The sequence below is a fragment of the Salvelinus fontinalis genome, chromosome 1 (assembly GCF_029448725.1).
Source record: "Salvelinus fontinalis isolate EN_2023a chromosome 1, ASM2944872v1, whole genome shotgun sequence".
In the NCBI taxonomy this organism is placed as follows: Eukaryota; Metazoa; Chordata; class Actinopteri; order Salmoniformes; family Salmonidae; genus Salvelinus; species Salvelinus fontinalis.
In genome coordinates, this window is record NC_074665.1 from 40,628,404 (window position 1) to 40,750,299 (window position 121,896).

Below are 121,896 nucleotides of genomic sequence, written 5' to 3' on the forward strand. Positions count from 1 at the left end.
CAGAATTCTCTGGAAAACATTCTTGTATCCAGTCAACATTAGTGTAGACCTGTGTGCAAAAGAGATTTCATTTGATATGAATAAATATTGTTTGCATCCAAGAGCAAGGTTAATCTGCAACAAATAGGCTGCATTCTCTTAAAACATCATGACCTGTTTATCTTGTCACCTATCAGTCTTGACATCTATTATTAAAAAGACCAATTGTCAATACGTGTCAAAACTCCCATTCAAATGTAGTGGTGGAAAAAGTACCCAATTGTCATACTTGAGTAAAAGTAAAGATACCTTAATAGAAACGACTCAAGTAAAAGTCACCCAGTGAAATTGTACTTAAGTAAAAGTCTAAAAGTATTTGGTTTAAAATATACTTACGTATCAAAAGTAGAAGTATAAATTATTTTAAATTCCTTATATTAATCTAACCAGACGGTACCATTTTCTTTTTTCCCCATTGATATCCAGAGGCACACTCCAACATAATTTACAAACGAATTGTGTGTTTAGTGAGTTCGCCAGATCTGAGCCAGTATGGATCACAAGGGATGTTCTGTTGATAAGTGCGTGTATTGGACCACTTTCCTGTCCTGCTTAGCATTCAAACTAAACTGTAACGAGTACTTCTGGGCGTCAAGGAAAATGTATGGAGTAAAAACGACAGTTTTCTTTAGGAATGTAGTAAAAGTAGTCAAACATATAAATAGTAAAGTGAAGTACAGATACCCTCAAAAACTACTTAAGTAGTACGTTACACCACTGCTCAAATGCTAAGCTGTACGGTTCTAGCTACATTTATGTATGCTAGCTAACAGGTTTGGAGAACAACGGCTGCTGTTGCCATTTTGGGCATGGTTGTTAAGGTGCATTGTTTACAAATTAAATCAACTGCACGGGTTTAATGACCAAGGTAACGTTAGAATCGAGCTAATTTAAATCACACGAGTATGAGCCAGAGCAACTCTACAAACTAGCTAGGTAAAGTAACTTAGACACATGTATAATAGCTTCGCTAACATTAGATAGCTGGCTCCCAAATTTCGAACAGGGCCCACAGCAATACACTAGCTAAGAACAAAAAAAGGTGTTTCTGTTTGCATGTTCAGACTGGTGTGATTCATCCGTTACATTTTAAACGTAAGTTACCAATTAATAGGCAAAAACTTTGAATTGGAAATGCAAGCATGGTAACAGCACTTACTGGTGGAGAGAGAGCCAGCTATTGTAGTTACCTTCTTCTTCGATTACGTTTAACCGCGGTTGGAATCCAATAAATGTTGCATTACTGCCACCTACTAGACAGGAGTATAACTCCCATATACTTTTCTTGAATTTTATTTATTTATAAATAAATACAACAAATCCCCAACCATCTAACACTACACCAAAAATAATAATAATAATAATATTTTCTCAAATGACTGGGTCGGAGGGCCTGTTGTACGGACCTCTGGTAGTCTCAGTATATATTAATGATGTCGCTCTTGCTGCCGGTGATTTTCTGATCCACCTCTACTCAGACGACACCATTCTGTATACTTCTGGCCCTTCTTTGGACACTGTGTTAACAAACCTCCAGACGAGCATCAATGCCATACAACACTCCTTCCGTGGCCTCCAACTGCTTTTAAATACTAGTAAAACTTCCTTTTCTTCCAGTTCTCTGCTGCCAATGACTGGAACGAATTGCAAAAATCACTGAAGCTGGAGTCTTATATCTTTAAGCATCAGCTGTCAGAGCAGCTTACCGATCACTGTACCTGTACACAGCCAATCTGTAAATAGCACACCCAACTACCTCATCCCCATATTGTTATTTATCTTCTTGTTCTTTTGCACCCCAGTATCTCTACTTGCACATCATCATCTACACATCTATCACTCCAGTGTTAATGCTAAATTGTAAATATTTCACATCTATGGCCTATTTATTGCCTTACCTCCCTAATCTTCTACATTTGCACACTTTGTACATATATTTTTCTATTGTGTTATTGACGGTACGTTTGTTTATGTGTAACTCTGTTGTTTTTGTAGCACTGCTTTGCTTTATCTTGGCCAGGTCACAGTTGTAAATGAGAACTTGTTCTCAACTGGCCTACCTGGTTAAATAAAGGTGAAATAAAATAAATAAGTAAAATACTCCACTATTCAATCTATTTAGTGCTACTTCAGGCCAACAGCCTGAAAGGAAGGAACACCACCACCTAACACACCCTGTAACTCTTCTGTTGTCAAGTCTCGCACACCCAAATACCTCTGCAGCCGCCACCTCAACCTCTATTTTCTGCGACTTACGTTCCATCCCTGCAGAACAGTTGATAACCATTGCTATAAATGCCAAAAATCCAATCTTACTGAAACATGTATCACTTGTTGGTTTATCCCTCTGTACTGGGACAGATCGAATACTCACACCACTCCTCTCAGGATCCCTCCCCCTTGACCCATCTTCCTCTACTTTCTTCACTGCCTCAGCATATGACAACTTCTGCACTAGTCTAACCCTGGAAACCTCAACCTGCCTCTCACACAGGACATTTCTAATCCCCAGCCCCATGTGCACCCCTACAATTAACACATAACACTACTTTCCTCAATGCTACACCTTCCTTTGTCTCATGCCCTTCTGCACACTTCTCATACCTAGGAACCTCCCTCCTACACACTGCTGCCACATGCCCATAAGCTTGGCACCTGTAACAACGTAATGTATTTGGCACAAAAGCTCATGCAGGATAACTTATATATCCTAACATCACTTTGTCGGGCAAAAGAACAGACAATGACTCTTCTGTTTCTCCACTCATCCACACTGTCTGCGTCACACCAAATGACGAGCATCACAAACACCGGGAATCTTCCCCTTCAGTTGTTCAGCTGTCACATTTACCGCTACCCCAGTAATCTCTCCTTTTAATGGTGCCCTTTTCTTAAGAGCAAAACCATTCACATCTCTTGACCCCCTTCGTTTAACACGGAGTGCCTGCTCCCTCTGACCAGCAGAAACACAAACAATTATCACAAGGCCACTTCTGGTTACCCTCGCCTATTCCACAGCATCCAACTGTTTTTACCCACCCTGAAACCACAAATGGATCAGCTAGAAGGCAAGGGTCCACTTTTTCCAAAAACGTAACTTCTCCTACTGTCAAAGACTCATCTTTATCCTGACCCTCAGTGCAAGCCTCGGGCTCCGAGAACTTCACCACACCTATGAAATCCGATACTTCCCCCTCATTCACTTCCATTTCTCCACCTGTCTTCAACGCACTCTGCTTACACTTTCTACCCTTCCTTTTTAACAAACCATCTCCTTTTTCTCACCATTTTTTCCCACCTCCTCTGCCTCTCTTTTCCCTCCATTCCTCCTCCGTACTCCAAGTATAAGTCTAGTAATGATAATGCTGCACTTCTCCTGACATACATCTTGTTCTTGCCTTGTCAAGGGACGCCATTTAACTGGCTGTCACAATCTCTGTACAATCAGCACAATCCCCTCGGGATGTAGCGCTCAACAGTGCATCCCGCTGGTAAAGCAGCTACTTTGTCTTGATGTTGTTCTTTATCAATAGCTACCGCAACACTTTTCCATTTCAAACAAGTGTGCTCCCTTTCTCATGGATTCCTCGATTCGCTTGCTCAGACCCTGTGCCCCTCAGTCATGCTCTGTCCAGAAATGTATTTTGATACCGGAAGAATAACTTTAGGAATGCCTTCTTCTTCTTCTTCAAGGTCCGCAAACAACGTTAATGGTGCATGGTGCACCTACTGGATGGGGAGGGGGGAACCTCTTCATTCAGTCAGTATTCCCTGTAACATTTTGGCTGATCCAGAAGTATTTTTCACACCTTTACAATGATGTCTAGCTTCTTAGATTTTTTTATTAGTTTCACTAGTGCAATGCGCTTCTTCACAGTTAGTGTGTCAGGATCTTTCTCCTGAACAGCATTCACTGCAGACTGTGGGACATCCACTACCATCTCATCTCACTCCGTTAGCTATGCTACATGAAGTATGTGGACACCTGCTTGTCGAACATCTCATTCCAAAATCATGGGCATTATTATGGAGTTGGTCCCCCTTTGCTGCTATAACAGCCTCCACTCTTCTGGGAAGGCTTTCCACTAGAAGTTGTAACATTTCTGCTCTGACGGGCTTCCATTCAGCCACAAAAACATTAGTGAAGTCGGGTGCTGATGTTAGGCGATTAGGCCTGGCTCTCAGTCGGCGTTCCAATTCAACCCAAAGGAGTTCGATGGGGTTGAGGTCAGGGCTCTGCTTTCGCTGCAAATTCTCTCAAGCTCTGTCAGGTTGTATGGGGAGCGTAACTGCACAGCTATTTTCAGGTCACTCCAGAGATGTTAGATCAGGTTCAAGTCGCCCTCCATTTGGCAAATCTGACCATAATTCTATCCTCCTGATTCTCCTGCTTACAAACAAAAACTAAAGCAGGAAGTACCATTGACTTGCGCAATACGGAAGTGGTATTCAGTGAAGTCCAGTGAAGAGGCGACTCCAGGATGCTGGCCTTCAAGGCAGAGTTGCAAAGAAAAAGACTGGCCAATAAAAATAAAGGATTAAGATTGGCAAAAGAACACAGACACTGGACAGAGGAACTCTGCCTAGAAGGCCAGCATCCCGGAGTCGCCTCTTCACTGTTGACGTTGAGACTGGTGTTTTGCGGGTACTATTTAATGAAGCTGCCAGTTGAGGACTTGTGAGGCATCTGTTTCTCAAACTAGACACTCTAATGTACTTGTCCTCTTGCTCAGTTATGCACCAGGGCCTCCCACTCCTCCTTCTATTCTGGTTAGAGACAGTTTGCGCTGTTCAGTGAAGGGAGTAGTACACAGCATTGTACGAGATCTTCAGTTTCTTAGCAATTTCTCACATGGAATAGCCTTAATTTCTCAGAATAAGAATAGACTCACGAGTTTCAGAAGAAAGTTTTTTGTTTCTGGTTATTTTGAGTCTGTAATCGAACCCACAAATTCTGATGCTCCAGATTCTCAACTAGTCTAAAGAAGGCCAGTTTTATTGCTTCTTTAATCAGGACAACAGTTTTCAGCTGTGTTAACATAATTGCAAAAGGGTTTTCTAATGATCATTTAGCCTTTTAAAATGATAAACTTGGATTAGCTAACACAACGTGCCATTGGAACACAGGAGTGATGGTTGCTGATAATGGGACTCTGTATGCCTATGTTGATATTCCATTTACAAGAATCAGCCACTTCCAGCTATGATAGTCATTTACAACATTAACAATGTCTACATGGTATTTCTGATCAATTTGATGTTATTTTAATGGACCAAATATGTGCTTTTCTTTCAAAAACAAGGGCATTTCTAAGTGACCCCAAACTTTTGAACGGTAGTGTACGTCTCGTGTCTGAGCCGTTGAATTGCGACTCCACTTTCTCTCTATACTGACATTTCGCTTGTTTGATTGCCATGCGGAGGGAATAACTACACTGTTTGTATTTGGCCATAATCCCAGTCACCTTTCCATGGTTAAATGCTGTGTTCGCGCTTTCAGTTTTGCGCGAATGCCGCCATCTATTCACGGTTTCTGGTTAGGGTAGGTTTTAATAGTCACAGTGGGTACAACATCTCCTATGCACTTCCTTATAAACTCACTCACCGAATCAGCGTATACATCAATGTTATTCCCTGAGGCTACCTGGAACATGTCCCAGTCCGCATGATCAAAACAATCTTGAAGCGTGGATTCCGATTGGTCAGACCAGCGTTGAATAGTTCTTAGCACGGGTACATCCTGTTTGAGTTTCTGCCTATAGGAAGGGAGGAGCAAGATGGTCATGGTCAGATTTTCCAAAAGGAGGGCGGGGGAGGGCCTTGTCGCCGTCAATTGAACGGGGGTGCAAAAAAATGTACAAGAGAAAAGGAAATTCCATACGGGGGAAAGGAAAATTATCATTCAACCACACAAATGACAAAAAAATATATACATTCCCACGCCTTAAGTCATGCAAAAACTAAAATACCCTGCTCATGTTCTGGGGCCTGAGAGGGTGGAACTGCACGAGACAGTACTCCATGTAGATCCTCAGATGTAAAATCCTTTAATCCCAGAAAGAGTTCAGCTCCAGAAACAATTATGTCAATCTTTCTTGACTTCTTTTCCACTTACGCACTTCCTTTTATCGCCAATGCTACAACTGACAAAGTCCACTTTCTTCATATGAAGAATGTCTGGATCCTGCTGGTGACACGCAGGCCTCGGCGCATGTTTCTGTTGGCTCCACTGGTATTCACTAACAAATATCGGCCCTTCTGCTCTTTCTACCTTTTTTACCGCCTCCCCATAGAAGACTAACTGAACTGCCTTGACTTTGGCCAACTACATCTCTTTCACCCTATTTGGGCATTCCAAGGATGTCACCATATGTTCTCCACCACATTTACAACACTTTATTCCTTTGCGATTCTCTCCTGCCCTTCAGTCTCCATCAAAGTGATTTTATCCCACATTTCGGTTCCTTCTGTCTCAAGACACTTTCTACATGTCCAAACACTGTACTTATCTTTCACTGCCAATGCCTGGATATAATGGCTCTGAAAGGATAATACACATATCCCAGCTGCACATGGGTCAAGAGGGATTCCACATAAAAAAAACACAACTGACAAACTCCCCTCCATCTTTCCATTATTCACACGATTCATCCAGCATTCATCAACCACTCCAGGAATTTTCTTTCGTAATATCAATCTCTTCCGAAACTCGAGAAATTACTCCTTCAATAGGTGCCCTGTTCCGTATCTCAAAGTACGACACATCAGCTCCAAATTTAGTGAGTTCCAATAGCTGTTTTTTCTGCTCCTCAGACACACACAAAATCAGAACTGTAATGAACCCGAGGGGAGACAGAGAGCTGGTTTCAAGCGCAGGGCGCAGCAGGTGTTTATTGCAAAGGACCACAGGAGGAGGCAGGTAGCTGGATCCAGGGGCAGGCAGAAGGTCATACACAGAGGGTTCAAAAGGGCAACAGTACAGGCAGGGAAAAGGCTAGTAACGTTGTCCTGGAGATCAGGCAATAGGTAGATAACAAGAAATCCAAAAGGCTAAAGTACAGGCAGGGAATAGGCAAAAGGCGTCATTAGGGAGGTAGGCAAAAACTATCATACACGGGAGGAGTAAATCACAGGAAACCCAGCGCTTTGAAAGCCATGTGTCATAAAACAAACAATACCTCACAGTGATGGGATGCAAAGAACTGGACTAAATAGTGTGTGATAATGACAAACAGGTGTGTGAACAGGTGATTAGAAATCAGGTGATTGGGATCTGGAGAGTGAGCTGCGTTCAGGGGATCTAGGTGTTTGAGGGTGTGAGTTGGAAGCAGACGTTACAAGAACAAGCCCACTTCTCGTGATTATCATCGATTTTTCTTTACCCAAAGCTTTATCCACCACTTTGGATATCTTCAATGGGTTCACCATGTCGGGCGTACATATTCCCACAAAACTTACCCCTACCAAATACAATGGGGAATTATCAACACCGGCGGCTTCCTGTCCCCCATCAATTTAGCTTATGTTTATATTTCTTTGGACAAAAGTCCATTCTTCATTTCCACCGCCAAAGGATTCCAGCTCCATGTCCGCTTCTGCCATTGTCTTCTTGCTGGTGCCTCTGCGGGAGAAAGGGAGAAAAGAAAGGGGGGAAAACTACATAATGTAAAATACAAAAATAGACATCCACAAACAAATCCATCCCACTCCTTCATTCACAGACCAATCCAAAATACATCCCTACTCAGGCTCGGGGGCCTGTGAGGGCGGAACAGTCTTTTGAATGGATTCCTTGCAAGGCCTCAGCTGTGAAATGATGAAGACCCCAAGATTGTTCAGCTACACTCACAATGATGTCAATTTCCTCCAACTTCTCTGCTTGTGCTGTACAGTTTATATCCATTGCAATAAATGATACAAAGTCCACCCTTTTAACATGTAAAATATCATGATCCCTCAGTTGGTGAGAAACCTTCACTGGTGATACTATTGTTTCCTCACTGCTATTTGCTCCTTCCACTCTTCTTGCCGCCTCCAGATAGGAGCGTGTCTGGACAGCCCTTGTTCTTGCCAGCTCTGTCTCTTTCATCATAACAGGGCACTCCGGTCCTCTCGAGTGGCGCAGTGGTCTAAGGCACTGCATCGCAGTTGCTATCTGTGCCACTAGAGATCCTGGATCGAGTCTAGGCTCTGTTGCAGCCGGCCGTGACCGGGAGACTCATAGGGCGGCACACAAATGGCCGGGTTAGGGAAGGGTTTGGCTGGCAGGGATGTCCTTGTCCCATTGCGCTCTAGCGACTGCTGTTAGGGCACATGCACGCTGACACGGTTGCCAGGTGTACGCGGTTTCCTCTGACACATTGGTGTGGCTGGTTTCTGGGTTAAGCGGGCATTGTGTCAAGAAGCTATGCGGCTTGGTTGGGTCATGTTTCGGAGGACGCAAGGCTCTTGACTTTTGCAGCGATGAGACAAGACTGTAACTAAATTTGGGAGAAAAAGGGGTAAAAAAAAGATTTTTAAATAACAGGGCACTCACGGAATTCGGGCACATGTTCGCAGCATTTCACCTCAGCTGGCATATGATACTCTTCCCATCTGCTGACACATGCATTTATGACACTGAAGGGGCATGTGCACAAAAGCTCTTACAGGGTATCTCATGAATCCTAACTTTACATGAGATGGGAGAGACTCTTCTACAAAGAACAATAGTATGGATGAAGTGAATTTCTTTACTCCATCCACCATATGAGTCAGTCGACGCCATTAAAAGGTAATTTACCACCTTCACAAGTGCAGTCTCAGTGCTATGATGGGATCTAAAACCAGACCGAAGCGTTTCGTATACATTGTTTGTCTTCAGGAAGGCAGTGAGTTGCTGCGCAACAGCTTTTTCAAAAATGTTTGAGAGGAATGGGAGATTCAATATAGGCCAATAGTTTTTTATTATTTTCTGGGTCAAGGTTTGGCTTTTTCAAGAGAGGCTTTATTACTGCCACTTTTAGTGAGTTTGGTACACATCCGGTGGATAGAGAGACGTTTATTATGTTCAACATAGGAGGGCCAAGCACAGGAAGCAGCTTTCAGTAGTTTAGTTGGAATAGGGTCCAGTATGCACCATGAAGGTTTAGAGGCCATGATTATTTTCATCATTGTGTCAAGAGATATAGTACTAAAACACTTGAGTGTGTCCCTTGATCCTAGGTTCTGGCAGAGCAATGTGCTTAATATTAGGAAAGAAAAATATATATATATATTAGGCCTAGCCTATAGAAAGCTGATGGGATCCTCCTCTTTTTAATAGAGGCCATCATTCTGTTTTCTCACGCAATTGCATAGCCTATAGAAATGTTGCGCCACATGAGCTCATGGGCCCTCAAAGTGTTTGATTAGATTTTTGATTAGATTTGCATTGATGTCAGAGTGATTAGAGGGACAATAGAGTGCTGAGTACCAGGCAATTAGCAAGTTTGGTAGGCTACTAAATGACCACCGGGTTGAGGACACGCACCTCAGGGCGAGTGCAGGGAAGAGGCACAGGCCGTACTGGACTGTGGAAGCGCACTGGAGGCCTGATGCATGGTACCGGGACTGGTGGTACCGGGCTGAGGACACGCACCCCAGGGCGAGCGCGAGAGGCAGGAACAGGACGTACTGGACACTGGAGGCGCACTGGAAGCCTGGTGCGTGGTGCCAGAACTGGTGGTACCGGGTTGAGGACACGCACCTCAGGGTGAGTGCGGAGAGAAGGCACAGGACGCACTGGACTGTGGAGGCGCACTGGAGATCTGCAGCGTAGAGCTGGCACAATGCGTCCTGGCTGGATGCTCACTTGAGCCCGGCAAGTGCGGGGCGCTAGCACAGGACACACTGGGCTGTGCAGACGCACCTTAGACACAGTACGCAGAGCCGGCGCAGGATATCCTGTTCCAAGGAGGTATACTGGAGACCAGGAGCGCTGAGAGCGGCACCATCCATCCTGGCTGGATGCCCATTCCAGCCAGACAACTGCGAGGAGCTGGAATAGAGCTCACCGGGCTAAGAATGTGAACTGGAGACACCGTGCGCATCTCTGCATAACACGACATCGTGTGCATCTCTGCATAACACGGTGCCTGACCAGTTACACGCTCCCCACGGTAAGCACGAAGAGTTGGCTCAGGTCTCCAACCTGACTCAGCCAATCTCCTCGTGCTCCCCCCCCCCCCCCAAAAAAAACATTATTGGGGCTGACTCTCGGGCTTCCGTGCTAAACGTGTCCCCTCATATCGTCGCCGTTCATCCCGTGCCATCTCCACCTGCCTCCATGGTAGGCGATCCTCTCCTGCCAATATCTCCTCCCACGTCCAGGATCCTTTACCATCCAGTATCTCCTCCCAAGTCCATTTCTCCATTAAACGCTGCTCCTCCTTTTCACTCTGCTTGGTCCTTTTTTGGTGGGTTCTTCTGTAACGTTCGTCATACGAATGAGACCAAGGCGCAGTGTGGTAAGCGTATATTCTTCTTTATTTAAAGAATGAACATTGAACAAAAATAACAAAACGAACCGTGAAGCTAATATGGCTAGTGCAGACAGGCAACTAAACATAGAATAAGAACCCACAAAACCAAAAGGGAAAATGGCAACCTAAATATGATCCCCAATCAGAGACAACGATAAACAGCTGCCTCTGATTGGGAACCAATTCAGGCCACCATAGACCTACAGTATATACACCTAGACATACCAAAACCCCTAGACAATACAAAAACAAGCATACCCACCCTCGTCACACCCTGACCTAACCAAAATAATAAAGAAAACATAGATAACTAAGGTCAGGGCGTGACATAAATAAACTGACTGGGTTTATTGATACACCATCCAAAATGTAATTATTAACTCAGGATAGATAATAATACAAGTAAAATTAAGAATAGAGTAGCAGCAGCATATGATAAGTGTAAAAGTGTGTGTGTATGTGTGTTTGTGTTGTTTCAGTATGCGTATGTGTGTGTCTGTGTGTATGTGTGTTGTTGGTATACATGTGTGTGTTGTGTGTGTATGTGCACATGCAGTGTATGTGAATGTGTGTGGTTTTTGTGTGAAAGTGTTAGTGTTAGTGTGTGTTTGAGTGTGTACAGTATATAGTGTGTATACAGTGCCTTCAAAAAGTATTCATACCCCTTGACTTATTCCACATTTAGTTGTGTTACAGCTTGAGTTCAAAATGGATTAAATAGATTTTTCTCTCTCACCCATCTACACACAATACCCCATAGTGAAAACTGTTTTTTTCCCCCCCAAAAATTACAAATGTATTGAAAATGTGTCACGACTTCCGCCGAAGTTGGCTCCCCTGCCTGTTCGGGCGGTGCTCGGCGGTCGTCGTCACCGTCCTACTAGCCGCCACCGATCCCTTTTTCGTTTGTCTGTTTGTTGTGTCTTATTAGTTTCACCTGTGTTTCTGTTTTCGGTTAATGAGCTTCCCTATATGTAGTAGGTAGACCCGCCCTTGTTTTGTGCGGGATTGTCTTTATGTTACGTGTGTGTGTTTTTAGGTAGAGGTGTATTTATTTTTCTATTACTTGGCACCCTGTGTTTTTGGGTTATTCAAGTTGTTCGCTGCGCCCTATATGTTTGGGCTTATTCATTTTTTGTGTGCTATAGTAAAGGAGCACTTTTCGCAATTGGAACTATCTGCGTCTGATTCCTTCACCCACCTAGTCTCGCGTGACAAAATGAAAGACAGAAATATCTAATTTACATACATTACCGTTCAAAAGTTTGGGGTCACTTAGAAATGTCCTTGTTTTTGAAAGAACAAAAAAATTGTCCATTAAAATATCATTAAGTTGATCAGAAATACAGTGTAGACATTATTACTCCCCTCTGGGCGCAGGTATAGGGCACCCCTCAGCAGGAAAAATAGAACGAGACAATCATTTGTGCCAGGTGTGATATCCCTCTTAAATAGCTCGGGCAAATGTTCCCATTGACCGTGTAAGGCCAGCAGGTTTGTATTTTCTTCTTTTTTTTTTCTTCTTTTTTTTAATTTTAAATTTTAAATTTTTTGTATTTAAATGTTTTTAACATTTTTTAATGTTTTAAATGTTTTATTTCTTATTTCTTACTATTATTATTATTTTTTTTATTTTTTTTATTGGTGCGTGACTGTTATTGAAAGTTGTATTGTCAATCTTGTTCTGTATTTAACGCCACTTTAAATGTGTACATGACACTGCAACAAAATTTCCCCATGGGGACAATAAAGTAAGTAAGTAAGTAAGTAAGTTAATGTTGTAAATGACTATTGTAGATGGAAACGGCTGATTTGAAATGGAATATCTACATAGGCGTACAGAGGCCCATTATCAGAAACCATGTCTAGAGTGAGAAACAGATGCCTCAAGTCCCACAAAACACCAGTCTCTACATCAACAGTGAAGAGGCGCACCCCTGAACGGATGGTCATATGTAAAAAAAAATAATTTAAAACTCAGATGATCCGTTCTCAGAAGTATCAACAGGAAATGGAGTCGTTTAAAGGGAATTTAATCCGGACACACGGAAAGGGACAGAGAGAAAGAGAGAGGCTTCAGGGATACAGGAGATTAGACCCTAAGAGCGTAAGGGTTAATACTGTCATGGATGGACTCACTATAAACTACTGTAGCCAGGGTTGCATCCAGGCATGCTGGAATTGACAGGGTGCAGATAGAAAATCTATGTCCCAATGGTAGTGCATTATAGAGATGCATTATATAGGGAATACGGTGCCATTTGGGACACAAGAAGAGAGAGAGAGCGAGAGCGAGAGAGAGAGAGAGAGAGAGAGAGAGAGAGAGAGAGAGAGAGAGAGAGAGAGAGAGAGAGAGAGAGAGAGAGAGTGAGAGAGAGAGAGAGAGTGCGAGCGAAAGACTGAAAGATTAATTTGGATTAATGAAAGTGAAGCCTGCCCAGGATGTTAGAGGGCTCACGCCATCAGCATTACGTCATTTTTTATCTCCCCCCTCCCCCCTAAATGATTAATCCCACATTTTGTTCAGTATTATAGTTTTGTTGTTTTTTTCTATCAGGGACTTGGATTATGGACTTTGTCATCTGGCTGTGTAATTGCTTGATATTTCATTCTTAAAGGGCCAATGCAGCCATTTTTATCTCAAAATCAAATAATTATGAGTGGTCTGACTGGGGATGGGAAATGTGAAAAGTAGCTGTTATTGGCAGAAAGGTTTGGAAACTTTCTTTGTTATTGGTCTAGTAACTCATGCAGGCCAAAAAATTTCAGGCGGTCTTTTCAAACAGCTCTTTTAAAGGGCATTATTATAATTTTCACAATTTCCCTTTATTATTCCAACCTCATAAGGTGGAAATATATATCAAACACAGGAAATCAAGTTTTTGACTTTTTAAAATGTGCCAAAAAATGCCAGTTGAAATGTACATTTCTCTCTCTGTCTCTCTCTCGCTCTCACTCCTGCAAATGTTAATATCATGAAACTTTACAATTAAGCAAGTATAGTGGAACTACTTATTTCATATCATGTTATAATATAATGTTATAGTGCACCTGCAAGGGACTCCTAGGGATCCATCCCAACACTGTGAAGAAAATCTGCGCAGCAACATTCTGACGCAGCTGTAGGAGTGAATCCCTTTTCAAATCTCATCCCACTAAAATCACAGAAGTGTATTATTTTCTACCTCAGTATGAATCCACAATTTGACACTGTAGTACGAGGCCTACGGTGTATGCACTTTCGAAACAGCTGTATTTAATCTCTAGATTCCCTGTTTGACAGATGTGCAAATAAGTTAAACGGTGTTCTGCAGGGGGTGTAACATCACTTTTGTTAATTGGTGCTCTAAGCCATCGCGCCCCAGCTGTCAACCCGGTCTGATAACCTTCCCAGTCTGTCACGCATCTTACACTACCAGGCCTCTGTAGAAAAGTCGGCGTCCAAAACAGCACCCTATTCCCAATGTAGTGCACAACTGGTCAAAAGTAGTGCACTACATAGGAAACAGTGTGCCATTTTGGACTCCCCACAATGTCCACGTCAGCACTGTCAGTGTGCTGCAGTATGTTTCTTGTTCAAAAATATTGGCTTCCGATTCTAATGAGTCGAACAAATGTGCTGAGACTAAGTAGAAAATGATGTAACTCACTTCTACTTCTACTACACTAGAAAGCTACTGGTCAGATTAACAAACAAATCCCCACCACTCTCCCCTAAAAAAGAGGGGGTGAGAATTTAATCAAAGTTAGAGCTTCTTAATTTAAGGAGGGACTCAGAGTGCACTTTTTCCTCTGCCAGATTTTTTGGCTCAAGAAAACGTTCCGTGTTTCGGCTTTTAATAGCTCCAAATCCGATGTTTTGACCAATTGACTCACGATGTCATCATTTTGAGACTGTATAGCATGAGAGGAGCTCTGTTAAATCACCAGGGTGTACACTTTTGGTCACACAAAAAACGTCTAACCTTCAAACGTCCTTCCTATCCCTATGCAACCAACATCAAATCCTGAACCTTTTTATCCCAAAGTGTAATCACAATGACCTATCTTTTTCATTGCCCAAGCCAAGCACCCATAGTATCCACGTGTTCCGTTATGCAAACTCATCGTCATATCTTACTCATCATAAAAATATTTTTCACACTAAAATGTATAGTTTCTTTGAAGTCTTTGCTTTACGATTATGTAAATCAACGTAAGGGCCAGCACTCAAATAATAGAATCGTGATGATGGTAATGTTGGGTCAATAGTAGATGGATAAATTAATTCTTAGTGTGATTGTTGGAATATAAAGACCTATTGATGATCTGTCGATACCAGTTACAAACATTTTATTTAGACTGATTAATTTTGTGTATAAGTGTAGCATTGAATAGCTATGTATGTGTAATTACTTCTTTCTCTCTTTCTTCATATCTTCCTTCCTTCGTATCTGCCTTTCTCCCCCTTATCACTTTCTCCACTCTTTTACATGAACTTTTCCCCCTTATCTCATGTAGCCACTTTATTAAGACAGCTATGTTAAGTAACTCTACTCCCCAGCTTTCACACTCCATCTTTCTTTATCCACCATCTGTTCTCTACCAAACTTCCATTACACAGATTACAGAGATTATGATGATTTTCAAAGAAATGCAGATTAGTGGACATGTTGTTTATTTACAGGGGTTAATTCTGTCTGACTCCATTCATAAATTGATGGTGTCACTCTTATTTCACACTGAGTTGCCTCTAACCGTCTCTATAAGGGGTCTGGATTTATGGTGTGTTCACATGCTAGTAGTGTGGGGGCTGTGCTTTGGCAAAGTGGGTGGGGTTATATCCTTCCTGTTCGGCCCTGTCCGGGGGTATCATCGGATGGGGCCACAGTGTCTCCTGACCCCTCCTGTCTCAGCCTCCAGTATTTATGCTGCAGTAGTTTATGTGTCGGTAGGCTAGGGTCAGTTTGTTATATCTGGAGTACTTCTCCTGTCTTATCCGGTGTCCTGTGTGAATTTAAGTATGCTCTCTCTAATTCTCTCTTTCTCTCTTTCTTTCTCTCTCTCAGAGGACCTGAGCCCTAGGACCATGCCTCAGGACTACCTGGCATGATGACTCCTTGCTGTCCCCAGTCCACCTGGCCGTGCTGCTGCTCCAGTTTCAACTGTTCTGCCTGCGGCTATGGAACCCTGACCTGTTCACCGGATGTGCTACCTGTCCCAGACTTGCTGTTTTCAACTCTCTAGAGACCGCAGGAGCGGTAGAGATACTCTTAATGATCGGCTATGAAAAGCCAACTGACATTTACTCCTGAGGTGCTGACTTGCTGCACCCTCGACAACTACTGTGATTATTATTATTTGACCATGCTGGTAATTTATGAATATTTGAACATCTTGGCCATGTGCTGTTATAATCTCCACCCGGCACAGCCAGAAGAGGACTGGCCACCCCTCATAGCCTGTTTCCTCTCTAGGTTTCTTCCTAGGTTTTGGCCTTTCTACGGAGTTTTTCCTAGCCACCGTGCTTCTACACCTGCATTGCTTGCTGTTTGGGGTTTTAGGCTGGGTTTCTGTACAGCACTTTGAGATATCAGCTGATGTACGAAGGGCTATATAAATACATTTGATTTGATATCAGAGTTATCTGAAGTTCGTAGTTCCGACTGGGAAATTTCACTTGAATCACCCTCCTGATCATAATTACAAGTGGGAAACTCAGAGAAAATTTTTATTAACCAAGTTGTGATGTTTCACCACTGGCTTTTCACTTTTTCAACTAAAAGATTACCACAAATTAGTTTTTGACAATTACAAATATGTAAAGGTGAATAATGTAGCTAGTTTGACCATATTGTCAATGATAAGCAAGCTAGATAACTTTATTATCTAGCTAGCTAAAATCTTATTGGTTGAACAATTGTTCTGACTTAAAAGTACTTGAACACAAACATGTTGGACTTATGACCTCCTTATTGGGAAGTTTCAATCATCCGACGAACATGTGAATGCCCCATTAGTGTAGAGATATTTGCAAGATCATATGTTTGATCATGTCTGCCAAATATCATATGCATGGACATTGATGACGGGTGATTGTTCAACCAAAATTTGATTCAGAATGGTGTGTTAATGCTCATTTCACATAGGGTTAACATAACCAAAGTATTTTTTTCAGAATAATTTATTGTAGAATACCTTCAAAAACAAAACAAAACACAAGCTAGATAAATAGCATTGCATAATTTCCCATATATATACAAATTACATTAAACAATGTATGTGCTTGAAAAAAAAACGTATACTTTGTGGTCATGTTATTAATTATTGTATTATATAGTTTTATTGTATTATGTGTGTGTTAATAAAATAATTGTATTAATATCATTTTTCAAATTGCATAAAAGCATCCTGAAGATTGCATAGACATTCTCTCTTTCTGTTAATGTGTGGCTGTGTATCAATTGCTGCCCTGTGTGTGTGTGTGTGTGTGTGTGTGTGTATGTGTGTTTGTGTGTGTGTGTGTGTGTGTGTGTGTGTGTGTGTGTGTGTGTGTGTGTGTGTGTGTGTGTGTGTGTGTGTGTGTGTGTGTGTGTGTGTGTGTGTGTGTGTGTGGCAGGTAACCTAACAGTATAGCGGCAGGTGTGTTTGGTTTTGGTTGTGGGGACATTTCGCCGGTCCCAACAAGGAAAAAGGCTATTTTAGGCTTAGGGTTAGGGGTTAGGGAAAATAGGATTTTAATGGGAATCAATTGTTTGATCCCCACAAGGATAGTAATACAAACGTGTGTGTGAGAGAAATAATTATTTTTCCAAGAAGTACTCCTCACTGGCGTGACATCATTCTAACAAACTCTGTGGGAGAGAAAAAAGGAGAACGTAAGATACTACACAAACATACAGTACAAAACATAAATACAGTTCATGAATTAATACATACATCTCTATCACTTATATTCTGCAAATAGCTCCTCATTCCCCACAGTAGGATTCAATGGTCAACAACAACAATGTCAATGTGTATTGGTGCTGTGTCTTTTTGTCATCTATGTTGTTTTGTCTATGCTGCCATTGTTGACGTCTGTGTTACTGCTGTTTGTGTCTACAGTGTTGTAGCGTCAGACTATGTTATTTGTTGTTGTTTAGATGACCGTTGTCAATTCTCCTTACCTTCAAAGTCTACTGTCCCGTCCCCGTTGTTGTCAGCCTCTCGTACCACAGCGTCAATCTCTCTTCGAGACATGTGCTCCCCCATCAGCTTGGTCATGGCGTTTCGTAACTCCTCTGTTGTGATCTCTCCATCTCCGTCCGCGTCAAACTAACCAGAGAGGGGGCAAGGATTTGAGTTTGCATAATCAACCAGAAAGATTATATTATTAAACGGAGGGTAGCGAAGAGTACAATTCCAATGAAACTGAGTCAGACTAATTGAAACAATATTGATCCAAACCCTGGTTAAGAGAATGGTATGAATGTACAAAGTCTTACCATCATACAAAATCATAACAAAACTAGAAAAAAGTGGTTCTGAGTAGGATTATGGTCTTGATAAGGTGATATTGAACTAAATCTCTTGCACTGACTCTATGCACGCACACTGGACTCATTTATTGTTATTCGTTATTCACTATGTATTTGTTCCTCGTGTCACTATTTCTCTTTTTATTTGAGATTTTAAAATCTTTATCTTTAACTCTGCATTGATGGAAAATAACCTGTTAGTAAGCGTTTCACTATTAGTCTACGCCTGTTGTTTACACAACATGTGACAAATAACATTTTGATTTTCTATGGTCAGTGGTGGAAAAAATACCCAAATGTCATATTTGAGTAAAAGTATTTTTTGGGGGGGTACTCCTCGCTCTTTTGTTTGGGTTTCAACCCTGTGTTTTTGTTACGTGTTTGTTTGGTCTTCGTCCCAGTGCCTTTACACCGCACGCCGTAATTTGGGTTTAATTTTTTTTTTTACTATTAAGCATTCCTGTGTCTGCCACCCTTATCTTTTACGCCAGCGTGACACTCCAGTAAAAGTGAAGGTCACACAGTAAAATATTACTTGAGTAAAAGTATTTGGTTGTAAATATACTGTAATTGCTAAATGTAATTGCTAAAATATTCTTAAGTATCAGAAGTCAAAGTAAAAGTATAAATCATTTCATGTTCATTATATTAAGCAAATCAGACAAAACAATTTCCCTGTCCTGCTAATCATTAGAAATGTAACGAGTACTTTTGGGTGTCAGGGAAAATGTATGCAGTAAAAAGTACATTAATTATTTTAGGAATGTAGTGGAGTAAACGTTGTCAAAAATAGAAATAGTAAAGTACAGATACCCCCCAAAAACAACTTAAGTATTTTTACTTAAGTACCTTACACCACTGGATATGGTTGAATAGGGAGAGCATCAGGAAAGTTGTTTTTGTTAGGGTATCATGTTGGTTGTCTTTGCACAATTCCCTGACCATTTCAGATGGGTTATTCTGGGAACTTGGATGACTTCTCTCTCTCACCTCTTTGAAAGCGTCCTTCAGTTCTTTCACGCCGATCATCCCAGCAGTCTCAGCCAGCAGCTTTGGGGCCATCAGCTCAACAAAGTCCTCAAAGTCTACTCTCCCACCAACTAGGAAATTGGAAGAGATTTAAACAATTATAACGAGAGTTCCACTAACCTTAAATTGCTCTAGTTATGACTGCTATTCTGGTACTGTGGTCCTCTTCAGTATTGTATATTTATCTGAATTACTACTAGGGTTGCAAAATTCCTGCAACTTTCCTAAAGGTCCCAGATTTTTCTGAAATCCTGATTGGAGGATCCCCAGTTGGAGAATTCCCTCCCTGCTTATTCCCTCCTCATTCCTGCAACCGGGATTTCTGAAACCTGGGAATTTTCTAGAACCTGGGAAAGTTTCTTGAATTTTCAACAGGGAATTTTCGAATGACTCACGGTTCATGTTGATGTTCTGGCTCAGCTCGATCAGCTCCATCTCAGTGGGCATGTAGCCCATTGTCCTCATCAGGTTGCCCAGGTCCTTGCAGCTGATCAGCCCGTCCTTGTCCTTGTCGAACTCAGTAAACGCCTCGCGTAGCTCTGCGAGACAGTAGGAACAACTTATCAGTCTAAAAAGATACTGTGAGAGACCAAGAGTCAAGGCATCCTCTTGGGGAAGTTGGAACATTTCCTTCTCTGTATTTTCATTTGCTTCAGAGGGTACGTCTATAATGAGATGAAGACTGTTTTTTGAGTTTTCTTCAAGATACATGATAAATTAAATGTAATTGGTAGATGGACATTTTAAATTTACTGTAAGGATAATCTTATAAAAAAGTATTTTCCATTTTATCATAAATCAACCAACATTGAGCATTATTTAGAAATTGGTTGTAAAAAGTTACTAATATAACTTAGAAACCCTGTTACATTGACCAAATGGAATGGAGGACAAATGGAAAGAGTGAGATGACGCTGACACAATTTTCTTTTACCTTCAATTTCGTCATCGGCCAGCTCTCTGTCCTGCAAACAGTATTTACCAGAGTAAATTTATGTCGGATTTGATAGAATGTCTGCTTAGACAGATGGTATAGTAATTTGCATGAAGAATACTTCAATTTAACATCTTACCATAAAGTGTGCTTTTCATTTGATGCATGATAATGCAAATAAATATTTCTCTGTAACACAACACCTAATATTTTACGACTCTCTCTCACAGACACGCGCCACACACACACACACACACACACGTGCACGCTCACACATGAAAAGCATCCTTTCCCTATTGCACCCAACATTTTGATTTAAAATTATACAAACTGAAATTAGATTATGCCCAGATATTTAGAGAGGTCAGAGTGCATGTGCATGGCAGCTACCCATATATGAAGATAATGCCCATATATGAAGATAATGCCCATCTAGCAGGCAATATTTGCGGAGTAGTGAACCACATGTAGTTCAGCTAGTAATTTAACTACATTATCTGCAGTAGCTTGGTGGTAGTTGAACTAAATTCAAATCTGGTTAATTACTTTTTTTGCCATGCAGTGGTGTTGCTAACTACAGGAACTACATTTTTTTGCAAAAAAAATATAAAAAAATAGGTGATGTAGGCAATACTTTATTTTCTTTTTCGGCATCAGACCGAAAATTGTCACTTGAATTTAAAAAAAAAAGTTAAATATGCTAAATTGCTCAATCTGGTAGCATATGGCTGTGAACGTGATCTGTCCTTGCAAATTGTAGTCTATTCACATTAGAATAAGTTAAGCTATACTAAAGTTATCCTTAAGCTTTTGTGTGTGTGTGTGTATGTGTGTTTTTTTTTTTTATAAATGTAATGAATGACTTTATCAAAGTAACTTTAGTTAAGTAAACTACATTTTCTTAAGGGTAGCTCTAGTGTAGCATAACTTCTTCCAATGTGAATAAATTGGTAGCTTAGTAAACTATATTTTCAAAGTAGCTTCCCCAACACTGCTAGCAGGTAGAGAGATAATGCCCATCTTTCTCTCTTTCTCTCACTCTCTCTCAATTAAATTCAATTCAAAGGGCTTTACCGGCAAAGCAAGTGAAATAGATAATAAACAGAAGTGAAATAAACAATAAAAAATGAACAGTAAACATTACACTCACAAAAGTTACAAAGGAATGGAGACATTTTGAATGTCATATTATGGCTGTATACAGTGTTGTAACGATGTGCAAATAGTTCAAGTACAAAAGCGGAAAAAATAAACATAAATATGTCTCTCTCTCTCTCTATAATATTTTTTTTCACAATCCACTCAACATATCATATTAGTTTGCCAGCACTTCCACACATACAGCATATTTTAGAATAAAATATAAAATAAGAAGAATAAAACTTACAATATGCTTCCCTCCCCTCAGGAAGACGCATGCTGCTCCTAAACTCATGTCTGTTAGATAGGGAAACAGGCAAAGATTAGCAAAGGTCCCTTGTCTTTCTTTAATTAAGTGTATTTTACTTTATTGTACTCTACTCTTCTGTATTTGGCATCACTGGGGGGGGGGGGGGGGGGGGGGATTAGTCTGCACTGACTAGCCTGTTTTTGTGATCTACAGGATTTAATATTTATATATGTTCATATTTAAAGTACATGCTTGTACTTTGAGTGTTTGTACTTTACATTTACATTTGAGTCATTTAGCAGACGCTCTTATCCAGAGCGACTTACAGTTAGTGCATTCATCTTAAGATAGCTAGGTGCGACAACCACACATCTCAGTAATAGTAAGAACATTTTTCCTCAGTAAAGTAGCAAAGTCAGTGCTAGTAGGGGGGGGGGGGGTCAAGTGCGGGTGTTAGTTCACAAAAGGCAAGTTTTGTAGTGTGTGTGTGTGTGTGTGTGTGTGTGTGTGTGTGTGTGTGCGTGTGCGTGTGGGGCAGGTAACCTAACAGTATAGCGGCAGGTAGCCTAGCGGTCAACGGTGTTGGGCCAGTAAAACCGTAAGGTTGCTGGTTCGAATCACCGAGCCGACTAGGTGAAAATCTGTCGATATGCCCATGAGCAAGGCGCTTAACCCTAGCAAGTCACTCTGGAGAAGAGTGCGTGTTGTTTATAAATAAAACATTTGCGATAGTATGTATTGATACTAAAACTATATGCATGGTGAAAATCCATTGTAGTTTCCATTCCATTTCCATTGTAGGCTTTTTAATCCCCATACAGCATCTATGACTGTCACACAGTAAATTAATGCAGGCATTATCGTCATGATGTTTATCTGCAAATGTTGCTATTTTGTAAACAAAACAGAATGGTGTATATTCACTTACCGTTTTATTTTCCTCTTCACTCAAGTATGTGCATCAATATCCCTACTGTCGGAGATGAGTGGATAGCCCTCTTTCTCTCTTCTCCTCGTTTTCCCTCTGCTCTATATGTGTCCACTCCCTCTTTCAGCAGTCTGCCCTGCCTCTCTGTCTGACTGACCGACACTCTTGAATCCTGTGAGGATGGTGAGAAGGTGTGGTGTGTCTGAGGTTGCATTTAGGATGGAGGGGTTATATGAGTGACAGGAGGGGGATGGGGGAGGGTTTGGAAGGCTGGTCACGGATGATCGAATCGGTTGTCCCATTAGTAAACTCTGCCCCTATGTCACAAAATTAAACAACTCACAGTACAACAAATGTATAAATACAATTCATTTACATTAGATACATTTATATTTTTTTATTCATTTTCAAGCAGAAATTTGCACTACAACATATAATTCATAAATTAGGGGGGGTGGTGACATTTCAATGATATCATTATCATTCAACAAATATTCATAAAAGAAGGTGGCTGTATACATAGACTGGCGGAGGAGGAACATAATACAAGTATAGTGGTGCACACATATTAGATACAACTGTGGATACAATTACTTGTTCTCATTTGCTCTTATGCATTCATAAAATTCTGCACTATTTGCAAAGTTTTCTTTAATTCATATCACTATCTAAATGTTGTTTTAGCTCAATGATTACCTCAATGCTCTCGATACCCATTATTTTATCATAGGGTGCTGTTGTTGCATGTTCGATTATCATGTTTAATGTGCATTAGTAAAGTGGAGTTGTGCCTCAGACTTTGTGTAATTGTAACGATTGTCGTCTGGAGAAAGAGAAGAGGACCAAAGTGCAGCGTGGTACGTATCCATAATACTTTTAATCAAGATGAATACACGAACAAAAACAACAAAACGACCAACGAACAGTTCTGACAGGTGCAACAACACTAACCAGAAAATAACCACCCACAAACAAAGGTGGGAAAACAGGCTACCTAAGTATGGCTCTCAATCAGATACAACGATAGACAGCTGCCTCTGATTGAGAACCATACCAGGCCAAACACATAGAAATAGAAAACCTAGACCTACAACATAGAATACCCACCCACATCCCACCCTGACCAAACTAAAAATAGAAACATACAAAGCAATCTACGGTCAGGGCGTGACAGTAATCCTACCTATGTTTACAGAGGCATCAATGGAAAGGGGATTTGAGGATTGGATTTAGAACATCAACTTGTAGCGACAATACACATAATGATTAACACGTATGTCGACTTCATAGAAGTGAGAGACAGATCAAGAGAGCAATGTAAAAATATGTGCAGTATATTCTGCACAATTGTATATATTGAAAACATTCCACTTTTTAACCACTATTTTTTATTCCTTCTATTATTGTTATAGGTAACCTACATGGATTAAGAACCGGAAGTATCAGATTCAGAACCGCTAAATGATTACAACTGATATGGGTCTTATTATAAACTAGGGTACCAGTGAGGATTTCCTACACTGGACAACTTGTTACAGCTGTTGATAAATCACTGATAATAATCAGCCAATTTTTTTCATGTCATTCTATGAAGATATAAGGGGGATCGTAGCTATATTCAATACAATTGATAAGTTGATTTAAAACCTATGTTTACCCTTTATCATGGACATGGTTGGTGTCTTGAGGGATTTGTCCAAAATTACTTTTCTGTCCTTGCATTTATGGCAGTGTAAGTTGTTATTATATCATAAATTAAGCATTAATTAATCAATTAAATTAGACATTGAACTTGAACCCTGTAAGAATCCTGGATCTATCTGTTGGACAGTGTTTTGTATAGACAGCTCAGAAATGCAGTGTAACTTCTTAACATTTCATTAAGCAAAGCGTCAACACAGGACTAAGATCGAATCGTACTAAACCGGCTCTGACGCTCGTCAAATCTGGCAGGACTTGCAAACTATTACAGACTACAAAGGGAAGCACAGCCGAGAGCTGTCCAGTGATACGAGCCTTCCAGACGAGCTAAATAACTTCTATGCTCGATTCAGGGCAAGTAACACTGAAACACGCATGAGAGAATCAGCTGTTCCGGACGACTGTGTCATCACGCTCTCCGCACCCAAGTAAGACTGTAAAACAGGTCAACATTCACAAGGCCGCAGGGCCAGACGGATTACCAGGACGTGTACTCCGAGAATGTGCTGACCATCTGGCAAGTGTCTTCACTGACATTTTCAACCTCTCCCTGTTTGAGTCTGTTATGCCAACATGTTTCAAGCAGACCACCATAGTCCCTGTGCCCAAAAACACTAAGGTAACCTGCCTAAATGACTACCAACCCGTAGCACTCACGTCTGTAGCCATGAAATGCTTTGAAAGTCTGGTCATGGCTCACATCAACACCATTATCCGAGAGACCCTAGACCCACTCCAATTTGCATACCACCCCAACAGATCCACAGATGATGCAATCTCTATTGCACTCCACACTGCCCTTTCACACCTGGACAAAGGAACACCTATGTGAGAATGCTATTCATTGACTACAGCTCAGCGTTCAACACCATAGTGCCCTCAAAGCTCATCACTAAGCTAAGGACCCTGGGACTAAACAGCTCCCTCTGCAACTGGATCCTGGACTTCCTGATGGGCCGCCCCCAGGGGGAAAGGGTAGGTAAAAACACATCCGCCACGCTGATCCTCAACACGGGGATCCCCAGGGGTGCGTCCTCAGTCCCCACCTGTACTCCCTGTTCACTCATGACTGCACGGCCAGGCACAACTCCAACACCATCATTAAGTTTGCCGATGACACAACAGTGGTAGGCCTGATCACAGACAACGATGAGACAGCCTATAGGGAGGAGGTCAGAGACCTGACCGTGTGGTGCAAGGACAACAACCTCTCCCTCAATGTGATCAAGACAAAGGAGATGATTGTGAACTACAGGAAAAGGAGGACCGAGCAGGCCTTTTATATGTACAATTATATAAATTATTCAATTGTATAACGTTGCAGTCCATGGAAATTACAATGAAGTGCTTGAAAAAGTCCCTGAATGTCCTTGAATTTGACTTGCCAATGTCTTTATGAACCCTGCTTAAAGTTAAAGGATGTTTAGTCCTAGGCCTATGTTGTTGTATAGGTAGAGTTATGGGCTAATTTGAATATATTCACTTTCATATATTCCTCTAAGTACACGTGGAACTGCATGAAAATCATTTTTTATTTTAAACCATCCTAATGTCACACATTGGCCCTAATATTTATGGAAAGACCCATAGACATCATATGAAATAAGTCTATCACTGTTGCCGCCTGTTATAGACCCCCCTCAGCTCCCAGCTGTGCCCTGAACACCATATGTGAATTGATTGCCCCTCATCAATCTTCAGAGTTCATTCTGTTAGGTGACCGAAACTGGGATATGCTTAACACCCCAGCAGTCCTACAATCTAAGATAGATGCCCTCAATCTCACACAAATTATCAAGGAACCCACCAGGTACAACCCTAAATTCGTAAACATAGGCACCCTCATAGATATTATCCTGACCAACTTGTACTCCAAATACACCTCTGCTGTTTTCAATCAGGATTTCAGCGATCACTCCCTCATTGCCTGCATCCACTATGGGTCCGCGGTCAAATGACCACCCCTCATCACTGTCAAATGCTCCCTAAAACACTTCTGCGAGCAGGCCTTTCTATTCGACCTGGCCCGGGTATCCTGGAAGGATATTGACCTCATCCCGTCAGTCGAGGATGCCTGGTCATTCTTTAAAAGTAATTCCCTCACCATCTTATATAAGCATGCCCCTTTCAAAAAATGTAGAACTAAGAACAGATATAGCCCTTGGTTCACTCCAGACCTGACTGCTCTTGACCAGCCCAAAAACATCCTGTGGTGGATTGCAATAGCATTGAATAGTCTATGCAATAGTATATGCAACTGTTCAGGGAAGTCAGGAGCCAATACACGCAGTCAGTCAGGAAAGCAAAGGCTAGCTTTTTCAAACCAAAATTGTCACGGTTCATGAATCCACTGCCTCACTCTCTCTTTTCTCTCTCTCTCTCTCTCTCTCTCTCTCTCTCTCTCTCGCTCTCTCTCTCTCTCTCTCTCCTGTGTTTGTGGGCGTGGTTCCCAATCTTGGCCTGATTGTCTGCGCCAGCTGGAATTAATTATCTTCCCCTTTATATGTTCTGTAACCTGTGTTTCTTGTTGTCAGATCGTTGTTTCTTCCCTGAGGTTGTGTCGTGTGTCAGTGCTCATTCTCTCTCAGCCCTTGTGGGGATTATCTGCTGTGCTCCTTCCTACCCAGCCGGACTCACTCCCTTGGATTTCTCAGCACGCTATCATCAGAGGATGTGCCCTAGGCCCTGGGTTGGATTCTGTCTGAGTATATTCTGTCTGTCCTGTGGATACTGTAAACTATTTTCATTAAACCATCGTTGCTTGCATCTTGCATCCGCCTCTGTATTGTGACAAAAATTTGCATCCTGTAGCTCTAACTCCAAAAGGTTTTGGGACACTGTAAAGTCCATGGAAAACAAGAGCACCTCCTCCCAGCTGCCCACTGCACTGAGGCTAGGTTACACGGTCACCACCGATAAATCCATGATAATCGAAAATTTCAATAAGCATTTCTCTACGGCTGGCCATGCTTTCCTCCTGGCTACCCCAACCCCGACCAATAGCTCCGCCGCCCCCCCCCCCCCCCCCTGCAGCTACTTGCCCGAGCCTCCCCAGCTTCTCCTTCACCCAAATCCAGATAATAGATGCTCTGAAAGAGCTGCTAAACCTGGTCAGTCATGCTAAACGACCTGTATGCTCTAGTCGGCTGGCCCTCGCTACATATCCGTCGCCAGACCCACTGGCTGCAGGTCATCTATAAGTCTATGCTAGGTAAAGCTCCGCCTCAGCTCACTGGAAACGATAAAAACACCCAACCGTAGCATGCGCATCAGCAGGTATATCTCACTGGTCATCTCCAAAGCCAACACCTCCTTTGGCCGCCTCTCTTTCCAGTTCTCTGCTGCAAGTGACTGGAACGATTTGCAAAAATCGCTGAAGCTGGAGACTTACATTTCCCTCACTAACTTTAAACATCAGCTATCTGGGCAGCTAACCGATCCCTGCAGCTGTATATAGTCCATCTGTAAATAGCCCACCCAATCTACCTACCTCATCCCCATATTGTTTTTATTTACTTTTCTGCTCTTTTGCACACCAGTATCACTACTTGCACAGCATCATCTGCTCACCTATCACTCCAGTGTTAATCTGCTAAATTGTAATTACTTCGCTACTATGGCCTATTTATTGCCTTACCTCCTCATGCCATTTGCACTGTATATAGACTTTCATTTTTTTCTATTGTGTTATTGACTATACGCTTGTTTATTCCATGTGTAACTCTGTGTTGTTGTTTGTGTCACACTGCTTTGCTGTATCTTGGCCAGGTCGCAGTTGTAAATGAGAACTTGTTCTCAACTAGCCTTCCTGGTTAAATAAAGGTGAAATAAAAAATATACTGTAGTGTGTGATAAGCTCAACGGATATTGTTTACATACATATGTAACTATAGGAATAAACTATTTTCTCCATAGGATACAAGTTACAAAACATTGTAACTTGAAGAGCATAATAGCATATCAGTGGACCGGGGTCCTGACTGTGTGTGTGTGTGTGTGTGACTGTGTCCACTGTCCTGACCCTTTCCCCTCTGCCTGTCTCAAGCTGTTATGTAAAATCATCAAAAATCTGTTTGCATAAGAGATTTAATCCACGGCTTTAGCCCGACAGGAACTTATACAGATTTCATTATAATTTTGGTTATTGCGCCGCTGGGGCAGCGGCTGAGGTTACGTAAGGCTGAGTTAGCTGAGAGAGGTAATGGGGGGAGAGGAGGGAATGGGGGATGTGGGGTAGAGAGGGAGGAGGAAAAAGAGTGAAGAGTACGGCATGTTTTGATTTGATTTAATTGAACCTTTTTAGGCAGGGGGTGTCCCGATGAGACCAAGGTTTACTTTCCAAGGGAGCCCTGAATGACAAGACCAAGCAAATACAAAACCCACAATTATAAAAAACAACCATATTCCTCCGTTAAGAAGTCCTCTACCAACAATCTGAATTGCCCGAAAAGCACCAATGTGCTCAACTGTAGGGTATTCTGAAGCTTGTTCCATAAGTGAGGTGAGAGGAAACTTAAAGCCGATTTACCTATATCTGTAGTGACAGAAGGAATTTCAAGAGTAAATAAACAGACTGCGCTGTGGAAAGTTGCGTCTAGCGGTTTTAATGATGTGGCAGCTACATTCATGTTGATGATGTCGCCACAGTCTAGGACCGGAAGGAATGTCGACTGAATGATCTGCTTTCTACTCTTAAGCAAGAGGCACAACCTACTGTATTTCTATACAAGAAGCCGAGATATGTTTTGGGCTCCCGAGTGCCTCAGCGGTCTAAGACACTGCATCTCAGTGCTAGAGGTGTCACTACAGACCCTGGTTCGATTCCAGGCTGTATCACAACCAGCCGTGATTGTGAGTCCCATAGGGAGTCGCATAATTGACCCGGTGTTAGGGTTTGGCCGGGGTAGGCCGTCATTATAAATAAGAATTTGTTCTTAACGGACATGCCTGGTTAAATGAAAAAAGACCAGTTTTATTTTCAGCTTCTTTAGTAAACGCATCTATATTAGACAACTAATTCTCTATTCTCATGCACAGATATTTGTAAGCATGTGGAGATGGACAGAGGGAAAGATATGGAGGTGAAATAAATGGAAGGTTTTGAGAGGGATAGATGGATTTCAAGTCAAGCTGGGCAGCTGTCAGAGTTTGATTTGCGATTCAAACAACAACAAAATAGGGGTAAACAGCTAATGGACGGGGCTGGAGAAATTTAACCAATCTCAAATGAACAGACAGAGCTATGGATGCAAGAACGGAAATTGATAGTTTTCACCATATTTTGAAGCCATACAGTGTTTGTTTACAATTACATTGTTCACAAACAATGGAGTAAAACAGGCTTATATACAGTGTTTGGGGTTCAGTTGGGGAAAGACAGTTGAACTAAGCTCATGAGGCATGTATAAGTTATATTCTTCAAGAATCAATGGCATTTGTTTTAAGAGTCCCACATTGGATGTACCAATCCCAGATTGCCCCTTCAAAGAGAGAGGGGGAGACATAGTCGCAGAAATCCCAGACAGGACTAACATTGTGGGAACATGTCTGTCTAGAGAGACTAGTGGGGACAGGGTGGCATGGTGTGACAGAATAATCTAAAATATGGTCAAATTCCAATTGCAAAGGATGAAGAACCAAAGTACAGATAAAGATCAAACATTTTGGATGAGTCTGGGAAAATAAATAAGAAAATGGATAATCTAGTGATGTCATTGTTTGTTTGGGTGTTTTTAGATTTAGCAACATGTTATCTGCAGTCTGAAGGTTTTAGAAATGTAAATGGTGTGATGATTTTATTATGTTAGGCGATTAAAAGCTGATCATGATGATAATAATGAATTCATACAGTCTACGCATTTTTATTTAACTAGGCAAGTCAGTTAAGAACAAATTCTTATTTACAATGACAGCCTAGGAACAGTGGGTTAACTGCCCTGCTCAGGGGCAGAACAACAGCTCTGGGATTTGATCTAGCAACCTTTCGGTTACTGGCCCACGCTCTAATCACTAGGCTACCTGCCGCCCCCACGTCTGTAGTAACTCTTAAATACAGGGTCCTTAAAACATTTAAAAGCATGAAAACATTGTCACATCAATAGAACTTTAGAACATTTGCACTACACAATTAAATCTGTAAGCCTATTGTATTGTGTATTTATGTGTTTTGTATTTTTTATGGTATGGGGTGATGTATTGTATTGGGGAAAGTGACGTCTAGTGTATACTGTATTTTTTATGTTGCGGGTTTTGTGTCGGTTTGATATTTGAAAAACGGACTTGCCTTTCTTAATTGCCCCCTGTGGGATTAATAAAATTGAATTGAATTGCATTAAATTGAGTTGAATTGAATGAATGTAATTTAATTATTACACCTTCATAACGTATACATAGTTAATTGTGAAATATGAATAATTGCAGGCTGCAGCAGATTGACATAGTACGGTTTTCTATACCAACATGCTGCTTAGACCTGGAGATCATGGTTTCAGATGTGAAAATAATTCAGTTAGATGGTCTACAAGAAGAGAAACAGAGAAACAGAATTGAGTACACAATATTGAACGGTATAAGCATTTTCTCCTTGTATTTACATTGTGTTGTGGTATTTTGACTTTAATATTGCACAACAGAGATTACGTTGAGTGGATTATGAGAGCAAAGGATAGACTGTGAACGTGTGTGTGCATGAGTGACAATGAAGCAGGATAGAGTATTGTATACTTATCTAATACGCAACTAATGCTTTTAGTTTGATCTCAGTGTGACTGACGATCGTCCTATAATCTCTGTCACTTATCAAAAGAGATGACTAATATAAATTACCAGCCATTGTTTATGGAACAGTTTATGACTACCACATTTATTAATTTATATTAACGTCTTGATTACTTTCTTATGTCATTCTCGCTGGCACCAAAAGTAAAAAAAAGTGTTGATTAGAACAGAATGCGGTTGGACCATCAAATAATTGGCATATATATTACTCTTACAGAATTTCCATGTGGGAGAGGATATTGGAAATGTAATCAAAGCCTAAGAATGTGTAAAGGACTTTTTCAGACATAACATAGGTACGGCAGATCCCCTTATTGTATGAGACACATTTAAATGTGCCTTTCGAGGCCATGCAGTTCAGTACTCATCTCTAAAACAAAAGCAATTTAGGTCAAAAGAGTCCATATTAACAAAGGAAATGGAAGGACTAATAGTACAGATAGATAGCAATAAAAACTGTACCACAGTGGAACATAACAAGTTAGATGAAAAACAAAAAGAAATGGAGGAACTTATTCAAGAAAGTTCAAGTGAAAAATAAAAAATTAAGAGAACTGAATGGAACATGGGGAAAAATGCACCAAAATAATTTTTTCATCTACCAAAAATAATTTACTTTGTGACAAATGATGGAGTCACCCATGATTCACCTAACGATATTTTGAAAGAGGAAGCAAAGTACTTTAAGCACATGTTTACATTTCAGTCTTCTCCATCTCCACTAACCAAAAATAACTGTATGGATTCTTTTTCTACTAATAATGTAAAATGAACAGCTGTACAGCAAGACTCGTGTGATGGCCAAATTACAGAGGAGTAACTTCTTGAGTATTTAAGTCCGGGAAAAATCTGGGTTGCGGCCTCCCGGGTGGCGCAGTGGTCTAGGGCTGCGCCACCAGAGTCTCTGGGTTCGCGCCCAGGCTCTGTCGCAGCCGGCCGCAACCGGGAGGTCCGTGGGGCGACGCACAATTGGCATAGCGTCGTCCGGGTTAGGGAGGGTTTGGCCGGTAGGGATATCCTTGTCTCAGTATCTAAAATGTAATAAAATGTATGCACTCTACTGTAAGTCGCTCTGGATAAGAGCGTCTGCTAAATGACTAAAATGTAAATGTAAATGGGTTGGATGCCATACCAGTGGAGGGAACCAAACCTTTTTTGATAAACTCAGAGGACAATTATTAGCATGTTTCAACCACACCTACAAAAACGGTAGATTATCAGATACTCAACAAGAAGGTCTGATTTCATTATTACTGAAGTAGGTGGCAAGTGGTAAATACAAAGATCCGGATTACAGATTACAACCTCTCACTTTCAATTATTTGAAAATTAAATAATCTACAAAATATCCCTATTTTTAAAACAAGCCATAGAAAGTTGTTTGCAATTTCAGTTTAATCCAGCAGAAAAGACCGAACTAACAATAGAACAAATATTGTGGTTAAACTCAAATATACTAATTGATTAAAAAAAGGTATAATCTTTGTAAATTATATCATAAATAGGACTGTAGGAGTTATATCACACATGCAGCTAACAAAAATATATTGAAATGTCTGCTCTACCCAGAATAAAACCAACTAATTGCAGCTTTACCGCAAAAATGGAAGAGGCAAGTGGAAGTGGTAAAAAGGAACTTGACTGTTGGTCCTGCATTAAAGACCAAAATTGGTTAAAGAAAATTGTGATAAATAAAAAAGTATACCAGTTTCATTTTAGGACCAAAAAATGGACAGCTGTGCCATGTATATTGCAAAATAGTTGGGAAAAGATTTTTGATGTACCGATTCCATGGCACATGGTTTATGAACTGATACGCAAAACATCGGCAGATTCAAAATGTATATATTTTTTGTTTATATTATTACACAAAATTCTTGCAACCAATAGAATGTTATATATATATATATATGGGGGATACAACCGTCCCAGCTCTGTAGATTTTGCTGCGAAGAGACAGAATCATTAGATTATTTGTTTTGGTACTGTGTAGCTTGTTTTTGAATAAAGGTCCAGGAACGATTGAAGAAGTGCAACATTTACCTGGAGCTAACTCGGCTGATAGCACTACTGGGTGATTTGAAATGTCATAGTCAATCGATAAATAATATAATAATACTTTTAGCAAAAATGTTTATCTTTCATTTACAATCTGTTTAAACTATGAGTGTCACACCCTGACCTTAGAGATCCTTTTAATTCTCTATTTGGTTAGGTCAGGGTGTGACTAGGGTGGGCAATCTATGTTTTCTATTTCTTTGTTGGCCGGGTATGGTTCCCAATCAGAGGCAGCTGTCTATCGTTGTCTCTGATTGGGGATCATACTTAGGCAGCATTTAGCCACCTGTAGTTTGTGGGATCTTGTATTTGGTACTGTGCTGTTTAGCCCTATTAGACGTTACGTTTCGTATTTGTTGTTTTTTCGGTGTTCATTTAATAAATTAAAATGTACTCCTACCACGCTGCACCTTGGTCCGATCCTTCCATCGATGAACGTAACAGAAGATCCCACCACAAACGGACCAAGCAGCGTGGCCAGGAGGAGCAGACATCCTGGACATGGGAGGATATCTTGGACGGTAAGGGATCCTGGACGTGGGAGGAGATCCAGGCCGAAAAGAATCGCCTTCCATGGGAGCAGACGGAGGCAGCGAGGGAGGCACTTTTCGCACCAAAATACGTTCATCTCTGGGAGACAGAGCGGTATGACGGCTGCGTGGTCCCATGGTGTTTATACTTGCGTACCATTGTTTGTACAGATGAACGTGGTACCTTCAGGCGTTTGGAAATTGCTCCCAAGGATGAACCAGACTTGTGGAGGTCTATACTTTTTTCTCTGATGTCTTGGCTGATTTCTTTTGATTTTCCCATGATGTCAAGCAAAGAGGTACTGAGTTTGAAGGTAGGCCTTGAAATACTTCCACAGGTACACCTCCAATTGACTCAAAGGATGTCAATTAGCCTATCAGAATCTTCTAAGGCCGTGACATCATTTTTTGGAATTTTCCAAGCTGTTTAAAGGCACAGTCATCTTAGTGTATGTAAACTTCTGACCCACTGGAATTGTAATACAGTGAATTATAAGTTAAATAACCTGTCTGTAAACAATTGTTGGAAAAATTACTTGTGTCATGCACAAAGTAGATGTCTTAACCGACTTGCCAAAACTATAGTTTGTTAACAAGAAATTTGTGGAGTGGTTGAAAAACGAGTTTTAATGACTCCAACCTAAGTGTATGTAAACTTCCGACTTCAACTGTAAGCATAAATATATGTTTCACTTCTAAATCCGAATGAGCGGTTGTTAGGGTGCTAAATATCCATACCTACAGTGAGCGTTTATTCAACTGTATGTACGATAGTTGAATTCCTTTGTCTCTCCTTCTCCCGCTCTTTATTTCCCCTCCTATTTCATTGTGTAACAAGCCGTCGTATCAGGTTAGTCCACTAGGGACTTTTCATTGCATTATGTTAGTAATCAATTCAACCTATATTGTGTGTGTTTATGTATTTCTGTGTGATTATTTAGTTAGTTAGTAAAAAAAATTAAGCCAATTTGTGTATCACTGAGTCATCATGTAGACTAGGGTTCGTGCAGATTTATAGAATATTACGACGTTCAGAATGAGACTGATTTGAGCTAATGATAATTAATAATTGACTGTTTTTGATGTAAGATATATTTATATCTTTTGAGTTTAAGTCGGGAGATAGTAAATCGTTAAATACTTTTCCTGTGGTTCCCCAAGATTGCTAATGAGTTAGTTGTTACATGATTAATTTAATCACATAATAATAAAACATAGTTAATGTAACGAATGTCGTCGGGAGAAGGAGAAGACCAAGGTGCAGCGTGGTAAGTATTCATAATCCTTTTAATAAATACGAATGCTAGAACAAAAAACAACAAAACGACAAACGAACAGTTCTGCAAGGTGCAATACACAAAACAGAAAACAACTACCCACAAACACAAGTGGGAACAGGCTACCTATGTATGGTTCTCAATCAGAGACAACGATTGACAGCTGCCTCTGATTGGGAACCATACCAGGCCAAACACATAGAAATACAACACACAAAACAAAACATAGAATGCCCACCCCAACTCACGCCCTGACCAACCAAAATAGAGACATAAAAAGGATCTCTAAGGTCAGGGCGTGACAGTTAATTGATTTCATAAAATAATAGTCATCACATTAATGGTGTTACGACATACTTGTATGAATGTGTACAGTGCATTCGGAAAGTATTCAGACCCCTTGACTTTTTAAACGTTTTGTTACATCCTTATTCTAAAATGGATTAAATACATTTTTTATCCTCATCATTCTACACACAATACCCCATTAGGAAAAAGCAAAACCAGGTTTTTATACATTTTTGCAAATGTATAAAATTTAAAAAACTAAAATCTCACATTTACATAAGTATTCAGACCCTTTACTCAGTACTTTGTTTAAGCACCTTTGGCAGCGATTACAGCCTTTTGTCTTCTTGGGTATGACTCTACAAGCTTGGCACACCTGTACTTATTCTCTGCAGATCCTCTCAAGCTCTGTCAGGTTGGATGATTTTCAGATCTCTCCAGAGATGTTCGATAGGGTTCACACAAGGACATTCAGAGACTTGTCCCGAAGGCACTCCTGCGTTGTCTAGGCTGTGTGCTTAGGGTCATTGTCCTGTTGGAAGGTGAAACTTTGACCCAGTCTGAGGTCCTGAGCGCTCTGGAGCAGGTTTTCATCAAGGATCACTCTGTACTTTGCTCCATTCATCTTTCCCTCGATCCTGACTAGTCTCCCAGTCCCTGCCGCTGAAAAACATCCCCATAGCATGATGCTGCCAACACCATGCTTCACTGTAGGTTGAAAAGGGGAAAAAATGTATTTAATGAATTTTAGAATAAGCCTGTAACATAATAAAATGTGGAAAAAGGGAAGGGAGCTGAATACTTTCCGAATGCACTGTATGTATATTTGTGTATGTACAGTATATGTGTATATACAGTACCATTCAAAAGCTTGGACACACCTACTTGTTCCAGTGCTGTTCTTTATTTTTACTATTTTCTACATTGTAGAATAATAGTGAAGACATCAAAACTATGAAATAACACATATGAAGTCATAAAGTAACCAAAAAAGTGTTAAACAAATTGTCACGACTTCTACCGAAGTGGATGCCTCTCCTTGTTCGGGTGGTGCTCGGGCGGTCGACGTCACCGGTCTTCTAGCCATCATTGATCCATTTTTCATTTTCCATTGGTTTTGTCTTGTCTTCCTACACACCTGGTTACAATCCCATTCATTACCCGTTGTGTATTTAACCCTCTGTTTCCCATCATGTCTTTGTCAGAGAATGTTTTATGTTCAGTTTCGTGTTGTTTGTATTTTGGTGTGCGACGGGTCCTCGTACCCAATTTTGTTTCATTTGTATTTATGGTTTTGGAGTTATGTTTTGTTTTATTAAGTTACTCCATTTTACCAAGTTTAATTCTCCTGTGCCACCTATACACACGATTGTGACACAAATGAAAATATATTTTATATTTGGGTTTCTTCAAAGTAGCCACCCTTTTTTCCTTGATGTCAGTTTTGCACAGTCTGGCATTCTCTCAACCAGCTTCATGAGGTAGTCACCTGGAATTATTTTAAATTAACAGGTGTGCCTTGTTAATTTGTGCAATTTCTTACCTTCCTAATGCGTTTGAGCCAATCAGTTGTGTTGTGACAAGGTAGGGGTGGTATATAGAAGACAGTCCTATTTGGTAAAAGACCAAGTCCATATTATGGCAAGAAAAGCTCAAATAAGCAAAGAGAAATGACAGTCCATCATTGACTGACCTTCATGTCTTAAAGTAATGCGGAAAACTTCAAGAACTTTGAAAGTTTCTTCAAGTGCAGTTGCAAAAAACATCAAGCATTATGATGAAAGTGGTTCTCATGAGGACCGCCACAGGGAAGGAAGAACCAGAGTTACCTCTGCTACAGAGGATAAGTTCATTAGAGTTACCAGCCTCAGAAATTGCAGCCCAAATAAATGCTTCACACATGTCAACATCAACTGTTCAGAGGAGACTGTGTGAATCAGGCCTTTATGGTCGAATTGCTGCAAAGAAACCACTACTAAAGGGCACCAATAAGAAGAGACTTGCTTAGGCAAAGACACACAAGCAATGGACATTAGACCGGTAGAAATCTGTCCTTTGATCTGATGAGTCCAAATGTGACATTTTTGGTTGCAACCGTCGTGTCTTTGTGAGACAGAGTAGCTGAACGGATGATCTCCGCATGTGTGGTTCCCACCGTGAAGCATGGAGGAAGAGGTTTGATGTTGTGCTTTGCTGGTGACACTGTCTGTGATTTATTTAGAATTGAAGGCACACTTAACCAGCATGGCTACCACAGCATTCTGCAGCGATAAGCCATCCTATCTGGTTTGCGCTTAGTGGGACTATCATTTGTTTTTCGTCAGGACAATGACCGAACACACCTCCAGGCTGTGTAAGGGCTATTTGACCAGAAGGAGAGTGATCGAGTGCTGCATCAGATGACCTGGCCTCCACAATCACCTGACCTCAACCCAATTGAGATGGTTTGGGATGAGTAGGACCGCAGAGTGAAGGAAAAGCAGCCAACAAGTGCTCAGCATATATGAAAATTCCTTCAAGACTGTTGGAAAGCATTCCAGGTGAAGCTGGTTGAGAGAATGCCAAGAGTGTGCAAAGCTGTCATCAAGGCAAAGGATAGCTACTTTGAAGAATCTAAAATCTAAAATATATTTGGATTTATTTAAAAATGTTGGTTACTACATGATTCCATATGTGTTATCTTATTGTTTTTAATGTATTCACTATTATTCTATAATGTAGAAAATAGTTAAAAAATAAATAAAAAACCTTGAATGAGTAGGTGTGTCCAAACTATTGACTGGACCTATATATATATATATATATATATGTATAAATCAAAAAATATATGAGGGATAGGAAATGTTGCAGACAATTACAATGATGGAATCTGCAATCTATCTGCACTATTAAAGCTGATGTACCCCCTTAAAAATAAATAAATAAATGAAAAAATATATACAGGGCCTTCGGAAAGTATTCAGACCCCTTGACTTTTTCGACAATTTGTTACGTCACAGCCTTCTTCTAAAATGGATTAAATTTTTTAAAATCCTCAGCAATCTACACACAATACCCGTTAATGACAACGTGAAAACAGTTTTACAAATTAAAAACAGAAATACCTTATTTACATACGTTTTCAGACCCGAAAAATGGAGCTCAAGTGCATTCTGTTTCCATTGATCATCCTTGAGGTGTTTCTACAACTGGATTGGAGTGCACCTGTGGTAAATTCAATTGATTGAACATGATTTGGAAAGGCACACACCTATCTCTATAAGTTTTAGGGCACAAGGCGAGACCCAGATGCAGACACAGGAGGCAGATGGTTAGAGTCCAAGATGTTTATTAACAATCCAAAAGGGGTAGGCAGGATAATGGTTGTGGACAGGAAAAAGGTCAAAACCAGTTCAGAGTTCAAGAGGTACAGAATAGCAGGCAGGCTTGAGGTCAGGGCAGGCAGAATGGTCAGGCAGGCAGGAATGGAGTCCAGAAAAACAGGCAAAGGTCAAAACCGGGAGGACTAGTAAAAGATAGAAAAGCAGGAGCATGGGAAAAACACGCTGGTTGACATACAAGATGAACTGGCACAGAGAGACAGGAAACACAGGGAAAATAAGCGACACCTGGGGGGTGGAGACAATCACAAGGACAGGTGAAACAGATCAGGGCGTGACAATAAGGTCCCACAGTTGACAATGCATGTCAGAGCAAAAACCAATCCATGAGGTCGAAGGAATTGTCCGTAGAGCTCCAGGACAGGATTATGTCGAGGCACAGGCCTGGGGAAGGGTACCAAAACATTTCTGCAGCATTGAAGGTCCCCAAGAACACACTGGCCTCCATCATTCTTAAATGGAAGAAGTTTGGAATCACCAAGACTCTTCCTCGAGCTGGCCGCCCAACCAAACTGAGCAATCGGGGAGAAGGGCCTAGGTAAGCGAGGTGATCAAGAACCCGATGGTCACTCTGACAGAGCTCCAGATTTTCTCTTTTTATTTATTTATTTTATTGAACCTTTATTTAACCAGGTAAGCTAGTTGAGAACAAGTTCTCATTTACAACTGCGACCTGGCCAAGATAAAGCAAAGTAGTGCGACAGAAACAACAACACAGAGTTACACATGGAATAAACAAGCGTACAGTCAATAACACAATAGAAAAAAAGAAAGTCTATATACAATGTGTGCAAATGGCATGAGGAGGGAAGGCAATAAATAGGCCATAGTAGCAAAGCAATTACAATTTAGCAGATTAACACTGGAGTGATAGATGAGCAGATGATGATGTGCAAGTAGTGATACTGGTGTGCAAAAGGGCAGAAAAGTAAATAAAAACAGTATGGGGATGAGGTAGGTAGATTGGGTGGGCTATTTACAGATTGGCTGTGTACAGCTGCAGCGATCGGTTAGCTGCTCAGATAGCTGATGTTTAAAGTTAGTGAGGGAAATGTAAGTCTCCAGCTTCAGCGATTTTTGCAAATCGTTCCAGTCATAGGCAGCAGAGAACTGGAAGGAAAGGCGGCCAAAGCAGGTGTTGGCTTTGGGGATGACCAGTGAGATATACCTGCTGGAGCGCGTGCTACGGGTGGTTGTTGTTATCGTTACCAGTGAGCTCAGATAAGGTGGAGCTTTACCTAGCATAGACTTATAGATGACCTGGAGCCAGTGGGTCTGGTGATGAATATGTAGCGAGGGCCAGCCGACTATGAATACAGGTCGCAGTGGTGGGTGGTATAAGGAGCTTTGGTAACAAAACGGATGGCACTGTGATAGACTACATCCAATTTGCTGAGTAGAGTATTGGAAGCTATTTTGTAGATGACATCGCCGAAGTCGAGGATCGGTAGTAGAGTCAGTTTTACTAGGGTAAGTTTGGCGGCGTGAGTGAAGGAGGCTTTGTTGCAAAATAGACAGCCAATTCTAGATTTGATTTTGGATTGGAGATGTTTGATATGGGTCGGGAAGGAGAGTTTACAGTCTAGCCAGACACCTAGGTATTTGTAGTTGTCCACGTATTCTAGGTCTGAACCATCCAGAGTAGTGATGCTAGTCGGGCGGGCGGGTGCGGGCAGTGAACGGTTGAAAAGCATACATTTGGTTTTACTAGCGTTTAAGAACAGTTGGAGGCCACGGAAGGAGTGTTGTATGGCATTGAAGCTCATTTGGAGGTTAGTTAACACAGTGTCCAAAGAAGGGCCTGAAGTATACAGAATGGTGTCGTCTGCGTAGAGGTGGATCAGGGAATCACCCGCAGCAAGAGCGACATCGTTGATATATACAGAGAAAAGAGTCGGCCTGAGAATTGAACCCTGTGGTACCCCCATAGAGACTACCAGAGACAGGCCCTCCGATTTGACACACTGAACTCTGTCTGCGAAGTAGTTGGTGAACTAGGCGAGGCAGTCATTTGAGAAACCAAGGCTGTTGAGTCTGCCGATAAGAATACGGTGATCTAATGGATGTTCAGTACTTGCATCTATAGCCCTGTCTATGATTTTGAGAGTGGTTACATTTCTTCAGCACCATCCCTAAGCTGTTTATCAAAAAAAAGTGTGGGGGGTGCCTGCTTTGTTGTTATTTGAATCCCCTACTGCCCCATTCAGCTGGGATAAGTGATTCATAACATCAAACATAATTGTCCCTAACAATGAAATCGGGGAGGGAACTGTGGATCGGTCTCCGTCCGTCTGTTCGTCCGTTCGTCACTTAATGTACAAAACATGTTATACAACGGGTGGGTCTAATCCTGAATGCTGATTGGTTAAAACCGCATTCCAGCTGGTGTCTATTCCACAAGTTACCACCAGCTAAATTGATGAGGTTAAAAGCCCTATTTACTCTGTTCCATCTGACTGTGCAATCCAATGTCTCATCAGCCCAACCAGGAGTGCAACTCAATATCAGGAAGGTGTTCTTAATGTTTTGTACACTAAATGTATGAGATCCGGCATTAACAAAATTACACTGATTGGCCCAAGGCGTGAGCTATAGTAATTAACTGAAATTTGTGACTCACGCCAGAGAGGATGAGGCGAATCGAAAGGGATAACTGGGCCCAAAATCTGTCTTTTACAGCAATTTGGTTAACAAAAAATGTATTTTCTTATTTGCTACATGTGGCTTATTTGACTAAATAGAAGTTTTGTATTGCTTAGGTTGTTATGAGTGTACTGATAAGTAGTACACATGACATCCCGGAAACACTTTGTGCCTGTTGTTCACACACGTATCTGCCCTCTCATTGGCTAGAGTGGTCCCACCTGATCTTGCCTTCTCCCGAGTGCCTTCTGATTTGTGTACCAGTCTTTGGCACATGACATGGAGTACAGGGAGTGGATTGGCTAAAAAAACTGGTACTCAAGCTAACTGTCTTCCATTTTTGAAGACATTTATTTTTAATGTTAGAGCGGCCACCACGTTACTGTTGTCTTGTTACCCCTTGATAAAGTAAACCTTTGCTGGACTACAATTGGAGAGTTTGGCTTGGTTTTTAGCACTTACAGTGGGGCAAATAAGTATTTAGTCAGCCACCAATTGTGCAAGTTCTCCCACTTAAAAAGATGAGAGAGGCCTGTAATTTTCATCATAGGTACACTTCAACTATGACAGACAAAATGAGAAAAAAATCCAGAAAATCACATTGTAGGATTTTTAATGAATTTATTTGCAAATTATGGTGGAAAATAAGTATTTGGTCAATAACAAAAGTTTCTCAATACTTATTTATATACCCTTTGTTGGCAATGACAGAGGTCAAACGTTTTCTGTAAGTCTTCACAAGGTTTTCACACACTGTTGCTGGTATTTTGGCCCATTCCTCCATGCAGATCTCCTCTAGAGCAGTGATGTTTTGGGGCTGTTGCTGGGCAACACAGACTTTCAACTCCCTCCAAAGATTTTCTATGGGGTTGAGATCTGGAGACTGGCTAGGCCACTCCAGAACCTTGAAATGCTTCTTATGAAGCCACTCCTTCGTTGCCCGGGCGGTGTGTTTGGGATCATTGTCATGCTGAAAGACCCAGCCACGTTTCATCTTCAATGCCCTTGCTGATGGAAGGAGGTTTTCACTCAAAATCTCACGATACATGGCCCCATTCATTCTTTCCTTTACACGGATCAGTCGTCCTGGTCCCTTTGCAGAAAAACAGCCCCAAAGCATGATGTTTCCACCCCCATGCTTCACAGTAGGTATGTTGTTCTTTGGATGCAACTCAGCATTCTTTGTCCTCCAAACACGACGAGTTGAATTTTTACCAGAAAGTTCTATTTTGGTTTCATCTGACCATATGACATTCTCCCAATCTTCTTCTGGATAATCCAAATGCTCTCTAGCAAACTTCAGACGGGCCTGGACATGTACTGGCTTAAGCAGGGGGACACGTCTGGCACTGTAGGATTTGAGTCCCTGGCGGCGTAGTGTGTTACTGATGGTAGGCTTTGTTACTTTGGTCCCAGCTCTCTGCAGGTCATTCACTAGGTCCCCCCGTGTGGTTCTGGGATTTTTGCTCACCGTTCTTGTGATCATTTTGACCTCACGGGGTGAGATCTTGCGGGGAGCCCCAGATCGAGGGAGATTATCAGTGGTCTTGTACGTCTTCCATTTCCTAACAATTGCTCCCACAGTTGATTTCTTCAAACCAAGCTGCTTACCTATTGCAGATTCAGTCTTCCCAGCCTGGTGCAGGTCTACAATTTTGTTTCTGGTGTCCTTTGACAGCTCTTTGGTCTTGGCCATAGTGGAGTTTGGAGTGTGACTGTTTGAGGTTGTGGACAGGTGTCTTTTATACTGATAACAAGTTCAAACAGGTGCCATTATAATACAGGTAATGAGTGGAGGACAGAGGAGCCTCTTAAAGAAGAGGTCTGTGAGAGCCAGAAATCTTGCTTGTTTGTTAGTGACCAAATACTTATTTTCCACCATAATTTGCAAATAAATTCATTAAAAATCCTACAATGTGATTTTCTGATTTTTTTTCTTCTAATTTTGTCTGTCATAGTTGAAGTGTACCTATGATGAAAATTACAGGCCTCTCTCATCTTTTTAAGTGGGAGAACTTGCACAATTGGTGGCTGACCAAATACTTTTTTTGCCCCACTGTATGTGAGTGTGTTGTTGTAGTTGGACCTCAGATTTATTTCATATTCTGTATAATTTACACATTTCGGTTGAATGCATTCAGTTGTGCAACTGACTAGGTATCCCCTTTTCCCTAATTTGGCCTAATTAGCAATAATCTGTCAAGTGTTTTTAGTTGATTACAAAAATGCAACTTCTGTTATTCCTCACATAAATAGTCTGAATAAAATGGGCTAGATCATGAATTAGACTATTACAATGGACAATTGTAATTGCTTTATATTTATTTTTATATTTATTTTGTATCACATTTTCCTTTCAGAGGGGGGGTTTCAGCAATTATAGTGGATGCATAAACAAGCCAGCCCAGTACAGCTCGATGGCTCGGCTTGGCTTAGTTTGGCTCTAACGTGTGAATCTGGCAAGATATTATTTTTGTTGACCTTATTGCAAAAAATTATTGAGTTTACCATGCATATTATACACACAATAAAAGGTGATTTGTCACAGTCAGTTTAGACCTCTAATATCCTGCAGATATGCCTGTATTGGCTCAGGGATGGTTTCCCCTGCAGATATGCCTATATAGGCTCAGGGATGGTTTCCCCTAATGAAATCTAGGATCAATGTCTCTTCTCCCAATCCTAACATTAACAATTTGTGGGGAAAATGCTAAACTGACCCAAAATCAGCGACTAGGGACAGCTTCATCCTAATCCCCCTAAAATAAATGGATTCGCATGACCTCTAGTAGGCCAATGTTCTGGTACTCCAATGTAGTCTCTGCTCATGGCCACTGGATAGAGATAGACAAGCACATCCTCTAGTCTCTACCAAAGCCTATACATTATAGACCATCTCTGTGTCAACTGAGATGGTGTGTGTGCTTGTTTACAGTAGTATTTTAATTGAAAACAGACATCTGGATACATGCTCAACAATGATCTATTAGATAAATTACATGTAAAATGTATACAGGTTCCACCAACTGTCTTGTGACCTCTTTATGTAGAATACCCCTGAGCTACAGTGGCATGCATCATTGCACATCTATCACTCCAGTGTTAATGCTAAATTGTAATTATTTCGCCTCTATGGCCTATTTCTTGGCGTACCTCCCTAATCGTACTACATTTACACACAATGTACATAGACTTTTTCTATTGTGCCATTGACTCTACGTTTGTTTATTCCATGTGTAACTTTGCGTTATTGTTTTTGTCGCACTGCTTTGCATTATCTTGGCCAGGTCGCAGTTGTAAATGAGAACTTGTTCTCAACTGGCCTACCTGGTTAAATAAAGGTAAAAAAAAAAAAAAATACAATTTGTGTCCAAATCAGGTAACTATGCCGCGTTCAGGTCCTAGTCGGAACTAGGAAACTCGGACATTTCCGACTTGCTAATCGGTTGTGGTTAACATGTGCTGGCTTAACCACTTAGCTTGTCGGACATTTCTGAGTTTCATAGTTCTGACTAGCATATGAACGTGGCATTAGCCCCTATGTATCGTAGAAGAAGTCCTTTAATAAATTATTATCTTTCTTTTCCGGTTTCCGGTCGGCTCCCGCCCCACTCCGCCATCATGAAGTTGTGAACCAAAAAACGAATGAGACAGAAAGGGTAAAAAAAAGAAAACAATTAATGAATAACATTTATATAATGATAAAATATGGTCGAGAGTGGAGCAAATACCGGGGTCAGCTTTAAATTGATTAACTGTTTCCCAGTCGTAATCTTCTGATTACAGTTGAGAAGACCAGCTCGTTAGCATTTTGATTGACTGCCATAGCTAATGCTAGCTAAATCGTTTGTGAAGAATGGAATATCAATGAAAACAATGTGGCTCGCTCGTGTTGAATAGAGCAGAAGAGGTAACGTTATAGAAGAGCGACCAATATTTTCCATCCCAGGCCAGCTAGCTAGCTCTCCAGCTAGCTACAGTGGATCCCAAAAGCCACGGTAAGACATGTCATATAAGGCGAAGGTTAGCTCGCTTGTAACGTCTCAAATACTGTCGTTCATTGGCACTGTAGCAAACATAAGCTAGCAATGCCAGCAACAGCCATTTCGCCCATTGCAAGTACCCTGCTATTCTGCGGTATACTTTTATATTAAAGATTCGGACTTTGCTCGTCAATAAAACTTACACGGAACGTGCATTGATACAAATGGCACTCTGAATCACCTGACGATAGTGAACAAATTACACCCCTTGTTTTTGCAATTCGGTGTCGTATTTCTTTGGGGAGGCGAAATGTAGTTATAATGTTGCTCTCCTCCACTGAGTGTTAAGGGACCGTCTTAAAACGGAAACGCCTTAAAGTGCAACTGAAGGCAATAAACAACTTATCCGATAGAAGATGGCATATGTTGCATTGATATTAGTCAAACATTTGTAATGGTGTCAAAATTGACTACAACGTGTAAATAGGATAATTCTGTTCATAAAGTCCGTCTCGTCCAAAACTGAGTTATATAAGTGAGTTCATCATGACTTATTTGAGGGTTGGCAGTACTCCATTTGACAGTACTCCATTTGACTTTTGACAGTACTCCATTGCCCGCTAACATGGGATACACACCTGCGGATATTGTGCCTAACTTTGTCTGAAAGTGGGGGTATAAAAGCTTGGGAGTGGGGAGTCTGTGGGACCAGTTGTGCATTTTTAAAATCATGTTCCTGCAATTCTACACTCCTAACAGGGTGATCCATATTTATAAACAGAACACAACTATTGCTCTTAGATTTTGCCACAAATTATTTTGAAAAATTGTTTTAATGACTAATCTACTCCCTTCCTTAAATCCCACCCCCAATAATTAATTGACAGGTCTGAAACCTACCAATCCTGTTACTCAGACATCCCTTCCCTAAAAATCCCACCCATAGTGATTGTTTGCCAGGTTTGAAACCCTACCAGCTTTGTGACTCACAAATATCTTGCTTCTCCCCTGACAATTGCTATTTCATTCTTAAAACCACACATTTTGACCTAAGATGGTGTAACAGTCGGTTTTGTGTTTGTCTTATCCCGTGTAAATAGACAGTTCGTAAATATTTTAATCTCACTTTTTATCTACGAACCAAATATACTTTCCAGCAACCCGCCTCACCGAATGTGGTACGGATCTGATATTTATATTCCTTATAACTGGAACTTCCATCAGGAGCTAGCCAGCTAACTAGCTATTAGTCTTTGTTAGTCATGGCTAGCAGTCTTCACCTTTAGCTCGGACACCAGCCAGCTTTAGCTCAGACAATACCAGATGCACAGCGCGATATCAACCCAGAGAATATCGGACTGCTTCTCTCTACCACATCACCGGATTCCTGCTGCTCTGGTTCATTACACCGGATCATCGCAGCTAGCTAGCTGCAACCGAGTGGCTACTGTTAGCTACTGCCTCTGTCCCGACGCAAGCACCAGCTAGCTTAGAGGTAGCCTTGAGCTAGGTGTAACGGATGTGAAATGGCTAGCTAGTTAGCGGGTACGCGCTAGTAGCATTTCAATCAGTTACGTCACTTGCTCTGAGACTTAAGTAGTGTTGCCCCTTGCTTTGCAAGGGCCGTGGCTTTTGTGGAGTGATGGGTAACGCTGCTTCGTGGGCGACCCTTGCCGATGTGTGCAGAGGGTCCCTGGTTCGCGCCCGGGTCGGGGCGAGGGGACGGTTTAAAGTTATACTGTTACATTGATGCTGTTGACCCGGATCACTGGTTGCTGCGGAAAAGGAGGAGGTTGAAAGGGGGGTGAGTGTAACGGATGTGAAATGGCTAGCTAGTTAGCGGGTACGCGCTAGTAGCATTTCAATCAGTTACGTCACTTGCTCTGAGACTTAAGTAGTGTTGCCCCTTGCTTTGCAAGGGCCGTGGCTTTTGTGGAGCGATGGGTAACGCTGCTTCGTGGGCGACCGTCGTCGATGTGTGCAGAGGGTCCCTGGTTCGCGCCCGTGTCGGGGCGAGGGGACGGTTTAAAGTTATACTGTTACATAGGCCCACATACCAGCTATTTCTAGGGCTACAATACCTCTTTTGCCAATTGGCCTGGACCCTTTATTGTCAACACGGCGCCCTGCCGATCCATCACAAGTGGTCTGCCGACATAATCGCCCGATGTGGTCTTAACAGGCTTTTCTGTTGCGATGTTGCCGAAGACCCATCTGCTAGCCCTGGCCCGCCAGCTTTCTGAATGCTGTCTCCCACACACCTAGCGTAGTAGTGACTACCGAACGGCTCCCTGACCTATTGCTGCTCATTGGCCCCAATGACCACTCAGGTACACAGCAGATGCCCCCTGGACTGTTTCAATAACACGGTACCTCATTTTGTTTACCTGTTGGCCCCAGCCTCGAACTAAGGTCCTGTATGTACATAATTGACCTGCTCTGACCATTCATAGCCATTTACCCGTTGTTGTCTTAGGTCTCCTGATCAACACCTGTGATTGTTTTATGCCTCTAATGTCAATATGCCTTGTCTACTGCTGTCTCAGCTAGTTCTTATTGTTATATTTCACTGTAGAGCCCTCAGTCCCGCTCAAAATGCCTTAGATGTCTCTTTTGTCCCACACGCATGCAGAGACCTCACCTGGCTTAACTGGTGCCTCCAGAGATGCAACCTCACTGTCACTCAACGCCTAAGTTTACCTCCGCGGTACTCACATCCTACCATACCCTTGTCTGTACATTATGCCCTGAATCTATTCTACCACGCCCAGAAATCTGCTCCTTTTATTCTCTGTTCCCAACGCACTAGAACTGCCAAAGGGGGTGGAGTTGCAATCTACTGCAGAGAGATCCTGCAGAGTTCTATCATGCTATCCAGGTCTGTGCCCAAACAGTTTGAGCATCTTCTTTTAAAAGTCCACCTTTCCAGAAATAAGTCTCAAACAAGCGGCAACAGTGATAGACCCCCCTTAGCCCCCCAGCGGTGCCCTGGACACCATGTGAATTTATGGGTCCGCTGTCAAACGATTACCCCTCATCACTGTTAAACGCTCCCTAAAACACTGCTGCAAGCAGGCCTTTAAAATCGACTTGGCCCGGGTATCCTGGAAGGATATTGACCTCATCCCGGCAGTAGAGGATGCCTGGTTATTCTTTAAAAGTGCCTCCCTCACCATCTTAAATAAGCATGCCCTGTTCAGAAAATGTAGAACTAAGAACAGATATAGCCCTTGGTTCACTCCATACTTGACTGCCCTTGACCAGCACAAAAACATCCCGTGGCGTACTGCATTAGCATCGAATAGCCCACGCGATATGCAACTTTTCAGGGAAGTTGGGAACCAATATACACAGGCAGTTAGGAAAATAAAGGGCTAGCTTTTTCAAATAGAAATGTTCTTCCTGTAGCACAAACTCCAAAAAGTTCTGGGACACTGTAAAGTCCATGGAGAATGAGACCACATCCTCCCAGCTGCCCACTGCGCTGATGCTAGGAAACACTGTCACCCCCGATAAATCTACGACAATCGAGAATTTCAGTAAGCATTTTTCTATGGCTGGCCCTGCTTTCCACCTGGCTACCCCAGCCAACAGCTCTGTATCCCCCGCAGCAACTTTCCCACCCCCCGCGCTTCTCCTTCACTCAAATCCAGATAGCTGATATTCTTAAAGAGCTGTAAAATCTGGACTCCTACAAATCAGTTAGGCTAGACAATCTGGACCCTCTCTTTCTAAAATGATCTGCTGTAATTGTTGCAACTCCTATTACAAGCCTATTCAACCTCTTTCGTATCTTCTGAGATCCCTAAAGATTAGAAAGCTGCTGCGGTCATCCCCCTCTTCAAAGGGGGAGACACTCTAGACCCAAACTGTTACAGACCTATATCTACCCTGCCCTGCCTTTCTAAAGTCTTCGAAAGCCAAGTTAACAGATCACCGACCATTTTGAATCCCACCGTACCTTCTCCGCTATGCAATCTGGTTTCTGAGCTGGTCATGTGTGCACCTCAGCCACGCTCAAGGTCCTCAACGATATCATAACCGCCATCGATAAAAAACAATACTGTGCAGCCGTATTCATCGACCTGGCCAAGGCTTTCGACTGTTTCAATCATCGCATTCTTATCGGCAGACTCAACAGCCTTGGTTTCTCAAATGACTGCCTTGCCTGGTTCACCAACTACTTTTCAGACTGAGTTCAGTGTGTCAAATCGGAGGGCCTGTTGTCCGGACCTTTGGCACTCTCTATGGGTGTGACACAGGGTTCAATTCTCGTGCCGACTCTTTTCTCTGTATACAACAATGATGTCACTCTTGCTGCTGGGGATTCTCTGATCCACCTCTAGTCAGACGACACCATTCTGTATACTGCTGGCCCTTCTTTGGACACTGTTAACAAACCTCCAGACGAGCTTCAATGCCATACTACACTCCTTCCGGGGCCTCCAACTTCTCTTAAATGCTTGTAAATCCAAATGCATGCTCTTCATCCGATCGCTGCCCGCACCCGCCCTCCCGACTAGCATCAATACTCAGTTCTAACTTAGAATATGTGGACAACTACAAATACCTAGATGTCTGGTTAGACTGTAAACGCTCTTTCCAGACTCACATTAAGCATCTCCACTCCAAAATTAAATCTAGAATCAGCTTCCTATTTTGCAACAAAGCCTGCTTCATTCATGCTGCTTAACACACCCTCGTAAAACAGACCTTCCTACCGATCATCGACTTCGGCGATGTCATTTATAAAATAGCTTCCAACACTCTACTCAGCAATCTGAATGTAGTCTCAGTGCCATCCGTTTTTTCAACGAAGCCCCATATACTACCCACCACTGCGACCTGTATATTCTCGTTGGCTGGCCCTCGCTTCATATTTGTCTCCAAACCCACTGGCTCCAGGTCATCTATAAGTCTTTGCTAGGTAAAGCCCTGCCTTATCTCAGCTCACTGGTCACCATAGCAGCACCCACCTGTAGCACGCGCTCCAGAGGGTATATCTCTGGTCACCCCCAAAACCAATTCTTCCTTTGGCCGCCTCTCCTTCCAGTTCTCTGCTGCCAATGACTGGAGCGAACTACAAAAATCTCTGAAACTGGAAACACTTATCTCCCTCACTAGCTTCAAGCACCAGCTGTCAGAGCAGCTCACAGATTACTGCACCTGTACATAGCCTATCTATAATTTAGCCCAAACAACTAACTCTCCCCCTACTGTATTTATTTATTTTGCTCCTTTGCACCCTATTATTTCTCTCTACTTTGCACATTCTTCCACTGCAAATCTACCATTCCAGTGTTTTACTTGATGTATTGTATTTACTTCGCCACCATTGCCTTTTTTTTGCCTTTACCTCCCTTATCTCACCTCATTTGCTCACATTGTATATAGACTTATTTTTCTACTGTATTATTGACTGTATGTTTGTTTTACTCCATGTGTAACTCTGTTGTTGTATGTGTCAAACTGCTTTGCTTTATCTTGGCCAGGTCACAATTGTAAATGAGAACTTGTTCTCAACTTGCCTACCTGGTTAAATAATGGTGAAAAAAATGATGCACACTCGGGGTGTGGAAAGCTCTTAGAGACTTGCCCAGGAAGACTCACAGCTGTAATCGCTGCCTACGGTGACTCTAACATGTATTGACTCAGGGGTGTGAATACTTATGTAAATGAGATATTTCTCTATTTTATTTTAAATGAATGTGGAAAAACTAATTAAAGCATGTTTTCACTCATTATGGGGTATTGTCTGTAGATGTGGCGGCAGGTAGCCTAGTGGTTATAGCATTGGGCCAGTAACCGAAGGGTTGCTAGATCGAATTCCCAAGCTGACAAGGTAAAAATCTGTCGTTCTGCACCTGAACAAGGCAGTTAGCCCACTGTTCCTAGGCCATCATTGTAAATACTAATGTGTTGTTAACTGACTTGCCTAGTTAAATTAAAAACATTTAAAGTGAATTTTTATTTATTTACAGAACAATGGTGGAATGAGTCAAATCAAATTTATTTATATAGCTCTTCTTACATCAGCTGATATCTCAAAGTGCTGTACAGAAACCCAGCCTAAAACCCCAAACAGCAAGCAATGCAGGTGTAGAAGCACGGTGGCTAGGAAAAACTCCCTAGAAAGGCCAAAACCTAGGAAGAAACCTAGAGAGGAACCAGGCTATGAGGGGTGGCCAGTCCTCTTCTGGCTGTGCCAGGTGGAGATTATAACAGAACATGGCCAAGCTGTTCAAATGTTCATACATGACCAGCATGTTCAAATATTAAACATAGTAGTTGTCGAGGGTGCAACAAGTCAGCAACTCAGGAGTAAATGTCAGTTGGCTTTTCATAGCCAAGTCAATGGGTATGAATACTTTCTGAAAGCACTGAATCTTGTTAGCTAGCCAGCTAGACTTCTCCTTTTTATAGGGAACCTAGAGACTTCCGTGTTGTTGGACTGCCTTCAATTTATGGCCACAATTATTATTTTTTTGCTCAAGCACTGTAAAAGAGACATGTTTAAGTGAAACGTCCTCCCACTGTCAACTGCGTTTATTTTCAGCAAACTTAACACGTGTAAATATTTGTATGAACATAAGATTCAACAACTGAGACATAAACTGAACAAGTTCCACTGACATGTGACTAATTGAAATGGAATAATGTGTCCCTGAACAAAGGGGGGGTCAAAAGTGAGTGTCAATGCAGCTAGTGTCCACACCAGATACTAAGTACTGCAGTGCGTCTCCTCATGGACTGCACCAGATTTGCCAGTTCTTGGTGTGAAATGTTACCCCACTCTTCCACCAAGGCACCTGCAAGTTCCTGGACATTTCTGTGGGGAATGTCTCTAGCCCTCACCTTCCAATCCAACAGGTCCCAGACGTGCTCAATGGGATTGAGGAGATTGAGATCCGGGTTCTTCGCTGGCCATGGCAGAACACTGACATTCCTTTCTTGCAGGAAATCATGCCCAGAACAAGCAGTATGGCTGGTGGCACTGTCATGCTGGAGGGTCATTTCAGGATGAGCCTGCAGGAGGGGTACCACATGAGGGAGGAGGATGTCTTCCCTGTAACGCGCAGTGTTGAGATTGCTTGCAATGACAACAAGCTCAGTCCGATAATGCTGTGACACACCGCCCCAGACCATGATGGACCCTCCACCTCCAAATCAATCCCGCTCCAGAGTACAGGCCTAGGTGTAACGCTCATTCCTTCGATAAACGCAAATCTGACCATCATCCCTGGTGAGACAAAACTGCGAATTGTCAGTGAAGAGCACTTTTTGCCAGTCCTGTCTGGTCCAGCGACAGTTGGTTTGTGCTCATAGGCAACGGTGAAGTCTGGTGAGGACCTGCCATACAACAGACCTACAAGCCCTCAGTCCAGCCTCTCTCAGCCTATTGCGGACAGTCTGAGCATTAATGGAGGGATTGTGCGTTCCTGGTGTAACTCGGGAAGTTGTTGTTGCCATCCTGTACCTGTCCCGCAGGTGTGATGTTCGGATATACCAATCCTTTGCAGGTTTTACACATGGTCTGCCACTGCGAGGACAATCAGCTGTCTGTCCTGTCTCCCTGTAGCGCTGTCTTAGGTGTCTCACAGTACGTACATTGCAATTTATTGCCCTGGCCACATCTGCAGTCCTCATGCCTCCTTGCACCATGTCTAAGGCACGTTCACGCAGATGAGCAGTGACCCTGGGCATCTTTTGGTGTTTTCAGTCAGTAGAAAGGCCTCTTTAGTGTCCTAAGTTTTCATAACTGTGACCTTAATTGCCTACCTCTTGTAAGCTGTTAGTGTCTTAACGACCGTTCCACAGGTGCATGTTCATTAATTGTTAATGGTTCATTGAACAAGTATTGGAAACGGTGTTTCAACCCTTTACAATGAAGATCTGTAAAGTTTTTGGATTTTTACAAATTATCTTTGAAAGACAGGGTTTTGAGAAAGGGACATTTATATGAGAAAAATAGTAATTGAAAAACAAGGACTAAAAGAGATCTGCAACTGCTGTGTGTTCGATTTATGGTGTAAGAATTGTGAAAATGCTTAAGTTCAATGCATGCAGACCTTCTAGCCATCTAGTTTAAAATGGATTTAATTTTTTTTTTTAAACAATGATATACAGAAAATAATCTGTCAAAGTGGAGAAAATTTCTAACATTTGTAAAAAATAAATAAGCAGATCTAGATTAGATCAGTATTCAACCCCCTGAGTCAATACATGTTAGAATCACCTTTGGCAGCAATTACAGCTGTGAGTTTTTCCGGATAAGTCTCTAAGAACTTTCCACACCTGGATTGCGCAATATTTTCAAGCGCTGTCAGTGGTTATATGTCATTGCTAGTGTTAGGGTCTAAATTTCAGAGTAAAGACAACACTAGATAACAATTTTCAGGCCTTGCCATTGATTTTCAAGTCAAAACTGTAACTTGGCCACTCGGGAACAGTCACTGTCCTCTTGGTAAGCAACTCCAGTGTAGATTTGGGCTTGTGTTGTCAGATTATTGTCCTGCTGAAGGGGGAATTCATCTTACCAGTGTCTGGTGGAAAGCAGACTGAACTCAGTTTTCCTCTTGGATTTTGCCTGTGCTTAGCTCATACCATTTTTTTAAAATCCTGAACTCCCCAGTCCTTAAAGATTACAAGCATACCCACTACATGATGCAGCCACCACGATGCTTGAAAATGTGTACAGTGGTACTCGGTAATGTGTTGTATTGGATTTGCCCAGAACATTACACTTTGTATTTAGGAATTAAAGGCAATTGCTTTGCCAGTTTATTTTGCAGTATTATGTGACTTGTTAAGCAAACGTTTACTCCTGAACTTATTTAGGCTATCCATAACCAAAGTGTTGAAATATTTAATGACTGAAGACATTTTAGCTTTTATTTTTAATACAATTTAAACATCTGAATTCCACTTTGACATTGTGGGGTATTGTGTATAGTCCAGTGACACACAATCTCAATTCAATCATATTTTTATTCCTGCTCTAACACAACATTTTGAAAAAGTCAATGGGTGTTAATAGTTACTTAAGGTTCTGTGTGGTCTTGTATCTAAAATGTTATTTGTTTATAATCTCCAACATCAAATTGTGTCCTCATGACATGCAGGTGTGGCTAATATCAAATTCCTCTCTTGTATTCGTGTTTGCCCACAGATTTGTCTTTGGTGGGGTGCAGGCATGCACCCAAATTAGCAACTGGGATGCCATTGCCAACACCAACATGAACATTTTCGATTGAAAACAATTGAAGGATTTTGGCGTTGGGCAACAGAGCTAGGAAGGGGCAACCCCATCCTTCATAATGGTAGGGGAAACACTGTATTAACCAAAATGCATTTCACCGAAAAGCATGCTCCTGAAATGATTTAGGTGTGTGTAGTATGTGTGTAGTTGCCTGAAGATTTAAGATTGGGGTGGCAGGAAGCCTATTGGTTATGCGCATTGGGCCAGTAACCAAAAGTTCACTGGTTCAAATCCCTGAAACAAGGTGAAAAATGCTCTTGAGCTAGGCACATAACCCTAATTGATCCTGTAAGTCATTTTGGAAAGGAGTGTCTGCTAAATGACTCATATGTTTAAAAATAAAAAATAAAAAATAAAATAAAACGGATTCTCCAGAACTTTTGTATAATTTCAGCCAGTAGTTAAGTGGTGCTGAAACTGGTCCCCTTTTTTTGTGTACTACGTCATCCAATTGGTATCTTACAGCTTTGCTGTGCTTAAGATTAGGGTTGTAAACTTTTAAAATAAATTGAATCCTTAACGTTAAGAAAAGATTCTATCCCAAAAAAAAATTTTGCAACGTTACACTAAACAAGGGGCCTACTGAGTGGCGCAGCGGTCTAAGGCACTGCATCGCATTGGTGCGGCTGGGTACTGGGTAAAGCAAGCATTGTGTCAAGAAGCACTGCAGCTTGACGAGTTTGTTTCGGAGGACGCACATCTCTCGTCCTTTGCCTCGACTCCGTACGGGTGTTGCAGCGATGGGACAAGACTGTAACTACCAATTTGGATATCACAAAATTGGGGAGAAAAAGGGGTAAAAAAATGATTTTACCAAACAAAAATCAGCACAACATGCAACAATTTCTACGATTTTACTGTTAGAGTTTTTATAAGGAAATCGGTCAATTGAAATAAATGAATTGGGCCCAAATGTATGGATTTTACATAACTGGGAATACAGATATGAATCTGTCACAGATACTTAAAAAAAAAAGGTAGGGGCGTGGGATCAGAAAACCAGTCAGTATCTGGTGCAACACATCTCCTTTGTATAGAGTTGATCAGGCTGTTGATTGTTGCCTATGGAATGTTGTCCCACTCCTCTTCAATGGCTATGCGAACTTGCTGGATGTTGGCTAGAACTGGAACACACTGTCGATCATGAGTATCTCAAACATGCTCAATGGGTGACATGTCTGTTGAGTATGCAGGCCATGGAAGATCTGGGATGTTTTCTGCTTCCAGGAATTGTGTAAAGATCATTGCGACATGCGAAGGCGATGCTGAAACATGAGGTGCTGGCAGTGGATGATTGGCACTAAAACGGGCCTCAGGATCTCGTCACCGTATCTCTGTGCAATGATATTGTCATTGATAAAATGCAATTATGTTCGTTGTCCGTAGCTTATGCCTGCCCGTACCATAACCCCACCGCCACCATGGGTACTCTGTTCACAACGTTGACATCAGCAAACTGCTCTCCCACACGAAGCCATACATCATTATGCAGTTTTGAGGCGGTTTGGACATATTGCCGAATTCTCTGAAGTGAAGTTGGAGGTGGCTTATGGTAGAAAAATTAACATTCAATTCTCTGGCAGCAGCTCTGGTGGACATTCCTGCAGTCACCATGCCAATTGCACACTCCCTTAACTTGAGACATCTGTGGCATTGTGTTATGTGACACAACTTCACATTTTAGTGGCCTTTTATTGTCCCCAGCATAAGGTGCACATGTGTAATGATCATGCTGTTTAATCAGCTTCTTTATATGCCACACCTGTCAGGTGGATGGATTATTTTGACAAAGGAAACGTGTACGACAACTTATTCCAGACAATATCTGTCAACTTCGCACAGCCATTGCAGAGGAGTGGGACAACATTCCACAGATCACAATGAACAGCCTGATCATCTATATTTGCTAAAGTAACAAAGTTCATAACAATAACAAGGTTATATACAGGGGGTACAGAGTCAATGTGCGAGGTTACAGGATAGTCGAGGTAATTTGTACATGTAGGTACGGGTGAATTGACTGCATTGATAATAAACAGCGAGTAGCAGCAGTGTAAAAACAACGGGGGGTCAATGTAAATGGTCTGGGTGGCCGTTTTGATACATTTTTCAGCATTCTTATTGCTGGTGGTAGAAGCTGTTAAGGAGTCATTTGGACCTAGACTTGAAGCTCCGGTACTGCTTGCTATGCGTTAGCAGAGAGAATGTGCTAATGCAGATACCAAAGTCACAAAAAGCAAGGTACAAAACAGAGAACTTGGCAAACAAGTCATTTGTGGTAGGCGTGGAGGCCGCCATCTTTATGCACGTCCGATATTCAAAGGCTTTGAGGAACTTTTTAATTTCTCTTCCGGAATTGGAATGGAATTCATTGCAATCCTGACATGTTGGCTACATTTCAATGCAGACAAACTTAAGCTCAAAGCCTCATACCTGTGTGTGTGTGTGTTCGTTCATTTGTTCAGGCGCTGGCCATGCCGTCCAGTGTGCGGGCCGGGAGCCTGAAGGACCCAGAGGTAGCTGAGCTCTTCTACCGAGATGACCCTGAGAAGCTGTTCACCGACTTGCGGGAGATCGGCCATGGCAGCTTCGGAGCGGTCTACTTCGTAAGAAAGGGGGCATCTGTGGACTTGGCTTAAGTGGGCAAATGGATGCATCTCACTCTGTAGTTTACTGTTTATTGTGTCCCTTTTTGGGAGATGATTTCTTAGAATGGATGAGCTGAGATATTTGTCATTTGGTGCTGCATACATTTTTACTAAACACTCCTAAATAATACACAGTACAGTATTTGGTACATAGTAAAAACTTGTAGTAGGGGAATTCAGGCAAAACTTCAGTGATGGATGCATGAGAACTGGGAAGAGAAATGGAATGGGTGTTGATAAGATGAAGGGTGAAATGATAGGGAGGCAGCCACTAGGCTAGCTGAAGACAAGTGAAGGATGAAAGGTAGGAGGTGGGTAGTTATGGGTAAAAAGGTAGCACAGGGTAAGAGATCGGTGAAGGATGAAAGGTCCTTTTTAAATAGATGGTGAAAAAGTGACTACTGAAGGATGGAGGGGGAAAGGAGTGTGAAAGAGGTGAAGCTGTAGTTTATCAATTTGTCTGTGCATGCACTTGATGATATGTGTGCGGCCAGTGGCCACTGTTAGCATGATTAGAAATGATTAATTTTAACCCTTCCTTACCCCCTATTCCTTACATTAGGCACATGACATCCGCACCAATGAAGTGGTGGCCATTAAGAAAATGTCCTACGGTGGCAAGCAGTCCAATGAGGTAGGAACACAGATTGAGTAATGGTCAAATGTACCTTGTTATAAAAAATTTAAAAAGTGTTCACCACATTTGCCATCTGTTGTAATGGTGTAGGCCAAGTTTTTAATGTTTGAGATCTTTTTCTCTTATGAAGAAATGGCAGGATATCATCAAAGAAGTAAAGTTTCTCCAGAAACTGCACCACCCCAACACTGTGGAGTACAGAGGTTGCTACCTGAGAGAGCACACAGCATGGGTAAGTGAAGCACTTCTTTAACTCAAACATGGTACCCTATTCCCTCTATAGTGTACTACTTTTGGGGGCCATAGGGCTGAATAGGGTGCCATTTGGTATTGACACTTGGACTAAGGGTCACTGACAAATTAACTTTCACTCGTTGATTATTGATGTTTTCAGTCAGCCCCTATTCACTCCCTATCCCTTCCCCTTGGCCCTAACCCTTCAGTGTTGGCAGATCTAAAGGGTCTGGATAGGTATATGCAGTGTAGTGGAGGAGCTTCCATCATATTTCATCCACCTTGCAAACATTGAAGTGGCCATGGGGAAGGTGTAGGGAATACATTTTGACCGGCTCTCCATCACGTTTCCCCCCTTCTTGCTCCATATGTTAACCTCCATCTCTCTCTCTCTCCTTCATTCTCTTAGCTGGTAATGGAGTATTGTTTGGGTTCAGCCTCCGACCTACTGGAAGGTGAGTGGAAAACAACTAGATGGTTTAAGTTCAAGTTTACGTTTAAACAAGTACTTCATGTGCTGTACACTGGGGTGGTGGAAGTAAACCAGGGTTGTGTTCATTAGTTGCGTAATGGTAGAACACGAACTGAAACGGGAGGGACAACCTGTGTTTGTTATCAAATAAGAAAAGCTTATTTTCGTTCTGTTGCAAAAGGTTTTTTGTGTGCCCGAATGAACACGACCAAGCCGTCAAAGAATGAGTGCATAACTGTTAATTTTGTCTCCCTCTGTGTGCGTAGTCCACAAGAAGCCCCTCCAGGAACAGGAGATAGCAGCCATCACCCACGGTGCATTGCAGGGCCTGGTGTATCTTCATTCTCACAACATGATTCACAGGTGAGTGAACCTCTCTCCTCCCCCACACGATGGGACGGGAAGGGAAAAAAAGAGAGAATGAAAGAAATGTAATCCAAACATAAGCGCTCATTGTTGAATGGGAGGTGTGTCATGGATGTTTTAACCCTTTAAAAAAAACGTATCTATCCCTTTCTATCTCGGTCTCTCTGTTCCATTCTATTTATATCTTGCTCTTTCTCTCCCTCTCTAGCTTCCTCCCTTCCAGTCTCTTTTTTTTTCTCTACCCCACTTCTTTCTCTCTCCTCTCCTTCCAATTAAAAAGGCTTTATTGGCATAGAAAGTGTTACCACATACATTGCCAAAGAGAACATATAATATTGACTTAGTTAATAAATATATTTATTTACTGACTTAATATTATTGAGTCAATGATGACGTCAATTAATAATAAGAAACTGAATACTCAATGAATAATAATGGTGTCTCCCCCACACTTTCTCTCCAGGGATGTGAAGGCTGGTAACATCTTGCTGACCGAGCCTGGCCAGGTGAAACTGGGTGATTTTGGCTCAGCCTCCATTATTGCCCCGGCCAACTCGTTCGTGGGCACGCCCTACTGGTGAGACACTGGCCTCCTCTGTTGTTTCTATGGTCATTATTGTAAGATTGCCAACTCTATTGATGACAATAGCGATATGATCCAGAAGTAGGACAAAATACAAAGGATGTGTCCCAGATGGCACCCTATTCCCTATATACTGCCACTACAACAGAGGCCCTGGTCAGAAGTAGTGCACTATATAGGGTACCGGTTGGCAGGGTGGGCCGACCGGTGCCCTATTGATTACAGCTTTACGCACTCTTGGCATTCTCTCAACCAGCTTCACCTGTAATGCTTTTCCAACAGTTTTGAAGGAGTTCCTACATATGCTTTGCACTTGTTGGCTGCTTTTCCTTCACGCTGCATTCCAACTCATCCCAAACCATCTCAATTGGGTTGAAGTTGGGTGATTGTGGAGGCCAGGTCATCTGATGCAGCACTCCATCACTCTCCTTCTTGGTCAAATAGTTCTTACACAGCCTGGAGGTGTGTTGGGTCATTGCTTTGTTGAAAAACAAATGATAGTCCCACTAAGAGCAAACCAGATTAGGTATTGTATTAGGATCCGCATTAGCTGTTGCAAAAGCAGCAGCTACTCTTCCTGGGGTCCACACAAAACATGAAACATAATACAGAACATCAATAGACAAGAACAGTTCAAGGACAGAACTACATAAAAAAATTAAAAAAAGACACATGTAGCCTACATATCAATACATACACACAAACTAGCTAGGTCAAATAGGGGAGACGTGTTGCGCTGTGAGGTGTTGCTTTGTTTTTTGAAACCAGGTTTGCTGTTATTTGAGCAATATGAGATGAAAGGAAGTTCCATGCAATAAGGGCTCTATAATACTGTACGCTTTATTGAATTTGTTCTGGATTTGGGGACAGTGAAAAGACCCCTGGTGGCATGTCTGGTGGGATAAGTGTGTGTGTCAGAGCTGTTGGCATGGCGTATCACTGCAGAATGCTGTGGAAGCCATGCTGGTTAAGTGTGCCTTGAGTTCTAAATAAATCACTGACAGTGTCACCAGCAAAGCACCATCACACCTCCTCCATGCCTCACGGTGGGGACCACAGGCGGCGATCATCCGTTCACCTACTCTGCGTCTCACAAAGATACGGCGGTTGGAACCAAAAATTGAACATTTGGACTCATCAGACCAAAGGACAGATTTTCACCGGTCTAATGGCTATTGCTCGTGTTTCTTGGCCCAAGCAAGTCTCTTCTTATTGGTGTCCTTTTGTGGTGGTTGCTTTGCAGCAATTTGACCATGAAGGCCTGATTTCATGCCGTCTCCTCTGAACAGTTGATGTCTGTTACTAGAACTCTGAAGCGTTTATTTGAGCTGCAATTTCTGAGGCTGGTAACTCTAACTTACCCTCCGCTGCAGAGGTAACTCTGGGTCTTCCTTTCCTTTGGCGGTCCTCATGAGAGCCAGTTTCATCATAGCGCTTGATGGTTTTTGCGACTGCACTTTAAGAAACATTCAAAGTACTTGATATTTTCTGCATTGACTGACCTTCATGTCTTAAAGTAGTGATGGACAGTTGTTTCTCTTTGCTTATTTGAGCTGTTCTTGCCGTAATATAGACTTTTACCAAATAGGGCTATCTTCTGTATACCCACCCCTACCTTGTCACAACAGATTGGCTCAAACGCATTAAGGAAACAAATTAACATTTTAACAAGGCACACCTGTAAATTGAAATGTGACTACCTCATGAAGCTGGTTGGGAGAATGTGCAAAGCTGTCATCAAGGCAAAGGGTGGCTACTTTGAAGAATCTCAAATATAAAATATATTTTGATTTGTTCATTTTTGGTTACTACATGATTACATGTGTTATTTCATAGTTTTGATGTCTTCACTATTAATCTACAATGTAGAAAATAGTAAAAACAAAGAAACCCTTGAATGAGTAGGTGTCAACTTTTGACTGGTACTGTGTGTGTACTACATTTATTTAAAGGAACTCAGTCCGGCTTTCAACTTACTCTTGAAAGTTATAGTAGTAGAATGCACTAGGTGTAATTTTGAAATTTAGTACTGCGTCATCAGTTTTCTGCTTGTCATGTCAGTTATTACATACCATAGGGAGCTATTTATTACTTGTCAAAAATGTCCAGGTCAACTAGCCCATGTCAGCTCGTTTTTCTTTTTTGCCCATAGATTTAGTTGTAATGTTTGAGTCACTCATATCACATGAACACACATTAGACTTGGCAAAATCTGTAGAATTGCAGGAAATAAGCTTTAAAGCAACCAAATGTTCTCTCCGCCAACGAGAGGTGTGAACAGTTTGTCATGAACAGTGCTTGTGCCCATAGAAATAGACGTGGCGCATAGGGGGGTGCAGTATGTTCTTCAATGCTGGAAGGGGGGGGGGGGGGGGGGTGCTGCTGCTGTGTGGAAGAAACAAATTGGCAACACCTGTTATAGGATGTGTACATATTGAATTCTTTCCTATATATTGCACTACTTTCTACCAGTCCCCATTGTTGGGAATAAGTTGACATTTGGAAAACAGAAATAGTGGTGTCTCACACTGGCGTCGATGTGTTTTACCTCCGTACAGGATGGCTCCTGAGGTGATCCTGGCCATGGACGAGGGCCAGTACGACGGCAAAGTGGATGTGTGGTCACTGGGCATTACTGCCATAGAGCTGGGTAAGCTAAGCACAGGCCATATAATTCACATGTTCAGTCTTTTAAGGTGTATGTACTGTATATCTATTCTTGATATGTTTTTGCGTCTACTATTAGTTTTCTTGCCAATACTTTGTGCTTCATTGAGCTTGCCTGGCACAATGGAACAAATTGCCTCGTCCCTGAAGTGCCAAACTGAGCCTGAGCACAAGCAAACACTTGATTTATTTATGTAAAATAAAGTCGCAAAGTTGTTTTAACTGTGTTTTCTGTGTGATCGGTCCAGAGGAGTTCCGATTTATGCGATAGAAAGGTGCGCGGTAAACGGAGGAAGAGTCTGATTTTTATGTTGCAAAATCTAAATTATATACACTATATATACAAAAGTATGTGGACATCCCTTCAAATTAGTAGATTTGACTATTTGTCAAACGAGCACACAGCCATGCAATCTCCACAGAAAAACATTTCCAGAAGAATGGCTCGATAGCTCAGTGACTTTCAACATGGAGCCGTCATAGGATCACGCCTTTCCAACAAGTCAGTTCGTCAAATTTGTGCCCTGCTACAGCTGCCACTGGTAAACTGTAAGTGTTGTTATTCTGAAGTGGAAACGTCTAGGAGAAACAACGGCTCAGCTGCATAGTGGTAGGCCACACAAGCTCACAGAATGGGACCAGCGAGTGCTGTAGCGCGTAAAAATCATCTGCCTCTGGAAGCAACGTCAGCACAAGAACTGTTCGTCTGGAGCTTCATGAAATGGGATTCCATGGCCGAGCAGCCGCACACAAGCCTACGATCACCATGTACAATGCCAAGCGTCGGCTGGAGTGGTGTAAAGTTCACCGCCATTGGACTCTGGAGCAGTGGAAACGCTTTCTCTGGAGTGATGCTTCACCATCTGCCAGTCGGACGGACGAATCTGGGTTTGGCGGATGCCAGGTGAACGCTACCTGCCCCAATGCATAGTGCCAACTGTAAAGTGTGGTTGAGGAGGAATGATGGTCTGGGGCTATTAATGGTTTGGGATTGGCCCCTTAGTTCCAGTGAAGGGAAATCTTAACGCTACAGCATACAATGACATTCTAGACGACTGTGTTTCCAGCTTTGTAGCAACAGTTTGGGAAGGCCCTTTCTTGTTTTAGCATGATAATGCCTTCGTGCAAAAGGTGGGGTCCATACAGAAATGGTTTGTTGAGGTGCGTATGGAAGAACTTGACTGGCCTGCACAGAGCCCTAACCTCAACCCCATTGAACGCCTATGGGATGAATTTGAACGCCGACTGCAAGCCAGGCCTAATTGCCCAACATCAGTCCCCGACCTCACTAATGCTGAATGGATGCAATTCCCCGAATCAATGTTCTAACATCTAGTGGAAGCCTTCCTAGAAGAGTGGAGGCTGTTAAAGCAGCGAAGATGGGACCAACTTCATATTAATGTCCATGATTTTTAGAATGACAGATTCGACGAGCAGGTGTCCACATACTTTTGATCATGTAGTGCATTTAATGTTCACATTGTCACAAGGCCGGTTCAAGAAAGGGGAAACAAAATCCAAGCCCGGTTCATAGCACTTCACTTACAAACTAAAGATCATTTCGATAATCACCAAATTAGTCTCTCTTGTGGCTAAACTTGTCTGTCTCTCAATGTCCTCTTGTCATTTTATCCTCTTTGTTCTGTATTTCTTCCTGTTCTTTCTCCCCCGGGGGTCTCCATTGTTCTATTTTTCTCGTGCGTAATTGCCCCCGTCCTTTCCCCCACCCCTAATGAGGGGTGTGACGTCGGGGATTCCCAGAGTGGCCCCGCCCTTCTGAATATCCTTGGCCCCCACACCTCTGGATGGTTGAAACACCCGCGTCCTCAGAATCAACACAGCAGGTTGAGCACCAGCCGCGACTAGGGCGTCGTGGCAGGATAGCGTGTCTGTTTCTGTGATGGACCCCGGATCTATGGACGATAGAGAAGTTAAAGGGTTGCAAGCTGAAGAACCATCTAGTTTACGCTACTGTTCTTTTTTTTTGTTGAGACGCCTCAACTCCCCAACCCAGCATATCTTACCCCCACTGACAGTTTTTTTTTTGCGCAGCAGGGATTCTGTAAGGCCTTGCCTGGCTCCGTGTATATATGATGCTGGATGAGATCTGTATTCCCTGGGAGGGCTGAGAATATCTCCCAGCGTCGGTTCACTAGGGCCCGTAGGTCCTGCTCGTGCTTGTGCGTCAGCGACTTCCTCACCTGCACCTCTGTCGGGGGTTGATCTTGATGGGCTGCGGGAAGGGAGCAGAGCATAACGTTTTCCATTTCTCTCGTGGTACTCCTTGTAGCTGTTCAGGTTTTCTCCTACCTGTCTGCCTAACAGTAATTTACAGGTGATCATTTTGCCGATACTTCATATGGACCCCTCCAATGCGCTAAGAACCTATGTTCAGCTTTCAGAATTAAAAGGGGTACCTTATCTCCTACATTAACTTTGGGGCTGGAAAGTCCTGTTGTGGGCTTTCAGTTGCGCTTGCTGCTCGCTCCATGTGTTCCTTCACTGTTGGCCACACTGCGGCCATCCTGTCTCGCACTAAGGTGGCATGTTCTGTGGGGACTCGGCTGGGCTTCCCATGCCTCCTTGTTGAGGTCCAGGATCCCACACTACGGCCTCCCATATAACAGTTTGAATGGGGAGAAGCCCGTTGACGACTGGTGCACCTCCCTAAGAGCAGACAGCAAGTGAGGTAATAACATGTCCCAGTTCCTCTCGTCCCGTTACACAACTTTTTTTTTAGCATTGACTTAACTGTTTTATTTAAGCGTTTGCATAAACCATCTGAGGATGATATACACTCGTGCGTATCTGTTTTACCTGGTGCAAGGCACACAAGTCTTTCGTTATGCGTTACATAAACAGGGTCCCCTAGTTGGTCAAAATAGAGGAGAGTAGGCTGACTCGGAAAACATTTGAAACTCTTTAGCAAATCCTTTTAGTGGATAAATTGCGCAGGGGAATGGGTTTGGGGTATAATCGATTACCACCTGTATATATTCGTGCCCCTGGACTGATTTGGGAATATGACCCACCAGCTCCATAGCTATCCACTCTAAGGGCATCTCAATGATGGAGGGGGATGTGCGGGATTCTGTAATTGACTTTGGGGACATGACTTGCAGTACTAATCTGCATGACTTGTAATGCCCGGCCAGTAGATTCTACTTATGATGCGCTCCTTAGTTTTGTCTACTGCCAAGTTGGCTCCTAAAACATGTGAATGCACCAGGTACAGTACCATGTCTCTCTATGCTCTAGGCACCATTAAGTGCTCCCGCACTTCACCCCTTCTCTTAACCACCCAGTACAGTGGAAAGACCTTCTTTATGCAGTAATAAGGAGGGTTTTGCTCATTGACACCCTCCGCTTCACTCTGCGTCACGCCGAGACCAGGTCCGGGTCGCGCAGCTGTGTGGTGCCAAACTGTCCTGTCAACTCATCAGGCTGTCTACTCACTGGGGGCTGTGCGGGACCTTGGTCTCTTCTTCACCCAGATCGAGTGTGGGGAGGAAGAAAAGGAAATTCAAGATCAGAGGCTCAGGCAGCTTGTTTCAAGAAAAGAGTGGACACATGCCCAGGTATTCCAACGGAGGAAATACCTGGGCATGTGTCCACTGTCTTTTCTTGAAACAAGCTGCCTGAGCCTCTGATCTTGAATTTCCTTTTCTTCCTCCCCACACTCGATCTGGGTGAAGAAGAGACTTCTCCTAGTGCCATTGGGACACCTTTTGGGGATGTGTTTTCTGTGTGTGCCAGTGACTGCATTGCATTTCTTATGAGCTCCGGTGCGGGCTTGGGGTGGTTCTGTTTAGTCTCTCCCTAGCAGTACCGGTAAATGCTTCACCGCCTCCACCTTCTTGGTGCACAGTGCCACTGGGTATATGCACATGTCCCCATAGATACACAAGTCTGTCCTCTGTTCCTGACACACATCTCCCTCCTGTACAAAGTGTGACAGAACAAGGGTAATCCTACTACCTGAGTCGAGCACCCCTTCTGCGTCCTGTCCTTGGATTTCCACAGGTACCATCATGGCTGGGGCTCCCTCTGCGGTCCAACACTGTGGGTATAGATTACATGGATGCATGCCCTTTTTACCGGAGGCATGGGTTCATCACTAAGGGGGCACTGCCATGGTTCCTGCTTTTCTAGGGAGTTTTTCCTTGCCACTGTGCTCGTGCCTCTACAGCTGCATTGCTTGCTGGGTTTCTGTATAGCGCTTTGTGACATCAGCTGATTTATTAAAACGCTTCAAATCCATTTGATTGATGAAGTATACCTGAGCTCCCTACATCGGAAACACTCTCTCACTCACCTTAGGTGGATACCTCCTTGGTGCTGGTTCGGGGAATGTTCCACGGGGCTCTCTCGCCTCCGGTTCAGGTCTCCCCTGGGGCCTTTCCATTGGCCTCTTCAGACTGGGCATTGGTACCGGAGCGGGCCATCTCTGCTCTAGACGTGCGCACCAGCTCCGTGGTGGCTTGGCAAGTCTCTATTAGCTGGACCAGCTCATCTGCTGTCTGGGGGTTGCCATACCACTCCGGTGGGAGCTGTCCATCACCAGTTTTTCGATGACTGCCCCGGTTCCTGTTTTTTTTGGTTCAAGTCAACCCCGGTCAGCCGTATTAGTTGGTGCATTTGGGCTCTCTCTGATGCATTGCTATCGAAGGTCCACCTGTGGAAACGCTTGCTCTGTGCCCGCGGATTCAGACATTAACGAGAAGATTTCGGCCTTTTAATTTATTGTAGTCCTCTGCTTCTGCAGAATCCAGGTTGAAATATGCAGCCTGCGCACGCCCAAACACAGGGAGCCAGCATCCCTGCCCACTGCTGCAGGGCCCATAGTTCTCTTACTGCTAACCTCTCGAATGAAAGCAGATAGACCTCATTGTCATCCTGTTCTTGTAGCCTAGGTATTTGGGTACCCACTCCAGGCCTACTGTTCTTCCCTGCCTGAGCCAACCTGGCCACTTCAGTTCTCAAGAGGTCTGTGCCTTTCTTTTGCACAGTTGCGCGCGAAGCCAACTGCTTTAACAATGCAGCATCCATTCTTAATATACCAAAGTAACTCTGTCACCACTTCTAGTGCCCGCGTTTTCCACCACTGATCAGTCCAGAGGGGTTCTGATCTATGTGGTAGCGAGGGGTGGTGTAAGGAAGAGGAAGAGGAATAGTTGCAAAAATCGAAATTATATATTTAATGTTCGCAGAATGGCACTCAGCCGGTTCAACAAAATCCAAGCCTGGTTCAGAGCACTTCACTTACAAACCAAAGATCCTTTAGATTATTACCAAATTAAATAGTCTCTTTTGTGGCTACAGAAATCACTCTCACAAGTTCTTCCTCTTTTAGGCCGTTCTTTACCTTTGTCTCTGTGTCCTCTGTCCTTTTATCTTCTCTTCATTCTATATTTTTCCTTATCCCCCCCCCCCCATGTCTCCATTGTTCTTCTTTATTTCTTGTGTGTATTTGCCACTGTCCCTTCACATGCTCCAGTAATAAGGGGTTTGTTCAGGGGGAATCCTGTGATGTCGGCGGAGATTCCCAGAGTGGCCCCGCCCCTCTGACTCCCCTTGGGCCTCACACCTCTGGATGGTTCACACCTGTATTTTATTATACAAATCTGGCCTTGAGTGTGTTTTGATGCTGTATGTCTCCTGAACTTTGTCTCTGTCTCTCTATGCAGCGGAGAGGAAGCCGCCTCTGTTCAATATGAATGCTATGAGTGCCTTATACCACATTGCCCAGAACGAGAGTCCTGTTCTGCAGTCCAATCACTGGTAAGCCAATGACTGAGCACGCAGGTGGTTCTTGCGCCCTCTTTGTTTAGTGTCAATATACTTTCTGGGTAGCCTGGTCCCAGATATGGTTGTGCTGTATAGCCTCCTCCTATGACAATGACCTTAGGACTTACCACAAACAGATCTGGGACCAGGCTACTTTCTGAGAACAATATGAGCCATTGGTGTGGATCAGGGCTGTCAAACATATGGCCTGCTGGCATGAGTTTGACACTCCTGTAGATAGATGAGTACTGTTTTTATAGTGCAACTGTGAATAGTTTCTCGTTGTTTGGTCTCGTCCTTTTCAGGTCTGATTATTTCCATAACTTTGTGGACTCGTGTCTGCAGAAGATCCACCAGGACAGACCTACCTCTGATGTGCTGCTGAAGGTAAACGCTATCTCTTGGTCTAGGTTTCCTCTTTAATTAAAGAGTTATTTGAAGTTTAAAAAAATCTAAAGAAGGCACGACACAAACATGTAGAAGCCAAGGAATGGCCATGAACACTTTACCCATTAATAATATCAGAGGTGGCCCAAAGAGGTGCTGTGATTCCTTATTCTCATAATGGCAAAGAAGCATGTCTTCAATGGCTCCAGTTTAAAGTGAACCTTAACTTGCCAACGGCTCCAAGTGGCATCGTCAGGTAGAAATTACGCCCTTACAACCAGAATTGTTGGAACGTTGTAATCAGGTTTCAAAGATCTCATTGCAACCAGTTTTCCCAGCTAGGCTAATGGTTGATGCATTAAACCAACAAAGATGGCATTGATTGACATGAGGTCATAACAACTTGACTTTATGTAATTCCAACATCAATTTGACCAGTTTTGCCTGCTGGATTAACCTTAGAACCCATTCTCCCTTCCTCTCCCTCAGCACCATTTCCTATGCAGAGAGCGTCCTCACACGGCGGTGATGGACCTGATAGCTCGCACCAAAGACGCGGTGCGGGAGCTGGACAACCTGCAGTACCGCAAAATGAAGAAGATCCTTTTCCACGAGGCCCTCAACGGACCCCAGCCCGAGGGAGGGGAGGAGGAGGAGGTATGAGGAGTGAGGGAGGTGGTGGTGGGGGGGAGGGGTGATGTGGGTGGGAGGGATGATGGGGAGTAGGTGGTAAGCATGGAGAAGAGTTGATGAGGTGGTAGAAGGGAGGAGGAGAGAAATGGCAGGTTGAGAGGGGGGGGGTGCAGGTAGAGAGAGGGGAGGATGAGATAAATGGCATAAAAAGGAGATAACGAGGGATGGGGGAGAAAGTGAACTTGGAGGAGAGGCAGTAGAGGGACGAACAAAAGAGAGAAGATAGCGGTGGGGGAGAAAGAAAGCGGGGAGGACATGGAGATGTTACGTGGAGGGAGAGTAGTAACAGTTAGCCGAGGATGATGTAGGACCAGAACCATAAGAAAAAAGGATGTGTTGAGTGAGGAGGGGGAAGACAGACCACAGAACGCACTGGTCTTAAAACCTCGTAATTATCGGACCCTTTTTTTCCATTTTCACCTAAAATGACATCCCAAACCTTAACTGCCTGTAGCTCAGAACCTGAAGCAAGGATGTGCTTATTCTTGAAACCATTGAAAGGAAACACTTTTGGAGTTTGTTGAAATGTGAAATGAATGTAGGAGAATATTACACATTCGATCTGGTAAAAGATAATACAACAAAAAATGTTTTTCTTTTTGTTCCAGCTTTGAAATGCAAGAGAAAGCCAATAATATATTGCAGTTTAGTTGCAGTTTCGATTTTGGCCACTAGATGGCAGCAGTGTCTGCAGTTTTAGATTTGATCAAGTGAAGCATTGCACTACTGCCCAGTAGTTTATATCAAGTTTGCCCAAATGTGCCGAATTGGTCAATTGATACATTTTCAAGTACATAACTATAGAAAACATACATTTTGTATTACCATATTATTTTTGTAAGTTTACAAACTCCCAGGAATGTCATACATAATGGATCATTAGCTTATACACTAACTTTCACACAGCTAGATGGTGGGGTGGGTGTGGACCAGAGACGGCAGGGGTTCAAACTGTAGAACCCAGTTCCTACATTTGAAAATAAAAATAGATTTTTTTTCAAATGAAGCTATGCTACATTTTATCTATGGAACCCTCAGGATGACAAATCAGAGCAAGATTACTGAATGTAAGTACATTATTTACTTTCAAAGGTGAATATATCAAACCAGTTGCTGTGATTTTTTTTTTTTTTTTTTTTTTTTTTTGCATTTAAACAATAGCATGTTTTTTTTTTTCACTAATAGTTACTCTAAATTGGACAGTGCAGTTAGATTAACAATAATTTTAAGCTTTCTGCCCATGTAAGACATGTCTATGTCCTGGAAAGTTTGCTGTTACTTACAATTACATTCTAGTCACTTCAGCGCATGTTAGCATCCACCGTCCCAGTGTAGGGACACCGATCCCGTAAAGGTTAATTTAGAGGAAGAGGATTGGGCTGTGCACCACCACTCTGTTCAGGAATACAGCTAGCATTAGCATCCATCCTGTCTTTTTAATAGCATACGTCACCACAGTGTAGTCCAAAATTGTGTGCCTCGACACATTGTATGACCTCTCATCCTCTTCCTCCAATACAAATAACTTTGATCCCATCAGCATTTAAAAATATTTGTTTCCATTGAACATGCCATACAACTAAAGGCATTTTAATTAATTATATGAAGAGTGCCTTGGTCTTCCTTTCTTTTTGATGACCTTTCGGCATCTAATTGTGTTCCCCCAGGGCCTTGCTTAGGAAACAGGAATCCAATGAATGCCTTATGATTGAACTGCATCTGAGAGTGCGTATGGGTTTATTTAGGTGTGTGTACAGGGGGGAGGGGGTGTACATGCAAGGTTTGTGTGTATAGGTGTTTTAAGTATTGGTAACACTGCCTATGTGTATGTAGGCTAGCTATGCATTTGTGTGTGCGTGATCGTGCATATGTTATCACCAGTTCTCCTAACCGCTATCCCTCTGTCTCCAGGACGTGGAGCAGTACATGCTGCGGACAGGTACGGTCAACAGCATGGAGAGCTCCCATTCGCTGCCTTCCATGTCCATCAGCGCGAGCTCCCAGAGCAGCTCGGTCAACAGCCTGGCGGACGGTTCGGACGACAGCGGCGAGATGGCCATGATGCAGGAGGGCGAGCAAACAGTCACCTCCAACAGCTCAGTCCTGCACAAGCCCCTGGTCAGTTGGGACTTACCTTTAGACATTAGTCACAGCAGTGTTTCCTTTAGACAATTTTTTTCCAAGGCGTAGGGCATAAGACCCCCTAATTTGCCCAAAGCGTCACCCAAGTCCTATTTCACAATTTTGTCAGTATGTTAAACACTGTGCTGTATGAGGTGGGTAAACAATTACTACACTGAACAAAAATATCAACGCAACATTTAAAGTGTTGGTACCATGTTTCAGGACATGAAATAAAAGATCCCAGAAAATGTACATACGGACAAAAGTGTTTCACTCAAATTCATTACGCAGGTGCACCTTGTGCTGGAGACAATAAAAGGCCACTAAAATATGCAGTTTTGTCACACAACGCCACAGATGCAATTGCCATGCTGACTGCAGGAATGTTCACGAGAGCTGTTGCTAGAGAATTTGTTTCTCTACCATAAGCCGCCTCTGATTCTCGTTATAGAGAATTTGGCAGTACGCCCAACCGGTCTCACAACTGCAGACCACGTGTAACAATGCCAGCCCAGGACCTCAACATCTGGCTTCTTCACTTGCGGGAATGTCTGAGACCAGCCACCCGGACAGCTGATGAAACTGGGTTAGCTAAATTGAATAATTTTTTGCACAAACTGTTAGAAACCGTCTCGGGAAGCTCATCTGCGTGCTCATTTTCCTCACCGGGGTCTTGACCTGACTGCAGTTCGGTGTCGTAACCAACTTCAGTGGGCAATTGCTCACCTTCGATGGCCACTGACACGCTGGAAAAGTGTGCTCTTTACAGATGAATCCTGGTTTTAATTGTATCGGGCAGATAGTGTCGTGTGGGCGAGCGGTTTGCTGATAATGCTGTGGGACTATTCTACTACTCTGCTCAAACCATCGTACTATGCTACTCTCATCACCCCACTGGGAACCATAGGCTAGCCAGCTGTGTCGATCTATAAAGAAGCATCTTCGAGAGCGAATAGATGGAAAATAAACTCTACAGAGGAGTTACAGAGGAGTACAGTAGAATACTTGTTGGAACCCTTTTGGATAATCAGAGCCTTACAAGCATGCTGCGAAAAGGCCCAAAAAATCTGCATGAGTCAGATGGTGGTCACACCAGATACTGACTGGTTTTCTGATCCACACCCCTACCAGATGCATATCTGTATTCCCAGTCATGTGAAATCCGGGGCAGCAGCTAGCCTAGTGGTTAGAGCGCTGGACTTGCAAAATCGAATCCCCGAGCTGAGAAGGTAAAAAATCTGCCGTTCTGCCCCTGAACAAGGCACTGTTCCTAGGCCGTCATTGGAAATAAGAATTTGTTCTTTACTGACTTGCCTAGTTAAATAAAAGTAAAAAAATATATATTAGGGCCTAAGGAATTTATTTCTATTGACTGATTTCCTTATGAACTGTAACTCAGTAAAATCTTTGAAATTGTAGCATGTTGCGTTTTTATATTATTGTTCAGTGTATTTAGCTAGATATGATGATTGTAAAATACCAAAGGTAAACTGTTTTTTGGGGGGGTTTTGTTGCGCTGATTTAAAAAAATATATATATATGTATGTGTATGTATATGTATGTATGTATATGTATGTATGTATATGTATGTATGTATATGTATGTATGTATATGTATGTATGTATATGTATGTATGTATATGTATGTATATGTATGTATGTATATGTATGTATGTATGTATATGTATGTATATTCATCCACCTCTGGCCTGCTCGCCTCCCTACCACTGAGGAAGTACAGTTCCCGCTCAGCCCAGTCAAAACTGTTCGCTGCTCTGGCACCCCAATGGTGGAACAAACTCCCTCACGATGCCAGGACAGCGGAGTCAATCACCACCTTCCGGAGACACCTGAAACCCCACCTCTTCAAGGAATACCTAGGATAAAGCAATCCTTCTGCCCCCCCCCCCCCCCCCCCCCCCCCCTTAAAAGATCTAGATGCACTATTGTAAAGTGGCTGTTCCACTGGATGTCATAAGGTGAATGCACCAATTTGTAAGTCGCTCTGGATAAGAGCGTCTGCTAAATGACTTAAATGTAAATGTAAATGTATATGTATGTATATGTATGTATATGTATGTATATGTATGTATATGTATGTATATGTATGTATATGTATGTATATGTATGTATGTATATATATGTATATATATGTGTTTTTTATATATATATATATATATATATATATATATATATATAAAAAAAACATTACAAAAAAAACTGTAAATTATGGTTTACCTCAGTTTAGTTTACCACATAAATGGCTCACTAGTGGCTAACGATGTACTCTTCCCCCACCCCCAGATTGATTCCACAATGCAACACATGATTTACACAGAAAATATTTGTCTCTCTCTACATCAGAGCCATGACAACATTTACGACGACCCCTACCAGCCCGAACTGGACGCACAGCAGCAGCCCCCGTCACGGGGTGAGGGAAGAGAAGGTGGCAGGCGGAAGGGACACCGCAGCCGAGATCACTTTGCCACCATCCGGACGGCATCGCTGGTGACCCGGCAGATCCAGGAACATGAGCAGGGGTCGGCGCTGAGGGAGCAGATGTCTGGGTAGGAGAGCTTTTATGGAACGACCAAAGAAAGAGCCCATCTGGAATTAGAAGGCAAATGATTGGCTAGTCCATGGAAATCAAGATACTTGATTTACTCCAGTCATCATTCACCTTTCAGTTAATATTGAGCAAAACAATCTGCAAATTCATCCACTGTCACGCGCTGGGTGTGGTTGTGTACAAGTAATATGGTACCGGCCTCCCGATTTGGCAGTGCTAGCCGATCGCAGTGCTAGCTGTGCCTCTAGAGATTCTGGGTTCAAATCCAGGCTCTGTCGCAGCTGGGAGACCCATGGGGCGGCGCACAATTGGCCCAGCGTCGTCCGGGTTAGGAGAGGGTTTGGCCGGTAGGGGTGTCCTTGTCCCATCGCGCACTAGCGACTCCTGTGGCGGGCCGGGCGCAGTGCACGCTGACACGATCGCCAGGTGTACGGTGTTTCCTCCGACACATTGTTGCGGCTGGCTTCCGGGTTTAGTGGGCATTGTGTCAAGAAGCAGTGCAGCTTGGTTGGGTTGTGTTTCGTAGGATGCACGGCTCTCAACCTTCGCCTCCACTGAGTCCGTACGGGAGTTGCAGCGATGAGACAAGACTGTAACTACCAATTGGATACCACAAAATTTGGGAGATAAGGGGGTAAAATTAAAAATGTCATATGGTACCAATTTAAAAATTTTACTACTTTAATACCCTATAAGTGAATTTGTCCAAATACTCATGGGGACTAGATGCATGAAGTGCTTACATTTCTCAACGGTAAAACATATGTTTGAATATACTCTCAAATAAACGTTCTGTACTGTCGCCTCATGAAACGTTTGATCTGAAATAGAAAATGCAGGAGAATAGAGTCAAATTAAACAATTTAGCTTCATTGTCCAAATAGATATGTAGGGGAGTGTACTAATATAGTATTTTTCAGAGGTACTCACTACTAGTATTCTAACGATACCAGAATGTTGACTTCAATACCGATACCAGGTTGAGTATCACAATACTCGATACCAAAATCATCCTACGGGACCAAAAAATTAAGAGCAGGATTGTGATTTTTTTTTTAAATTAAAATAAATGAAATAATTTTTCTGGTTTATCACACTTTAAAAATAGAAAAACAACAACATTGGAAGTTAAGTCATCAACAATATATTTTTTTTGTGTAGTTACCCTTTAATTCAAGTGGCATGCACTTAACACTCTTGTTTGGTTAGCAATGTTTTATGTAGTGCGCGTGATGTAGTTTGCAAAACAAATGGCCACTGGATTGATGTAGATAATCTTGATTCTGCCAGGAAAGGCATAGGCCACTTTGTTAGCTTTTGATTCAAGGTTTTTGGGGAAGCCTTTTCATCTACCCGAAGACAGTTAACATTTGCGTTGCTAACGGCTACACAAAGTGGTAGACATACGCGCACCGCACACACATGAACGGGTGCATTTCTGAGCCGTTACCTCATCAGAAAGCTGCAGGGAATAAGAATCACTAATGCATTCTGTTCATGTCTTATGAAAAACGTGGGCAAATTAATACATTCAAAGTTCAATACATTTAGTTTATTTCCAAATGTAAGACACATTTGATAGAATAACTAAAAGTAACAGAACCGTTTTTCATGTAGTATTGAAGAGGTACAGAAGTTTCGGTGTATCGTGCAACACTATTTGCGACTAGATCTAGCCACGCTGCGACGCACAAAATGCCTATCGATCAGCCATAACTGGTTGAAATAATTATTTGAAAAAATCATTACATCCAAATGACAACATATGGGTTGTAAACTGGTTTTAATGACGCCATTTCAACCAGCTTAGCCCACTGGTAATAAATGTTCTAAATACTCATTCGTGGTTAGAAAGCAGTTCATGGAACTATGTAAAACCGACCGGCGCAGTTGGCTGTACTGGTTGTCAAAATATCTGAATTGGGGTGCTTACGTAATTGCCCATTCCATTTTGGCTGTACTAGTTTTTGACATACTTTTCTCGTGTCAAATCCTCCTTTACCCCGTCCCAGGTACAAGCGCATGCGGCGGCAGCACCAGAAGCAGCTGATGGGCCTCGAAAACAAGCTGAAGGCTGAGATGGATGAGCATCAGCTGAGGCTGGACAAGGAGTTGGAGAACCAGAGAAACAGCTTTGGAGGGGAGGGGGACAAGCTGAGCAAGAAGCACCAGGCTATCCTGGAGAAGGAGGTAAGGGAAGGGGGGAGGGATGGATCAGGAGCGAGGTAGGTGGGGACAACCTCGGCAAAAAGCACAAGGCAATACTGGAGAAAGAGGGGTGGAGGGAGTGAGGATGGGGACAAACTGAGCAAGTAGCACCAAGCCATCCTGGAGAAAGGTGAGAGAGGGATAGGAAGGGAAGGAGAAGTGTGAGATTGGGAAGGTGGGGACAACCTTATCAAGAAGCACCGGGTTGAAGAAAGAGGTACAGATGGGGGGGGTGGACAGAAGTGGAATGAGATGGAAGGGAACGTTGAAAGAAAAGAGGAAAGGGACTACGGCGACAGGGGGCGGCTATCCCAAGATCTCAATGTATATTTGTAGGCCAAAGTTTTAAGTAGATCGTCAAGCCGTATATAAGCTCTAGAATTTGGGGAGGGGGCAGGGTTTAGCTCTATTCTTTCCCAGCTTATGGCCATGTGTGGTTGGTTTTCAGACCAAGGCAGCCCTGGCTGAGGAGAAGAAGTTCCAGCAGCACATCCTGGCCCAGCAGAAGAAGGAACTGACCAGCCTGCTGGAATCCCAGAAACGCCAGTACCGCGCACGCAAGGAGCAGCTCAAAGAGGTACAACCACACCGCAATCATATTGTAAATACTCATCAACCATACCGTAACTACACACTAACCATACTGCAATTACAAACTAACCGTACTGCAATTACCGTAATTGCTGGACTATTAAGCGCACCTGAATATAAGCCGCACCCACTGAATTTAATTTATTTTATTTTTTTGTACATAAATAAGCCGCACGTGTCTGTAAGCCGCAGGTGCCTACCGGTACATTGAAACAAATGAACTTTACACAGCCTTTAAACGAAACACGGCTTGTAACAAAAATAAATAGGCTTTAACGAAACACGGCTTGTAACAAAAATAAATAGGCTTTAACGAAACAGGCTTGTAACATTTTTTTTTTTTTAAATAGCAGTAAACAATAGCCTACCAAGAAAGTCCTTGGTCACTATCTTCCTCCTGTGCACTGAAACCACTGAAGTCATCTCCTTTGGTGTCGGAGTTGAATAGCCTCAGAATTGCTTCATCCGATGTTGGATCGTTTTCATTGCGCTCTCCTCACTTTCATCCGGAGGCAAACTCATCCAAGCCTCATTTTCTAGTTCGGGCCATCTGCTTTTCTTTCCTCTGAAAACTTTTGTTGTCTTTTTGCACTAAGTCAGTTTCTCATGCTGCTGTTTCCAACCTCTTATCATCGACTCATTAAGGCTCCCGTGCAGCAGCACTATTTCCTTTTCCAACAGCCAGATCGATCGCCTTCAAATTGAAAGCTGCATCATATGCATTTCTCCGTGTCTTTGCCATGATGAGGGTGACAAAATGACTACCGTAATCAGAATGATGGAAAGTTTGAGCGCGCTCGATTTACGTCACATTATGTGACGGTGCTCAGTTTTTTGGCGGCATGAATTTGTGAAAGCGGGAAAAATCCATAAATTAGCCGCGTCATTGTATAAAGCGCAAGGTTCATAGCGTGGGAAAAAAGTAGCGGCTTATAGTCCGGAAATTACGGTACTCAGTTTTACTACGTCATACATTTTTAAAAGCCGCTTTTGACACGATTACCTAAACATACTGACCAGCTCCAATATATGGACACATGACATATGGTAGACTAATCCAAACTCATCTCTCGGCATGTCCAGCCCACTCATTATCTCAGCCAGTCATGGCTAGCGGGAAGGTTGCTCACTTTTTCTGTGGCTAAAGCAACTAGGCTCGTAATTTAACAATTTTATTCGTATTTACAGATGGCATACAGGTTTGATATTAAGGTACACGGAAGTTCACATGTCCGAGAAGGTATTTCTGCCAAAAAAGTTCAAACCGCTCTGTCCATTGAGAACGCACAACGACTATACCATTTAGCTAAGCTAAGAATGACATGAATAATCAAGTCGACAAACGTTGGGTAGTTGAACAGCTTATAGTTAGTAAATGATATGCCATGTGGTTCATAAGGATAGCGCCAGCAACAAATTTGTCATACTTATAACAAAGAATGTATATCTTAATACCAATAAGCATACTACATACTCAAATGACTTCACAAATAGTACAGTTAGTGCGATTACGCTGATAGAACGCTAACATCAATACGCTTGTGTATTAAGCTAATGATTCTTCTTTCATGTCATTGTGCCAAGTCACAATTGCATTCCTGAATTCTCTATTAGTTTGGAATTTTCCTGTCAGCAGGGAAATGCTACCGAATGCTATCCATGATTGTTTTTTGTTCCATATTCGAGCCGAATTGGTAGAATGCTTGTGTGCTTCTATTAGTGTCTTTGCTTTGCGAAAGTTCTATGAATTTCTTTCTGCACCTCCTCACGGTTTTAATATACTCATCTTTTTCTGAGATTACCCAGACTGAGAGAATCCCATAAGCGTTTAGATAGTCATAAAAGGCGTTTAACTTTCTCTATCAAATGATCCATAAAGAGACCACTCTGAACCTATGTACGTCTACGTATGGGTTGTTTAAGTTTGATCTCGTTATATTTCCAGTGTTACTTTATCAAATCTATAGTAAAAGATTGTATACACATCGTTATTTCTCATTCATTTTTCCCCCTATATTCAAAGAATCAATATATAACGTAGGAAATCTTAGGTACTCACATTAATTAACAACTCCATGTGCGTTTCCTGACTCCATCGCTACCACTCGCAGCGGAAACCAAAAATGTTTGTTTCCCGGACGCTGCCCGGCCGGTCGTTGGAATAATTCTCAACTGTTCTCTAGACTTCCAGAAATTATAGATTTGTCGCTACTTTCTAAAATAACATTTAGCACTTAGAAAATCACAGGGTGGTATTATTATAATGTGCCGTGTTGAACGGACCCCAAGATAACGCTACATATCGAAACTTACTTTCATAAGTAACGTCAGCTTATTATACACATTTCTTTATCTTATTATCCAAACTTCAGATTTCTCAACTCTCGTATCACATTCATAAACACAGTACACACAGGGGAAATGTGACAGACGAGGAAAAACTTGGTTTAGCACTGTTTTTTTAGATAACAAAACCCTGTCTATGAACAGAGAAACCCATACCATTATCAAAATATTGCCTAATTAGTGGTCCCACAACGGGGTGTTGTATTCACACTGGGATATTGCCTACTGCGATTACTATGGTATAGATTCGATATTGGATAGATCTATCCAATTGTGCAAAACTACCAACAGCGTACCCATGTCTCCTACCTATGTAACACGGTCCCAGAAAATCCAGTCTTACCTCGTATTTTAAGTATCAGGAGTAACAGAACATGCACAATAACACTTAACAATAGTAACCCAGGGCATACCTGTTTACCTAATTGATCAAACATTTTACATTACACGTTAACATTTGAACCTCACCAAGCCAGATGCCCTCGCAACCCCTCACCTGCACTCTAGCCCCTCATTCAATGAGCTTCACCAAGCCGAGTTCTCTCGCAAGATTTACCCGCGCTCTAGTCCTTCACTCCACATTAACCTCATCAGTCCTACTGTGATCAACTCAGACCCACGCAACTGGCTAATCAACAATTATTCCCAAGGATACCTCAGTCCTGCTTTTTATTTTTTTATTTTATAACCTGTAGGAATATTTTCTATATTTCTATAGTGCTTTTGACTTTCTCTTTTAGGCCGTAACTAGTCCTCGCAAGGTCTAGTTATACATTCGGTACACACACATTTGGATGTCATTCCGTTCCCCAAGGTTATAGTTCTACATCCGGTACGCACAGATTTGGATGCTCACGTTCTTTTGATCATAACTAGTTCATACTGATCCTAGTTGTCATCCAAAACGCACAGATTTAGATGTTGGCGTCAGATGGCAGTTCCCTCGGAACTCCATTGTAATTTTTTTTTTTTTTTTAATTGTTTCCAAGAAATGTCAGTCTCAACCTATTTCTGTCTCTGTCCGGAACAACGTAACCACCCGCCTGACACCCTCCTTCAGACACCCTTCTTCAGATCTCAGGAGCCGTCAGCAGAGTTTGGTTTCCCATCTGTGGTGCCAAATATTGTGGTGAAATATTCTATTCAAGTGAGAGACACTTGGTCATTTCTATAAACAATTATCTTTATTCAATTCATTATTGCAATAGTTAATACCAGTCAGGACTGTTGGGCCGAGCAGCCTACCCTTTACAGACCATGCTGTTCCTTTTTTTTTTTTTTTTTTTCCCTGATACCAAGATTGCTCAGTCATAGCTGGTTCAACCCCCCCCCCCCCCCATATAGATTGGAATATAGAAGCCACTGAGTTCAACCTGTGGTCATCTGCCTCTGGTGTTGTCTCCCAGATGCCAGAATAATTAGGCCTTTGTTCTGTTCCTCCAGGCTCAGTATTCCTATTTGCGGTGACACCCACCACATCTGATCTATGGAATGCCAGCTATTGGTTTTTTTTATCACCAAGCCATCACTTGCCAGCCAAAGCTTAAGGGGTATGAATACTTTCGGAAGGCACTGTACATATACACTACCGTTCAAAAGTTTGGGGTCACTTAGAAATGTCCTAGTTTCGAAAGAACAGCACATGTTTTTTGTCCATTTAAAATAACATCAAATTGATCAGAAAGACAGCCTAGACAGTATTAATGTTGTAAATGACTATTGTAGCTGGAAACGGCTGATTTTTAATGGAATATCTACACAGGCGTACAGAGGCTCATTATCAGCAACCATCACTCCTGTGTTCCAATGGCACGTTGTGTTAGCTAATCCAAGTTGATCATTTTAAAAGGCTAATTGATCATTAGAAAACCCTTTTGCAATTATGTTAGCACAGCTGAAAACTGTTGTGCTGGTTTTAAAGAAGCAATAAAACTGTCCGTCTTTTAGACTAGTTGCGTATCTTGAGCATCAACATTTCTGGGTTCGATTACAGGCTCAAGATGGCCAGAAACAAGGAACTTTCTTCTGAAACTCGTCAGTCTATTCTTGTTCTGACTAGTTGCGTATCTTGAGCATCAACATTTCTGGGTTCGATTACAGGCTCAAGATGGCCAGAAACAAGGAACTTTCTTCTGAAACTCGTCAGTCTATTCTTGTTCTGAAAAATTATGTCTATTCCATGCGAGAAATTGCCAAGAAACTGAAGATCTTGTACAACGCTGTGTACTACTCCCTTTACAGAACAGCGCAAACTTGCTCTAAAACAGAATAGAAAGAGTGGGAGGACCCGGTGCACAACTGAGCAAGAGGACAAGTACATTAGTGTCTTGTTTGAGAAACAGATGCCTCAAGTCCTCAACTGGCAGCTTCATTAAATAGTACCCGCAAAACACCAACTGCAACTGCCTAGAAGGCCAGCATCCTATAATTTTCCCCCCACAACCACAAATGTTCCATGTCACCAGTCTGACTGGAAGCCCCAAAATACCATCCTGAATGGTTGTTGAACTAGACATGAATCCTTAAAAGAGGTCAAATGAAAAAGAGATTGAGAGAGGAGCAGCATGAAAAACAAATCTGAATTAAAAATGGACTCAAATCCTCTAGAGAAGCAGAGCACAATCTTTGCCCCACCACCCCCCAACATACACACAAATGAAGTAAAAGTGATGGTATAATACCATTTAAAGAAAAAGGACAAAAATTCCAATCCTATTCTCGTCATTATGAACGAGACAAGCAGCAGGATTTCTCTTACTCAGCCTCCGTTGATTACCCTAAATGTGATGTGAGGTCAAACCGACCTAGGAAAGAAGTTACATATACCTTTGAAATAAAAAATATGGCATTAGGCAAGTGCACAATTTGGGTTTCGGTCACACTTTAAACAAGGAGTATAACCTTAAGCTTCAGTTGTCAGAGACCTCGTACGACTTATTTTCTACATCGCTCAACCGGAAGCCAGTAATGCGATTCCGATGTGAATTTGATTAATTGTGCAGCTCTACCATCTACTCACCAACCCTACTGAAGACATACTATAACTGAGGTATTCAACTGGGGGTCCACAAAAAAAAAAATTATATATATATATAATGTGTATTTGTGTGTGTGTGTGTGTGTATCAAATCCAAATCAAATGTATTTGTCACATACACATGGTTAGCAGATGTTAATGCGAGTGCAGAGAAATGCTTGTGCTTCTAGTTCCGACCATGCAGTAATATCTAACAAGCAATATAACTTAACAATTTCACAACTACCTTATACACACAAGTGTAAAGGAATTAATACGAATATGCACATAAAAATATATGAGTGATGCCCGAACGGCATAGGCAAGATGCATCAGATGGTATAGAGTACAGTATATACATATGAGATGCGTAATGTAGGGTATGAAAACATTATATAAAGTGGTGTTGTTTAAAATGGCTAGTTACATCAAGATGGCAAGATGCAGTAGATGGTATTACATCAAGATGGCAAGATGCAGTAGATGGTATAGCGTACAGTATATACATATGAGATGAGTAATGTAGGGTATGTAAGCATTATAAAGTGGCTAGTGATAAATTGATTACATACATTTTTTCATTATTAAAGTAGCGAGAGTTGAGTCAGTATGTTGGCAGCAGCCACTCAATGTTAGTGATGGCTGTTTAACAGTCTGCTGTCGGGTGGTTGTGGTCCTTGATGATCTTTTTGGCCTTCCTGTGACATCGGGTGGTGTAGGTGTCCTGGAGGGCAGGTAGTTTGCCCCCGGTGATGTGTTGTGCAGACCTCACTACCCTCTGGAGAGCCTTACGGTTATGGGCGGAGCAGTTGCCGTACCAGGCGGTGATACAGCTCAACAGGATGCTCTCGATTGTGCATCTGTAAAAGCTGTCTGTGTGGGTGGAACATTTCAGTTTGTCCGGTGTGTGTACGCCGAGGAACTTAAACTTTCCACCCTCTCCACTACTGTCCCGTCAATGTAGATAGGGGGCTGCTCCCTCAGTTGTTTCCTGAAGAGAGAGAGAGTGTGTGTGTGTGCGCGTATATACGTATATGTGCGCGTATATACAGTGGGGCAAAAAAGTATTTAGTCAGCCACCAATTGTGCAAGTTCTCCCACTTAAAAAGATGAGAGAGGCCTGTAATTTTCATCATAGGTACACTTCAAATATGACAGACAAAATTAGGGGGAAAAATCCAGAAAATCACATTGTTGGATTTTTAATGAATTTATTTTCAAATTATGGTGGCAAATAAGTATTTGGTCACCTACAAACAAGCAAGATTTCTGGCTCTCACAGACCACTTCTTTAAGGGGCTCCTCTGTCCTCCACTCATTACCTGTATTATAATGGCACCTGTTTGAACTTGTTATCAGTATAAAAGACACCTGTCCACAACCTCAAACAGTCACACTCCAAACTCCACTATGGCCAAGACCAAAGAGCTGTCAAAGGACACCAGAAACAAAATTGTAGACCTGCACCAGGCTGGGAAGACTGAATCTGCAGTAGGTAAGCAGCTTGGTTTGAAGAAATCAACTGTGGGAGCAATTATTAGGAAATGAAAGACATACAAGACCACTGATAATCTCCCTCGATCTGGGGCTCCACGCAAGATCTCACCCCGTGGGGTCAAAATGATCACAAGAACGGTGAGCAAAAACCACACGGGGGGGGCCTAGTGAATGACCTGCAGAGAGCTGGGACCAAAGTAACAAAGCCTACCATCAGCAAGGGCATTGAAGATGAAACGTGGCTGGGTCTTTCAGCATGACAATGATCCCAAACACACCGCCCAGGCAATGAAGGAGTGGCTTCGTAAGAAGCATTTCAAGGTCCTGGAGTGGCCTAGCCAGTCTCCAGATCTCAACCCCATAGAAAATCTTTGGAGGGAGTTGAAAGTCCGTGTTGCCCAGCAACAGCCCCAAAACATCACTGCTCTAGAGGAGATCTGCATGGAGGAATGGGCCAAAATATCAGCAACAGAGTGTGAAAAGCTTGTGAAGACTTACAGAAAACGTTTGACCTCTGTCATTGCCAACAAAGGGTATATAACAAAGTATTGAGAAACTTTTGTTATTGACCAAATACTTATTTTCCACCATAATTTGCAAATAAATTCATTAAAAATCCTACAATGTGATTTTTTTGATATTTTTTTTCTCATTTTGTCTCATAGTTGAAGTGTACCTATGATGAAAATTGCAGGCCTCATCTTTTTAAGTGGGAGAACTTGCACAATTGATGGTTGACTAAATACTTTTTTGCCCCACTGTAAGTGTGTGCGCATATGTGTGCGTATATACGTGTGTGTATGTATATCTGTATGTATACACACACACAGGAGAAGAAAAATATTTCAATGGCTTAATGAATATTGCTAGCAACAGAAACACAGTTTTTATTACATACCTAACAGTAGAAAATAGTTTTTCGAATGATGTCAACTTTATTCCTCAACTCCTAAATAACTCCTCATTTTAGAGAATTTGGCAGTACTTCCAACTGGCCTCACAACCGCAGACCACGTGTAACCACGTCAGCCCAGGACTATCTCATCCGTCTTCTTCACCTGCGGGATCGTTTTTGGCGGGGGTGTGATAATATTTATGTCTGTTTTGTGGGGGGAAAACTCACTGATTGGCTGGGCCTGGCTGCCAAGTGGGTGGGTCTATGCCCTCCAAGGCCCACCCATAGCTGCACTGCTGCCCAGTCATGTGAAATCTGTAGATTAGGACTAATGAATTTATTTAAATTGACTGATTTCCTTTTATATCAAGTACATTTTTTTATTTATATGATCTGTAACTCAGTAAAGTCTTTGAAATAGTTGCGTTTATATTTTTGTTCAGTATACTTACCAACCCTGCTTTAATTACTCACCAACCGTAGTCAGCTGCTTACCAACCATACCCATACTGTAACAACTCACCAACCATACTGCAACCACTCATAGCTGAGAAGTACAGCTACGCACCCAAATCATCTGGATATTAACAATGGCTGTTAAAAGATACAGCCATATACCAACCACGCAGCAACCATTATTAACCCCTGCCAATCCACATGCCACCACTATACCTTAATCACAAGCTATTATATTGACCTATCAAGTGGTGGTGTCACGCTCTGACCCTTCCTCGTGCTGTATTTCACAGGAACTGAACGAGAACCAGTTGACCCCTAAGCGGGAGAAGCAGGAGTGGCTGGTGCATCAGAAGGAGTGTCTCCAGCAGCTGCAGGCGGAAGATGAGGCGGGGCTCCTGCGCCGCCAGAGGCAGTACTACGAGCTGCAGTGTCGCCAGTACAAGAGAAAGATGGTGCTGGCGCGCCACAATCTGGAGCAGGACCTACTCCGAGAGGTATAGTACATTAACAGTACCCACAACGAAGACATTTTTTCCAAGCAATAGAGGTGTTTCAGAGTTCCATTAGGCTCTGGTCTCGGACCACAACTCTTCTCATGATATAATGCAGGGGTTAAAGTTCTCTGTCACTGCGCCAGAATTTGATTTGATTAGATTTTTTTTCAATGTTAAAGGTCTGAAATTGGTACAGAATTATTATTTTTTTATCAGATTTTTTTTCAATGTTAAAGGTCTGAAATTGGTCAAACGCGCTGTTTAATAGATGTACAAAATGATCCTCTTGCCCTAAAAGCATGACGGTCATAACTTTTTTTATTACATGAAACCAAGGTTAACTTTTGCCCCAGACAATCGATATGAGATCGACTTAAGTTTCAGCCATGGGATTTTTTTCCCCTTTAACCCCGATTTATAAAGCTACATCTGATGTTATATAGTACAGCACTAATGCCTAATACCCCAACAGGCAGAAAGGACATCATATTTGGGTTGTTATCTGGTCAGATTCCAGATTCTCTCCATTTATCCTAACGTCTTTCCCTACCCTCATCTGTTGCGATCTCCTTTGTTTCTTCCTTCTCCATCTAGGACCTGAACAAGAAGCAGACGCTGAAGGACCTGGAGTGCGCAATGCTGCTGCGCCACCACGAGTCCACCCAGGAGATGGAGTTCCGGCAGCTGGGCTCGGTGCAGCGCACGCGGGCCGACCTGATCCGCACACAGCACCAGACGGAGCTCACCAATCAGATGGAGTACAACAAGCGGCGCGAGCAGGAGCTGAGGCAGAAGCACGCCGTGGAGGTCCGCCAGCAGCCCAAGAGCCTCAAAGTGAGTGAGAGCGAGACCCCCGGTACCCAAACCCAGAACCAGCCACCTCCAGAGGAGGAGGACAAGGGGGAGGAGTGCCAGGAGACAGGCGGGCTAAGGAGAGCCCAGGCTGGGGCTGAGGGAGTGGAAGAGGTGGGGCTGGTAGAGGAAGGGGAGAAGGAAGAGGTGGAAGAATGTGAAACCAAAGAGGAAATGGAGGGAAACAAAGGAGAGGTTAGGAAAGGTTTTGAAGGAGGGAAAGAAAAGGTGGTGAGAGACCAAAGTGGAGATGGAGAGATTGAGAAGGGAGAAGAGAAGGACGTGGGAGATGGGGATGAGGTTTGCTCCATTGTAGAAACAAAGGATGAAGTAGAGGAGAAGAGCGAGAAAAGCGAAGATAACGAGGGTCAAGAACTTGAGTGGAAAACGGGGGAGGGAGAAGGAGAGCGAAGGCAGGTGGAGGGAGTGCAGTGGGGGGAGGATGATGGGGATGATGAAGACGAAGCGAGATATGTTCTCGACGATGACGATGAGGAGGAGGATAGAGGTGTGGCAGACGGCTGTCCGTCTGAGCTCATCTCCTCCCCATCCCTGGAACGGCGGCATGTCCGCGATCAGCGCAAGGGGGACGAACTCTCTGAGTTCTACTTCCCCGACACCCTTGAGGAACTCGAGCCTCTTCACCCCTCTGCCCCACCCCTTTCTCCACCCCCTGTCCCCTCTTCCTTTCCCTCCCTCTTCTCTCATGCCATCTGCCTCCTCCTCTCCCTCTCGGCCGCCGCCCAGCCCTCCAACCTCACCTTCCTCATACTCTCAGTCTTCCTCCTCTCCCTTCGTCGCTCTCCCCCTCTCCCCTCGCTGGCCTCCCTCCTCCTCTCGGGTGAGCTCGCCCTCCTCGCCCTCTTCTTCTCCTACCTCTTCCTCCGCTCCTGCTGCTCCCTCTCTCTCTCCACCTACCTGTCCCTCACTCTGTGGGCATGCGGTCTTTTCAGCCTGGGCCTCTCGCTGAGCCTGGGTCTCTATTATGTCCCCGTAGCCCTGATCTCTGCCTCCTTCCTCAGCTCGCCTTCCCTCTTCCTCTCCCTCTATCTTGTGGTGGTGCTGGTGGTGCGACCGGCGCGCGTCTTCCTACAAAATGCCCCCCGGAAACTCAACCGTTTGTGGATGAGGTTCCTCTTTCGCCTCCCCCGCCCACTCTTCAACATCTGCCAGTCTCTCCTTGGGGGCCTGGCGGAGCGCAGCCTATATGACATGTTCCCCAAGGCCGGGCGCAACTGGGGCGGGCGCCAGTCCAAAATCCCTGTGCCCCTAAAGAGCCTGCCCTTAAGGAGCCTGGCTGGCAGGGGCCACGTTGGCTCGCCCCTTGCCACGTGCCTCCTCTGGATCAGGCGCTTTATCAGACGCCCCCTAGGAGTCCTTGCCGACCTGGCCAACTCGGTCGTGCTAAGGCTAGCTAGCAGGGTCCTTAAAGAGCTGCCTCCCGAGTGCCTGAGCAGACTTCGTACATTCGGTCTGCTGAGAGAGGAGAAACCTAGCAGGCTGCCCAGGCTACTGCCCAGGGAGGTCAGAGAGCAGAAACAGAGGGAGAGGAGGAAGAGAGAGAGGGAGAGGCAAAGAAGGGAGGAGAGAGAATGTATGTTCAGAGATGAGGGGCGGTGGGAATGCGGGTTGAGACGAACGTCATCTGGGCGGAGTGTGAGGGGTAAAGTGCGACCATGGAGATAGTAAGAGAGGGAGGGAGTTGGATAGAGTGTGTGTGTTCCATCTATCACCGTATGACCATTGTGTGTTTGTTTCCTTTGTTTCAACCCTCCCAAAGATAGGTTGTGTGCATCATAGGTATACCTAACACTGTGTTGCATTGGCTGAATGTAATTGGCCATTTTAATGTACTGTATTGCCAAAAGCATCCAGCACCTCCTGTCATGTCACTGTCTTATACCCCATTGAAGTTTCACTGTTTGTCACTCACTATTGTGCTTTTTGTAAAAGTTTAAATGTTTTCTTTATTTTGTTCTTAATTCGTAAGACAATATGTTTATGGTTATTTCTGAGACCATGTTTGTGCAATCTATTCTTGTGTTTTTATTGAAGTTTTATGATTTCAGACATCTTTTTAGTGCATTGTTCACGCACATTGAATTTCTTGTCAGTGGATAACGGTTATCAATGGCCACTTGATAGATATTATTGGTTGTGGATTGTCCACAAATCAAGCATTTCACCCATTATAATACTAAATTACTGTGAAAGTAGAAGTAGGCAAACATCCTGGTCATTTCATTTAACCGCCCCCCCAAAAAACACTACTAGGTCATTAATATAGTGCAATAAATAATTAACCACACAGAAACTTCCAGAACAAGATTGCTTCAATCCACAAAATTAACTTTAATACATTAATGTTATGTACAAGCTAAACTGTACAATCATGTTAAACGCATCGCGTTTGATACGTAAAACTTGACGTAAATGCGGTAAACTGTCAAATAATTTCCACGTTTTTGTTCTAAAGATCCAGTCGTCCGAATATAGGATACAATATGCAATATGATACTCAATTACAAGTTAGCCAATGTTTTGGGATATTGCACATTGTATTTGGCTGGGTGTAGGCTTTGGCTGTCAATTTAGTGAGATATATTAGATATTTAGTTAGTACTGCTCAGTGAGACGAGTCGGCACAGCCAGAAGAGGACTGGCCACCCCTCATAGCCTGGTTCCTCTTTAGGTTTCTTCCTAGGTTCTGGCCTTTCTAGGGAGTTTTTCCTAGCCACCGTGCTTCTACACCTGCATTGCTTGCTGTTTGGGGTTTTAGGCTGGGTTTCTGTACAGCACTTTGACATCAGCTGATGTAAGAAGGGCTTTATAAATACATTTGATTGATAGTAAGACCCCAAATGTGAACATGTAGAGAGCAGTGGAAGCTGGTGAAATGGTTATTACCGTTATTGCGTTTCAGCTTCTAGTTAAGTAGATTGATTATTCATAGTTGTGCTATTGGCATTCTTATATAACGAATGATTTGCCATGTAAACATTGTTTTTATCATTCTCCTAAATGAAGATACAGCGCTTGTCTGTTCGGCTGTAATTGTTTGAATGACTGTTCTGTTATACAGCCACAGAGGTTAGGCTACTTGCATATATGCAAAAAAAAAAAGTGTTTTATATAGTTTTTGTTCATTTTAGTATGGCCATATGTTTAATATTATTTTATTGTTTAATTCGGATATTGGTTCAAATAAGTCTTTATGGCTTTAAAACAAGTCCAAAGATTGAGGGCACAATGCAATACTCAACGACGAGATTAACCAATTTCAACGATTGTCAAAGGGTTTTAACTAGTCTAAAACGATGCATAAGTATTTTTCCCAAAAAGGGCTGGAAATTGACTGGCCCCTCAACTGAGTACTAGTGAGTTTGTCACGCAAATTATATTGAATGATATGTAGCCAATAAAATATATATATATATTATATATTAAGTATGTGGACACACCTTCAAATTAGTGGATTTGTCTATTTCAGCCTCACCCGTTGCTGACAGGTGTATAAAATCGAGCACAAAGTCATGCAATCTCCATAGCCAAACATTGGCAGTAGAATGGCCTTACTGAGAGCTCAGTGACTTTCAACGTGGTACTGTCATAGGATGCCACCTTTCCAACAAGACATGTAGGGTTAAGATTTCCCTTCACTGGAACTAAGGGCAAGAGCTATGAAAAACAGCCCCAGGTCATTATAACTCCTCCACCAAACTTTAGTTGCCACTATGCATTGGGGCAGGTAGCGTTCTCCTGGCATCCGCCAAACCCAGATCCGTCCGTCGGACCGCCAGATGGTGAAGTGTGATTCATCACTCCAGAGAACGCGTTTCCACTGCTCCAGAGTCCAATGTCAGCGAGCATAACACCACTCCAGCCTATGCTTGGCATTGCACATGGTGATCTTAGGCTTGTGTGCTGCTCAGCCATGGAAAGCCATGAATCTACCGATGAACAGTTGTTGTGCTGACGTTGCTTCCAGAGGCAGTTTGGAACTTGGTAGTGAATGTTGCAACTGAGGAAAGACGATTTCAGCACTTGGCGATCCCGTTCTGTGAGCTTGTGTTGTCTACCACGTCGTGGCTGAGCTGTTGTTGCTCTTAGACGTTTCCACTTGTCTATGGAGATTGCATGGTTATGTGCTCGATTTTATTCACCTGTCAGCAACGGGTCAGGCTTAAATTGCCAATTCCAATCATTTGAAGGGGTGTCTACATCATTTGTGTATAGATAGATGGATAGAAATAAATAATTATTATATTTAACTACGTTGAATGATTGCTCGGTCACCCGTCCATTGAGTTGTAACTTGTTGTATAAATGGGCAGTTGGCTATTGAAGAGCCAGGGTAGAAGGAGGGCTAATTTAGAAGGATAAAAATTTCAGTAAAACATTTTAGCGAAGAAAAGATTCTTAATTAAAATATATCTATCTACTTGGGAGGTCAGGGGAAATGTACTTTAAAGTGCAGGAATACTACTTTAAATGCAGCTCACCCAGAAAATAGTCCCCTGCATTTTCCAGGTGAGCCATTGATGTGGAAGGGTATTAATTGAGAATGATGCGGCAGGAAGAGAACTCCCTCTCTCCTGCACTGTATTCTAACATAAAGAAAACTAGGGCATTGCTTTCTGGATGGCTTGCATTGGAGGGAGAGTTGGTGAATCCCTAATCCCCTTTTTAAAGGGTGATATATTACATTGTATTCTGGCTCTAAAAAGAGGCACATCTTTTCAGTTTTTCACCTCTTGTTATTTTGTGAATGTAATTTATGATTTCAAATTATTTCTGTGTCAGTATATTTCTTATTTTTCTATGTTTACTGTTCTATGTTTTGAATTTCCAGAGTTTTTTTTTATATGAATATTTAATATATGCAGTATTTCTAAGGTTAGTACTGCATTCTGTGCGTTGGGCCAGTAACCGAAAGGGCGCTGGTTCAAATCCCTGAGCCGACTAGGTGAAAGAACTCTGTGCCCTTGAGCAAGGCACTTAACCCTAATTTCTCCTGTAAATTGCTCTGGATAAGAACATCTGCTAGATGACAAAAAATGTAAATGTGTTCAGCAGCCATTTTGTATGCATTTCAGCCTTATTGTGAGTGCATAAGTGGTGTATTGTATGTGTAAGTAATACACAGCATTTTGGCATGTTTCGTTTTTTTCTTTCTCCAAACATAAATAAATTATTTTTTTGTTAATCATTTTGTCTTGTTCATTTTTATGATTTACATCTTTGTTTTGCATTATTTCCTTGTTATAATTTACCATCATTTCCATATCTTTATTCATGAATTCAGTCCATCAGTCTTTAACTAAACATGGAGAAAATGAGTGAAGTATTCTGGATTTACATTCAAACTCACTCATTTCATCTCATAACTTCTGTTTTTGTCGTCCTCTGTTCTCCCTGTCCCTAAATCTACCTCCAACGTGAATAAAATAAGTCGAATTTAGTTTTGACATGTACACTTTGTAGAGCTGGGACGATAAACTGAAAATTAACGGCACCAACCATACCGATCACTTATCGCAGGCATTTTGCAGATATCGTTCATTATAAGTAGCCTATATTAGAGATGTGATTTAAATGAAATATGTTTGCTGGTATGGGTGATTGTTAATGGGACAATTGATTGCTACAACCATCAAACTAGTAGTTGAAAGGATCTTTTTATTTAATTTTACTGTGGTGCACATTAATGTTATAAACTAATGGTTTTATTTATCGTCATCGCATCAATTCAGGCACTTTTATTGCGATATTAACTTTTGTCCATATTACCCAGCTTTAACACCATGGCTACGTCCCAATTATCTCCTTTCTTCCAAGTGTGCACTTGTTCATTTCCCTTCTCGGATTTGAAAGTAAATTACTAGTATAAGAAATATGGTGGAAATGCCCTCTATACCATGCCCCCCTGCAATCCAATGTGTTTAGATTTATGGGAAGTAGTGAACGAGTGTACACTTCAGGAGATATTATTGTGACGCACCCAGTATATCTGAATTCCAAATCGACCCTAGCCTATACAGCCTAGGCACTCATTTAGATCTGAGGATTGGATAGATGTAAGCAATATGGTAATAGCTTTATCTTGCCTTCTGATTGCTTGGGTGGAGTTTTTGCCACATTGCTTCAATCTATCCTATCCTCAGATCTGCAATGGCTATGGAGAAGGAGCTAGGGATCGATTTAAAACTGAATATAATCACAGATATTACGACTTTGTCTTGTATGTGGGGGAGTGGTTAGAGAAATGTTAGTCAATAGGAGTTGGGTTATGGTTTGTCATTGGTGATCAGCAATACCTTGAGCTAACTAAGGGTCGGCAGTCAATTCTGAAAATAAATTTAAATTCAACAAATTTATAAAACCGTATTTACCGGTATAGGAAGCAGTGGGCAATGTTCAATTTGTTGACCAAATAATTAATTCAGGACATCCTGATTTGATATGGAACATATAGTACCTAGAATGGGATGAAGACTAGGAGATGCTTTTTCAGCTCAAGTTGTCGCCTATTATACTCGGACTTACCCTCAAGGACATTTTTAAGAAATGTCTGACAACTTCAGCGGATATGAGAAGTTGTAGCTCAGTTGGTAGAGCGTGGACCTTGCCAAGCATAGGTTGTGGTTTTGATTCCCATGGAGGACTATTATGAAAATGTATACACTCGCTACTTACTGTAAGTCGCTCTGGATAAGAGCGTCTGCTAAATTACTGAAATGTAAAATGTATTGCAGGTAAGTGGAACGTGAAATATTCATTGGAAGACCCGCTTTCATCCAACGGCCGGCTCACGGTATCTTGTAGGAATACATGACTTTCTTCCTCACTATAAGTGAACAGAACACATACTGAGTTGGTCGTGAAAAGGATAACGAATTGGTTGTACACTTACCACACTCCGCCTCACACCACTTATTTTTTTTTAGGAGTGCACATCCTATTATAGATAATAACCATTTAGGACCTTTACAACTTTCATTTGCATATGTTTTATACTGTTCCAATCATTCCCAGTCAGACATTACAAGGAGTCTTTCCCAATTCTGCCTCCACTAATGCATACATAGGGTTTAAATCAGAGGGGAGGAGTTCCACCACTTAGGGTTGGGACATGGTATACAGTAGGCAGCCATTCAATAGAGGTACTTTAAAAAAAAAAACTACCATAGAAAAGCAAGTGATTGAGGTCACTAATACCTCTGTAAAAATCCAAATGCACACTCCACAGCCCTATATAGCCTATACACATATTGGATCTTCACCTATTCAAAAGAACACATTCAAGCACATCAGCCCAAACAGTTGTCTCTCTCGCTCTTTCTGTATTGGTAAGGAGACAACCAGGACACCATTATGTTCGCCTTAGAGAATCTTTAAAATTCTCTTTCTCAATTAGTCTTTCATAGATTCCTCACATCCTCTGTTCTTGCCTCCTCAAAACCCATTGGAGTAGTAGGTCAGAGGGGAGGGTAGCTTGGAAGTACAATACATTTGAGGAGGAGGCAAGGAAATAGGATGCGAGGAATTGGAAAAAGACAAATTGAGAAAGAGCCTAAGATAAAACCTGATGTTACAAACAAAACATTATGGGTAATGTAGTACATCATGCCACACTCTCTCTCTCATCCAGTCCAAAGAACTCCAGATCAAGCGTCAGTTCCAGGATACGTGCAAGATCCAGACACGCCAGTACAAGGCCCTGCGCAACCACTTGCTGGAGAACACGCCCAAGGCGGACCACAAGGCGGTGCTCAAGCGCCTGAAGGATGAGCAGACGCGTAAGCTGGCCATCCTGGCTGAGCAGTACGACCACTCCATCAACGACATGCTGTCCACACAGGCTGTGAGTAAGACAAGGAGATGTTGTACACTCTTTGTACCGCACCACCTCCAACCCACGTAGCACCTTACCCACCCCTGCCTGGGCATGCGAGCCAGCTGCCTGCACTCCTGGCTGTCCCCAGACTTGACACCATCACCCCACTTTCTTTGTCCTCACTTTGTAACAGTATGATATCCTCTCTGCACTTGGCTAGCAAGCTACACCCTTTCTCTCCGTAGTTGACTAACAGTACCTCTCCGTAGTTGACTAACAGTACCTCTCCGTAGTTGACTAACAGTACCTCTCCGTAGTTGACTAACAGTACCTCTCCGTAGTTGACTAACAGTACCTCTCCGTAGTTGACTAACAGTACCTCTCCGTAGTTGACTAACAGTACCTCTCCGTAGTTGACTAACAGTACCTCTCCGTAGTTGACTAACAGTACCGCTACTAAAAAACCATGCCATACCCCCTGCCCTGGGTCTGACTGTCCTTGCATGGCACAACATGGGCCTGTTCAGAGGATGTAGCTTTCAGATAGAAATGTATCATATAGAACAGACATTTTTTGTCAGTATAGGGAATTGTGTCAGCGCTATTCATATATCTATTTATATCTGCATCATTACACCTGAGATGTTAGAGAAAGTGAGACATCTCACTGGCAATTCTTTGGGGGGCGAGTGGGGAGGGGACAATAAGTAGACCAGAGCCAGCTGTGATTGGGCAGTTTCCAATTGAAAAAAATGTCAGTTTAAGTGGCCGTTTCCTCTCTCACGTGAGCGTGTCAGCAATTTATGGAGGAACCGCAAACTCACGTGGGAAAGCCTGCTCACGCGAGAGAGGGAACGCCTACTTACACAGACCGAAACCTTCACCATTTTTCCCCAATGGTAAACTGCCTGAGTAAGACATTTATCCACCATCTTTGGTTACACCCCATACCTACTAGAACAGCAGGGCCGCATTCAGCAGGGCAGAACGTTGTGGAATATTCAGATATAAATATATGATGGAGAACAAATACTCCTCTCTGACATGAAGAAAAAGGAATCCTGTCAGCTCTAATAATGTCATTTCTATCTGTAACGTTCCACAGCGTTACGCCCTCCTGAACAGAGCCCAGTTACATGCATCTGTTAGGTCCTCACGTAGCACCAATACACGTCCAAGACATTCAAGCAAGCCAAACCCCCTTTCTCTGTCCCTACACGACACCACATCTGCTGGCACACAGAAAGCTACAGAACATCTCTTGTGTCTCCAAATAGCACCGACTCACATCCACAGGCACAGATCTGCGATATGTCAAAGCCTCATGTAACACCTTACATAGGCCACACACACCCCTGTCCCTATTCTCACCACACTCCTCCACTTGTAGGCTACTAGCCAAATGCCTATTCACATTGTTACAAGCTTTACCCAGCGTTATACAGTCTCTAATGTGTCTATACTATCTCTACTCTATTACTATCATCAATACCACAGCATGTATCAAACAAACTACGACACCCTATTCATGTCACACAATACCTCACTTATTACACCATCACACACTCATGGAAAGAAGTGGAGGGTGCTCAACCATCACACACTCAACCCACATTCACTCGGAGCAAACCCCTACCTCGTCAATAATATCTACCCAAAACATTTCCATTTAGTAACTTAACACATCTCCCTCACATTAAGATAGACATCCCCTTCCTATACGCCACATCCCCTGATCTGACCCTCTGTTTCCCTATGCCTAAGTACGGGAGGAACTCCCTTTTCCACTTCCTTCACCTATTTTTATGCTGATGCCCTACCTTATTTGCCACTCTGACTCCAGCTCCGATTGGATGAGACGCAGGAGGCGGAGTATCAGGTGCTGCGGATCCAGCTGCAGCAAGAGTTGGAGCTGCTCAACGCCTACCAGAGCAAGATCAAGATCCACACTGACTCGCAGCATGAGCGGGAGGCCAAGGACCTGGAGCAGAGGGTGTCCATCCGCCGGGCACTGCTGGAGCAGAGGGTAGGTGTTGGGGGAAGTTGCCCCTAAACTCTGATCTGGGGTCAGTTTATCATTTCCCCCACTAATGGTTCGAGTTGGGGGAGGGGAAACTGATCCTAGATCTGTACCAAGGGGAAACATCACCCTGGAGCAAGGGGTGGATAGATACAGCTTGTCCCATATCCCTCCCCTTAGCCCTAACCCCTAACTTTAGCATGTATGCGGGGTCTGGATAGGTACAGTGGCGATTTTAGCATGTAAATCTTGATGGTGCAGAAAAAGAAATACGTGGGATGCATGCAAGCAAAGCCACAACACTAAACAATACATTAATTGCACTAGAACGGTGCCCACAAACTTTTAGGGCCTACATAAAGCTGTCCCAACATCTTACCACTGCTAGACAAGGCTATCAGCAGAGCATTGTCTGGCAGCGAAACATAGCTGATATGGCTGACTTGCTTAAACAAATGTGGTTTCTAATTTCGATTAGGACATTAATGAGCGCGCTAGGACGGACGTAGTCAATATAACTATTTCTTTAGCACCTTTGAAATGTACAGCGACAGAATTCAGAACATGGGCTTTTCTTAGTGTTCTCCCTGTACACCAAGTCAGAACCGTAGGATAAATAAAGTGGGCATGTAAGCAGACAATGAAAGCTCTTACAATATTCTATGATTACATTTCTCTAAAAAAGGTTATAGGCTAAGTGTGCACCACCAAGTCAGGACAGTTGCTTGTGTCATGCACAAAGTAGATGTCCTAACCGACTTGCCAAAACTACAGTTTGGTCACAAGAAATTTGTGGAGTGGTTGAAAAACAAGTTTTAATGACTCCAACCTAAGTATATGTAAACTTCCGACTTCAACTGTAATTTATGCAACAGCATTCAATATATTTTTGGACTCAACTTGTTGTGCTGTGCTCACTTGAACAAGGTGGCGCGGCTGTCTTTCGTGGGCACATTTTGTCATCAAAGTCTGGCATTCTCTGGATTTATGGTGCTTTCAAAACGACTGGGAACTTGGGGGGAAAAAACAAGGTTGAATCATGATGATGTCATTGATCTTCAGGTTGTAGCTCTAGAAAGAGGCCGGATTTATAATTCCGAGTTGGATGACCATTCAAACTTATTTTCCCAGTCGGAGCTCGTTTATTCCTGACTTCCCAGTTGTCTTGAACTCACTCAAGTCAAGTTTTTGCAGTTCCGAGTTAATAGTTGTTTTGAGCGCGACACAAGTCATGCTTCATTGACAGCATGGCCAATGTTGAATGTTTATCATTGTAAACATGGAATAGAGCCCCTTAATCCAAGATTACGACCACACAGCCAATCCACTGAATAGCAGGCTAGTGATTGCTTTGCCATGCTTGCAGTTAGCCACTATCACTGATTCCTTCCAAACCACTCCTTGTTGAATTTGCGATTTCCAGCTCGTTGTGTGTTTATGTCGAATGGCCGATGAGTACCGATACATTTTATCTATAATTGCTCCATTATTTCTATTCTTATGACAAGGATTAAAAAGGATTTGCCAGTAGATTGTCGACTTGATTCATGATGATGACTGCTAGCTAAGATTTTGAAAGTATGATGTTGACATGATCAGTCCAATCAAAGCTACTGTACATATTACGTGATTTGACGTCATTTTATCTGTGGCCAATGACCTTGGATGGGCACTTCTATTTTAACTCTATGGCAGCACCCAAGGGGATAGAATTTTCTAGCTTTACCCTTAGACTTGGAGGTGACGTAGTGTCCCCATGAGTGACAGAACACTGAGCCAATCACGGCTCAACGCTCCATATTTTCTGCTGGCTTGCCCCACCACCACAGAAAGCACTGAGCTAAGCTGAAACACCTGCATTTTGGAGCTGCCTAACTCAAGAAAACAAAACAGAGACCATGTTTGTATACAGCTTTATTAACTCAATTATATATATTTTTTTACATTGTTTGCAAACTGATATGTGACGCGTATTAATGTCAAAATAACATACAAAACAGGCAAGCCCTGAATGACGGGTCGCCACTGGATAGGTATAACCAGTGTAGTGGAGGAGTTTCCACCTTACATTTCTGCGCACATCAAAAATAGGTTTAGGGAGCGAATTGGGACTGACAGAGAGTATGGCTTAATTACAAATTGACCGCCTAGCCCTGGACTTTTGTCTTGGATGTTAAAAGATGTCTTGGATGTTTGTCCAAAATGTAAATTCAAGGCTACGTATCTGGCCAATTGAAAAATGCAAAGAATGTATACCTAACTCTAGCACCCCTACATTCTAGGCACTCCTGTAGATCTGACCAAATTGGATAGGTGGAAGCAATATTGCAACCAATCAGAGGCTATTACCAGAATGCTTATCTATCCTCTCAGATCTACAGAAGTGCCTAGGCCGGTTGTAGAGGTTAGAGTTTGTGACTACATTTTTGGACTTTTGGAATGGGACTGATATGTAACTATGGAACGATTTCAGTGGCAACAGAAATTGTATTTGAATTCCATACATTTTTTATTTGTATGAGGATATTGCATTTTAATATAATATTTTTGAATTTGTAATGCACAAATTGAATTCATTATGAATTACATTTCAATTTAATTGAATATTGAAGTTCAGTATTTATATATCAAGTTTCAATTAGAGTATGTGAGTGGGGTTGATGAGCGGTCGGAAATCCCACTCATCGCTCATGGAGTGGGATTTCCAACCGCTCTGCTAAAAACCGCTCCTTGCTCAAAGAAAAAAAAAATGGTCCTTTCATTAAAATCACAATTTAACCAACACATATCTATATCTGTGACTACCTGGACCTACTGTACCATTTTGTTTTGAAGTATTGAAACCAAACCATATGATTTGAATGAAAAGTATTTTAATAAACAACAGGAAAAGGCGGCTGTAAGAAGCACTCGTCATTTCAAATAGGCTACATGTCGTATTAAACAGCATATAAACACTCTAAATAGGTCAGGAGCCAGACAGCTAGCCAAATATCGAGTGCAAATAAATTATTTTGTCTATATTATTACAATTATTTCAAGGTTATAGCCTACAAATAAATCAATTGTCAAGCTTTTGCATGCGCGACACACTAGGCTGGCAGGGACATTAAGCGCTCAGCATATTAAATAGACATACCCAAAAGTAACTGCTATTCATGTGTAATTACATGATTGACATAAAAAAACTTGATGTTTTTGGAAAGAAGACATCTGGGAGATTATGAGGAAATGATCAGAAGATAGATAGGAGTTACATAGTTCAGAATACACAAGATCAAGCGCACACAAAATAACTGTTTTTTGGTTTGTTTTTTTAAGTCATCTTTCATTGACAAGCTACAAGTGAATTATTGATGACTTGAGCTGGCTTCCACAACGTGTGAACAATATCAGGAAAAAAATGGGATTGGTAGACCTAACAATTAGAAATGGGCAGATGTTTTAGTAAGTGTTCCAAGTGTCCCCAAACCTGTCAAGTGGCATATGTCTGTAAATTAGATCATTCCAGTGCTATTACATATTTGCAATCCCTAAAAGCTATTTGTTCAGTATAAAAACACAATATCGACCATATCAACCTCACTCAAACATTGAGGTGGTGTTATGGGGTATCCAGGGTGCATTCAAGTGTTCTTTCAACCTCTCCAAAGTGTCCGAATGTGGTAATTGCACTGTTTTTGCACACTGGATGTGCCTCTTGCTTTGTCCCACCCAGGTCAACTGCATATCCCTGGAAAACATATCATTGGCTACAAGACTGTCGAGGTGCCATAGTAGCCTACAGGCAACCTCATATTTCTTTATATGCAAAATATTTAGTCACTTGGTGGACATTAGATGTTACCATTAAGTCATACATCATCAGATAACATTGGCAATAGGATTTGTTCCTGCCAACCTAAGGAGTAATTTGATACCCTCCATGTACCTATAGCTCAAACACAGACCAAATTGAAGCTTACCTTGTAAGATGTTTGGTGAAAACGTTGTGTAAAATAAACATTTTGACTCTCGGGACTGGTGATCAATAACATTAGTTCACAGGCAGACAAATAAGATATCTTTGATCTGTGGAGTCCCGGCTTTCGGTGTGTATCAACGTATTCTGTGTTTATTTTGATTATACTTCAAAACACTAACAGGAATGTAGGTAGCAGCCATCTTGAAATAAGGTCATCAGCTCGGTCTGCCTTTATAAATTTGTATGCCCATCTGGTTGTAAGGCACACCAAAGATTTGAAGGCACCGATCAATAGCCAAGATACTCAGCTTTCCGCAGACACCCTGCTTTTGCAGACAGGGGCTACCTTTCTCATACCAGACTGAATTGAATAAAGAAAATCAAATAGGATCCCCAAATATGGGAACTTTACATTTAAAAGGTACAACATTTCGCTGTATTAAATCATTATAGTCTATAAATTGCATATATAGCCTGTGACTTAAATTAAATACAAATTAAATGTAGACTGCCTTATTTTAGTCTCCATCTACAGTGCCTTTGAATTCATTTTAGAAACATGAGTTTGGCCAGAGTCTATGGCTTCATGCTCATGCGATGGTGCCTGGAGAGCAAGTCAGCAGCGGAGAATATCCTCGCAGCACTTGCAGAGCCACTGGGGATGCTAAACACCCTTCGGGCCACTCTTGCAGGGATGTGTTTTTTAAAATTATTATTATTATTATTATTTATTTTTTATTTATTTTTTTATCCCCTTTTCTCCTCAATTTCTGTGGTATCCAATCGCTAGTAATTACTATCTTGTCTCATCGCTACAACTCCCGTACGGGCTCGGGAGAGACGAAGGTCGAAAGATATGCGTCCTCCGAAGCACAACCCAACCAAGCCGCACTGCTTCTTTAACACAGCGCGCCTCCAACCCGGAAGCCAGCCGCACCAATGTGTCGGAGGAAACACCGTGCACCTGGCCCCCCTTGGTTAGCGCGCACTGCGCCCAGCCCGCCACAGGAGTCGCTGGAGCGAGATGAGACAAGGAAATCCCTACCGGCCAAACCCTCCCTAACCTGGACGACGCTGGCCCAATTGTGCGTCGCCCCACGGACCTCCCGGTCGCGGCCGGCTGCGACAGAGCCTGGGGGCGAACCCAGAGACTCTGGTGACGCAGTTAGCACTGCGATGCAGTGCCCTAGACCACTGCGCCACCCAGGAGGCCCTAGGGATGTGTATTTTTTATTTTATTTTTTGTAAGTAGGACTAAAATATTTTTGGGTAAAATAACCCTATCAAACGTAAAGCTCCTTGAAAGAGGTAATATTCCAGGCCAATTATGCCAAAATCAATCATGGCCTATTGTATACAGTGCATTCGGAAAGTATTCAATCTTATTCTAAAATGGATGAATAAAAAAAAATCCCTCATCAATGTACACACAATACCCCATAATGACAAAACAAAAACAGGTTAAGACATTTTTGCCCCGCTCCAAAATATATATAAATGGAAATATCACATTTACATAAGGATTCAGACCCTTTACTCAGTACTTTGTTGAAGCACCTTTGGCAGTGATTACAGCCTCATTTCTTCTTGGGTATGACGCTACAAGCTTGGCACACCTGTATTTGGGTAGTTTCTCCCATTCTTCTCTGCAGAGCCTCTCAAGGCCTGTCAGGTTGGATTGGGAGCATCGCTGCACAGCTTTTTTCAGGTCTCTCTAGAGATGTTCGATCGGGTTCAAGTCCGGACTCTGACTGGCTGGGCCACTGAAGGTCATTCAGAGACTTGTCACAAAGCCACTCCTGCATTGTCTTGGCTGTGAGCTTAGGGTCGTTGTCCTGTTGGAAGATGAACCTTCGCCCCAGTCTGAGGTCCTGAGCGCTCTGGAGAAGGATTTCATCAAGGATCTCTCTGTACTTTGCTCCATTCATATTTCCCTCGATCCCGACTAGTATCCCAGTCCCTGCTGATGGAAAAACATCCCCACAGCATGCTGCCACCACCATGCTTCACCGTAGAGATGGTGCCAGGTTTCATTCCGACGTGACGCTTGGCATTCAAGCCAAAGAGTTCAATCTTTGTTTCATCAGACCAGAGAATCTTGTTTCTCATGGTCAGAATCCTTTAGCTGCCTTTTGGCAAACTCCAAGCAGGCTGTCATGTGCCTTTTACTGAGGAGTGGCTTCCATTTGGCCACTACCATAAAGGCCTGATTGGTGGAGTGCTGCAGAGATGGTTGTCCTTCTGGAAAAGGTTCTTCCATGTCCACAGGGGAACTCTGGAGCTCTGTCAGAGTGACCATCGGGTTCTTGGTCACCTCCCTGACCAAGGCCCATCTCCCCAAATTGCTCAGTTTGGCCGGGTGGTCAGCTCTAGGAAGAGTCTTGGTGGTTCCAAACGTATTTCAGTTAAGAATGAGTGAGGCCACTATGTTTTTGGGGACCTTCAATGCTGCAGAAATGTTTTGGTACCCTTCCCCAGATCTGTGCCTCGACACAATCCTGTCTCAGAACTCTACGGACAATTCCTTCAACCTCGTGGCTTGTTTTTTTCTCTGAAATGAACTGCCAACTGTGTGACCTTATATAGACTGGTGTGTGCCTTTCCAAATAATTTCCAATCAATTGAATTTACCACAGGTGGACTCCAATTAAGTTGTAGAAACATCTCAAGGATGATCAATGGAAACAGGATGCAGCAATGTGTCTGAATACTTATGTAAATAAGGTATTTATGTTTTTATTTTTTTATACATTTGCAGAAAATTAAAAAAAATCTGTTTTCGCTTTGTCATTTTGTGGTATTGTGTGTAGATTGATGAGGGGGGAAAACAATTTAATCGAGTTTAGAATAAGGCTAGGGTCTGAACTTTCCAAATGCACTGTAACCTGGATTTTTTTTGACAAACATCCAAGACATCTGAGTGTGTGTTTGTTTGTGTGTGTGTTTTTGGTTAGTAAAAAAAGGAAAATTCGGACTACTGGGGACATTTCGCCAGTCCTATTTTAGGTTTAGGGTTACAATTAGGTTTACGAGTTAGGGTTAGGGGTTTTGGATTAAGGTTAGAGTTAAGGTTAGAGTTAGGTTTAGGGGTTAGGGAAAATAGGATTTTGAATGAGAATCAATTGTTTGGTCCCCTTAAGGATAGTAAAACAAATGTTTGTCTGTGCGTGTGTTTATGGGTGTTTTCTCACGTTCAACACTTCTGTGCCCTTGTTCCCCCTATTACCAACAGATTGAGGAGGAGATGCTTTCTCTTCAGAATGAGCGCTCTGAGCGCATCCGCACCCTCCTGGAGCGGCAGGCCTGTGAGATCGAGTCCTTTGACTCGGAGAGCCTCCGTCTGGGTTTCAGCAACATGGCCCTCACGGGCATCCCCAGCGAGGCCTACCCCAAGCAGGGCTACACCAACGCCCCACCAGTGTTCCGCTCCGGCGGGGGCCACTGGAGCCAAGGCATGCACCCCCAGAACGCCCAGCCCCAGCCGCACTCGCGCCGCAGCCACAACAGTAGTAGCAGTGGAGGGGGTGGGGGTGTTGGAGGGGGAAGCAAAGGGGAGTCTTCTTCTTCTCACGGCATGGCTCTGGGGTTGGGTCTGGGGAGGGACGGGAGGGAGGTGCATCCTTCATCTCGTTCGTCAGCCTCTTCTTCCTCCTCCTCCCAACAACACCACCACCGCCATCATCTGCCACAGCACTACCACCACCAAAGCACACCCCAGCTCTACCGGGAGCGGGAAAGGGATAGAGAGAGGGAGCGGGAGAAGGAGAGGGACAGGGAGTGGGCCGGTGTCCGAGGCAGCGGCGACCTGGCCCACCCGCAACACCCCCACCACTTCTCCCACAACCTGCCCTCTCGCTCCTCCTCTCAGTCCCTGGCCCTGCTGCCGCCGCCGCCCCCCGCGCCCCCCTCCATCTCGGGGCCCTCCTCGTCCTCCTTGCAGGGAGTGGTGTATGGCGGGGGGCTGGCCGTCAGGGGCGGTCCCAGCCTCATGGCCCTGAGGAACAGCCCCCAGCCGCTGAGGAGGACGGCATCCGGAGGGGGACCTGGCGGGGCGGGTGGAGGCGACGGGGTGCTGAGCCGCAGCACCTCAGTCACCTCGCACATCTCCAACGGCTCCCACCTCTCCTACTCCTAAAGAGGGGGGAGGCGGTGGAGGGTGTTTACCCGAGAGAGAGCAGGAGGTAGGGGGTAGACGGGGATGGGGGAATGTAGCTATCTGTCTTACCATTGAAGTGGGTGGGAAAAGGATGCAGATGGGGTGGTGTCTGTTGACTTTTTTCTGAGGTGAGGCAGGGGAAGGGAGGGGGGTAGGTGTCAGTTTGAGGGTTGCTCTTCAAGGTAGCCATGTCTTCTTCTATGATGTTCTATATTGGAATGGAGGAAGCGAGAGAACAGGTGGGAAAGTGCATGGAAAGGGAAGAGATAAAGACAATAGACCTAAAAGTGAATGTATGTATGTAGTGTGTGGTGTCCTGATAATCTAGCAAGCACTTGTGTTGTATGGCTTCAGAAATGGAAGACATGGGGAACAATAAAAATGCTGGTTTTAGTCTGCATTCAGAAAGGTAGCTATTGTTCGAAACACATTTTATTGGTTTATAACTTATTTGTTGACATAGTTTTTTGGTTTATTTTGTAGATGTGTTAAAAACAATTGGCTCGGGACGTCACCAAGGCCTTTAAGAAGTCATAAAGGGATGGTGTGATGACCACGCAAGAATTACGGCTGATGTAAATTAATATGAATACACAGAATGTTTATAAAGGCAACAAACAGACCCGGTTTCATAAAAAATAATGAAAGCACCTGGAATGGAGAGAGACATTTGTGTGGACAACAAAATGACCTCAACAACTTTTCCGTCATCCATGACATACACTATATATACAAAAGTATGTGGACACCCCTTCAAATTAGTGAATTCGGCTATTTCCAACAAGTCAGTTCCCCCGATGAACTGTAAGTGCTGTTATTGTGAAGTGGAAACATCTAGGAGCAAGAACGGCTCAGCCGTGAAGTGGTAGGCCACACAAGCTCACAGAACGGGACCGCTGAGTGCTGAAGCGCGTAGTGTGTAAAAATCGTCTGTCCTCGGTTGCAGCACTCACTACCAAGTTCCAAACTGCCTCTGGAAACAACTTCAGCACAATAACTGTTCGTCAGGAGCTTCATGAAATGGGGTTCCATGGCCGAACAGCCTCACACAAGCTTAAGATCACAATGCCAAGCGTCGGCTGGAGTGGTGTAAAGCTCTCCGCCATTGGACTCTGGAGCAGTGGAAACGCGTTCTATGGAGTGATGAATCACACTTCACCATCTGGCAGTCCGACGGCCGAATCTGGGTTGGTGGATACCAGGAGAACGCTACCTGTCCCAATGCATAGTGCCAACTGTAAAGTGTGGATGAGGAGGAATAATGGTCTGGGGCTGTTATTAATGGTTCGGGCTAGGCCCCTTAGTTCCAGTGAAAGGAAATCTTAACGCTACAGCATACAATGACATTCTAGACTATTCTGTGCCTCCAACTTTGTGGCAACAGTTTGGGGAAGGCCCTTTCTTGTTTCAGCATGACAAGACAATGCCCCTGTGCACAAAGCGAGCTCCATACAGAAATTGTTTGTCGAGATCAGTGTGTTAGAGCTTGACTGGCCTGCACAGAGCCCTGACCTCAATCCCATCAAACACCTTTGGGATGAATTGGAATGCCGACTGAGAGCCAGGCCTAATTGCCCAACATCAGTGTCTGACCTCACTAATGCTCTTGTGGCTGAATGTAAGCAAGTCGCCGCAGCAATGTTCCAACATCTAGTGGAAATCCTTCCCAGATGAGTGGAGGCTGTTATAGCAGCAAAGGGGGGGACCAACTCTATATTAATGCCCATGATTTTGGAAGGAGATGTTCAATAAGCAGGTGTCCATATACTGTTGGTGATGTAGTGCATTTATAATCTTTAAAAATGACATAGATGTCCATGGGAGTCGCTCCAATGCATTACATAAATGTACAAAACATTTGTAAACATGACCAAAATCACATTTGAGATGTACAGTATTAGTTGTCCAAGTTTCACTGGTATTTAAAGACCAGTGCAGTCAGAAACTTAATTTGTCTGTGTTTTACACTGCAAAAAGTGAAATCTAAGCAATCCTAAATATCTTCTATTGAGTGATAATTTTACCTTCTAGAAAAATATCTTGAAATAAGTTAAATTACTCGTATTAAGACTTTTTAGGTTAAAATAAGCACAATTATTTGCCAATGATGTTAGATCATTTAGCTTAGTAAGAAAAAACAAGAAAAAAACATTAATTATCACTCAATGTAAGATATTTAGGCTTGCTTAACGCTCACTTTTTGCAGTGTATATATATTTCCACACTGTGGTTGGAATAATATTGTGAAAATTATGATAATGCCCTTTTAGTATAAGACATGTTTGAAAAGACCGCCTGAAATTTCAGCTTGGTTTGTTTTGGTGACATCACCAGACAGTTAATAGACCAATAAGAAAGAGCGTTCCAAACCTCTGACAAAAACTGCTAGTTTTTAGTTTTACCCTCCCCACTCAGACCACTCCCAGACAGTCCTAGCAAAATTCTTGCTTGAGAAATGGCTATTCTTGTTTATTTCCTTTTAAAAACAAAAATGTATCCGTTTTATGGAGTAATAACGACAATGATCATAGTAATTTTGATATATTCAATGAGTATTGAATCCAGGATTTAGACTAAGAAAGCATTTTCTATAGGTCAATATTACCATTACTAATCCATATATAGTTGTTGTAATCTTGTACAAAAATGTGTTTTTATCTTGCAAGAAAAATGCCACTTTTGACTATGAGCTATGGTTGAAAATGTGTAAAAAATAGATATACATTGAAATGTCAGGTATGGTGTGTGTAACAGGTATTAATGATTATTAATAATGTTTTATTAATAATTGTTGATTATTCATGTGTGTACATGTGTTGGTTGAGTGGTATACAGTCTAGTTATATTGCCACTTTTGTAGACAAACAAACATTATTGCATTTTAAAGACACTTGTGTAACCTTTATAAAAGGTCCGACCCCAATGAAAAGGAAGGTGACATATCCAAAAGAAGCAACATTGGTTGACATGAACATTATTAACCTCTTCTGGTATGTTTCTGTTCGTTTGTTGGATTTTGAAATGAAAACGTTAGGTGAATTTTCTAGAGATTTCACGATGATTTATTCTACCCGAGCCCACACATATTCTAGCATGAAGAACAAAATGAAGTTCAAAGATAAAGAATGGTGCACAATTTAGATGATAATCTCACAGTGCACACCATCATTGCAAGGTGCGAGCCACTTGTCAGTGAGCTTGTGCTACAAGTTGAAGTAAGTTTTAAGGTCAAGGGTTGTCAACCATTTGTTGTGTAGTTAAGCCTACACTCACCAGGGCCATATTACTAAAATACTTAACTTCCCCTTTCTTAATTAAAGGGGTTTGCCTCATTCAGTTAGCTAAGACTCTGTTTATAACTAGGGATTCTGAGATTCTGTTCCTTTGTACAAACAGGGTGATTTATTTATTCCTTCTCAAAAACACCAGCTCTGACAAGTCCCAGTGCATGCAGAAAACTCCTTATATAAATAAGACTGGTGGGTTTTGATATGTGGATGGATGGTTGGTAACATAACATGCTAATTCATAGGTATTGGGGGGTGGTGCAGTAAATGGTGTTATCTTAAGGTCTAGGAAATCATAATGGACATCAGGAAGTAGAGATCCTAATTCCTTTGTCACAGACATAGCTGGTTAGATGATGATATGGACTGCTCTGTGTGGACTTGTGCTTTATGGTTTGCAAAGGGGAAATTTTCAGTTAATATGTAAACATAGTTGAACATTCCAATCAGGGGATTCCAAGCTTGAGGGAAAAGAATAGGGTTCTTTAAAATGTTTTGAACAAGAGGGTAAAAGCAAAGTAATACAAAATAAAAATGAATGATAAACATTGGTGTTCCTGTCTTTTTTTTATTTTTATATGTATATTACAATGAGCATTAATTTGCTTAGGCTTGAGCATATTCCCAAATTGATTGAATGGTTATTTTTGTTATAATTGCATCCTGCATGTTTATGTAGCCTATACAAACCAAGAAAAAGATAGGCTATACTAGATACGACAGTTATCGGATATGAAAACGTTTTGATAGCCTATGTTGTTTTTGTCCTGTAGCTGTGCGTGTTTTATATCTGACACTGCCATCCCCACAATTGCGTCCGTGCGTCCCGCCCTTTAAGATGCACTTGTATGGAACGTTTTTCTCAACGTTTTCCTAGTACGCGTGCGCTGCGGAGGAGCTCTATATAGAAACGGCAGACATATTTGTGATGGTCTGAGAAATACTGTAGTGAAATGTCTGTCGGACGAAATCCCGAGTAGGAGGGGCCGAATGCATGTGCTCCATGAGGGAGACGGAAATGAAAGGGGGTGTCCGAAGAGAAATCCGATCCCTTTAAGAGCAACTGGGACATAGTCGTGCGAGAAAAGGAGAGGAGGGGGAGAAGAAAGAGGAATTTAAAAAGAAAAGGAAGAAAGAGACAGGGAGGGAGGAGGGAGAGAGCGAGCGATAAAAAAAGAAAGATGACATCCTCGCATTTGAACAGCCGAGGTGGAGCGATAGGCTGCGGCCCGGAGCGAGCGCTCTTTGCCAGGGTCAGGGCTTGAATCCAACAACGAGGCTTCGACAAACACCCGATTGGCCTATTGGGGAAAATAGGACAAATTTATTAATAAATTCAAAAGCATGAACTGCTACTCTTTCAAATGCGTTTATTATAACGCTGGTAATAGTTCGCATTGTGCGTAAAATGCATTCATTTAATTTTAAAATCTAGCTATTATGTTTGACTACGGCTATATAAATAACAGATTTTTGTGCACACATATTTGGTTTGAAAGTCATCAATGCCAAAAGATATACGTTTTTAAATAATAGTGCTTTTCTAAATTAAAGTTAGAAACCACAGTCAAAGAGAAATAGGCCACTATTGGACCAGGCAATTCCACTCAGGCAGACAGCCTAGTCAGCCTAATCGTAACGCCTGCGTGAATACGAATAGCTTGAATCCTTCTATTAGTACATTTTTTTTGTTATAGTTGCACGTCCCTTTCGGATGATCGATAGCATACTCTTCTTGCTGCATTTGAATACTGTTTACTTAGATATTCGCGCCTCAATAGCCAATAGGGTGATTAAAGAATATGCCAACGATTCACTGTCGAATCGCAATCAGGATTACTTAACTGACTTTATACTCTTCGTCACTTTGGTTCAAAATGGATGCTGCTTGGAGCAATTTTCTCTTCCAGGTAAGTCTTAATTGACCTTCTTTCTTGTTGTGTTTGTGTGCGCGCTTTTCAGAAGATTGGCTTTTGAAGAATTTGTGCCCCGCTGCTCCAGGGCCTAAACATTTATGTGATGCAAAGTACCATCTAGTCTATACCAGTAGTTCCCAATCAGGGTTAGTAGGACCCCTGGGGGTACTTGAGAAGACTCATGAGACAATAGCCTTACTGGTAAAATGCACATGAAGGGGTACTCCTGGCACAGCAAAATGTTGTTGGTGGTATACAATGCAGTGACTTTATGCTAATAGATCAGTGTTTATTTCTCCAGACTACTCCCACCCAAAACCAAGTGGAGGGGACCCTCCAATCAGAACTCTTACCAGTCCATACTGCCTCTCCTCAGACCCCTCCCACAGAGAACATAGCCCAGCCTCCTTCCACGGTGGACACTGCTGCCCTCAATGAAGAACCCTTACCTGGTGAGAGAATCACGGGGTGTGAAATACATATAAATACTAATGATTTTTCACCAGTTACCAGCAATTAAGTCGAAAAGGATGTAATGCAGATTGCTAAACAAAATGTCTGTTATAATATGATACATTACTTAAGGGAATCCTGAGTAGCGCAGCAGTCTAAGGCACTGCATTGCAGTGCTAGAGGCGTCACTACTTACCCAGGTCCGATTCGGGGCTGTATCACAACCGGCAGTGATTGGGAGTCCTATAGGGAAGTGCACAATTGGCCCAGCGTCGTCCGGGTTAAGGGAGGGTTTGGCCGGGGTAGGCTGCCATTGTAAATAAGAATTTGTTCTTAACTGACATGCCTAGTTAAATTTAAAAAATAAACATTATGCTGTCTTCATACCGTTATATTTAGAATTTATTGGGGTATTATTATAATTAATGAGCATTTCCATGTCTTCATTTCTCATTCCCTTTCTTCTTCCGCTCTTTTGTCCTACAGTGAAGACAACTTCCCGGCCTGCCCGTGTGCCACACATCTGTGCCATATGCAGCAAGCAGTTCAAGAACAACTACAACCTGCGGCGACACCAGTCGGTCCATACAGGGGTACGCATGAGGCGAGCAGGAGCAGGGGAGCAGGAGGAGGGGGCAAAGGAGGTTGGCGGTGGCGCAGGGCCGGCGCATGCGGTGTCGGGAGAGAGGGCGGAGAGGCATACGGTCCCCCTCTCCCTGCTTCACCTCTCCGTTCCTCCCCCTCTCCCCCCTCCCAGCATGCTGGCGTCCCAGCTGCCAGCTCTGGGTAGTCAGGATGGCGAAGGGGTTGCCATGGCGAGCGTAGTGGCTAGAGTTAACCCCCATGCTCCTCCTGCTGCTGTCGTCATGGTGGCGGGGGCGACAGTACAGGTGGGTCATGGCGCTTCTGGAGGTTGTTGTTGTCGTCCGTGAAAAAGAAAAGTATAATTTAGCTTCCTCTTGCATGGTCTTTATGGAGATTGTGTGAATAAAGGGAATTCGGCATGTTAGGCAAATGGCCCAGAGGAATGATCTAGGTGTCGCGAGCCGTGTGTGTCTGAGTGGTTCGGAAAGACCCTAAGAATGGACAATATGATATGTCAATAATCTACACAGATGCATGTGTAATTATCGACTACTACAATAAATAAAAAACTGTACTGTAAGCGCATCTCTTTCTAATCATCCCCCCCCAGCGGCCATCGAACCCCAACCCCAACCCCGTGCGGAAGAACCACGCCTGTGAGACGTGCGGGAAGGCTTTCCGAGATGTGTACCACTTAAACCGACACCGTCTCTCCCACTCGGATGAGAAACCCTTCTCCTGTCCCATCTGCCAGCAGCGGTTCAAGAGGAAGGACCGCATGAGCCACCACGTGCGCTCTCACCAAGGCGGTGTGGAGAAACCATATGTGTGCCCTCACTGTGCCAAGGCTTTCTCCAGGTGAGAGTGGCATGCTATAGGTCAGAAAAAGCAGGGTCATGTTCATTAGGGCAGGCAACATAATTATTTTCTTCAGATAGTACCTTTCCCTGCATTTAGGGCCGTTTTCTTCTGCTTTGTGCCTCAGTGATACACTGGGCTTAAAGGGGCAATCAAATGTATGATACACTATACAGTGCATTCGGAAAGTATTCAGACCCCTTGACTTTTTCCACATGTTGTACGTTACAGCCTTATTTTAAAATGTATTAAATGATTTTCTCAATCAACACAATACCCCATAACAACAGGTAGTTTAAAATAAATAAAAACTATTACAAATAAAAAGATTAACATTATTTACCTACGTATTCAGACCCTTTTGCTATGAGACTCGAAATTGAGCTCAGGTGCATCATGTTTCCATTGATCATACTTGAGATGTTTCTACATCTTAATTGGAGTCCATTTGGGGTAAATTCAATTGATTGGACATGATTTAGAAAGGCACACACCTGTCTATGTAAGGTTCCACAGTTGACAGAGCATGTCAGAGCAAAAACCAAGCCTTGAGGTCGAAGGAATTGTCCGAAGCAGCGAAGGTCTTCAAGAACATACTGGCCTCCATTCTTAAATAGAAGAAGTTTGGAATCACCAGGACTCTTCCTAGAGCTGGCCGTCTTCTACCCTTGAGCAATCGGGGGAGAAGGGCCTTGGTCAGGGAGGTAACCAAGAACCCATTAGTCACTCTGGCAGAGCTCCAAAGTTCCTCTGTGGAGGTGGGAGAACCTTCCAGAAGTACAAACATCTCTGCAACACTCCACCAATCAGGCCTTTATGGTAGAGTGAACAGACGGTAGCCACTTCTCAGTAAAAGGCACATGACAGCCCGCTTGGAGTTGCCAAAAGGCACCTCAAGACTCTCAGACCATGAGAAACAAGATTCTCTGGTCTGATGAAACCAAGATTGAACTCTTTGGCCTGAATGCCAAGCGTCACGTCTGGAGGAAACATGGCACCATCCCTACAGTTAGGCATGGTGGTGGCAGCATTGTGCTGTTGAGATGTTTTTCAGGGACATGGATACTATTCAGGATCGAGGGAAAGATAAACAGAATAAAATACAGAGAGCTCCTTGATGAAAACTTGCTCCAGAGCACTTAGGACCTCAGACTGGCAAAGGTCACCTTCCAACTGGACAAAGACTCTAAGCACACAGCCATGATTAACGCAGGGGTGGCTTCGGGACAAGTTTCTGAATGTCCTTGAGGGGCCCAACCAGAGCACGGACACGATCAAACATCTCTGAAAATAGCTGTGCAGCAACACTCCCACTCCAACCTGACAGGATCGGCAGAGGAGAATGGGAAAAACTCCACAAATACAGGTGTTCCAAGCTTGCAGCGCCATACCCAAGAAGCCTCCAGGCTGTAATCGCTGGCAAAGGTGTTTCAACAAAGTACAGATTAAAGGGACTGACTACTTATGTAAATGTAATATTTAAGTAGTTTTTTTATACATCTGCATACATTTCTAGAGACCTGTTTTTGTCATTATGCGGTATTGTGTGTAGATTGATGAGGGGGGGAATAATTTACTCCGTTTTAGAATAAGTGTGTAACATAAAGTGGAAAGTCAAGGGGTCTGAATACTTTCCGAATGCACTGTATATACAAATGTGGACACTTTCAAATTTGTGGATCGGGCTATTTCAGCCACACCCATGGCTGAGAGGTGTATAAAATCGAGCAATCTCCAAAGACAAACATTGGCAGTAGAATGACCTTACTGAAGATCTTGGTGACTTTCAACGTGGCACCGTCCTTGGATTCCACCTTTCCAACAAGTCAGTTGGTCAAATTTCTGCTCTGCTAAAGCTGCCCGTGTCAACTGTAAGTGCTGTTGTTGCTCATAGACGTTTCTGCTTCACAATAACGGCTCAGCATCAAAGTTGTAGGCAACACAAGCTCACAGAACGGGACCGCCAGATGCTGAAGCGCGTAGCACGTAAAACTCGTCTGTAACAGGCTGACTACACCGCTCGCATCGCGTGCGTGAGCGTTGCAAAATACATTTTGAAATCTATATTATTCAATGATTGCACCCACACTGCTCACGTGCACCAACGAGCGTCTGCGTTGCCAAGGGCTGAAATAGAACGACTTCTATTTGTGGCGCAGATCGTGCTGAAAGTCCTGTCTCTCCCATCTCCTCATTGGTACCCACGTGCCATCTCCTCATTGGTTATACCCACGTGGGTGACAAAGACGAACGAGGTCAGTGGCGGTAATGCACCTAATTTATGAAAGTTGCCAATTACAATATAAAGTCGAGAACAAAAAGCCTAGGAGGAGAGATGACTAGAAACAATTCGGTTGACCGTTTTATGTGTGGATTAATTGTTAGAGTAGAGGACCTTGTGCATTTCAGGTAAAATAACAGGTCAATGTTAATATCCCAGGACAAAATAACTAGCAACAGCAAGCTAGCTAAATATGACAAATTAGCCAGCAAGTGCAAGCTAGCTAGCTAAATTGCCATAAATGTTTAATGCTTTTCGACCTGTCCCCAAATTAATGTAATTGGTTCGGAGTTTGTTTTGATATTTTAACCTGTGTGTTGTGATCGCGTTTGGTGTGGGGGGACAAAATGCATTTATGCACGATGGCGCACGCACGCAGCCGGTTTGGGTTTCGTGTAACACTCACTACCGAGTTCCAAACTGCCTCTGGAAGCAACGTCAGCACAATAACTTTTCGTCGGGAGCTTCATGAAATGTGTTTCAAAGGCGCACACAAGCCTAGGATCACCATGCGCAATGCCAAGGGTCAGCTGGAGTGGTGTAAAGCTTGCTGCCATTGGATTCTGGATCAGTGGAAACGTGTTCTCTGGAGTGACGAATCACGCTATACCGTTTTTATTTTAAATGTAACCATTATTTAACTAGGCAAGTCAGTTAAGAACAAATTCTTATTTACAATAACTGCTTACCCCGGCCAAACCCGGGCAACGCTGGGCCAATTGTGAGCGGCCCTATGGGACTCCCAATCACGGCCGGATGTGATACAGCCTGCAATCGAACCAGGGACTGTAGTGACGCCTATTGCACTGAGATGCGGTGCCTTAGACCACTGCGGCCCTCGGGAACTATCTGGCAGTCGGACGGACGAATCTGGGTTTGGCGCATGCCAGGAGAACGCGACCTGTCCGAATGTGTAGTGCCAACTGTAAAGTTTGGTGGAGGAGTAATAATGGTTTGGAGCTGTTGTTCATGGTTCGGGCTAGGCCCCTTAGTTCCAGTGAAGGGAAATCTTAACGCTACAGCATACAATGACATTCTAGACGATTCTGTGCTTACAACTGTGGCAAAACTATTTGCATAATGTATTATACCTTTCCTCTTTCAGCATGACAATGCCCCCATGCACAAAGCCAGGTCCAAACAGAAAGGGTTTGTCAAGATCGGTGTGGAAGAACTTGACTGACCTGCACAGAGCGCTGACCTCAACTCCATAGAACACCTTTGGGATGAATTGGAATGCTGACTGCGAGCCAGGCCTAATCGCCCAACATCAGTGCCCGACCTCACTAATGCTCTTGTGGCTGAATTACTTTTTGTGGCTTCCAATGTAAACAAACACTATATAGCCTCAAAACATGGTTAGAAAATGGAATTTTGATATCAAGGATGGTCAGTCCTTGATTCCATAGCTCTGTCTATGAATTTGAAAGTGGTTACATTTGTCCAGCCCCATCCCTCAGCATTTTACCGAAACAGGAGTGGGGAAAACACTTTATTGTTTCTACTGCTGATTGCTACTTTAAAGGGACGTTACATTCCAAGATCAGGTCTGTCACATGTTTTCACACCTCAAAAGTAGTCGATAAGTCCACATCCCATGCCATTGGTTGTCTGTGAATAGAAAATGTAAGCACCAAAAATGTGGGAATTACATGGTGCTTATCTTTTTCATTCATAATGGTTTGTGGCCTGGGACTTGAATTTATCTCAAAAGAAGACTTCTTGCGGTCAAAAAACATCTGACGAAGTTTGAATTTTGAATGTAATGTCCCTTTCACAGATTCACAGTTTCTGCTGGAGAAAGTCTATAACAAGGTGTTGTTGTCTTACTTACCCCTTTCTATCTCTCACTTCTTTCAGGCCTGATCATCTCAATAGTCATGTCAGACAAGTTCACTCATCTGAACGACCCTTCAAGTGTCCGGTACTTGATGTTTGTGCTACTTTATATCCTTTTACACCTCTCAAATCTCAATACAGTCATTCTTAGCCATCAATTTGCTTCTCTGTACTTTAAATCCTTCGTACCATAACTATCCATTGTAATAGAATTGGGATTGGGATCAATTCCATTTCAATTCAGGAAGTAAACCGAAATTCCAATTTGAGTTTACTTCCTGAATTGAATGAATTGACCCCAACCCTGAATTAAATACAATGAGAGATTGTTTTGCTATTAAACTGCTGCCTTCTGTGTCTTTATTGATAACCAGTCATTCCTCATCACTCTCGATGTGTTTAGACGTGCGAGTCCAGCTTCGCCACGAGGGACCGGCTACGTGCTCATATGATCCGCCACGAGGAGAAGGTACCGTGCCACATCTGCGGCAAGCTCCTGTCGGCTGCCTACATCACCGATCACATGAGGGTGCACAACCAATCGCAGCACCATTCCTGCCATATCTGTAACCGCAGTGAGTGTCTGTCAACAACTTGTATTGTTTGATGAAAGGGTTCACAAATAGTTTATAAGATGTTAATAAACGTTTTACGGCCTCCCGAGTAGCACAGCGGTCTAAGTCACTACAGACCCAGGTTCGATACCAGGCTCTTTCACAGCCGGCTGTGACAGAGAGACCCATGAGGCGGTGCACAATTGACGCAGCGTCATCTGGGTTAGGGGAGGGTTTGGCAGGCCGGGATTGTACCATTGCTCTCTAGCGACTCCTTGTTGCGGGCCGGGCGCCTGCAAGCTGACTTCCGTCGCCAGCTGGACGGTGTTTCCTCCTACACATTGGTGCGGCTGGCTTCTGGGTTAAGTGAGCAGTGTGTCAAGAAGCAGTGCGGCTTGGCAGAGTCATGTTTTGGAGGATGCATGGCTCTCGACCTTCGTCTCTCCCGAGTATGTAGGGGAGTTGCAGTGATGGGACAAGACTGTGACTACCAATTGGCTATCACGGAAAAGGGGTAAAAGTTTAAAAAAATATATATATGTAGTACCAGTCAAAAGTTTGGACACCTACTTATTCAATCTTTATTTTTACAATTTTATACATTGTAGAATAATAGTGAAGACGTCAAAACTATAAAATAACACTTGGAAGGAATCATGTTCTACCCAAAAAAGGGATGAACGAATCAGAATATTCTTTAGATTTGAGATTCTTCAAAGTAGCCAACCTTTGCCTTGATGACAGCTTTGCACACTCTTGGCATTCTCTCAACCAGCTTCATGAGGTAGTCACTTGGAATGCAGTTCAATTAACAGGTGTGCCTTGTTAATTTGTGGAAAGGAAGACCCAGAGTTACCTCTGCTGCAGATGGTAAGTTCATTAGAGTTAACTGCACCTCCGATTTTTTATTTTATTTTATTTTACCGTTATTTTACCAGGTAAGTTGACTGAGAACACGTTCTCATTTGCAGCAACGACCTGGGGAGTAGTTACAGGGGAGAGGAGGGGGATGAATGAGCCAATTGTAAACTGGGGATTATTAGGTGACCATGATGGTTTGAGGGCCAGATTGGGAATTTAGCCAGGACACCAGGGTTAACACCCCTACTCTTACAATAAGTGCCATGGGATCTTTAATGACCTCAGAGAGTCAGGACACCCGTTTAACGTCCCATCCGAAAGACAGCACCCTACACAGGGCAGTGTCCCCAATCACTGCCCTGGGGCATTGGGATATATTTTTTTAGACCAGAGGAAAGAGTGCCTCCTACTGGCCCTCCAACACCACTTCCAGCAGCATCTGGTCTCCCATCCAGGGACCGACCAGGACCAACCCCGCTTAGCTTCAGAAGCAAGCCAGCAGTGGTATGCAGGGTGGTATTGCAGCCCAAATAAATGCTTCACAGAGTTCAAGTCACAGACACATCTCAACATCAGATCTTCAGAGGAGACGGTGGAAATCTGGCCTTCATGGTCGAATTGCTTCAAAGAAAACCACTACTAAAGGACACCAATAATAAGACAAGACTTGCTTTGGCCAAGAAAGACAAGCAATGGACATTAGACTGGTGGAGATTTGTCCTTTGGTCTGGAGTCCAAATTGGAGATTTTTGGTTGTAACCGCTGCGTCTTTGTGAGACGCAGAGTAGGTGAACGGATGATCTTCGCCTGTGTGGTTCCCACCGTTAAACATGGAGATGGTGTGGGGGTGCTTTGCTGGTGACACTGATTTAAAAATAATTCAAGGCACACTTAATCAGCATGGCTACAACAGCATTCTGCATTGATACACCATCCCATCTGGTTTGGGCTTAGTGGGAATATAATTTGTTTTTCAACAGGACAATGACTCAAAACACACCTCCAGGCTTTGTAAGGGCTATTTTACCAAGAAGGAGAGTAATGGACTGCTGCATCAGATGACCCGGCCTCCACAATCCCCCGACCTCAACCAAATTGAGATGGTTTGGGATGAGTCCGACCGCAGAGTGAAGGAAAAGCAGCCAACAAGTGCTCAGCATATGTGGGAACACCTTCGAACCGGTTGGAAAAGCATTCCAGGTGAAGCTGGTTGAGAGAATGCCAAGAGTTTGCAAAGCTGTCATCAAGGCAAAGGGTGGCTACTTTGAAGAATCTTAACACTTTTATTTGGTTACTACAACATTCCATATGTGTTTTTGTGGTTTTGATGTCTTCACTATTATTCTGCAATGTAGAAAATAGTAATAAAAAAAAATTGAATGTGTCGGTGTTCTAAAACTTTCGACCGGTAGTGTATAAATAAACGTTTCGAGTTTGGTTTATAAGATGTTAATAAACATTCAACGTTTAGAAATGGTTTTATTAAATGGTTAATAAACAATTGTCAAGTCCTGGAACACACACACTTAATAATTCTCCATACTAAATATCATTATCTGGAACGTTTTCATTCTAGCCTGCCTACCGTACTCTATAAAGCGTTACTTGTAAAGGCTTAAAATGACGTTAACTGCTAACTCTCTCCGTCTCCTCCAGGCTTCACCACTCTGACCTACCTGCGCGTCCACGCCCAGAAGCACCACGGCCAGGAGTGGAAGGAGAGCGCTGGCGGCTTCGGCGGCACGGGCGCAAGTGGTGTTCTTGTGTGCCAGCTGTGCGGGGTGCACTGCAAGACCCCCACCCAGCTGCAGGGCCACATGGGCACCCACAGTACTGGGGGCCAAGGGGGCTCCTCCGGCACTGTTACCGCTAGCGGGGCGTCCAGCTCCTCCGTGTCCCTCAGCAACATGGTGTCCGCCCCAACCGTCTACATCAACAGCAACGCAGTGGTGGACCTGCTGGTGTCGGACTGCTCCAGCATACAACCTCAGTCCCACAGTTAGCAGAGCAGAGACGCAGTTGAACTTCAGCCACTTGAGTCCCTAAGACCCGTAGTAATAAGGTTAGGAGGCTTGCTTAGGGGAGAGCCTCAGTTGTAAACTTTGGCTGTTCTGAGTACCATAGCTAGAGGAAGAGGGGGGGAAATGGAAAGAGGGGTCTGGCTTAGGGGAGAGAGAGAGAGAGAGAGAGAGAATGTTGTAGAGCGAGGAGGAGGGGGACATTGTATGTCCTGTACGCTGATTCGATGATGCTTGATATTGACAAATACAGATGTGTCCCCAACATGGCTCTCTCACCCTTTCAGTACTCCTATGACACTGTGGACTTGTCTGCTCTATCCCTCCCTCCTTTCTCTCCCCCTTGCCCTCCCTCAGTCCCAGCAACTACTCCCCTCTGCTAGTAATGCACCATGTACTGTAACTCAATGTCAGTCACACCAACCACCCCTCCTTTTGTTTATTTTGTCGCTCTCTTCTCCAAACATTCATAAGATAGCCTTGTAGTAAGTTGGGGAGTGATGTAATAGGACCATGATATAACAAGGGGGTGTGTAGAAGAGTCTATTCTGAAAGTGAATGAGAGGTTCAGGGGGTGAATTGCACATAAGTCAGGGGGCTGCTATCCTCCAGAAATGAAGAGTAGATGTGACGTTTTTAATTGTGTTTAATTGTGAGCATATGGATGTAGTCTGTTTTTAAATAGGGCCAACGCTGGATCTGGAGGTTAGCCCATACCCACTGGGCAGACACTAGTTGGATCAACGTCGTTTCCATGTCATTTCAATGAACCAATGTGGAATAGACGTTGAATTGATGTCTGTGCCCAGTGGGTACTGTGTTGGTGTTTATGAACAGTGGAGGGGTGTTCTGCATTGATGTGTTTCAGGTACAGTGGAGAGAGAAACAATTGGCAAAGGAGTGTCAAGCACCTTAAAAATGTCGACGTTGAATCCGCTGAAGGTTCAGACAGGTTTCGTAAAGATGCAATTGCTCTGCGTCTTCCTCTTTGGGCACAACCACATTTAATACATAGTGGTTATTCTTATTACTGCAACTGTACAGCCACATTCATGACATAGGTCACTGACACCTAAAAACACCATTTGCATTAGTGAAGCTAGCGAATACTACCTACAAGAACGTTAGCAGCAGTCCCCCTTACTACGCTAGAGATGGTTGAAAACAAATATTTTAAGAAAGTATCGATTGATTCAGTCAAATGAATTGTACTCTTGTCTGCCATTTTATTTCTTTGTAACTGTTATTGCCATAGTGTTTTTTGTTTTGTTCCTAGGACGAGTCCACCATATTAAAACGAATTCATTAACACCACCATGTATAGCACACAGCATTCAGAATACAACTGGTATTATAACTTACCGCTCTCCATGAATCTGAGGAGAAAGGTCCCCTTTCCTCAGATATCTTTGATTGTTTGACTTTTTCAGTGGTTGAGTGACGTCATGGAGGGGCTTTAAAGGTCATGTCGAGATAAGAATAGCCAGGAACTCTATACTAGCATTCGATGGCCCACCCCTGGTATGCTTTCAACAAATCCTGGTTTTGTTGTGAAGTGCTTCATTTAATCAGTTTAGTGTTGGTATGTTATATTTAAAAAAAATATTAAAAATTGCTTCTAATTATTTAATTTGGAGACTTGTTCTTCCTGTTGAGAAAAGTAGTGTTTTATTAAAAGTTATTTTAGGTTTCCCGCGTTAAGCAACAACAGAAAAATACCTCTATTCTAGGAACCTGTACAGCTCTTGTGACACATCGTAATGCCTTATTGTACTCAACTGCATTTTAATTATTTTATTCGGAACTATTTTAAATCTTAGTCAAGGATTCATTAAGAATACTAATGGGATGTATTTATTATATTTTTATATTTCTCAACAGTATGCATGTCTGAACAGTTAGAGCAAAAAACAGTTGATGCTTACCGTGATCATGAATATTACGTTATTATTTTATTAGATGAAGTATAGAGATCATGTTATTATTTTGTAATTTTGACTATTAAAAGTAAAAGGAGTTAACACATGAGGTGAGGTGTGTCCATTATTTGTGTGTGTGTTACATGCTTGACAAAGGAAGTGTTTGGATTTGGGTTGATAAGGTGCAGTGAAAATGGTGGGTAGTGGCATGCAGCTGGTAACACAGTGTGTGTGTTGGTATCTTTGACTTAAAATATGTTAAGCGTGAGATGAGCATGTAACCTTGACCCCTGTTGTGTAATCGTATTTGGCTCTGGCTCCTGTCCGTGTGTTGCTGCACACTGAGTAATCCCTCTGCACCGATACTAATAATAATCATGATGAAATGTACAGTCCCTACAATAGTATATCTCTATTTTCCTGGAAATGGAAGAGCCTGTGATCTTATTACTGTGCAGATCTGGTCCTTTCTAAACCAGTATTAGCATGTGTGTTTTCTGACTGATATAAACGGGTGTAAACAAGGGTTTCTTCCACATTCTCTTTTGTAGAGGTCTTCCTGTATTTGTGTGTGGAACTTAGGAGTTTTGGATGCAGCCTGCAAACTAGCTTGCAAACTGTCTTCATATTGTATTTTATTCCAAATATTATATATATACACTGCTCAAAAAAATAAAGGGAACACTTAAACAACACAATGTAACTCCAAGTCAATCACACTTCTGTTAAATCAAACTGTCCACTTAGGAAGCAACACTGATTGACAATACATTTCACATGCTGTTGTGCAAATGGAATAGACAAAAGATGGAAATTATAGGCAATTAGCAAGACACCCCCCAAAACAGGAGTGATTCTGCAGATGGTGACCACAGACCACTTCTCAGTTCCTATGCTTCCTGGCTGATGTTTTGGTCACTTTTGAATGCTGGCGGTGCTCTCACTCTAGTGGTAGCATGAGATGGAGTCTACAACCCACACAAGTGGCTCAGGTAGTGCAGTTCATTCAGGATGGCACATCAATGCGAACTGTGGCAAAAAGGTTTGCTGTGTCTGTCAGCGTAGTGCCCAGAGCATGCAGGCGCTACCAGGAGACAGGCCAGTACATCAGGAGACGTGGAGGAGGCCGTAGGAGAGCAACAACCCAGCAGCAGGACCGGTACCTCCGCCTTAGTGCAAGGAGGTGCACTGCCAGAGCCCTGCAAAATGACCTCCAGCAGGCCACAAATGCTGATTGCCTGCCATGCATTGCTCCCTGTGAGATATTTCATCCCATCTCCAGACCATCTTGATTTATTTTGCACTATCCACCTTTACAAATTGTACTTCACAATTTTGAGGTATATCTCTCCATTCTCAAAATGTTCTACTGCACCTGGAAGGCAACTGTGAAATTGTTCCTGGGGCAGTTATCAGTCGACAGACCTGCTGGACTGTCAAACACCAATTATTGGTGACCAAAGTGAATATGCTAACCATACAATACAAGGAACTTTTATTTTCCTGTGAGGGAACTTTTTTTGTGGAGTTACGGTTCATACTGTACAAGCAAACCTTACACACAAACAACAGGACCTAAAAAAACAAAATAAATAGTGCCGCTC

At 42.7% G+C, this 121,896-nt stretch overlaps 4 protein-coding genes across 9 annotated transcripts in view; 2 read left to right on the top strand and 2 right to left on the bottom strand.

Annotated features, from left to right (window-relative positions):
- The window catches only part of nif3l1 (NIF3 NGG1 interacting factor 3-like 1 (S. cerevisiae)), a 7,760-nt gene extending 6,455 nt beyond the window's left edge, over nucleotides 1–1,305 (bottom strand). The window contains exons 1-2 of one of the 3 annotated variants that reach the window (XM_055921121.1): nucleotides 1,199–1,299; nucleotides 1–49 (exon numbers count right to left, since the gene is read on the bottom strand). The exon at nucleotides 1–49 is cut by the window's left edge and continues 574 nt beyond it. The gene's annotated coding sequence lies outside the window, so the exon portion shown is untranslated. Of the gene's footprint in view, nucleotides 50–1,198 lie in introns of all 3 variants that reach the window. The other 2 variants (XM_055921131.1, XM_055921140.1) reach the window with 2 other exon arrangements.
- A 15,454-nt stretch (nucleotides 1,306–16,759) lies between these two features.
- On the bottom strand, nucleotides 16,760–22,522 carry cabp5a (calcium binding protein 5a). The gene is made up of 7 exons (XM_055919391.1): nucleotides 22,322–22,522; nucleotides 21,391–21,440; nucleotides 20,004–20,034; nucleotides 19,465–19,608; nucleotides 19,031–19,140; nucleotides 17,690–17,837; nucleotides 16,760–17,374 (listed from the first exon to the last, which is right to left on the bottom strand). Exons 2-7 carry the CDS (start codon nucleotides 21,436–21,438, stop codon nucleotides 17,346–17,348), a joined length of 510 nt encoding a protein of 169 aa, XP_055775366.1. The 5' UTR covers nucleotides 21,439–21,440; nucleotides 22,322–22,522; the 3' UTR covers nucleotides 16,760–17,345.
- Nucleotides 22,523–44,569: 22,047 nt separating this feature from the next.
- Nucleotides 44,570–107,556, top strand: taok2b (TAO kinase 2b). Of its 3 annotated transcripts, XM_055921173.1 has the most exons (21): nucleotides 44,570–44,973; nucleotides 54,128–54,278; nucleotides 56,683–56,823; nucleotides 57,428–57,499; nucleotides 57,633–57,734; nucleotides 58,146–58,191; nucleotides 58,475–58,571; nucleotides 59,038–59,151; nucleotides 61,716–61,807; nucleotides 67,512–67,605; nucleotides 67,917–67,998; nucleotides 68,488–68,655; nucleotides 70,603–70,809; nucleotides 73,179–73,384; nucleotides 75,399–75,576; nucleotides 76,043–76,171; nucleotides 84,689–84,892; nucleotides 85,487–85,726; nucleotides 93,396–93,608; nucleotides 95,425–95,607; nucleotides 102,798–107,556. In XM_055921173.1, the coding sequence occupies exons 2-21, from the start codon at nucleotides 54,276–54,278 to the stop codon at nucleotides 103,698–103,700; spliced, it is 3,474 nt and encodes a 1,157-aa protein (XP_055777148.1). In that variant the 5' UTR covers nucleotides 44,570–44,973; nucleotides 54,128–54,275; the 3' UTR covers nucleotides 103,701–107,556. The 3 variants fall into 3 exon arrangements, with proteins under 3 accessions (XP_055777148.1, XP_055777129.1, XP_055777139.1); XM_055921154.1 differs by lacking the exons at nucleotides 93,396–93,608; nucleotides 95,425–95,607; nucleotides 102,798–107,556 and having other exon boundaries at nucleotides 85,487–90,950; XM_055921164.1 differs by lacking the exons at nucleotides 54,128–54,278; nucleotides 93,396–93,608; nucleotides 95,425–95,607; nucleotides 102,798–107,556 and having other exon boundaries at nucleotides 85,487–90,950.
- A 357-nt stretch (nucleotides 107,557–107,913) lies between these two features.
- mazb (MYC-associated zinc finger protein b (purine-binding transcription factor)) lies at nucleotides 107,914–120,399 on the top strand. Of its 2 annotated transcripts, none has more exons than XM_055921182.1 (7): nucleotides 107,914–108,918; nucleotides 109,226–109,376; nucleotides 109,864–110,267; nucleotides 110,573–110,820; nucleotides 114,962–115,034; nucleotides 115,344–115,515; nucleotides 118,012–120,399. In XM_055921182.1, the coding sequence occupies exons 1-7, from the start codon at nucleotides 108,886–108,888 to the stop codon at nucleotides 118,356–118,358; spliced, it is 1,428 nt and encodes a 475-aa protein (XP_055777157.1). In that variant the 5' UTR covers nucleotides 107,914–108,885; the 3' UTR covers nucleotides 118,359–120,399. The 2 variants fall into 2 exon arrangements, with proteins under 2 accessions (XP_055777157.1, XP_055777166.1); XM_055921191.1 differs by having other exon boundaries at nucleotides 114,962–115,025.
- The last annotated feature ends 1,497 nt before the right edge of the window (nucleotides 120,400–121,896 follow it).

Excerpts from the sequence above, each read along its gene's own strand:
- cabp5a (XM_055919391.1), bottom strand. The coding sequence starts at position 21,438 with ATGAGTTTAGGAGCAGCATGCGTCTTCCTGAGGGGAGGGAAGCATATT. Across the intron at positions 20,035-21,390 it reads TGAGGGGAGGGAAGCATATT|GACAGAGAGCTGGCCGATGA; the intron begins GTAAGTTTTATT and ends TACTGTTTGCAG. Across the intron at positions 17,375-17,689 it reads CGGGACAGTAGACTTTGAAG|AGTTTGTTAGAATGATGTCA; the intron begins GTAAGGAGAATT and ends TCTCTCCCACAG.
- mazb (XM_055921182.1), top strand. The coding sequence starts at position 108,886 with ATGGATGCTGCTTGGAGCAATTTTCTCTTCCAG. Across the intron at positions 108,919-109,225 it reads GGAGCAATTTTCTCTTCCAG|ACTACTCCCACCCAAAACCA; the intron begins GTAAGTCTTAAT and ends TTATTTCTCCAG. Across the intron at positions 115,516-118,011 it reads CTGCCATATCTGTAACCGCA|GCTTCACCACTCTGACCTAC; the intron begins GTGAGTGTCTGT and ends CGTCTCCTCCAG.
- taok2b (XM_055921154.1), top strand. Across the intron at positions 57,735-58,145 it reads TGAGAGAGCACACAGCATGG|CTGGTAATGGAGTATTGTTT; the intron begins GTAAGTGAAGCA and ends TCATTCTCTTAG. Across the intron at positions 68,656-70,602 it reads AGGGAGGGGAGGAGGAGGAG|GACGTGGAGCAGTACATGCT; the intron begins GTATGAGGAGTG and ends CTCTGTCTCCAG.